Genomic DNA, 138,258 nt, shown 5'->3' on the forward strand with positions numbered 1-138,258 from the left:
AAAGGGAGATCTTCCATCTGCTGGTTCACTCCCCAGATGGCTGTAATGGCCAGGGCTGGGCCAGGCCAAAGCCAAAAGTCAGGACCTTCCTATGGGAAGGCGTTGGAGAACTTGGGCGTCTGTGCTGTCTCCTGTAGCTGCTCCCATAATCTGAACCCAGAATCCACTTGCTCATCCAGATCACAAAGGTGGGGCAGACAGGACAGCAAGTCCCACGGTCATGCAGCTCCTCCACACCACCATCCGGTCCCATGGGGCCAGCCATGCCAGCGGAGCGGGCTCTACCAGAGGTCCAGCACCTTCTGAGTGTAGGCCCTCCCACCCGACCACCAACATAAACTCCTTAGGAGCAACAAAGACAAATGTTAAAAGCTTCTGTTTTTCAAAGTTTTTGTCTTCAAATATTTTATCATCCTTTTGGAATAACACACCATGGAGAACATTACGATAGCCCGAAGTTTTTAATGTCACTCGATTGGATGCCACATTCTAGATCATTAACAGGTTTTCTAAATGGAATCATTTGCTACCAAAAAAAAAAAAAACACAAAAAACAAACATTTACTTCACCTATTTATTACCAAAAATAGGAAAAGCAGCATCATTTGCCATAAATAGCAAAGACAAACTCAGAAATCCTTCCACTGTGCTGACTTTTTAAAAAAGATTTTTATGTACTTATTTGAGCGGTAGAGTTACAGTGAGAGAGGTCTTCCTTCCGTTGCTTCACTCCCCAAATGGCCACACCGGTGGGAGCTACGCCGATCTGAAGCCAGGAGCCAGGTGTTTCTTCCTGGTCTCTTGGGCCATCTTCTACTGCTTTCCCAGGCCACAGCAGAGAGCTGGACTGGAAGAGGAGCAACCGGGACTAAAACCTGGCACCCATATGGGATGCCGGCGCCGCAGGCGGAGGATTAACCAAGTGAGCTATGGCGCCGGCCCCAGGGCTGACTTTGTATTACCGCCATCAGTGTCTCACGCTGATCAGCCTCATGTCTGACCTCTTGAAAAAGGAGAGGAAAAGAAAGCGGTCTGAAAGATACAAGCATGAAATGAGGCTTTCCCGGGCTTGGAGGGCCTGGTCTTTGCCCAAAAAGGAATGCAGATGTGAGACACAGTAGTGGTAAGCAAGGCAGCAAAGCTGAGTGAGGAGCAGCACTGGTCCGAGCAGCCAGGCGTCTCAGGAAAGAACCGAGCGCTCACTTGGCAATGAGTACCTGACAGTGCAGGAGGGCGGCTCAGCGAAGGGCTGAGAGCTCTGTCTGCATTCAGGCAGGAGTAAGGGCTCCCCTGTCTTCTCCCTGCCTCCCTCTGGTGGGACATTGTGGGTGGGGAGTTTTCTGGACGTGGAGTTCCCACAAATCCTCCTAGGATCTCATCAGCACAGTGTTGTGGACCTAACGGTCCCCTTGGTAAAGGGCAGGGGAGTTCCCTTGCGCTGGCCCCTGGGAGACGGTATAACCGCTGGTCTGTTTTCCTTGTTCCATTGCAAGTGGTGCTGTGGCTTAGCAGGTAAAGCCAATGCCTGCAGTGCCGGCATCCCATATGGGCGGCCGTTCAGGTCCCAGCTGCTCCCACTTCCGATCCAGCTCTCTGCTGTGGCCTGGGAAAGCAGTGGAAAGTGGCCCAAGTCCTTGGGCCCCTGCACCCACGTGGGAGACCCGGAAGAAGCTCCTGGCTCAGGATCAGCCCAGCGTTGTGGCCACTTGGGGATTGAACCAGCGAATGAAAGGCCTTTCTCTCTCTCTCTGCCTCTAACTCTGCCTTTCAAGTAAATAAATATATTTTAAAACACTCATTTTCTGCAGCCCCTCTTTCACATAGGCTACTATGCACCTACCTACCTAAACTGACTTCCAGGGTGGTAGCACACCTTGCACAGGGCTCCTGGGGGGATTAACGATGAGGAATTCTGAGGCTACGGTTGGGGGTAGAGGCAGGTGCGCACGCAGGTGGCCCTCCTTTGCTGGGTCAGCAACAGGCCGGGCGCCGGGTCTTCGGGGGCTCCCTGCGTCTGAGGCCTCCGTGTGGGACCTGGGGCCCAGATGTTGTCCGCAGAGGACACAAAGGAACTCCTGCGTCTGGCGACCCGGGACGCCCGTGGGGTCGGCGGGACCACCGCTCCCTCAACTCCGTCCTCACGGAGGGGCTGCTCTGCGACCGAAGAGGCCGAAGGCAGAAACTGCGGCCGGAGATCGCTCCGTCAAAGCCGTCCCAAGGGCTTGCCTCGGTACGTGACGGAGCGTCACTGACCGGATGTCGTCAATTTGGAAAGACTTTTCCCCAAATCTAACATTCTGGAAGGGGCCAATCAGCGTCGATCTCGGTAGGGGGCTCTGGGGCCGGGACAGGCCGGGGGGACCCTGCCTTCCGCACGCGGAGGGTGGAACACTCAGCATAGCGCGGCCGAAGCGCCAGCCACAGAGCCTGGCGCAAAATGGGCGCCCCCCGGCGCGGACTCTGTCGTTCAAGTTCGACCCATTTCACACCAACTCGGCAATCTAACAGGCTCAGGAAACACGGCCGTCAGGCACTACGGGCACCGAGGCCGTGGAAGCGGCAGCTGAAATCCGCCCGTGCGTCCTCCGGGCCCGAGAGCACAAGCCCGGGTTTCGGATGCCGGCGCCCTTACCCTGCTACCCTCCGCGCCCGGCGCGCTCCTGTGACGTCACGACGCCAACTAGTGGAAGGGGCGGGGCTCCCGCTCGGGGCGGGGCTACGTGCTGACGCCACGCGCCGGGGCGGGGCCGAGAGTTTGGTGCCCCGGAGCGGGGTGTCGGCGCCTCAGTCGGGTGGAGCCGCGCCGGAGACAGGTAACCGCGCGCCGCTGCGGTCTGGGGGCAGGGGCCGGGGGCTGCGGCGCCCGCTGGCTCGAGTCGCCGGTCACAGCGAGGGTGGGGCCCTGCGCCCTTGGAGCCGCGGGCACCTCGGTGACCCGGAGCGGAGCAGGACAGAGCGGGCGGACGGGGCGGTGGGAGGGGCGCGCCTGACGGGCGGGCGCGGCAGCCAATGGCGCAGCGAGGCCCGTGGGGGCCTGGGCGGGCCCCGGCGGCGGAAGCGGGGAGCGGCGGCCAGGGTGACCCCCAAGGTCGCGCGGCGTCACGTGTCGGGCGGGCCCGGCCGGCGGCGGAGAGGGCGCCCCGCGCGCCCCGCGTCCCTGGGCGAGCCCGCGGAGGGCGCGCGCGTCCTGCGGCGCCGCGCGGGGCGGGCGGAGCCGGGTGCTCGGGTCTCGGGGGGCCCCGGCACGTTTCGGCGCCTCCGCCCGGTCGAGCGCCGCGTTCCTGAGGTAGCGCTTCGCGCGCCATCCCGCGGCCGTGGTGAAGCCACTGGCGGGCGGCCGTGGGTCCCGGAGCCACAGAGGACCCCAGAGCACCCCAGAGTGCTGGCAGAGTGGCCCACGGGGGGCCTGCCGCGGCGCGGCTGGGCGCCCGGTCTGGGGCGCGCGGCGAGGACAGGTTTTAAAACGTCGGGGACTTTGTCAGCCCGGGGCTTGTTAGAGCAGCAGGCGTTCCCGCGGTCCGGTCCGTGCGGACACGGGGCGCGGAGTCCGGCACCCACTTTTCTGCTTAATATTTTGCAGTGCTGACGTCAGCCCAGGCCGGGGTACGGGGCGTTAACCCCTTTTCGTAGCCTCGCCCACCTCCTTCCTCGCCCCCAGTGTTGGGAATGCCGGATACAGCGGTTGCAGCCGCCGGCCGTGCCGGGGAGCCCACCCCGCTGGCCTCTGCTTCCCCCCCCGGGCACGCTGTGGGCTTCTCCTCCGCGGAGGGCCATCCGGGCTGGCGCCGCCGTAGTGCCGGTTTGCTTCCCGAGGGCTGGTGATGGGTCCGGCGCGGTCCGGGTTTCCCACGCGAGTGGCCGGAGTCTGCTGGACCTGTGGCCGCTGCCCCGCAGGTGTGCATTGATAGGAAGCCGGGAGGAACCGAGGCGTTCCGGCGTGGGAGGCAGCTGTCTCACCCCCACTGCCTCTTGTGCAGGTCTTTATGTGAACAAAGTTGACATTTCTCTGAAATAAATCACCGGGAGTGTAATCCACAAGTCATAGGTAGCAGCTGCGTGTTTAATTCTAGAAGAAACAGCCAGATCTTCTGTGGCCTGGCTGCACCATCCCCAGCAGCAGTGAGGTGTGATCCGGTTTTCCACGTCTGGTGACGCTGTTTTCTACCTTGGCCGTGCCATTAGATGTGTAGTGATGTCTCATGTCTGTAATTTGCACTGCTGTGGTGGCGAGTGACGGTGACCATCTCTCCATGTGCTTATTTGACATCCTTGTGTTCTCTTGGGTGAAATGTTTATTCATAGTCTTTCCTTTTTTTTTTTTTTTTCCTCTAAGATTTTTGTATTTATTTGGAAGGCAGAGTTACAGAGAGAAAGAAAGAGATACAGAGAATTTTTCCATCTGCTGGTTCACTCCCCAAGTGGCCACAGCCAGGAGCTGCTTCTGGCTCTCCCACATTAGTGTGGAGCCCAACACTTGGGCCATCTGTCAATGCTTTCCCAGCCCATTAGCAGGGAGCTGAATCAGAAGGGGAGTGGGAACCACGCTGTGGCACGGCGGGTTAAAGCCCCAGCCTGCAGTGCTGTCATCCCATGTGGGCACTGGTTCTAGTCCAGGCTTCTCCACTTCTGATCCAGCTGCTCTGGCCGTTGGGGTCATCTGGGGAGTGAACCAGTGGATGGAAGACCTCTCTCCATCTCTCTCTCTCTGGCTCTACCTCTCTCTGTAACTCAAATAAATAAAATAAATCTTAAAAAAAAAAAAAAAAGTAGAGCAGCTGGGACTCCCAGCTGGCACGGATATGGGATGCCTGTGCTGCAAGCCGCGGCTGTGCCCACTGCAGCGCTGGCCCTATTTTTGCCTGTTTTGTAACTGGATAAGCTGTTGAGGTTTGGAAAGCCTTTGTATATTCTAGATAGCAGTTCTTTTTGGATGTGTATTTTGTGCATATTTTTTCCTAGTCTGAGCTTATCTTTTCATCTTAATGCATCTTTTGCGGAGCAAAAGTTTGTGTGTGTGTGTGTGTTTTAAGGTTTATTTGAAAGAGTTACACAAAGAGAGGAGGAGAGAGAAAGATCGATCCATCGATCTTCATCCTCTGGTTCACTCCCCAAATGACTGCTACAGCCAGTACTGAGCCAAGCTGAAGCCAGGAGGCAGGAACTTCTGGATCTCCCACATGTTTGCAGGGACCCAGGCACTTGGGCCTTCTGCTGCTGCTTTCCCAGGCACATTAGCAGGGAGCTGGATGGAAGGTGGAGCAGCCGGGTCTTGAGCCAGCGCCCACAGGGGATGCCGGTGTCACAGGCAGCGGCTTTACCTGCTATGCAGCAATGACAGCCTCAAGTGTTTTAGTAAAGAAAAAAAAATTTTTATTTAAGATTTAATTATTTTATTTGAAAGGCAGAGTTCACAGAGGGAGAGAGACCTTCCATCTGCTGGTTACTCTGCGGATGGTCACAGTGCCTGGGGCTGGGCCAGGCCAAAGCTGGGAGCCTGGAATTCCATCCGGGGCTCCCACAGCACATCAGCAGGGAGCTTTATTGGAAGTGGAGCAGTTGGGATTTGAACCTGGTGCTCCTACAGGATGCTGGTATTGCAGGTGGCAGTGTGGGTCCCCATGTGGTGGTCCTTCACTTTGATGAAGTCTGGTTTCAGTTTTGCCTTTTATTAGATTGCACTTTTGCTGTCAAATGTAAGAAATTTTTTGTCTAGCCCTAGTTCCTGAAGGTTTTATTCTGTGTGCTTTTCTGGAAGTTTTATGCTTGTGTTTTACATTTAAATTGATTAATGTTGAGTTGACTTATGTATATTGTAAAGTTTTTGGCCTTTGGTTTTTCTGCTTGTGGATCTTTAAGCAGGACCATTTGTTAGAAAACATCCTTTCTCCACAAAGTGGCTTTTGCGCTTTTGTAAAGTCAGGTGTGGGGCTGGTATAGCAGGTTGGGATGCCGCATGCGAGCTCAGTTCCAGTCCCAGCTGCTTCAGTTCTGAGCCAGCGCCCTGCTAACGCACCTGGGAAAGCAGTGGACGATGACTCAGGTGTTGGGCCCCTGCCGCCCATGTGAGAGACCCAGGTGGAGTTCCTAGCTGTGGCCATTTGGGGAGTGGAGCAGCTGATGGAAGTTGTCTCTGTCTCTCTCTTAACTCTGCCTTCCAGGTAAATCAGTAAATCTTAAAAAAAAAAAAATCAGGTGTGTGACTGTTTCTGAGGCCTCTGTTCTGTTCTGTTGATCTGCCTCATCACCAGTGCCACCCAGTGGGTCTTGAAGTCAGGTAGACTGATCTTGTGTTTTCTTTATCAGGATTGTTTCTTGCTAATCTGGTCGCAGCGGCACACTGCCCGGGGACCTTGGGGGACACACTTAGCGTATCCGATCCACAACAGCCGTGTTGTCTGTTGCCTTTGCATGTTTTGTATTGCCGGGGTGTGCTGATGTGACTGGTGTTTGGGTAAGGATTTTTGCATCTGTACTCATGAGTGATGTTAGTCTGAAGTGTGTTGCTTTTAATTGTCTATATGGGTTTGACACTAGGAAAATAACTTCATAAAATGAATTTTCTCTTCCTGTGTTTTCTGGAAGATTCTGTGTGGAACTGGAACTAATTCATTTTTAACATTTGGTAGAATTCTCCAATGAAACCATCTGGGCCTGGAAATAGCTTTTTCAGGAGGTTTTTAATTACAAACTAAATTTCTTTTGTACGCCAGCGCGTGGCTTAACAGGCTAATCCTCCGCCTTGCTGCGCCGGCACACCGGGTTCTAGTCCCCGTTGGAGCGCTGGATTCTATCCCGGTTGCCCCTCTTCCAGGCCAGCTCTCTGCTATGGCCCGGGAAGGCAGTGGAGGATGGCCCAAGTGCTTGGGCCCTGCACCCGCATGGGAGACCAGGAGAAGCACCTTGCTCCTGGCTTCGGATCAGTGCGATGCGCTGGCCGCAGCGGCCATTGGAGGGTGAACCAACGGCAAAAAGGAAGACCTTTCTCTCTCTCTCTCTCACTATCCACTCTGTCAAAAAAAAAAATATATATCTTCTGTAGTTACTAACAGATCAAGCTATCTGTTTCAAATTGGGTGTGGTGTGGTAGTTTGTACTTGTTTTTGTCGATTAGAATGAGCTTTTCAGGACCGTAATACCTGAGAGAAACTGATTTACGAAGGAAAGGTTTGCTTTTGCTCCTGGATTTGAAGGTTCGCACTCCGAGCTCGGGCACCCACTGGTCTGCTGTCTGAGGGTGGTGAGCTGTGGACTGTGTGCGGAGAAAGGGTCACATGACAGCCAGGGCGCAGAGAGGAATGGGGTAACCGGCAGCCGCCATGAGCTGTTCATGGGCTCAGCCCTAGCAAGCTGATTCCGTCCAGTCACCTCCCAGAGGCCTTCCCTTCAGACTTGGCGATTGGAACAAGTTCCCACTCTCTGCACCAGTAATGTTGGGCCGTATAGTTTATGCGCGTGAATTGGGAAGCCAGCTCATGTTCCCCTTAGAGCAATGTCCTTGCCAGTTTTTTGTCCAGCTGTTCCACCATTGTTTAAAGGTGGGGTCGAAGGCTCCAGCTGTAATTGAGGCTTTGTCTTTTGTTCCTTCACGCCTCTCAATTTTGTTTACATATTGTACAACTCTTGTTTGGTACATGCACAGTTAGGATTTTTTTTAAGATTTATGTATTTGAGAGGTAGAGTTACAGACAGAGACAGGGAGAGACAAAGATCTTCCATCTGCTGGTTCACACCACAAATAGCTGCAACAGCCAGAGCTCATCCAGGTCTCTCACGTGGGTGCAGGGACCCACACACTTGGGCTGTCTTCCACTGCTTTCCCAGGCCATAGCAGAGAGCTGGATCGGAAGTGGAGCAGCCAGGACTAGAACCGGTGCCCACATGGGATGCTGGCACTTCAGGCCAAGGCTTTCATCTGCTGCACCACATCGCTGGCCCCCTCAAATAAATAATTCTTTTTAAAAATGTATTTGCGGGGTCGGTGAGTGGCATAGAGGGTAAAGCCACCATCTATACCTGCATCCTGTATGGGCACCAGTTTGAGTTCTGGCTGATCTATTTCCAATTCAGGTCTCTGCTAATGGCCTGGGAAAGGCTGTGGACAATGGCCCAAGTGCTTGGGCCCCTGCACCCACATGGGAGACCAGATGAAGTTCCTAGTTCCTGGCTTTGACTTAGCCCAACTCTGGCCTCTGCGGCCATTTGGGGAGTGAACCAGCAGGTGGAAGATAACTCTCTCTGTCCCTCCCCCCATATCGCTCTCAAAATAAATAAATAAATCTAAAACAAGAAAGATAATCTGACCAACTCCTGTCACTATGTCAGATCCTGGAACGTCCCTTGTCTAATGCCTGGAATTTAAAGATTTTTTTTTGTGAAAGGCAGAGATGCAGGTCTTTCATCTGCTGTTTCACCCTCAGCTGCCCACAATTGCCAGGGCTGGGTCAGGCCAAAGCCAGCAGCCCTGAAACAGTGCAGGTCTCCGTGCGAGTGGCAGGGACCCAGGCACGTGGGCTGTCATCTCTGTCTCCTGGGCACATCAACAGGAAGCTGGTTAGGAAGAGAGGGAGCAGCCAAGTCTCAAACTCGCTCAAGCAGTGGCTTAACCTGCTGCACCATAACTTAGCCTGTACCATTTGCCAGGTGATTCTAACGTCTGTTGTCTTGGTGTGGGTGTCTATAGATGTCTTTTTAAAAGTTGTGATCAGGGCTGACACTATGGTGTAGTGGGTAAAGCCGCCATCTGCGGTGCCAGCATCCCATATGGGCGCCGGTTCTAGTCCCGGTTGCTCCTCTTCTGATCCAGCTCTCTGCTGTGGCCTGGGACAGCAGTAGAAGATGGCCCAAGTCCTTGGGTCCCTGCACCCCTGTGGGAGCTCTGGAAGAAGCTCCTGACTCCCTGCTTCAGATCCGCACAGCTGCAGCTGTTGCAGCCAGCTGGGGAGTGAACCAGCAGGTGGAGGACCGCTCTCACTTTCTCTCTGCTACTGTTTCTCTTTGTGCAACTTTGACTTTCAAATAAATAAATCAGAAAGTTGTGATCATCCTAGTTTCTTTCTTTTCCTTGAAAGTAATCACTTGTGTGAATGAGTTCATGTAGTCTTACTTATATGAAAGGTAGAGTTATGGGGGCCAGTGCTGTGGTGTAGCAGGTAAAGCCACTACCTGCAGTGCCGGCATCCCATATGGGCAGTGGTTTGATTCCTGGCTCCTGGCTTCGGATTGGTGCAGCTCTGGCTGTTGTGGCCATCTGGGAGTGAACCAGCAGACGGAAGACCTCTCTCTCTGCCTGTGCCTCTCTGTAACTGCCTTTCAAATAAATAAATATTTAAAAAAAATTCTTATTTAAAAAAAATGGGTATAGTTATGGGTATGGGAGGCAGGGATCCATCTCCCATCTTCTGGCTTACTCCCCAAATGGCCATGATGTTCAGGACTGGGCAAGGCTGTAGCCAGGTGCATGGAACTCCATCTGGGTCTCCCATGTGTTGGGAGTGGCCCAAGCCCTTGGGTCATTTTCTACTGCTTTCTCAAGTGCGATGGCAGGGAGCTGGATCAGAAGTGGAATGATTGGAACTTGCACTGGCACTCATGAGATGCTGGGGTTCCAGGCAACCGCTTAACCCTCTGTGCACAATTCTGGTCCCAATAAATCTAATTAATTATTTGAAAGGGAAAACGAGAGTGTGAGCGAGCTCTTCCATCACTCCTTAAATGGCCCCAGTAGCCAGAGCTGGGCTGACTGAAGCCAGGAGTCAGGAACTCCGTTCAGGTCTCCCTCGTGGCTGGAGGAGCCCAAGTACTTGGGCCATCTGCTGCTTCCCCAGTGCATTGGCAGGAAACAGGATTGGAAGCAGAACAGCTGGGTCTGGAACTGGGGCTCTGATATGGGATGCCGGGCATTGCAAGTGGCAGCTTAACCGGCCATGCCAGGATGCCAGCCCCGTCCTGGTTCTTGATGTAAAAAAGTGGTTTTTGGGGGCCAGCTCTGGCGTAGTGGTTGAAGCTGCTGCCTACAGTGTCTGTGTCCCATATGGGTGCCGGTTCTGGTCCTGGCTGCTCCACTTCCAATATAGTTCTCTGCTGCGGCCTGAGAAAGCAGTAGAAAATGGCCCAAGTCCTTGGGCCCCTGCACCCACATGGGAGACCTAGAAGAAGCTCCTGGCTCCTGGGTTCAGATTGGTGTAGCTCTGGACTTTGTGGCCATTTGAGGAGTGAACCAGCGGATGGAAGATCTCTCTTTGTGCCTCTCTGTAACTCTGCCTTCCAAATAAATAAGTAAATCTTAAAAAAAAAAAAAAAAAAGGTGGTCTTTGATTGCACCTGGGAGATTCTGGATAATCTGTTAGGAAACTCTTGGTCTTATTTATGTCTTTGTGCACACAGAGCAGGCTTCTCTGAGTGCTGGGGAGTCGTGGGTGCTGCCTGGTTGCTGGGCAGGGTATCTGGGGGAACTCCTTGTCACTGTCTGTGGGTGTGAGTTCTGCATTAGGCCTTGGTGATAGCACCCTGCCTTGGAGGGAGGGGTGTGGCCTCATTACTGCTGGGCGGGGTTGGAATCCAGGTCCCCACCTGCTCTCCCCTGAGTGGGTGAGGTGGGGCCACAGTAAGGCAGCTGTTTATCTTGTCAGCCCTTTGCTTGCAAAAATAGGCACTTGTAGCTTTATTATTATTTTGTCTAACCCTTTGACATTTCTGGGTCGCAGATTTCCCCGGTGTATTCTGGGACTTGGGACTTGGAGCAAAAAGAACACTGGGCTCTCAGTGGATCTCAGCCTTTCTCTGGGTGCTGAGATTCCTGGCCAGTCTGCTTCCCTCTGCTCACCTTTGCCCTGTCTTAAACACAGTGGCTCATGTTTGTAGTTGTATGAAGCAGGAAATTGAAGTCCTACCTATGCTTTGGTAAGATGTTGATGAATTGCCTTGCTTTTCGTACAGACTGATTAACTTGCACTTTCTCAGCAGTTTTAAGAAGTGTCTTTTTTTTTTTTTTTTTGATAGGCAGAGTTAGAGAGAAAGGTCTTCCTTCCATTGGTTCTTCCCCCAAATGGCCGCTACGGCCGGCGCACAGCACCAATCTGAAGCCAGGAGCCAGGTGCTTCTCCTGGTCTCCCATGCGGATGTAGGGCCCAAGCACTTGGGCCATCCTCCACTGCCTTCCTGGGCCATAGCAGAGAGCTGGCCTGGAAGAGGGGCAACCGGGACAGAACCCGGCGCTCCAGCCGGGACTAGAACCCGGGGTACCGGCGCTGCAGGTAGAGAATTAGCCTAGTGAGCCACGGCGCCGGCCAAGAAGTAACTCTTGACCTGCTCTTCAGACCACTGCCACTCTGGCCGCCTCTGGTGCTACAGCACCGGAGCAGTCAGATTCTGGCGCCTCGGAGGTGTCCGTCTCTCCAGTGATGATGGCCTGTGGGCTGGTGAGCCGAGGGGGCTTCTGTGCCACAGTGGATGCAGCCTGTTGACATTTCAGGCATTAGGGTGGCTGCCGCTGCACATTAGCTGATGTTTAGCTTTATCTTGGGAACTTGAGCTTTTTAGAGATATCACTACTTAGCCTTTCAGTCCTGCTAAGTGGTAGTTCTGAAGTCATAGAAATACTTTGTTTGCGGAGTGTTTTTCATGTTTGTATTATACGTACAAAAGAGAGGGGCAGGCGTGGCATAGTGGTGAACCTGCTGTTTGGGACACTTCTTCCCATCGCAGGCTGCCAGTTCCAGTCCTGGCTCCGCTCTCCGCTCCAGCTCCCTGTGTGCATTCCCCTGCCCCCTTGAGCATCGCAAGTGGATTTTTGTAGACACTGCCTTTTAAGTTTGGCCTCTGTCTGGCCCGAAGTGTATTGATCAGATCATATTCCCCGTTCTGTGTGTAGGGAATTAAAGATGGCCCCTCAGGCCGGGTGTTTCCTGCTCAGCTGAGGAACTTGTAGTGCAGACCTCAAAGGCTTCATTCTTTAAACAGAATCTTTTTTTTTTTAAACAGGCAGAGTGGACAGTGAGAGAGAGAGAGACAGAGAGAGAGGTCTTCCTTTTTGCCGTTGGTTCACCCTCCAATGGCTGCCGCAGCCGGCGCGCTGCAACCGGCACACCGTGCTGATCCAAAGCCAAGAGCCAGGTGCTTCTCCTGGTCTCCCATGCGGGTGCAGGGCCCAAGCACTTGGGCCATCCTCCACTGCCTTCCCGGGCCATAGCAGAGAGCTGGCCTGGAAGAGGGGCAACCGGGACAGAATCTGGCGCCCCGACCGGGACTAGAACCTGGTGTGCCAGCGCCGCCAGGCGGAGGATTAGCCTATTGAGCCACGGCGCCGGCTTAAACAGAATCTTAATGTCTTGAAATTAATAAATTACACCTTGTGTACTTTTGTGTATGTTATTGGTAGGCTCACATCTTTACTTAGACTTTCTTCTTCTTCTTCTTTTTTTTTTAACTTTTATTCAGAGGCTGGCATTGTGGTGTAGTTAGGCTAAGCCTCGGCCTGCAGCGCCGGCATCCCATATGGGTGCCAGTTCAAGTACCAGCTATTCCTCTTCCTATCCAGCTCTCTGCTAATGGCCTGGGAAAGCAGTGGAAGATGGGCAGGCCAAGTGCTTGGGCCCCTGCTCCGGAGCCAGGAGCCAGGAGCTTCTTTTAGTCTCCCACGTGGGTGCAGGGGCCCAAGGATTTGGGCCATCTTCCACTGTTTTCCCAGGCCACAGCAGAAAGCTGTCAGAAGTGGAGCAGCCGGGACTCGAACCGGCGCCCATATGGAATGCCTGCACTGCAGCAAGGGCTTTAACCCACTGCGCCACAGCGCTGGCCCCTGACTTGATTTTTTAAGAAAAAACTTCATTCAGATACAATCTGCATACTATACAATTCACCCATTTAAGTTGCACAGTTAAGGGACTGGTGTTCGGCCTAGCAGTTGAGACATCTGCAAACTGAGTGCCTGGGCTTGACTCCCAGCTCCTGCTGCCTGCTCCCTGCTAATGTGGACCCTGCAGGCGGCAGTGGCGGCTCAAGTGGCTGGGTTCCTGTCACTCATGTGGGAGATGCAAACTGAATTGCTGGCTTCTGACTTCATTCCAACTCAGGCTCTGGCATTGGAGTATTTGGGGAGTGAACCAGTGGTGAGAGCTCGCTCTCTTACTGCTTCTCAAATTAATACATGAAATTTTTCAATAAATAATTGCCTCGCTTGTGCACCCATCCCCCTACTCCAGCACTGTCTGGATTGGCCTGTTCCGGGCGTTTCCTAGGGCAGTGGGATCATTAGATGTGATCTTTTGCTTCTGGCTTCTTTCTCTGTGAGATTCTCAGAGTCTGTTCATGTTGTAGCAGGTGCGAGGACTCCCTGTTTCATTGCAGAATACCATTCCATAGCACCGTGTTCCATGTTCTGTTTCTCCGTTCGTTAGCCAATAGACATTTCTACTTTTTAGGTTTTATTGGTAATGCTGCTGGGAGCACTAAGTTTTTGTGTGGACATCGGTTAACAAAGTGCTGCACCATATAGCATTCCCGCTGTGAATGTATGAGGATTCCAGCTTCTGTCCTACCGTGCCGGTGCTTCCTTTTCAAGGACAGCCAGTCTAGGGAAGGTGCCGTGGTATCTCCTGGGGTTTTTGCTTGTTTGTTTTTAAAAGACTTATTTTGTTTATTTGAAAGGCAGAGTGACAGAGAAGGAAAGAAATATTCTCTCTGCTGGTTCACTCCGCAAATGGCCACAAGGCTGGGTCTGGGCCAGACCAAAGCCACAAACCTGAAACTCCATCCACGTCTCCCATATATGCGGCAGGGCCCAAGCACTTGGCCAGCATTAGCAAGGAGCTGGGTTGGAGGCAGAGGAGCCAGAACTCAACTGATGCAAGATGCCAGGGTCACGGTCAGCAGCTTGATTCTTTGTGCCACACGCTGGCCCCAACTCCTTGTAGTGGTTTTTGTTTGTTTGTTTAAGTTTATTTGAAAGAGGTGGAGAGAGAGTGCACACAGGCACACTCCCATCTTCTCGTTCATTCCCTGATGACTACAGTGCCTGGGGAGTGAAACTGGTAGATAGGACTTAATCCAGGTCTCCCACGTGGACAGTGAGAACTGGACTACTTGACCCTGCTGTCTCCCAGGGTCTGTTAGTCAGAGCTGGGAGTCAACCCTAGGCATTCTGATGTGGCGAGCAGGCACCTTACCCACGAGGCTCCACACCTGCCCCTTTGCCTGTTCTTTTATTGGGTTGTCTTTATCATTTAAGAGTTCTTTATATCATGCAAATCGAAGAGAAATGATTTGCAGATAACTTCTCTGTCTTAATTTTGTCATAAAGGGTGCTTTGGAGCACAGAAGTTTTTTATTTAGGTGGATTTCAATTTACCTGATTGTTCTTCCTTTGCACTTTTAGTGTCATAACTACAAGTCTACAGCCTGAACCACGGCCATGAAGATTTGCTTCATCATAACTTAGAAGTTCTAGCTCAGTATCTTATAATTTTAGCTCTTACAGTCAGGTCCTCTGTTCATTTCAGATTAATTTGTATATGGAGATCCAACTTAATTCTCTTGCACTCATCCAGTTATCCCAGCACTTTGACAAGACTGTCCTTTCCTCTTTGTAACTCTGCCTTTTAAATAAGTAAATTAATCTTAAGAAAAAAAAAAAGACGATGACGATACCCAAGGCTGGGCCTGGTATTTGGCGTTGCGGTTAAGACACACCATTTAGGGTGTTGGCCCCTGACTTCGGCCTGATCCAACTCTGTTATGGGTATCTGGGGAGTGAACCAACACATGGAACATCTCTCTGTCCTTCTCTCGGTTTCTCTGCCTTTCAAATAAATAAAAATAAAGGATTTTTAAAGAAGATCCTGAGACAGAGCAGCTCATAAAGAAGATGTATTTAGTACATCATTTTTGAGGCTGAAACCCAGGCTCAGACAGCCCTTTGGTTCAGTCCGGCTGGGGCGTTGCGTGGTGAGCCGGGAGTCTCTCTATATCAGGAACTCCTGGAAGAACCGGGGACCTTTGAGACCTACCATAGTATTTTTTGAGTGCAGCGGCCCCAGTGACCTCACCACTCCCATCTCAAGGGTTCCGCCACCTCTCCACAGGGCGCACGAGAACCGAGCTTCTGGTCGGTGAACCTTTGGGGTGCACTCAGACCACGCCCAAACTGTAGCAGCACCCTTGTCAAATAGAAATTTTCTTTTAAAGCAAAAGTCGGAACAGTCGGACTCTGGATAGTTCAGAACTTTCAGGAAGGGGTTTGCACAGTTGAGTGGCTCTGCAGGTGACTGTTCCTAAAGCTGACTGACGTGTAAGTCAGAACCTCAGCTGGCCACCAGCTTGCTTTTGTCTTCAATATCTTCTGTTTATGTAAGAGAGAAAGAGGAAGGGTAGGTTGCTGGCGTCAGCCGTGTGGGTCTGCCAGGCTGGACGTGAGCTGCTGTCCTGGCTGGTCCTCCGCTGTAGGACACCTGTTCCCACCATCCCAAGGGAGCTCGAGTGTTGTGACTTCCGGGCAGTGTTGTGTCAGGTTTGGGGAGTGCAGGTGGCTTCTCGTGATTTATTCACAGCATTGCCTGCAGGGAGGTCATATCAGGGGGAGCAGCGCCTGCTGGTTGGGCTGTCACAGCTCCTGAGTTGTGTCCTGCTGGTTAGCCAGGGCAGGCTGCTGTGTTCAGGAGGCGACCCCACTCAGCACAGCAGGAAGACTGACGGGGACATGGACCTGAGCAATACAAAATGAGTGTCAGTGGCAGAAGCGGTCGTGTGTTTGCCATCGACATGAGGGCTCTTCGTCTGGCTTTAATTTATGAGTGGGAAAAGCACTGGAGTGTCCCTGGAGGTAGGGAGGCCTGCTGCAGTCAGTGTGGAGTCGGCTCAGAACCACCGATTTCTCAGGTGGAAGGGCGCCCAGGGCGTGAGGCCGTGCCCGCTGTTCCATCTGAGCGTGTCGCTGTTCCCCTTCCACGGTAAGGAGTGGGTTTCGTTGGTGGCCGTGGTGGATTCGTGGGCTTCACGGACTCTGCTGTGCCCTTCTGCTGGCCTGGCTCTCCTGTGGGGGAGGACGATGTCAATGTCTCCGGGTGCATTTTGAGCAAATCTGGGCCAAAAGGAAGGTTCTGATAAGCAATAGAGATTATTTATTTTGAAAGAGTGAGAGAGAGCGAGAGCGCTTCTATCTGCTGGTTCACATCCCAAATGGCTGCAATGGCCAGGGCTGGGCCAAGCCAAAGCCAGGAGCCAAGAGCATCACCCAGGTCTCTAGGTGGGTGGCAGGGCCTCAAGTACTTGGGCCATCTTCCACAGCTTTTCCCAGGCCATTAGCAGGGGCTAGATTGGAAGTGGAGCAGCTGGGACTCACCGGCACCCATGTGTGATGCCAGCATTGCAGGGAGCAGCTGAACCCGCAACACCACAGCACCAGCCCCACGTGATGTTTTTATCTAGCATTTATTTCTGTGTGGTTCATAGCCATCTCAGAGCTTGGGTTTCTTTAGGGAGGCGTGGACGTGGGATGTAATTCCAGCTTTATAGCCAGGCCTCCCGTTCTGGACAGGCTCACAAGCAGGCGAGCATTTGACTAGCCAGCACTTTTTATTCCCTGGAGCCCTGTGGAGCCTTTAACTCTCCTCCTTGACTTCTGACCTTCGGCCCTGAGGCCAAGGGCTGTGACCCAGCCTGCGGGACCCCAGCCCCCCACCCCCGGGCTGGGCCCTTTGGCAGCCGTGCCTCTTGAGAAGAGAACCCCCTTTCCTGGGCCAAGCAGGGTTTCTCAGGGTAGCGGAAAGTGGCTGGAGACCTGGAGACCCTTCGGCAGCAGGCACCTCTCATCTCTGGTGGACACATCACTTGCTTTAGAAATTGGCTGTTTTTGATAGAGAACATAAAGTAGATTAAGCAACACTGTGAACATGTTGAGTTCCCACCTTCTACTTGCCCCAGGTGCCCCACCCCATCCAGAGGAGGTCTGGCTCCTCCCCCTCCTCCTCGTTTTCTTCCTCTCCCTCTCCCTCTCCCTCTCTGCTTCCCCTCCTCCTTCCACCTCCTCCATCTCTCTTCCTCTCCCTTCCTCCTGTCTGTTAGGCCAGGCCGTTGTTCCCTCTTGCCTTGGCTTCCTGGTCCCTCTCTCCAGCCCAGGGGGTCCAGATTGCTGAAGGGCCAGCCAGGCAGCTTGTTGCGGAGAGAAGAGGGAAGGTTGGCTTGGAATGGGAGCCCTGTGACCCAAGTGAGGTTGTGTGTGGGTCAGTCGCGTGAGTTTGCCACCACCCAGGCCACAGGTACAGTGACAGCTGCTGTGAACTCTCCCTTGTCTGGGTGGTGGCGGTGCCTGTGCCGTGCTGTGTTGTGCACACCTAGCCCCAGGGCGCAGGAAGGGGCTGAGTGCCCTCGGAGTCAGGCCCTCGGGCTTCCTTCACTCCTCCTTCCCAGCACTGCAGCGCTCAGTCCTCCCCTCCCATCTCTGCCCTGCTGCCTCTGGTCCTCTCCTCCCTGCCTGAACGGAGCCCGCCTCCCTGGGGTGCTGGCTGTGTCCTGCACCTCCCAAGCACTTGGTACTGTCTCCCAAGTATATTTTATGTTTGTTTCTCCTCTGCTCAAAAGAAGGTTATTTGAGGGTAAGCAAAGTATTTGCTAATGTTTCTGTATTTTCCTGAATGCTGTGTGTACAGCAGGTGCTTGATTAGTTTCTGGCTAGGTTAGAAAATGCCTTTTTTGGGGACTGGCTCTGTGGCATAGTAGGCTGAGCCTCTGCCTGTGGCTCCAGCATCCCATATGGGCACCCTTTGTGTCCCAGCTGCTCCTCTTCCAGTCCAGCTGTCTGCTAATGCCCTGGAAGGCAGTGGAAGATGGCCCAAATGCCTGGGCCCCTGCACCCACATGGGAGACCTGGAAGAAACTCCTGACTCCTGGACCTTGGCTTCAGATTGGCCCAGCTCCAGCTGTTGCAGCCATTTGGGGAGTGAATCAGTGGATGGAAGACCTCTCTGTCTCTCCTTCTCTCTGTAACTAGACCTCTCAAAAAAATAAATCTTTCTTTTTTAAAAAATGCCTTTTTCATTCCTAATTTCCAGCCTTTGTAATTGTGTTATACAGTGTGTGAACTTAGAGTGCTGACGTCCTCCACTGTAGATAAGATTTGGACTTCTAAGTGACAGTGGTGGTGGCTATGCTCCCACCTTCCCTGGGCTGCTGTGGCGTCCTGCACGGTCCCTGTACGGGGCCCACATGTGCACCATGGGACAGGATCGGCGTCCTGCACGGTCCCTGTACGGGGCCCACATGTGCACCATGGGACGGGATTGGTGTCCTGCATGGTCCCTCTATGGGGCCCACATGTGCACCATGGGACGGGATCGGCGTCCTGCACAGTCCCTGTACGGGGTCCACATGTGCACCATGGGACGGGATTGGTGTCCTGCATGGTCCCTCTATGGGGCCCACATGTGCACCATGGGACGGGATCGGCGTCCTGCACAGTCCCTGTACGGGGCCCACATGTGCACCATGGGACGGGATCGGCGTCCTGCACAGTCCCTGTACGGGGCCCACATGTGCACCATGGGACAGGATCGGCGTCCTGCACGGTCCCTGTACGGGGCCCACATGTGCACCATGGGACAGGATCGGCGTCCTGTCCGGTCCCTGTATGGGGCCCACATGTGCACCATGGGACAGGATTGGCACACAGCAAAATCTCTCCTGGACAGCCAGACTTAGACAGGTTTTTTTCTATTAGCTTTATCTCCTAAAATGTTCTTTGTTAACTTTACTTTCTTGTTCTTTTGTGCAGGCTGTGGTGAAAGGCTTCAGGACTAAAATGTTCCACTTAAGGACTTGTGCTGCTAAGTTGAGGCCGTTGACGGCCTCCCAGACTGTTAAGACATGTTCCCAAAACAGGCCGGCCGCGGTCAGGACGTTTCAGCAGTCTCGGTGCTACTCTGCACCTGTTGCCGCCGAGCCCTTTCTGAGCGGGACTAGTTCAAACTATGTGGAGGAGATGTACTGTGCTTGGCTGGAGAACCCCAAGAGTGTGCACAAGGTAAGGCTCAGGGCTGCGGGTGCTCAGCGTGGCGTGTGGACCTGGTGCCGACTGGCCACCCAGGTAAGTGCGCACCCGCGGCATCAGTGCCAGGCGGTCGGCCGCAGCCCACACAGTCACCACAAAGTCTGCATCAGGCCTAGAGCTGTCCAGTCGAAACCAGCAGCAGACACTGACCGTATGGAAACCTTCGAGAACATAGGATGTACAGGTGCTGCCCCACGAAGACAGGAAGCACGAAATGAGGATGCACACGTGCAGCTCCGGGAAGCCGTGAGGAAGCACACGCGTGCAGCTCCGGGAGGCCGTGAGGAAGCACACGCGTGCAGCTCCGGGAGGCCGTGAGGAAGCACACGCGTGCAGCTCCAGCTCCAAGAGGCCGTGAGGAAACACACGTGCAGCTCCGGGAGGCCGTGAGGAAACACACATGTGCAGCTCCGGGAGGCCGTGAGGAAACACACATGTGCAGCTCCGGGAGGCCGTGAGGAAACACACGCGTGCAGCTCCGGGAGGCCGTGAGGAAACACACATGTGCAGCTCCGGGAGGCTGTGAGGAAACACACATGTGCAGCTCCGGGAGGCTGTGAGGAAACACACATGTGCAGCTCCGGGAGGCCGTGAGGAAACACACATGTGCAGCTCCGGGAGGCTGTGAGGAAACACACATGTGCAGCTCCGGGAGGCTGTGAGGAAACACACGCGTGCAGCTCCGGGAGGCCGTGAGGAAACACACATGTGCAGCTCCGGGAGGCTGTGAGGAAACACACATGTGCAGCTCCGGGAGGCTGTGAGGAAGCACACGCGTGCAGCTCCGGGAGGCCGTGAGGAAGCACACATGTGCAGCTCCGGGAGGCTGTGAGGAAGCACACGCGTGCAGCTCCGGGAGGCCGTGAGGAAGCACACGCGTGCAGCTCCAGCTCCGAGAGGCCGTGAGGAAGCACACGCGTGCAGCTCCAGCTCCGAGAGGCCGTGAGGAAACACACGCGTGCAGCTCCGGGAGGCCGTGAGGAAACACACATGTGCAGCTCTGGGAGGCCGTGAGGAAACACACGTGCAGCTCTGGGAGGCCGTGAGGAAGCACACGCGTGCGGCTCCAGCTCCGGGAGGCTGTGAGGAAACACACGCGTGCAGCTCCGGGAGGCCGTGAGGAAGCAAGGAAGTGAAGAAGCACACACGTGTGCCCCCATGGTCTCCCCTAGGCTGCCTCAGCCCTGTAAAGGAAAGTGCGTGGAGAAGGGAACAGGGAAGCTCCTCCATCCCAACTGTCCCCAGAGGACGCTGTGTGTGTGACCACCCTCAGAGGCGCCACTGTGACTTCCGTGTCGGTGGCCTCTAGGTCGTCGTGTTCTGGTTTTCCGTTTCTTTGTAATTTCTGTTGCCCACAAGGGCACTTCCTCCTCAGACCCCGTCTTCCCTGAGTGTCAGTAGGAGCCATGCCTGGGATGTGAGGGGGTGGGCCACCTGCCGCGGGGTCGGGACAGTGCCGAGTGGAGTCCTGTGTTCCATCCAGGGCAGCAGGTGCACGGCAGGGGTGCAGAGCACAGAGGGCGGGCTCTGCCCATGTCCCTGGTTGCGCTGTGGGCTTCACTTTCCTGTTCTGGGACCTGGGGACCACGGCACCAGAAGTCTGCGCGGGCTGCTGTGACACCTTCAGAGTGGTCACACTTCCGCTGCAGAGAAGGGAAGCCAGTCCACGCCTTCCCGTTTCCATGGCAACCTGGGAGTGCCCACGCCACAGCTTCCTGTAGGAGATGGGAAGGAGTGCCACGTGAAAGTGGCCCTTGGCCTTGTGCTGGAGGCTCCCGAAGAGGATCTCGGGTGGGAGACGCATCTGGGCAGGACTAGACCTTGGCCTTCCTCTCCTCAGCGTAACCCTTTTGAGGGGCCAGCCAGGTCATCTTGAGTTTGGATTTAGAGACCACCGCTCGGGAGTGACGGGTGTACTGTGGCCTCGCCTGCAGTGGTGTGTGGTGGGGAGGGCCGGGGAGCTGGATGGTCACCAGGCTGCAGACAGCTGCTCTTGCCGGGAGATTTCCTGCTCCGTCTGGCTTCGTCCGTGAGAGGGACTCCGCTTCCCCTTGCGCAGTCGTCTTACCACCGTGTATCAGGAGAGGCTGCACACAGTGGCTGGAGGCCCCTGGTGGTCATGGTGCCCATACAGCCCGCTTCCTAAAGCCTCCCTGTTCTTACTGCTGGTGGGGATTTCACATCAGGTTTTCTTGTAGAGCCGTCATGCTCCGTGCCCACAGCACAGTGAGAAGTCAGGCACTCACGTGGTCATTGTGGGACTGGGGAGCTCTGTGCTCTTGAAATGCAGTGCTGTGCTTCCTGTGAGTGAACCAAGCAAGGGCAAGAAAAATAGACGTGACGGGGCAGTGACACGAGCCCGCTTCACTGGCACTCTCAACTGCCTGCGCTGTGCCAGGGTCCTGTTCTGTCACGGTCAGTGTCACAGCCACTGGGTGGTGCACGTGGGAGGGGAGACACGTCAAGGTTGTGGTAGTCTGATAGGCGGAGCACCTGTATTGAGAACTCTGCAGAACACTGGTGCCACTTAAGATGTTGGTTTCTGGGGGGAGTTAACAAGGTTTTTTTTTTAATTTATCACAGAGACAGGTGGAGTTCCCATCTGCTGGTTCACTCCCCAAATTCCTGCAACAGCTGGGAGTAGGCTGGGCTGAAGCAGGGAACTGAGAACTCAGTCCAGGTCTCACGTGTGGCAGGAACCCACTTAATTGAGCTTTGTGGGTCTTTGTTAGCAGGGAGCTGGAGTCGGAGCCTGAGCAGGGATTTGAACCCAAGCACCCCAGTGCGTAACCAGTTTTAACTGCTAGGCTAAGCATCCACCCCCACAAAGCATTTTAGGCAAGGACAGTTTAGTGCTTAGAATACATTTTTGAGGGGCCAGTGGTACATGGATTAAGCCATCCTTGTGCCATGGCATCCCATATTAGAGTACTGGCTCAAGTGCCAGTTGCTGTGCTTCTGATCCAGCTCCCTGCTAATGCACCTAGGAAAGCAGTAGAAGATGGCCCAAACGCTTGGTCCCCTGCCACCCACGTGGGAGACTCGAGTTCTGAACTCCTGGCTTTTTTTTTTTTTTTTTTTTTTGACCTGGCCCAGCCCCAGCTCTCATGACCATTTGGTGAGTGAACCAGTGGATGGAAGATTCTCTCTCTCTCTGCCTCTCCCTCTCCCTCCCCACCCCCCTCCTCCTCTTCCTCTCTCCCTCCCTCCCTCCCTCTCTCCCTCCACCCCTCTCCCTCCCTGTCTCCCTTCCATCACTCTGCCTTTCACATAAATAAATAATTTTTTAAAAAATACATTTTTGAGTATTTTAATCTTTTATGTGTTAGGTTTATGAATGAAAATAATTTATTTTAACCTTTTATGTAGTAGATTTATTATGAAGCAGAGACATCTGTTTCAAGCCTGTGGTCTACATCAGCAGAAGGTCAGTGCCCAAGGCTGTGAAGTTGCTCCCTGTGGCCTTCAGCCTCTGTGCAGACCAGTGTCAGCACCGGGGTCTCTGTGTCAGATCAGCGAAGCCTGTGCCAGCTTCAGCACAGGGCTTCTGCGCAGGAGATGTGCACTTGTGGTTCAGTCAGAGAAGTGAACTAAGCCCTTGGAAAGCCACAGAAGTGTGGAGCAGTGCCTCCGTTGCCTCTCGTTGGCTGCTGCCGCTTGTATGGCTTTGTTCCAGGCCTGCGATACCTCTGACCTGGTGTCCTTAACAGGGTGGTTAGCGCTGTCAGGCAGGGAGGGCCCGCCGAGCTCTGGGGGCTGTGCCCTGGGAGGGCAGGTGTTGCCCCAGGAAGCGTGTGGTCACTCATCTGATCAGGGGCAGCAGGAGAAACAGGAGTTTGGGTTGTGCAGTAAATGGTGCAGTTCCAAGACCCAGCAGAGGGTGCTCGTTAAGGGTGGGAGCAGGGCCACCTGTGGTGGGTGGAGGGAGAGAGAGTTGGAGGGCAGTGGTGGAGTTGGGGTCCCTGAGAAGAGGAGGGCTGAGGCCATGGCCACCTTACGGTCTGCCTGCAGCTGGGTGGGGAAGCTTTGGGTACAGATTGCGCTGTCTCTTAGAGCATGATATTTTTAAAAACTGTCTTTTTGTTTTGTGTTTTAGGCAAAATAATTTTGTGTCAGTGACTAAAAGCAGGGCAGAAAGATTGAAAAGTAAGAAGCCCTAAGGGGAGGGTGGACAGGAGTGGAAAGGGGCAGATTGCTCATGCCTCTGCCTGGGAGTACAGCCAGCCGCAGGCCTGCCCACCCTTGAGGAAGGTCAGAGGCTTGACCTTCCTCCTGCAGCTGGGCCCAGGACAGGAGCTTCCTGGGGGAGCTGGTGCCGCCTGTGGGTGAGCAGCATCGGCGCCTGGCAAAGCTTCCTGTCCAGTCGCAGCATCTGGTTCTGTCCCAGGTGGCCCTGGAGGGAGGTGTGAGGGCCTTTGGGACTCCACTTCCTGGCTCTGCCTGTCCTGTCCCTAAGTGCACTGGGAGGGGCGGGGCCTGGACGTGAAGTCAGCAGCCTTCTACCTGTACTTGGAGCTGCTGCTCCACAGGCCCCCCACTCCTGCCAGGGGGCGGTCCAGGTGGGCCCCCAGCCAGGTGACCGCAGGCGATACTGTGGTTCCGCAGTGCCCTCCTTCCCTGAGGAATGTCACAGGGCTGCTTAAAAGTGGGCACAGGCTGTCTTGGATGTCAAGTTTTTATGCAGTGGAAGTTTGGTTTCTGTAATGCACTCCCCAAAAACTTAGGAACTCGGAGCAGCCCCTGTGTGGTGATTCCGTTTCGGCATTAGCTCCTGTGCACCTGAGGCTTGGTGGGAACCATGGAGGCCTCTGTTGGATTTGGCAGTTTGGTGCTGGCTGCCCACTGGCCTTCTGTCCTTCAGGAAGCCAGGGAACAGCTGTGGGATGTCTGAAGCCTGGGCCCGGGTCTCAGGTTGCTGCCTGTCCCTAGGGACTGGGGAAGCGGAGGTCCATGGGGTGGGTTCTGTGGTCCCTGGGTGGCCCCCAGTCTCTTCACGGAACCTTTGGTGTAGGACAGAGTCCCAGCAGATACCAGATAGGTTCTGTATCAGCAGATCCCACAGAGCACAGCTGGGGCAGCTCTGCTTTGCCAGGGTTTGTTGGCATTTGTTCACATACAGAGAGCAGATGGTAGCAATTGCTCAGAAATATTCTCCACCTCCAGGGGTGGGGAATGTCCAGCCCACAGGCCATCAAGGCCTGTAGAGTCATGTGGTCTGCCCCTGTGAAGGCAGCTGATGGTGGGACTCAAAATTCAACAGATCTATAGCAGGCTCACTTTTTTTAAAAAAAATATTTATTTACTTGAGAGACAGAGTTACAGAGAGGGGGAGAGACAGAGGTCTTCATCCACGGGTTCATTCCCCAAATGGCTGGGACAGCAGGAATGTGGTCACCCTGAAGCCAGGAACTTCTGGGTTTCCCACGTGAGCACAGGGTCCCAAGCACTTGGGCCATCTTCTGCTTTCCCAGGCCATAGCAGAGAGCTGGATCAGGAGAGGAGCAGCCGGGGCTTGAACCGGTGCCCATATGGGATGCCGGTGCTACAGGTGGAGGCTTCGCCCACTACCCCACAGCACCAGCCCCCAGGCTCATTTTTTTTTTTTTAATTTTTTATAAGATTTATTTATTTGAAAGTCAGAGTTATGCAGAGAGAGGGGAGGCAGAGAGAGAGAGAGGTCTTCCATCTGATGGTTCACTCCCCAGATAGCCGCAAGGCTGGAGCTGCGCCGATCAGGTGCCAGGAGCTTCTGCTGGGTCTCCCACGTGGGTGCAGGGGCCCAAGGACTTGGGCCATCTTCTGCTTTCCCAGGCCATAGCAGAGAGCTGGATTGGAAGAGGAGCAGCCAGGACTAGAACTGGCACCCATATGGGATGCCGGCGCTTCAGGTCAGGGCTTTAGCCCGCTGTGCCTCAGCGCTAGCCCCCAGACTCATTTTTAAGTTGGCAATTTTGTATGTCCCTTGAATAATGTTATAAGTATCCAAATAGCCCCTGGCAGAAGAAAGATTCCCCACCTCTGGGTCCGAGGCCAGGGAACTCGTGCTGTGCTGCTGTTTGATTTTAGGAGTGCCTGGGTGGGACCCTGGTTTGATTGGGTCCATGTGAACCCTTCTCAGGGGTGGCCCCACTGCAGCCTGAATTCAGTGCATCTCAGTGCTTCATACGGGAGCGTGGTGGGCGGGCCTCTGACCCAGGCCCAGGAGCCCTGCTTTTGCCTGGGCCTGGTCTGTGTCCAACTCTCTGGGATGGAGGCCTTGGAGACCCAGCTCTTCCAACCCAAGCGCTACCCCTTTGGAGGCTCGTGCGTAGCCTCCAGCAAGGACCATGCGCGTAGGGCTTCGGAGACAGGCAGTCCATCCACAGTTCTCCCCAGCACAAGTATCCTGGTCCCAACCATCAGGGCAGCCATTGGGTTACAATCTTCCTCCGTCTTCAGGAAAGGGCTGGGGCCTGCAGGTCAGAACAGGTTCTTGAGCTGCCTTGGAGGGGAATAGAGGCGGTGTGGTGGGTCTCAGCTGTGCATAGGAAAGGAGTGGGCCGTACACTGAGGCTGGGTCAGAGCAAGCCAGAGGGAGGGCTGTGGCTGCTCTTCACCCTGCAGTTTATACCTGAGCACTTCAAAAAGTTCTTTGAAAATTTAATTAAAATACCAGTTTGGGTGCAAAAAATTAACATCCTTGCGTAGTTTTTTCATAATACCTATTTTCCATGAATTTCTTTTTCAGTGTCCATGTTTTTATAGCAATTAAAAAGCATTATTAAGTCATGGGCACTTGGTACACAAACTGCTTGGGATGCCTGCATTACCTTTTTTTTTTTTAAGATTTATTTATTTGAAAGAGTTAGAGGTCTTCCATCTGCTGGTTCACTTCTCAGATGGTCACAATGGCCATAGCTGTGCCGATCTGAAGCCAGGAGCTTCTTTCTGGTTTCCCATGTGGGTGCAAGGGCCCAAGGATTTGGGCCATCTTCTGCTGCTTTCCCAGGCCACAGCAGAGAGCTGGATTGGAAGTGGAACAGGCGAGACTTGAACTGACGCCTATATGGGATGCCAGCACTGCAGTCCGGGGCTTTACTCACTACGCTGCAGCGCCAGCCTCGCCTGCATTCCTTGTCAGAGTGCCTGGGTTCGAGTCCCAGCTGCACTCTGATCCAGCTTCCTGCTCATGCACACCCTGGGAGCAGCACATGATGGCTCAAGTCTTTGGGTCCGTGCCACCCTGTAGGAGACCTGGATTGGATTCTGGGCTCCTGGCTTTGGCCTAGCCCACCTCTTTTATTTGGTGAGTGAGCTAGCAGTGGAAGATCTCTCTCCCTTCCTCCCTCTCTCTTTCTCTGCCCACCTTTCAAATATAATGAAGATTAGTAAATAGAAGTTACAAAAATGTAGTGTTGTTAGCAATCCGAATTTAATTGGTGGGATTTTCTGATGGTGTAAGACCTCCTCACTGATACATCTAGAACTGTGTGTGGCATTGGATCCTGGGGGGATACACCATGAATGAGGAGCCCAGAGCCTACCCTCCTATTCCCATCATTGTCTTACATACTTAGCGAGCCCTAGACAGAGATGAGGTGGCTGGGATTGGGGGTCCCAGGATCTGGCCTGTTGAGCCGTGGGTGAGAAGAGGCACCCCATTTGATCAGAACCATCCCAGTGATGAGTCAGGGAGGTAAGATAAGCGTTAGTGACCTGGGCTAAGTCCTTACACCACACTGGGTCTGCTGTCCACTTCCTGAATAATGGAGAGAAACCACAGGTGCGGAGTCGTCCCAGGGTGGGTGAGTGCCTCTGGGCAGGCAGGCCCTGCTGTGAGCAGAGGGAATATTCGTGGTCTGAAGGTGATATGCAGGTCAAGGCCCATGACTTCTGACCTGGAAGACAGTTGGCTGGAAGCCAGCCAGGCGTGGTTAGTAATCTACAGTTAGTTTCATTTCAGCCAAAACGTTAACCTTCCTTAAACTTGAAAGCCTGTCACGTTGGATCTAGGGTATCTCAGTAGCAAGGTGTTGGCCCTGCCCTCTTGCTGGATGGCAGAGGAGGGTGGGAGCAGCCCGCTCCAAGCCTGCCTGCCTGCCTGCCGATGGGCGGCTCCGTGCTTGTCTGGGTTGGTTACCAGTTTCCTCCCTCCCAGGGTGTGCTGCACTCTCAGCCCACCTCCCAGTCTCATTCTGACCATGCCCACCTCACCTTCCTGAGGCCATGCCTCGCTCTCAGCACTTGAGGGCTGGCCATAGCCCAGGCCCTCCTGTCACCTCCCGGGCCCCTCACGTCCCGCCTGTCCTTTGTGGCCCAGGCCAGAGGATGCCCTTCCAAGTGGCCGCCTTCCCTGCCGCCTCAGCTTTGGGCTCCCGCACAGTTGCCTCCTGCGGGGTTTATGTGTTCTCTCGTCTTGGCTTCCTTGTGAGTAGGAAGCTCGGTCAGGCATCTTTCTGACCCAGACCCTGGAATGTGCTAGGGGTTACGGTTAGCCTGTCCAGGGAATTTGTTGGAATAACCTAGAGTAGTAGTCTCTTTACCGGCACTCATTTTGTCATGGGGGCATCCTGCACACCTCTGGCACCCTGCCTGTGGGAGCAGCTGAGCTTGCCCTGGGGCGGGTGCCTCCTGTCTGCCCGGCCCACTTTTCCAACAGCTTGTCCTGAGTGTCATTTCAGCCTTTTCCATTTTGCAGTGTCATTGTCCCTGGTATCAGAGAACCACATATCTGTGTGTGGCCCTTGTACACTCAGGGCAAGGCAAGGAGCAGGTGTTTTCCGTATTGGTAAGTTGTACAGCAGGACACAGGTGAGAGTTTGGATAGGCAAATGATGTTGGTGACGGGTGTGGTGCCCTTGGAGGCGCCTACGTGGGTTGGTATGACTCAGAATCCACATGACCACCATGTACCTAGCACTGCCCTCCCCTGTCAACAAGCCAAAGTCTGACCTGGCCTCTGAGTCTCATGGGCCAAGAGCCGTTTCTCTTTCTGGAAACTTCTGTGCTAATGAGATCTGCCATGAGCCAGGCACCGCGCTTCCTCCCTTCTGCTTGGTCCCTTGAAACGTGTCTGGGAATAGAAGCTGCTGCCCTGCCCACGTCTGACCTAGGTTCCAGGCATCCACACCAATGCGAGGGATAGCGAGAGGTGACTCTGGCTCATGGAAATACAAGCTTGGGTGCTTAGGCACATTTTCTTCACAACACAGAGAGCTCGGGTGGTCAGTGGTGGCCACTGACCAGGTGCCACCTTTCCCAGTGAGTGTGCGTGTGTCCCCCAGCAGGTGGCGTGGGCTTCAGAAGCTGAGCCAGGAAGCGCTCTGTCCCTTTGGAAGGCGCTCCCTCTCGCTGGTGGTCTCAGCTGGGAGGGGCCGGCAGGAAGTAAATAAAGTACCAGATTGAGGCCAGGAAGCCAGCTTGAGATGGGTGTTGCCAAGACAGGACCAGTGAGGGGAGGGCCTGGCATCAGGAGGAAGGAGCAAGAGTGGCAGCACCAGACCTGGGGACCCTAAAGCCCCAGTGGTGCGGGGAGGGGAGGGGCGGGGCCTGAGGAGCTGGGGAGAGACCTCCTTGTGGAGGAAGAGACAGGCTAGCGGGCTGCAGGTTGACAGGGTGTGGAGGGAGAAACGGGCATAAAGAGTGCAGGGTTGGTGAGTGGGCAGGACGGGTGCCTGGACTCTGCTGCCGCTCCTGTGGGAAGGTGAAACCCACAGAGCAAAAGTGACCTTCTGTTTTAAAGCCTGTTTTTTGAGGCCTGGCTTGGGTGCACAAAACAACACTTAGAGTTTGCGGTGTGATGGGTTTTACTGATACAGAACCTCGTGTCCCTCATGTCTAGACTGACTCCAGGTCCATGGGCAAGGGGGCCTGCCGGGACTTGGTGTGCATGTGTGGAGGGGGGCCTGTGAGGGAATGAAGGAAGCTGGGTTTCCTGCACACCCTTCCCAGGGGGCTGTGCGGCACTACCTCCCCCTGCACCGTTGTCCCCTTCTATGGAGAATCACTCGGCATTTTATTTCAAGTACAAAAGGAGGTCAGGGAGAGGCCAGTGAGCAAAGTCAGTGCCTGCCCTCTGCAGGCGTGAGCTGGAAAGAGTTCTCCAGCTTCACCCTTGGCCTTGACCTTGAGCTCTGGCTCCTGGGCTTCAGCAAGTGGCCATTTCTTTCATTTTATTGTAAACCCAGAATTTTACAAATCCTTGTTTTCCAGTTTTCCTTGGTACTTCTGCTGGATGGATAGAGGTCTCTATGTAGGGCTTGCTCTGCTGTTGGCACACTAAGCCTGATCAATGGTGTGTGTGAATTGTTTTTAAATTTTTTAAATGTCGTGCTGGCGCCATGGCTCAATAGGCTAATCCTCCGCCTTGCGGCACCGGCACACCAGATTCTAGTCCCAGTCAGGGGGCCGGATTCTGTCCAGGTTGCCCCTCTTCCCGGCCAGCTCTCTGCTATGGCCTGGGAGTGCAGTGGAGGATGGCCCAAGTCTTTGGGCCTTGCACCTGCATGGGAGACCAGGAGAAGCACCTGGCTCCTGGCTTCGGATCAGTGTGATGTGCCAGCCACAGTGCGCCGGCCGCTGCGGCCATTGGAGGGTGAACCAGCGGCAAAGGGAGACCTTTCTCTCTGTCTCTCTCACTGTCCACTCTGCCTGTCAAAAAAAAAAATTTTTTTTTTTTAAATGTCATTTTATTTGAAAGGCAGACAGAAACTGAGACAGAGATCTTCTGTCTACCAGTTCACTTCCCAAATGTCCACAACAGCCAGAGCTGGGCCAGACTTGAAGCTGGGAGCCCAGAACTCCATCTGGTCTCCCATATGGATGGCAGGGACTCATACACTCGAGGCAGAATCGGGGTAGAGGTGGGCGTCGTGGTGCAGAAGGTTAGCCCACCGTCTGAGATACCAGGATCATATCGAGTGCTAGTCTAAGGGGCAAGCGCCATGGCGCACTAGGCTAATCCTCTGCCTGCGGCGCCGGCATCCCTCATGGGTGCCAGTTCTAGTCCCAGTTGCCCCTCTTCCAGTCCAGCGCTCTGCTGTGACCCGGGAAGGCAGTGGAGGATGGCCCAAATGCTCTCTGTCTCTCTCTTACTGTCTGTAACTCTACCTGGCAAAAAAAGGAAAAAGTGTTAGTCTGAGTCCCAGTTGTTCCACTTTGATCTAGCTTTCCTGCCAATGCACGTGGGAAGGCACTGGTGATGATCCAAGTGCTTGGGCCCCTGCCACCCAGGATGGAGTTCCCGGCCTCTGCCTTGCCTAGCCCTGGCTGTTGCAGCCATTTAGGGGGTGAATCAGTAGATGGAAGACCTCTCTTCTTCCTCTCTCTCATTGGTATACTGCCTTTCAAATAAAGCTTGGAGAAAAAATGGAGCTGGAACACACGTCCGTGGGCTCTTACAGGGATACGGCGTCTTAAATGCCGCATCAGACGCCTGCCCCGCTCTGTGAGTTGGTCCTGAGCCTATACCTTAGGGAGGACGCAGTCCACACTCTAGCTTGGCCAGAGAGCAGTAATGTAAGTTGGTCCTTGCTGCTCTTCACTCCTGCTGCTGCTGCTGCTGCTGCTGCTATTATTTTAAATTTTTTTTTTTGACAGGCAGAGTGGACAGTAGAGGGAGACAGAGAGAAAGGTCTTCCTTTTTGCCATTGGTTCACCCTCCAATGGCCGCCGCGGTAGGCGCGCTGCGGCCGGCGCACCGCGCTGATCCGATGGCAGGAGCCAGGTGCTTCTCCTGGTCTCCCATGGGATGCAGGGCCCAAGCACTTGGGCCATCCTCCACTGCACTCCCGGGCCACAGCAGAGAGCTGGCCTGGAAAAGGGGCAACCGGGACAGGATCGGTGCCCCGACTGGGACTAGAACCCGGTGTGCCGGCGCCGCAAGGCGGAGGATTAGCCTACTGAGCCATGGCACCGGCCTATTTTAAGATTTTTTAATTTATTTGAAAGGCAGAGCTATAGAGGGAGGAAGGGAGAGAGAGATCTCCCATCCACTTGTTTACCCCCAAATGACTGGAACTGCATCCAGCCTCCCATGTAGGTGCAGGGGCCCAAGCTGCTTTCCATGGTGTATTAGCAGGGAGCTGGGTTAGAAGTTGAGCACTTGGGGCATGCGTGCGTGCCCATTTTGGATGCTGGCATCGCAGGAGGCAGCCTGACTTGCTGTGCTCCGATACTGGCCCCTGAGAATGCATGTTTCTGTCCTTATAGATGGAAAAAACTGAGCCCAGAAGGACACCTCCCCAGGGTCTGTGACCCCACTCCCCATGTGCTCCTCCTGGGGAAGAGATGAGATTGCTTCTCTGGGGCATTACTGCGGCCTCTCGTAAACAGTGAGCTTCAGCTTTGTGTCCAGAGGCATAGAACACAAGCAGGTGTCACTGGGCCCCTGAGGGCTGTGCTGAACCTCTGGGGTCTTGAGGGAGGCATAAATCTCTGTGGGGGTGGGGGTGGGGGTGGAGTCATCTGGTGTTCCTGCAGACCTGGGAGGGTTGGCGGGCAGCACCGTGAGCGTCATCGCCTCCCAGCTGCAGGGCCTTGAGGGGAAGATGGGTCAGGACGTGTTTGGCTGTTTCCTGAGCACCAGCACCTGGCCCCCAGGGCAGCCAGCATGTGGCTTTGGGCCCTTGGAACACGTGCTGGTGGAAGATGGCCCTGGGCACGTGTGGCACGTGTGGAAGTCAGAAGGTGCATTCTGAGGGCAAAATGAAAATGGTGGAGAACCAGGACCCATCCTGGAGAGGCCTGCGGTCGGCAGGCGAGAGAGAACGGGAGGCGCGCTTGCCTGCACAGGGTAACTGTTGGTGGCCACTGTGCGGAGCAGTGGGCTAACCCTGTCTTTTTTTCTGTCTTTAGTCATGGGACATTTTTTTCCGCAACACCAATGCCGGAGCCCCCCCAGGCACTGCCTACCAGAGTCCCCTTCCCTTGAGCCGAGCCTCCCTGGCTGCCGTCGCCCAGGCTCAGCCCAGCGTGGACAAGCTCGTGGAGGACCACCTGGCGGTGCAGTCCCTCATCAGGGCGTATCAGGTGAGTGGGCGAGCGTCCCTGTGAGAAAGGACACAGCACTCCTAGGCCACCGTCGGCTTTGCTCGTGGTTGTCGCTGAGTCGAGTCCCGGTGCTTTCCCCCTGTCAGGCCGCAGGGAGGTAGCAGTCGCACACACAGGAGGAAAGGAGCAGGCTCACCCTGTTCGCATGGGTCTCCCCCACCCCATGCCAACCCTATAAATAGCTCCTTACTGTTTTCCTAAGTGCATGAGAGAGATGTGTGGCCAGGGAAACCGAGTCAGTGCCAGGCACCCCTACCTGGAGGGAGCAGTGGCTGGGAGGGCGGTGCTGTCGGGGGACACTGTGGGAAAGTCACCCCGTGGAGTCTGGGGACACAGAAGAGAGGGCCGAGCCTACAGCGCGTGGGGAAGGGACAGGGCCCTGCTCAGAGCGTGCCCAGCAGGGCAGCAGAAAGGGCCCCCTCCAGCCTTTCTGAGAGCAGTCTCCACGGCTCTTCCAGCCTGCGGCCTCACGTCCGGGGACCAGAGCTGTGTGCTTAGGCCACGAGAGGCAGGCTCTAAGGAGGGAGTTGGGGTAGGCAAGGCGCCTCCCTGAGGGCAGTCCCCTGGGAGCCCAGCTGGGGAACCTGTGCCTGCTCTGTTCTGCTTTGTGCTCTTGAGTCCTGAAGTTGGTGGCTTGGCTGCGTCCTCCTCATGTAAGGCCCCTAGTACAGGCATCCAGGGCGGCCCTGGGCCACAGGCCCCTCCTGCTGTCGTCTGGCGGGGAGGGCTCTCCCTGGGGCGCTCAAGGAGACGTGCAGGCATTTCCATGGTGGACCTGACCACAGGTAAGAGGCACAGCTGGTCCTTCCCCACCGTTGCTTGCACACCCTCAGGATCCATGTTAACCTGACCTGGCAGTGACTGGTCAGCACCTGCCCCCTTCTCAGAACCTGGCAGGACACTGGATGACGTACCCAACACTGAAGACCTCAGGATCGAAGGGATGTCCTATCTCCCTTGGGTTTTCTCAGAGGGCCTTGCTGCCCACAGGGCGTGACAAGGGCAAACCTCCAGGGGGGGTGTGGGGGAGATGCTCATCACGCCACCATAGTCACCACCAGCACCTTGACGGGCTTCCTGTGCTCAGTGGAGGCGACAGCGTGCTGGGGTCCCCTCTCCCAGCATGCCCGGTTTCCGTCTCCCCGGCACACGCTCCTTTGAGACTGCCAAGCTTAGCAGCACCTGGGGAGGTTTCCCTTCTCCTGCAAGCACGGTCTCAGCCCAGAGTGCTTTTACAGGAATCCCTAGCTGTTTTAGCAGTTGGTTCTGTTGTGCGGGGCCCTGGTGCTGTGCTCCTGGCTGGGCGAGACGCTCGCGGCGTGACTTTCCCCACAGTGCCTGCCCTCTGCTTACTGACTTGCTTGTGTTGTTATTCCAGGTCAGGGGTCACCACATTGCAAAACTTGATCCTCTCGGAATTAGTTGTGTAAATTTTGATGGTGCTCCGGTAACTGTTTCTTCAAACGTGGGTGAGAATTAACCTGTAAACACTAATTTTAATGTCATTTTACTTTTTTTTTACCCTTCCCTCTTTTTTTCTCCTGTCCTCTTGTGTGTGTCCTTCCCTCTCATCGCTGGCCCCTCGTAGATACGAGGGCACCATGTAGCACAGCTGGACCCCCTGGGGATTTTGGACGCTGATCTGGACTCCTCCGTGCCCGCTGACATTATCTCATCCACAGACAAACTTGGTGAGGGTCTGGGAGCCGTTGGCTGCGTTGCTTGAGCTCCTCTCGCTGTGCCAGCCCGTGGTAGCCAGACATGCAGGCAGGAGGGAAAGCTCTTCAGTTTCCTTTATTTCTGATCACTTGAAATTGACCAGTGATGCAGCCTTCATGTTTGAAGGAGGGGTGGTGGGCAAGTTATTTGTATATTTATATTCAGATTCGTTTTCAGCCAGATTGGCTGAAGTCTCAATCTGGAAAATAAAGTGTTATTCAGAGAGTCTGGCATGGGGAAGAGCTGGCCCGTCAGGGCAGGAGGGGGTCAGAAGCTGGTTCAGAGAACAGCTCTGGGCTTTGGCCCCTCCCCCCACCCCCCCCACCCCGAGCCTGTGCCCAGCCCGCCGTGCAGTGCTGGTGATCACACGGAGGGAACTGGGGCTACGTTCCCGCAGCGTCAGGAGGCAGGGCCTTCGGGAGGTGCATGTGTGGAGCACAGTCGGGTCTTGGCACAGCTGCCATGTGTTCCCACCCAGACCCGCCCTCCTCGTGAGGTGACGCGGGTGTCAGGGCTGGCCTGCCATCTGTAGTTGCTTCCAGAGTTAATCTGCTTTCCGTCACCTTGCTGCTAACCACACTAAGGAAATGACAGCGTGACTAATCGAAACGGCCAGGCGTTCACAGCAGGCACCGCACGCTGGTGAAGTTGATCACCCACCTGCTAACCCCGCTTTCAGGTCGGACCGACTTAGCCTGCTCTGGGGCACTTTGCGGGAGGGGTCAGAGAAGCCGGCTCTGGGGCTCCCAGGACGTGGTGTGATGCCTGCCGGCGGTGATTCTGGAATTGGTGTTGGCAGATGATAGGGGATTTCCTCTACATCACAGCAGCTCTCCAGCGGGTCCAGGAAGGAGGCTGAAACCCCTTTGAGTCTAACTGAGTAGACTACAGTTCGGACTGTAGCAGGCGCGTGAGTGGAACCTTGCTCCTTTGTTCCGTAATGGCAACTTTGTGCTCGCCAAAGTGGGCCTCCCTTCAGTGTCCTCAGGAGAGCCTCTTTCCCACTCCTCACCTTTTACAACAGACACCCCTGCCCTCGAGTCTCCTCCCCTCCCCCCGCCATGCTCACTGCCCAGTCGGTGCTCAGGACGGGGAGCCACTGGCTGCTGGACTCTCCTGCCTGGTGGGAGAGGAGCACCTCCCCGTGTTGGTCACAGTGGGGGCTGGCCTCTTCTCCCACCTGAGCCTGCACTGTCCCAGCTCCCCTTCCCCTGACACCTGCAGTAGCCAGCATCTTAAAATGTGCGCTCTCAGTGGTTCTCGACTCAGCACAGTAGTTACCAGAGAACTCCAGAGTGGTTCTCTGCCCGCCTAGACCAAGACGGTCAGGCCCAACACCCCCAACCATCCCAGCCCTCCCCTAGTTCCTCAGCAGCCCAGCCAGAGCCAGGATCCGAAGGTGGCCTCCCTCCTTCCAGCAGCAGCAACGTGGGGAGGCGGGAGGGCCAGAGCAAGCTCACCGAGCTGGCTGTGCAGCTCCAAGTCCTTGGAGGAGACGAGTTTTGAACCCTGTGGCTGGGAGCATTTAAGAACCGCCCAGAGAGCCGGGGAGTAGCCCCCACTTTGGGAGAAGAGAGTGGATTGTAATCCATCCATCTGAAACCGTGTGACATAAAAATTGAGACGAAGTCTCTCTCACATGCAAACGTGGACACAGTGTGAATTCCTTACAGGTTTGAGACTGTAGGAAAATTGGTCTCTCACCAACTCTCACCCTTGATATGGGCACAGCCTCAAGAAAGGAGGAGGTCCAGTGTGAGTGCCAGGCAGCGTGGGCAGCTCCTCCGGCCCCGCCATCTCTGCCGTGAGCCATGCTCACCCCGTGTGCCTCCTGTGCATCGTGTACAGCGTGATGGAACCTGAGACCGTCTCAGAATTACACTCCTCAGATAGTGCCTGGAGCTTGCTAAATTATGTGAGAGTGAGCTAAGTTAACAACTAATCTCTGAGGCCAGTGGCCAGCAGTGGTGATGAGGTGGACCGAGCAGGGGGCCCAGGACCCTGCAGGAAACAGGCGGGAGCTGTGAGTATCTAGTGCCAGAACTCGAGCCAGGCAACACAGACTCCATGGAGGGGAGGTTTGGAACCAAAAGACCAGTTTTTAAGAGGTTGGGAAACTGGCCTGGGGCACCTGTTCTCATTTCCCAGAAATTCTTCTGACTCCTGAAGCCGCAGTGGGAGAGGCTTAGCAGTTAGACTCTCGCCAGGCAGCCCTGGCCGGGTTCGCCGTCGCAGGCTGCGGGCACACACGTCATGTTACGAGTGCCGCAGAAATGTGGTGCAGCCCCTGGGGTGTGTGGTGGTTTTCATCTGAGGTTTAATAAGTCAGTTTTAGGACAGTTTGTCAGGTAGCTTGGGTTTTGTTTCCTGACTCTGCAGGTGATAGTGGGAACAGGGATATTTCCAGAGAATGTTAGTTGAGCGCTAGGCTCACATGACCCCAGCAGCCCATCTTAATTGGTGCCCAGTTGCACTGTAGACCCCTCTCTGAGAAGGAGGGTTGAGTGTTCCAAAAGGAGACCACAGACCTGGAGAGGGAGAGGGCCAGTGGAGTCCCTGGGAGTGTCCTGGATGGCTGTGGCCTAGGGGCAGGGCAGCCCAAAGTCTCCTGGCAGGGACGCTGGCCCTAATGAAAGAACATGGGCTCGGGTGCCAAGGCAGAGATGGGAGTCAGTTGCCAACACCAGATTCAGGGGGTTGTTAGCAGCGGAAGGACACGGACAGTCCCGGGGGCCGGTGCCCTCTTGTGCTTTCGCTGTCTGAGTAGAAACGGTTAACGTGCAGACCTAGCCGCTGTCCCCAGCTTGCCTTCGGGTGTAGGTTCCATGCCAGTCACCCCTTCCTTGTCTAGTGTGGGGTGAGAAGGGTGGCATCTCATCCCCATTGCCTCCAGCCCTGACTTTCTCCTGTCTTCCAAGTATAGCATTTAAATTAGATTCCCATTTAAAATCGCCTCCACCTGTGGTTTATGTGTAAATTCTGTAACTTGTCATAGTTGTCTTGACAAAGATAATTGAGGTTTATGTTACCCCATTAAGTCCCAGATGTTCATTTCTGCAGATAATTTGATAGCATAATAATCACAAATTTTAGAAAGATTATTTATTTATTTGAAAGGCAGAATTACAGAGAGCAGAGGAAGAGAGAGAGAGAGGTCTTCCATCCACTGGTTCATTCCCCCAGATGGCCACAGCAGCTGAAGCTGTGCCAGTCTGAAGCCAGGAGCTGCTTCTGGGTCTCCCACGTGGGTGCAGGGGCTCAAGGACTTGGGCCATCTTCTACTGCTTTCCCAGACCATAGCAGAGAGCTGGATTGGAAGTGGAGCAGCCAGGACTCGAGCTGGCTGCCCATGTGGGATGCTGGCACTGCAGGCGGTGGCTTTACCCACTACGCCACAGCACCGGCCCCAATAATCACAATTAACATGAGTTTATATTCATTTTATTGCTCAATGTAAGTCTTCATAGGTATCCTGTGTATAGGACCATGGGATATAATGGGTTAATGAGAGATTTCAACATAAAAGGTGAAATCGAAACAGCAAATTCTGTAAATTAATAGGAGGAAGATGTGACTCTTCTCACCCAGTTACCGTTAGTGTTTCAAGTTGCGGATAAAGCTTTTAGGAAATGAACTTGGGTCTGGTAATTAAAAAGTCAGTGCAAGGGCAGTTGTTTGGCATCGCAGCTAGGACACTGCTTGGGTCACCTACATCCCTTATCCGAGTGCCAGGGTTGGCGTCGGCTCCAGTCTGGTCTAGCGTGTTTCTCACGCACACCCAGGGAGCAGTGGTGCTGGCTCCGGTAACTGTACCCCTGCCACCCACTAGGAGAGACCCAGGTTGAGTCCCCAACTTCAGCCCAGCCTGTCCCCAGCTATTGAGGATATTTGGGGAGTGAACCAGCAGGTGGGAGCTCATTCTCTGCCTCTGCCTTTCAGATAAGTGAGGTTAATTTTTAAAGAGATAACTCAAGAGTTTCAAAAATACGCCAGTATTTCAGCTGCTTAGCCTCTAGACCAGACACCCACCCCGAGAATTCCAACTCTTGAAGTGAGTCAGTGCTTGCCTCTGCGTCTTCGAGAGCACAGCGAGCGATGACTGTGCGTGCCTTCCTGACATCCCAGGGCTGGTCTGTCCCTTGCAGGCTGAGAAGAATGAGCCAAAAATAGATTGGATTTCGCTCTCCATGTTTCAGAGCAGTGAGGGGGCAGTCAGTGTGCAAACGCTGCTGTGTGTGGCATGTCCCCTGAGGGACTCAGCAGGGCTCTGTCAAGCTAAGGATGCCCCTGAAGGGGGTTTGAAGTCCTGGTAAGCACGCTCACCTAGTCACCCTCAGAGAGTGAGGCCTGGGCCATGCAGACCCCTGACGGCAAGAGGATTCCTCGTCTGTAGACCCCCAGGAACTGGTAAACAGTCTGCTTAGCTCCGAGTGGCGCTGTGTGGGTTCTCACTGCTGCTCCTCACGTAGGGGGTCGTGGCCCTTCCCAGCTGCTCTGACCCCACCAGCACCTGCGTGCACTCCTCAGGAGGTGCTGGCTAGGACGCTGGCAGGCTCTGTCCTGATGACCGGAATGGCTGCTGCTGTTCTCTTCCCTCTCGTCCTCTTCGGTTGTCTCTCTGCTTTTATTATAAAATGCAGAACATTTCAGGAGGACACGAAAACATCCACTTCCCAGTCTCCAGGATATGAACATTTGGCCAGAGTGCCTTTGTATGGCCCTTTGTACCCGTTCCTCCCTGGAGTTCCGGCGTGAACACACCGTGGCGCCGCCCTGGAGCGCTGCTTCTTGCCATGTCTCACATCTTGGTTGTGAAGGTTGAAGGAAGAAAGATCGCTCATCCTTGTCTTGATGCGCTTCTGTGCAGAGCTCGGGGTGTGTCTCGCGAGCTGCTGGGCTCTGAGGTCTTGGGTGGATGCTCTTGTCCTTCAGGGGAAGGAGGCAGAGCCTGACCCCTTGGTCCTGCCCATGGGAGTCCTGTGGACCCTGTGGGAAGCAGGCCTGCTCTTGGGGGTCTCTTCTGAGTCAGGTCGCACCGTCAGCAGGCATGCCCAGGGCAGGGAGTCTGCAGAGGGACTGTGAGGTGGCTCTGAGTACTCAGCCGTCAGCCCGTCCATGCAGCCCTTTTACCACCACCTTCCTGACCGGTCCCCTCCAGCCCGCACTCCCAGTGTCAGGGGTCAGGAGCATACTTTGCGTGTCCAAGTAGGCGTCTTGGTCTTCATTGGCAGCTGAGAGCATTCAGGTGGTGTAGCCTCTGGTGAAAAACTTGCAGGCAGAAGGGACCCGTGCCGCTGAGTGTGGCCAGCGGCCATCTGGGCTCTTCTCGGCCTTGCTGCTTTGCTGCAGGCTGCCTTCTCGGAAGGCCCAGAGTGTGGGCCCTTGCCCAAGCCCAGTTCTGAGAAATGGCTGCCCTGAAAATGAGGCTTTTCATTTTCTGGCCCTCAGTTTTCCACGTGACAGTCCTCTGGGTGAGGCGCACGCGACTTCCCAGGAGCGCACCCAGCCCAGCTCCTCTCGGGGCCCGAGGCTGGGACGCGAGGAGATCAAACGACGCTGCCTGATGGCTGCCCAGGGTCCGGGGAGCGGCCTCCCCTTGCTCCAGCTGTTCTGTGCACAGTTCCATCGTGCCCCTGACCACGCCTCCCACCCTCTTCTCCCTCAGTGTGTGTCCCTGTGCCTTGACTGCGGCGGTGATGTGTCTCGGTGTTTGGTTTTCCCTGAACTAACTCTCGCCTGTCTTTTTCCTTCTGCGCTCACCCATGCCCCCACTCTGCCTCTCAGACCTTGCAGTTTTCAAGGAGCGACTCCGAATGCTAACAGTAGGAGGTATGAAAAGAGTGAGACCGTCGCCTGCCGAGCCGAGGACCTCGCTTGGACAGGATGTGGGGCTTTCCTCGCATGCGTCTGGGGAAAGTTGGCACAACTTCTGTCCGGCGTTTGAAAGCTTGTTAAGACGTTCTCCCTTTCATTTAGCTACCACCCCGCCAGCAGAGCTGCTGACCTGGGGTCTTTCTGTTCCTGTCCATTGTGTGTTCTGAAGAGCGTTCTTCATCTCTCTGTGTGCGTCCCCACCGCTTCACAGGCAGCGTCCGTTCTCAGCACAGCTCGCCTGTGGCCCCCGTGGCAGCCTGCGGGGACCTGAGGCCGTGTCACTTCTGCATGGGGGCTTGTCCCATCCTCAACGTTCCGTGCTGCTGCTTGGGCCGGACTCTGCATTCTCCAGATCCTGCTTCTGGGGCAGGACAGGATTTCCAGAATGTTCCCTGTTTGAAGGACAACCAGTCTTCATTAAGAGCCTGCTGGGAGCCCTGCTGACCCTCGGTCTGCACGGAGCACGTTTGAGGAATCCAGAGTCGGGGTGCCGGGTCATCTGCCTGCTCTCATCCCCCCATGCCCAGCCTCTTCCTCCACTCCAGCTCCTCTGAGGAGCTCTCTTCCTCCCCTCTCTTACCCATAATACCTGTGAGACTTTGCCATTGACCTAAACTTCACGTTGACATACGTGGTGTGCGTGTGCAGTTGTGAGCACCTCCCCCGGTGGGGGCATTTTGGAAGCTGTAGTGCTTGGCCTTTCCTTTCCCCGGTGAATTTTGGAGTAAGTGTGTCTGTCTACATGGAACGTAGCTGACACTCTGACAGGAGTTGTGTTAAACCTGCAAGGGGGAATTGACATTTTTACTGTGTCGTCTTCCAGTCCACGGACACAGTATGTCTCCGTTTATTGAGATCTTTGATTTCTTTTATCGATTTTTTGTAGTTTTCAGTATTTAAGTTCTTTATGAGTTTTATATTTCTAATTTTGTGTTCACACTTTCATTGAGAATGTATAGAAAACAATTGATTTTTTTTTTTAAAGATTTATTTATTTATTTGAAAGAGTTACACAGAGAGAGAAGGAGAGGCAGAGGCGGGGGGGTGGGGGGTGGAAGAGAGAGAGGTGTCTTCCATCTGCTGGTTCACTCCCCAGATGGCCACAACGGCCAGAGCTGGACTGATCCAAAGCCAGGAGCCAGGAGCTTCTTCCAGGTCTTCCATGCAAATGCAGAGGCCCAAGGACTTGGGCCATCTTCTTCTGCTTTCCTAGGCCACAGCAGAGAGCTGGATTGGAAGTGGAGCAGCTGGGACATGAACCGGTGCCCATATGGGATGCTGGCACTGCAGGCGGTGGCTTTACCTGCTATGCCACAGCGCCGGCCCCAACAGTTGATCTTTGTGTTTATGTTGATGAACTCATTTATTCCAGGATTTTCTTGGGGGAGGGGGTGTAGATTCCTTGGAATTTTCTGTATAAGTAAGCATCTGAAAATAGGAGCAGTTATTCCACCCTGTCTCCTCACTGCTGGGGAGCACCATGTTGAGAGAATGGTGAGCGCAGTCTTTCACCATCAAGTACGTTGTTCTCTGTAGGCTTTCTGTAGATGCTCTTTGTCAAGTGAGGACGCTCCCTTCCTTCTGGTTTTCTGATAGTTTTTATTGTGAATGGGTGTTGGATTATTTCAGATTTTCTGTGTCTCTTGATAATAGTCATAGATTTGTCTTCTTAAATATAGAAGTTTTTTTTAAAGAATCATTTTTATTGTTTTTATTTGAAAGTTAGAGTTAGAGAGGAGGAGAGACAGAGAGAGCGAGCTTCTACCCACTGGTTCACTCCTCTGATGGCTGAAACAGGTAGGACTGGCCAAGCTGAAACCAGCAGTCAGGAGCTTCTTCCAGGTCTCCCACATGGATAGCAGTGCTCCAGACACTTAGGCCATCCTCCTCTGCTTTTCCCAGGCCATTGACAGGGAGCTAGATCGGAAGTGGAGCAGCCAGGACATGAACCAGCAGCCATGTGGAATGCCAGCATCGCAGGCATCCGCTTTACCCAGTAGAAGATTTAATGATAATGTAGATTGTATTGATTGTGTATCAAACTTTGAATTACTGAAATAAGCCACACTTGGTTATGGTGTTTAACGTCTATATATTTCTGTATCTGTACTCATCCAAATTTTTTTATATCAGTGTTCATGAGGGATATTGATCTGTAATTTTCTTCTTTTTCTCTGCCTTTGTTATCAGTAATTCTGGCTTCATAAAAATAAATTGAGAAGTGTTCTTCCTATTCTGTTTTCTGGAAGAGATTGTATTTAACTGGCACTAATTCCTCCTGAAACAGGATTTTCCAGCCAGAGTTCTGGCCTTACGGGGTTTTGTGTTTGTGATTTGAGTTTCAGATGCTCTGTTTATTGGATGAGTAATGGTGGTTTGTGTTCCCGTGCAGTTGTTCACGGTATTCCCCTCAGATCCTTTGGATAGCCCTGAGGTCCGCCCTGGCGCCCCGTTTCATTCCTGGTGTTAATAATTTGCTTTCTCTCTCTCTCTCTCTGTCTCTCCCTCTCTCCCTCTTGCAAGTGATGTGAGTATCGTTTACACAGATCCTGTCCACAGGCCGGTTGCTTGTTCCATTTTCCTTTTTCTGGTTTTTGCTGTTTTCGAGTGCACTGCTTCCTGCTCTTTGTTGTTTTCTTCTGCTTACCGGTTTGTTTGCTGTTCCTCCTCTTCTGTAGCTCCTTGGGGACCAGAAGCTGTCTTTCTCCTTTTGTGGTGTGTGTATTTACTACTTAGAAATTTCCCTCTCAGTGCCGCTTTAGCTGTCCCACAAACTTTGTATTTTCACTCAGTTCTCTGCTCATAGATTATTCTAGAAGTGAGTTTCACCATTTATAGAGGTTTTTAACGGCCCAGTATGTTGGCTGCCTTGGCATTTGTTCTGCAGCCTCGTGCACAAAGCTGCTGTTGGGTGCAGCGTCAGCATCCATGTTGATTTGGTCCTGTTGGTGGTCGCCGAGTTCTGCGCCCTTGCTGATGTCCAGTCTAGTTTCTTGGTCGCTTGTGGAGAGGAGAATTGACTGTCAGCTAGGAAGTGAGTCTCTGCTTTCAGTCCCCAGTTTTGGTTCCCAGATTTTGCAGCTCTGTTTTTTGCTGCGTACGCACTTAGGGTAGTGGTGGCACCTTTTTCATGATGTAAATGCGTCTGTCGCTGACCATTTTCTTTCCTCCGAAGTCAGCTTTACTTGATGTTAATAAAGGTACCTCCAGCTTTAATTTGATTAATGTTTAGGTCACATAATTTTTCTATCCTCTTCCTTAAATTTTTTTCATTTTATTTAAAAGGAAGAAAGAAAGCGCTCTTCCTATTTGCTGGTTGACTCCCCAAACGCCCACAGCAGCTGGAGCTAAGCCACGCCCAAGCCAGGAGCCCAGAACTGAGTCCAGGTCGTCTTTGTGGGGGCAGGGACTGAGATATTTGAGCCGTCATCTGCTGCCTCCCAGGGTGTGCATCCCCAGGAAGCTGGATTGGAAGTGGAGCAGCCAGGAGTTGTACAGAGCATCCAGACAACAACTCCTGCACCACATGCCTACCCCAGATTTTCCATTCTTCTTTTTTTTTTTTTAAAGATTTATTTATTTACTCACTTCCGTCTCTTCCATCTACTCCCAAAATGCCCACGGCAGCCGGTGCTGGGCCAGGTGGAAACCAAGAGCCTGGAACTGCATCCATTTCTCACCTGTGGATGGCAGAGGCCCAAGCATTTGAGCCATCACCTGCTACCTCTCAGGGTGCGTCAGCAGGAAGCTCGATTGGAAGTGGAGCAGCGGGGCGTGAATCAGCACTCAGTATGGGATGTGGGTGTCCCAAACAGCAGTGCAGTCCAACTCAACCTGCCACACTGTAACACCCACCTCATTCTTTATTTTAAGCCTGCCCATATCATATATGACGTGAGTTTCTTACAGATGAGCATGTATCTGAGTCTTTTTTTACCCGTTTTGGTTTTCGTGTTCCTTCTGTGTTCTGACGTTCCAGGAGTCCTTCTGTTCATTCCTTCACACTTGGGAGAGCTTCCTTTAGGGCACGTCCTCTCGTTTGCTTTCACCTGGAATCTCTCGAGTCTTCATCCTCTGGGGCCTTGTTGGTGGACACAGCTCTTTCAGGCCCCTCATGGCCTGCCTGTTCTGGGGGGAACCCTGTCCCTCCACGTGCTCTCCCTGTTGCTGAGGTGTCCCCCCCCCCCCCCCCCAGCTGCCTCCCAGCTTCTGTGCCTGCTTTCATTAGACAGGTTTCCTTACGATGTGTTCTGGCGTGGGTTTGTGTAGGCGTGCCCCGGGGACTCGGTTTCTGGAATCTGTAGGTTATCTTCTACTTGATTCTCTGAGTGGCTTTTCAGCTCCCTTTCTCCTCTGCGCTGGGCTCTCCCTGCACAGGTGTGAGAGCTCGCGCCGTCTGTCACAGACCCCCGAGGTTCTCTTTCTGCTCTTCCGTTTCCAGATTCACCTGATCCCTGTCCTCTCCTCCTACCACCGAGCCTGTCCATGGGCAGGTTGTTTCAACCTTTTTGCTGGTTTTCTTTGTGCTGGTGCTTGCTGGTTGGGACTGCGTGTGTCTGTGCATGGCCGTCTCGTGGCGAGGGCTCCCCGAGGCCGCTGGTGACTCCCAGGCCTGCAGCGGGCACCACTGTTGGTTATCTCCTCCCTCAGCCTGAGTGCGTTCCTGTTGAAGCCAGGACCTGGCTGAGATCTCCTGTTGGGCAGACATCTGGGCTGTGCTCTGGGGGAGGGCAGGGTGTGGCCGTGACACTGCAGGCTGGCAGCTGGGGCCATGGTGGCCTGGTCAGGGTGGCTGGGGCTGTTTTGTGAGGTTTGGCTAGAGTAGGACAGCTGTGGTCGGGAGGTTTTCTGTCTGCGTGGGCCGCCTGTTCCATCCTTGGCTCCAGCAGCTGTCTTTCTGTGCGCTCTCAGGGTTTCTGGGTTGCTGATTCTTCTGCCCTAATGGAGGCAAAAAGGAAACCCAGCAGCCTCCCTGGCTGCTCTGCCTTCTTGCCTCCGGCGTTCAGGGCTGTCTTGGGTTGGTTTTCACGTAACACCTGGGTTCCAGCTGTGCTTGGCAGGGGGGCAGTGAAGAACGGGCCTGCTCGCCTGCCCGGGGCGCACGCCTGCCAGCTTCATGTCTCAGTGGCCGGCGTGGGCTGAGCAGAGTTCAGCAGAGTGAGGGCCGGCCCTGCTTCGCCTGGAGACAGGTAGTTCTCACCTAGGGCATGCGCTTGCCTGGTGAAGCCCACCAAAAGGATTTTCTGACAAAATGTGCCCTGCTGGGAGACTGGGTCCCCGCTGTCCCTGGCTCACGTTCCAGCTGCGAACACTGCCTCAGGTGATTGTGTTTTTCCTCCAGACTCTGGGGCCATTTCCTGCAGCTGGGCCATGGATGTGTGTGCTGTGCGTGTCCCCGGGCGAGCAATAGCTATACAGGATGGGCGGGGCGGGGCGGGGCGGGCTGCACTACGTCACTTGTGTGTCTCCAGCTCCAGGTAAAAGCAGCCAGATGTGCTTGTTTTAGTAAGACAAGGACTTAGTAACACAGAGTGTGCTTCTAAGACCTGAAGACCGTCCTGTGACATTAGATCAGTAAAGGCTGTAGTTCTCAAACCCAGAGTCGGAATCGCCTAAGGAGATTCCTGGCCTGCCTGAGCCAGCCCCTTCTGCCTGGGGTTGGAGCCTGGGGATGTATCTGCAGGTCCCGGAGATCGCATCCACCGTGGTGTTGGGAGCTGCTGTGTAAACCCTGTAGCAGCCCTGGCATCTCAGCGAGTCACATTTGCACTCGTGGCTGGGAGACGGCGAGGCCGTGCCAGCAGCCGGGGGAGCTGCAGAGCGCTGCAGGCAGCTCGCTTCTCCTTCCTGGAGCCTGAGGGGACCCTGGCCTGAGCTGTCCGCATGTTGTCCTTCATCAGCCACGTCCTTTGCCCCGCTGTCACCCACAAACGTTTCAGGGTAGGTGCTGGGCGGGGCAGAGAACCCGGGGTGGCATTTGCCAGCCCTCCGCCGTGAGAGTTTCTGTGGCATGGAGGGGTTGGAAGTGTTCTTGCAGGCAGGGAGACAGGTCCCAGAGTGCTCTGGGAGCCGGGAGAGGCAGGTTAGACTCGGGACTGCTGGGTCCTGGCTGCAGAGTGGGTGTCCCGCTTGACCTGGGTATTTCAGGAGGAGGAGTCTGTCCTTACCCTGAGGCCGGGGGCTCTGTGCCCACCACTGCAGCTCTCGGTGGACTGCTTGGCTCCTGGCAGCTGCTTCCCTCACTTCTTGACTCTGGCTCTTTGTCACCTGCCACACACGTTGTCTTACCACGGGAGCACCTGTGGCCCGCTGTGCTCTGTCAGGTCCTCACTTCATACTCGAATTCCCTCCTTAACTCTGTAGCTTTTTGATTGACTTACACAGTGCCTTCTCGTGGCCCTCTTCTCAGCCCCAAAACTGGGACCTTGAAATTTGTCTAAATTATGACTAATTGGTACACTGAACTAATATATTCATAACAGGAGCTTGATTCTGACTTACCTGTGAAATTTCTCGCTACAGTCTCAGTTTCTGACTGTATGTGTCACGTTCATACATGTCAGGGTTTTTTATATGATTTTTTCTTTTCTTTTTACTCACCTGGGGCGTTCTTCCCCTTCCATAAACTGTGGCCCCTTATGGCTCGCCCCGTCCCTCCTCGTCCGGCTTGTCCTACCCACGTGGCCTGCAGGGTTCTACGGCCTGGACGAGTCTGACCTGGACAAGGTCTTTCACCTGCCCACCACCACTTTCATCGGAGGACAGGAGTCGGCGCTGCCCCTGCGGGAGATCATCCGTCGCCTGGAGGTGAGGACGAGTGTGGCCCCAGGAAACCCGTGTCCCCACAGCGGGCGCAAGATGAGCTTTCTTCCATGTAAGGGAGGAAGCTACTCTTCTGCTGTTCTGTAGATTTGTCTGTTGGAAAGGTAGAGAGATCTTCCATCTGCTGGTTCACGCCCAGGTGTGGGCCAGGCCGGAGCCAGGAGCCCAGAGCTCCACCATGGTCCTCCACGTGTGGCGGGGGCCCGAGGACTTGGGCCATCGCCTGCCGTGTTCCCAGCCGGATTGGAGCAGAGCATCCAGGACTGAAGCAGCACTCCAGTATGAGACGGAGGTGTTGCACACTGAGGCCTGTCTCACTGTGCCGCAGTGCCAGCCCCAGAGAAAACATCCCGTCTTCAGATCCCTTTAGGAGTTTATTTCAGTGAGCCCCACCCTCAGGACAGGTGCAAACAGGCATGGCCCCTCAGATGGGTTCCTTCCGCTGGGTGGAGGCTCTCATTCTGCCCCCCCCACACACACACACACTCATCCGTCTGCTGTGTTTCTGTTCTCCTTCCTATGCACATGTCAGGCAGAGTTGTGGCACTGGCCTGGGCTACACCACAGTGACCACTGCGGAGGGGAGTGGCTCTGGTGAGAGGTCTGGGCTAGCGTTTGTGGTCGCTGTTAATGCTGCCTGGTCTTCTGAGCTAAAGAACCCAGTTTAAAGTAGACTGGAAACTCCTTAGGGTGGGCTTTGCAGATGCCGGGCATCTTGCCCACCCAGCGTGTGAACCTATTGGTGGCTCCTGATGTCCCCAGCAGGCCCACTGGGCTCTCAGAGGCAGCTCCTCCCGGGGCTGATGTTGGCACCACCTGGAGAGCTTTCAGAACTGGTCCCCTGCGTCAGAGCCATGCCACCCCAGGGGTCAGCTCCTGCTCCCGCAGAGTGAGGTTTGCTGTAAAATTCTCCTGTCACTGGTTCCACACTTAGCAGAGTGGCTTGAAAGACCTAAGTGTCAGATGGTGGTATTTCCCATAGTCGAGCAGCCACACTGTGGTCAGCATCTTCCTGGAGCTGCTCGCTCTGGGCTTGTAGGTGAGAAGGGGCCTGGGGAAGGTGTGGGCAGGGGCGGGGAGGGACTTAGTCCCAGACGAGGTACCTTCATACCCTCCACACATCCCCCTCTGCTCCAGCGGCACCACATTGACCACACTCTGCTCCTACCCTGGTCAGCGTGGGAGCCGTGAGTCATGTAACAGTTGAGCACTTGCGTGACTTTTTCAGTATTGAAAAGAGAATGTGTGTGATAAATGGGGTCAAGTTAGATAGGAAAATTCACCTCCTCTGTTTCTACCAGGAAAGCTTAAATGCTGCTTGTGGCTCCTGTTACATTTCTTTTTTATTCATTTTTTCAAATGGGAGAGACAGATCTCTTCCGTCGCTGGTTTGCTCCCTAAAAGCCAGTAGCAACACAGCCTTGCCAGGCTAAAGCTGCAAGCTCTCAATCCAGGTCTTCCATAGGGGTGGCAGGGACCAAGTCCCGGACTCATCACCTGCTGCCTTCCAGAGTACACACTAGCAGGAAACTGAGATTGGGAGGAGAGGCAGGCCTCAAATGAGATATAGTCCCCTGGGCAATTTCTTAACTTATACCAAATACCTGCTGATCCGGAGGTTCTTGTGCTCCCCAAGGCCCATAGATGGCACCCACGGAGATCAGGCCTCCGAGGGCCCTGCCCCCAAGTCACTTGACTGCCCATGTGTCCAACCCCTCCCCTAGGCTCTCTGCAGTGATCTGTTAGGACAGGAAGTGTGAAAGCAGTCTGTCCTCAGAGCACCCTGTCCTTCTCAGGGTCCTCCCCGGAGCCCAGCAGCCTTGGTGGATCGCTCCTACTGGGGTCGCATCCCCTGCGGTTCCCGCGAGCCCTGTCCCAAACTGCAGAGGGCACACAGTCTGCACAAGGGCCGCCTCCCTCCCAGCCCAGGCCACAGCTCTGCCTGTCCTCAGAATGCAGACGATGGTGCTCACTGCATTGTCCTTACAAGGAACTTCAGCTGTTGCCATGTGACGTGGGGATCACAAGGTTAGAGGAAGTATGACCAGTCTTTCTGTAACTTGTCTCTTTTGAGAGAGACACAATCAGCCCCTCAAACTCCTGCCCTTTTCGCCTAGCAACGAAGGCAAGGACAAAAGGCACAGCGGGGTCTGCAGGCCAGGAGCGCCCTCCGAGGTCATACGTGGACCCTGCTGCTTTGTGGAGTGCTGTGACAGCAGCGCAGCCGCCTGGCCTGCAAGGACAGGGCCGGGTGTGGGCAGCACACTCCACAGGGGTGGACTTGGTAGTGACCGAGGGAGAGGGTCACCACTGCCACCAGCCGGCCACTTGAGAAGGGGAATGAGGAGCAGGCATTGCCACCCACAGTTGGCAGCCCCCATGGACTGAGGGAAGACGGGGCCTCTGAGGGTCCCAGTGGCACTGGGCTGTGTGGAGCGCCTTTGCTTCGGCTGGTCAGTAGCTCGGGGCCCAGGGGCATGTGTAAGGAGGAGACGGGACAGTGTCCGTGTGGCCCTGAGTGAGGGGCAGGCTGACCACACCCTCCCTGGCCTCCTTGTGCATCTATCTGGCTTAGAAGTTCCAGTTTGGTCATCCTGCAGGCCGTTGCCTAAATTCCAAGGCCTTTCCCAGCGGCATTTTGTCCTTGTCACCAGGGGGGAGCTCCTCTGGACTAGGTGACAGTGAGAGCGGCCGTGTGGCCGTGCTTCCGAGTTCAGGCAGGGTCTGCGCTGGCTCTGGCTCTGCAGAACAGGGAGCGAATGGGCTGAGGTCCAGCAGACCCTCGCCCTGCCCGTGCCCACTGCTTCCCTTGTCTTTGGGAAGCCACAAGGGGGTCACGGGCGGGAGCCTCTGGGCGGGGGACACGGCTCTCTGAGGCTCAGGGCTGATGTGAGACAGCTGAGCGAGGTCTGCGAGAGTCCTTGGGGGCCAGGTCAGCGTCCGTTCCCGCCGCTGCTCCAGTGCTGCCTCGGAGTTTGCTCTCAGCGCCTCACTGGACTTCAGAGCGCTGGCCTCAGGTAGCCCCGAGATGGATTCCTGCAGAGCTCTCTGCTCTCTGGCTTCCTTCCTGCTGAGCCCTGCTTTCTCGGGACCGCCCACCTGAGCTGCCTCCGGGTGTGAGGACACCTAACAGAATGCCCCCAGACTGTCAAGAGCTCCCCCCCCCCCCTTCAAGATTTATTTGGAAGTAAGTTACAGAGAGAGAGAGCTTCCATCCACAAGTTCACTCTCCAAATGGCCACAGCAGCCAGGACCGGGCCAGGCCGGAGCCAGGAGCTTCTTCGGGATCTCCCACCTGGGTGGCAGGGGCACTTAGGCCATTTCATGTTGCTTTTCCCAGTCCACCAGCAGGGAGCTGTAGCAAAAGTGGAGCAGCCAGGACTTGAACTGGAGCCCATAGGGGATGTTGACGTCCCATGGGTGGCTTTCCCCGCTACTCCACAACTCCAGCCACCAGGACCTGTCTTAGGTCATGCATGCAGTCACACTTACTAAAAAGTAGAAGTTAAAAATGTAGAAGCCTGGGCCGGTGCTGTCGTGCAGCGGTTTAAACTGGAGTCCGCAGTGCCGACATCCCACATGGGTGCTGGTTTGAGTCCTAGCTGCTCCACTTCCAGTCCACCTCCATGCTCCTGGCCTGGGAAAAACAGTGAGGGATGGTCCAAGGCCTGGGCCCTTGTATCCACGCAGGAGACCCGGAAGAAGCTCCTGGCTCATGGCTTCAGCCTGGCCTAGCCCCAGCTGTTGGGCCATTTGCGGAGTGATCCAATGGATGGAAATCTCTTTCTCTCTTTCTCTGTGCTTTCTCTCTATTTAACTCTTTTAAACAAATAAATACATCTTTTTTTTTTTTTTTTTTTTACTTTTTGACAGGCAGAGTGGACAGTGAGAGAGAGAGACAGAGAGAAAGGTCTTCTTTTTGCCGTTGGTTCACCCTCCAATGGCCGCTGCGGCCGGCGCACCGCGCTGTTCCGAAGGCAGGAGCCAGTTGCTTATCCTGGTCTCCCATGCGGGTGCAGGACCCAACCACTTGGGCCATCCTCCACAGCACTCCCTGGCCACAGCAGAGAGCTGGCCTGGAAGGGGAGCAACCGGGACAGAATCCGGCGCCCTGACCGGGACTAGAACCCGGTGTGCCGGCACCGCTAGGCGGAGGATTAGCCTGTTGAGCCACGGCGCCGGCCAAATAAATACATCTTAAAAGCAATGTAAAAGCCTGAAACTCTCACTGGCCCTTGAGCCTGTGGTGGCCTGTGGGCCTTCCTGTCACAGTGCCAGTCAGGGTCTTGTGAGGACAGCCCGTCTTCCCACGGTGGACATAGCTCTGCTCCCCTGGCCACACCAGCTTGGCGGCATTGGAGGAGGAAGCCCCTTCTCCCCGGCCCTGTGGCTGAGTGGGCAGCCGGCACTGAGTGGCCGGGCCGTGCATGTGACACATGGCCTTGAGCCAAGCAACCCCTGCTGACCACGCCCTCTCGTGTGTGACGCAGATGGCCTACTGCCAGCACATCGGGGTGGAGTTCATGTTCATCAACGACCTGGAGCAGTGCCAGTGGATCCGGCAGAAGTTTGAGACCCCCGGGATCATGCAGTTCACCAACGAGGAGAAGCGGACACTGCTGGCCCGGCTCGTGCGATCCACCAGGTACACACGATGCTTGCAGGAGAGCCGTGCCTGTCTGCGGGTGGCTGCAGTGGTGTGTGGGAGGAGGGCAGCCAGGAGAGGAGAGTCGGCCTCCGTGCTGGCTCCTGCCCCGACACCGGGACCGGCCCGGGGCACGTGCCTGCCTCTGTTTCCCGTGCAGGTTTGAGGAGTTCCTGCAGAGAAAGTGGTCTTCAGAGAAGCGCTTCGGTCTGGAGGGCTGTGAGGTGCTGATCCCCGCCCTCAAGACCATCATCGACAAGTCGAGTGAGAACGGCGTGGACTACGTGATCATGGGCATGCCACACAGGTACCACAGGCCCTGAGCGTGCTGGAGGCACTGCGTGGGCCCTCCTCAGGTGCCAGCCAGCAAGCTGGGGACGTGCCGAGTCTTCTTTTCCAGGGGTTCTCGGCACCCCTGCCCCAGGGTGGCTCTGTTGTCATTGTCACAGCCAAGGTCACATGTGATTCACACTGGCATTGGCCTTGCTCTACAGTGGGTTTTTTTTTTTTAAAGATTTATTTATTTATTGAAAGGCAGAGTTAGAGAGAGAGAGGGGTCTTCTACCCACTGGTTCACTCCTCAGATGCCCGCAATGGCCGGAGTGGCACTGATCCGAAGCCAGGAGCCAGGAGCTTCTTCTGGGTCTCCCACGTGGGTGCAGGGGCCCAAGCACTTGGGCCATCTTCTTCTGCTTTCCCGGGCCATAGCAGAGAGCCAAATCGGAAGTGGAGCAGCCAGAACTTGAACTGGCGCCCATATGGGATGCCGGCACTGCAGGCAGTGGCTTTACACGCTACCCCACAGCACCAGCCTCATCTGCATTTATTAAAAAAATTAAATCCCAGTGCCCTGTTGGGTGTAACCCAGAACCAAGGCTGCACGGGGCCAGGCCAGGGCGGAACATTTCTGTACCTGCCACTACTCCACTGCCCACACACGTGGCCTGGGGTGCCTGGCCCGGCTCAGGGCCCACCTGCATTGCTGGGGGCAGCTGGGCCGTGGGACACAGCTCACTCGCCTCTGTCGCAGGGGGCGGCTGAATGTGCTGGCAAACGTCATCAGGAAGGAGCTGGAGCAGATCTTCTGTCAGTTCGACTCTAAACTGGAGGCCGCCGATGAGGTGAGGCCCTGCAGACATCGGGGCAGCCTCAGCCCACGCCAGACCCCGGCTCTCCTGGCACTGGGGGCAGAGCTGTCCCCTGCAGCCGAGGCCCTCCCTCCTGTGCCCTGGGGGTTGGGGCGGGGAAAGGGCTGCCCTTCTGAGAGGCCCTGACGGACAGGGTCAGACTCGCTGTTTGCACCGTCAGGGCTCCGGAGACGTGAAGTACCACCTGGGCATGTATCACCGCAGGATCAACCGCGTGACCGACAGGAACATCACCCTGTCCCTGGTGGCAAACCCGTCCCACCTGGAGGCTGCAGACCCCGTGGTGATGGGCAAGACCAAAGCCGAGCAGTTCTACTGTGGAGACACCGAAGGGAAAAAGGTGAGCCCTGGGGCCGCCCAGTGCTCCAGCCCCGGCCACTGCGGCTCGCGGTCCCGGAGTGGGACCCCAGAACTGGCTGGGGCTGGCTGTGCCTCCACCCCATCTGGGGGCAGCCTGTCTTGCAGTAACCGCTCATGAAGAAGGACGTGTTTGTAAGGAGAGACAGGGGTGAGCCTGAAGGAGGAAGTGTGGAACCAACAGCCCTCGAGAGGGAGGGCCTGCTGTGCTCGGGGAAGGAGCTCGCACGGGGGCCACAGCTGAGCGTTTCCCGTGTTGGCTAGCCAGCCCGCTCACGTGCAGAAATCCTCAGTGGGTTTTATTCGTGGCCATGGGCTGCTTCTTAACCTGAAGGTGGAATTGTAGCATTCTTTCCATATAACCACGGCCTAAAGAAAGAAAAATCAAGCGTCTGTCATCTTGACCATGTGCATCCTGGGAACGTTCAAAGTGGGCTCCGCAGACCAGCTCTGGGACTCTGCTATTCATTTAGGAAAAGATCACGTGTCCCAGAGCTCACAGATCCCACACAGAAGCACCGGAACCTGTGGCTAGCCGGCAGCTGCAGACCAGGAATGACACATGCCATACCGTTGATAGCGGGCCAGGGTTTGTCCTGTGTACCCGGAGAAGTGCCAGAACTGAGCAGCTGGGGAAGAGGCTGCTGTTGCAGGGGTGGGGTGGGTGGGGCAGGTGCGTCTGTTAGAGGCAAAGCCAAGTAGTTTGCTGGGTGCCACCATTTAAAGCGCTCTAAGTCAACTAGCTGCATCCTGAGGCTTTGAGAGAGGGAAACTGCCCCCGCGGGCCTCGGAGAGGGGCTGAGGGCCCTCGCGACCACAGAACTACACTGGGGCGGAGCTTGCCTGGAGTGCTGACGTGTCCTGGGAAGGCAGGAAGGAGAACTAGCGGTGGGGGGTGGCACACGTTACAAATGGAGCACATGTTGGTCCTTTGGGAGAGGCCAGGACGAGGACCTGTGGAGACTCAGTTTCTGTTGAGGGAATGCCCCTGTGCAGTGCGCTCTCTCCTGCCACTTTCCTGAGCCGCCTGGCCCAGGCCTCACAGCTGCTCAGTGGGCTCACGGCAGCCTCCGCCCCCTGCCCGCTGTCCTGTGCTGATCCAGCATGCCCAGGGAGCGATTCGGTTGTCACAGATCCAGTACTCGAGAATGTTCCATGTGGTCTGTAACTCCTGGTGTTTCTGGAAGATTCCATCTTTTCCATAACTGTGGGGGACGTCCCATAACCTGTGTGATTGTGAAACTGACCTGCTATGGCAACTGCCAACGTGGCCTTTGGGACACACGTCCATGGGAATGTGTCCTTCCTCATTGTAGCCATGCCAGCCCACGCGCAGGGGGACCTGCTGCTGCCAGAGCTGGTGGTCAGGCCGCCAGACGGCGTCTCTGCAGCCATCACTGGCATGCGTCTGATGTCACGATGCAGAACCACACCCCTCTTGTGGCACTGGAGCACGGGGCGTGCTGAGTGCTCGCCTGCGGGAATCGGCGTGGGGCTGAGAAGAGTTGGCCGCTGGGGAACACCCTGTCCACTGTCCAGCTGTCCTTGTCAATGCCTGCACGGCTACCAGAGACGGCACACGTGCAGTCCTGTTTCTAAAACTGGACAGCAGATCACGAGCCTTGCCTTCCTCGCCGCAGGCCGAGCACGGTGTCGGGACACCTTGGCTGTGTTGCCATGACGGCTGTTTTGGATGAGATCAGTGTTCAGACATGAGGCCTTGGAGGAAGCAGACGGCCCTCCCCGGGGTGGGGGACCTTGTCCTGTCCGTTCAGGACTTGGAAGGAGACTGAGGTCCCCACACAGGCACTCTGCCTCCAGATGCCTCTGGACTTGAGCGCGGGCTTTCTCCTCCCTGGCCTCGGTCAGCCATGCCCTGCTGTCCTACTTCCTTTGAATCACCCAGTCGCTGCCCCCGGCCTGACCCCCTTGGTGGTTTCTCAGCAGGGCTCGGGGCCAGCGTGCCCCGCGGTAGCAGGCCGCAGCGGATGGGGAGCCTTGGGGCAGTGGAAGTGACGTGTGCGCGGCTGGAGGAGATACCGCAGTTGTGGGGAGGTGGTGGCAGGGCAGGAGCACAGCTGACGTGCACACGTGTGTGTTTCCTGCTCTCTGAAAGGGCCCGTCCTCCAGGGGGAGGCTGTGGCCGCAGTGGTGCACAAAGCACAGACGGACCGGGGCAGCCCGGTGGTGCACGAAGCACAGACGGACAGGGCAGCCCGGTGGTGCACGAAGCACAGACGGACAGGGCAGCCCGGTGGTGCACGAAGCACAGACGGACCGGGGCAGCCCGGTGGTGCACGAAGCACAGACGGACGGGGCAGCCCGGTGGTGCACGAAGCACAGACGTACCGGGGCAGCCCGGTGGTGCACGAAGCACAGACGGACCGGGGCAGCCCGGTGGTGCACGAAGCACAGACGGACGGGGCAGCCCGGTGGTGCACGAAGCACAGACGGACGGGGCAGCCCGGTGGTGCACGAAGCACAGACGTACCGGGGCAGCCCGGTGGTGCACGAAGCACAGACGGACGGGGCAGCCCGGTGGTGCACGAAGCACAGACGGACGGGGCAGCCCGGTGGTGCAGGACGGGGCAGCCCGGTGGTGCACGAAGCACAGACGGACGGGGGCAGCCCGGTGGTGCACGAAGCACAGACGGACAGGGCAGCCCGGTGGTGCACGAAGCACAGACGTACCGGGGCAGCCCGGTGGTGCACGAAGCAGACGGACAGGGCAGCCCGGTGGTGCACGAAGCACAGACGGACGGGGCAGCCCGGTGGTGCACGAAGCACAGACGGACGGGGCAGCCCGGTGGTGCACGAAGCACAGACGGACCGGGGCAGCCCGGTGGTGCACGAAGCACAGACGGACCGGGGCAGCCCGGTGGTGCACGAAGCACAGACGGACCGGGGCAGCCCGGTGGTGCACGAAGCACAGACGGACCGGGGCAGCCCGGTGGTGCACGAAGCACAGACGGACCGGGGCAGCCCGGTGGTGCACGAAGCACAGACGGACGGGGCAGCCCGGTGGTGCACGAAGCACAGACGCACGGGGCAGCCCGGTGGTGCACGAAGCACAGACGGACGGGGCAGCCCGGTGGTGCACGAAGCAGACGGACCGGGGCAGCCTGGTGGTGCACGAAGCACAGACGGACAGGGCAGCCCGGTGGTGCACGAAGCACAGACGGACGGGGCAGCCCGGTGGTGCACGAAGCACAGACGGACAGGGCAGCCCGGTGGAACAGCAAGAGCGTCGGATAACGCCGGGCTCTGTCAGCCACACGGGGCCTGTGGGAGGGGAGAGCGCACCGGTAGAAAGTGTCACCTCACAGTGCTGCCCTGCGCTCCCCACCAAGGAGGAAGCAGAGAGGGAGGCCTGTCAGGTGACCAGGGTGCTTGGCCTGATGCCGCAGTGGCCCTGTCCTGCGGGTCTGGGCCAGACGGGGCCAGTGTTGCCTCCTGTGGGAGGGTACCTGGAATGGTGAGCCACAGTGGCCGTCCGAGTAGCACAGCAGACAGTGGGTGCAAGATGGCAGGTGTGTGGGGTTGGCCACAGGATCGGGGTCCCTGTGCTCTCCTGCCACCTCAGAACAAACCGTGGCTCCCATCCGCTGCCTGCCCTGCGGGTCCGGGCTCAGGATGTGGTGGGCTTGGGTTCTTCACCGCCTGCCCTTGTGGGCTTGGTGTCAGAACACAGTGCATGCAGCCCTGCTTGGCGTCTACAGGTCATGTCCATCCTCCTGCACGGGGACGCTGCCTTCGCCGGTCAGGGCATCGTGTACGAGACCTTCCACCTCAGTGACCTGCCGTCCTACACGACCCACGGCACCGTGCATGTGGTCGTCAACAACCAGGTAACCTCCGCCCCATCTCCCTGGACAGTGCTACTTGGTTGTGTGAACGTCCGTTGCCTTCTCATTGTCAAAGTGAGTTGGAGCGGGCGTTGAGCCCAGTGGTTATTAGAACGCTGGTTAGGGCACCCATTGCCACGTTGAAATGTCCACGTTCAGTGCCCGGCTCCGGCTCCTGACTCCAGCTTCCTGCTGGCACAGATCCTGGGAGGCAGCAGTGATGGGTCAGGTGCCTGGGTACCCGGATTGAGTTCCCAGCCTCAGCCCAGTCCTGTCCCTTTGGGCATCTGGGGAATGAACCAGTGGATGGGGGCTTTTTTTCTTTCTGTTTCTCCCTCAAATAAATAAAAATTCTTTTTAAGTCATTAATTATTTTCATCCATTTGAAAGGTAGAGTGACACAAAGATGATCTTCTACCTGCTGGTTCACTCCCTGAATGCCCACAGCAGCCAGGGCTAGGCCAGGCCAAAGCCGGGAGCCCTACCTTCCATCCAAGTCTCCAGTGTGGGTGGCAAGGGCCATTTGAGCCAACACCTGCTGCCTCCCAGCATGCATTAGCAGGAAGATGGATTGGAAGCGGAGGAGCTGGAACCGGCACTCCAGTGTGGGATACGGACATTCTAAGCTGTGGCTTACCCCACTGCGTCACACTGCCTGCCCCATAGAAAATTTAAATATGGAAATGCTCTTTCAAACGTCGGTGCCTGGAGCAGACCTGTAGCACAGTAGCCAGGTCACTGCGGAAGTCCTGGCTCCTCCACTTCTGATTACAGCTTCCGACTAACACACACCCGGGGAAGGCAGCAGGTGACACCTCAAGTACTTAGGTCCCTGTCACCTGTATGTCAGGCCTGGTTTGAGTTTGAGGTCCTGGCTTTGGCCTAACCCAGCCCTGGCTGTTGCAGGCAGATGGAAGGTCTTGTCTGCCTACCTTTCAAATAAAATGAAAAAGTAAACTTTTTAAAATGTCAGTGCTGTGAAAACAGAGGCAGGCCCAGGAGCCTTTAAGATGGACTGGACTGGCTGGCGCCACGGCTCACTAGGCCTCTGCCTGTGGTGCCAGCACCCCGGGTTCTAGTCCCGGTTGGGGCGCTGGTTCTGTCCCGGTTGCTCCTCTTCCAGTCCAGCTCTCTGCTGTGGCCCGGGAAGGCAGTGGAGGATGGCCCAAGTGCTTGGGCCCTGTACCCGCATGGGAGACCAGGAGAAGCACCTGGCTCCTGGCTTCGGATCAGCACAGTGCACTGGCCGCAGCACGCCAGCCATTGGAGGGTAAAGCAACGGCAAAGGAAGACCTTTCTCTCTGTCTCTCTCTCTCTCTCACTGTCCACTCTGCCTGTCAAAAAAAAAAAAAAAAAAGAGTTACCAGCAAGCCAAGAAGATGCTGCTGGCTGTTTGTGGACAAATGGAACACAGAGAGCGGCTCGTGGAGCTGTCCTCTGGTTTCAGGACAGGAAGCTGTGGGCAGGGGCCTGTGGGTTCAGACCCAGAAACAAGAACAACGAACCGTCCAGGTTTGTCGTTGCTGGGGGCTGGCTGCGTGGAGGAGCAGTGTATAATCATTCTTTATCTGAAATATTTCATACAGATGAAACTTTAAAGTTAAAAATTAAGAATGGGGTAATTAAATGTTAATATACCCAAGAGGTAGGGAGTTTTATTTGCAAAGGAAAAACGCTCAGTGTTGATAAGGCACAGAAATCGTAGAAATCATAAGCTTCTGAGTTTTAAATATGTTTGCGTTTATGTGCATACAAAGAAGATAATCTGCAGACGTCAGCATACTCACACTGTGGTGTGTGGAATCACAGAATGCTTGATTCTTGATTCTCTGTGTGGAACATAGATGAATTTTAGAAATCAGAACAGGAAAAGCCTCGGAGAACGTGGGCACTCCCTCCCCCCGAGTGGCCGAGCAGCAGGGGCAGGGGCCAGCCTTGCCCGCGCCCTCCCCCTCACTGGCTGCGCCAGCTGCCCATGTGCCAGACTGTGTGTTCCTTGCAGATTGGCTTCACCACAGACCCGCGGATGGCCCGCTCCTCCCCGTACCCCACCGACGTGGCCCGTGTGGTGAACGCCCCCATTTTCCACGTGAACTCAGACGACCCTGAGGCCGTGATGTATGTGTGCAAGGTGGCAGCCGAATGGAGGAGCACCTTCCACAAGGATGTGGTCGTCGATCTGGTGAGTGACCCTGGGCACCCTGGCCCCAGGCAGAGCCTCACCCCACCCCCTCCCTCAGCCCCTGCATCCTGTCGGAGGGGCTGGGCTCCCTGAGCATCCTGGGACTTCCTAGCTCTGGCCCCATGTGGGTTCCCTCCAGCTCCAGAACATCTGAGCCTAGCACAGCCCGGGTGCTGTGGGAGCCAGAGTTTATCTTGGGCCTGCTTTGAGAGTAAGGAGAATGTGTTCCTATCACTCTGATGGATAGCCAGGTCAAGAGACAGGACCCTCATTCTAGAGAAGGAGGTAAACTGAGGCAGCGCTCCTTCCCAGGGCTTGCTGTGGTCTCTGACAGCTCCGGCACTGTTCTGTGCAGGTGTGTTACCGGCGCAATGGCCACAACGAGATGGACGAGCCCATGTTCACGCAGCCCCTCATGTACAAGCAGATCCGCAAGCAGAAGCCCGTGCTGCAGAAGTACGCAGAGCTGCTGGTGGCGCAGGGCGTGGTCAACCAGCCCGAGTACGAGGTGCGTCCTGCCACAGAGCGGGGCCACCCCATGGGAGGCCGCCGTGGGCGACAAGAGACAGGGAGTGAGAGCTCCACCCCTGCAGCCCTTCATCCCCCAGGAGGCCACTGAGATGGGGTCTGCGGGTGGGGGTGGCGGCTGCTGGCTCCCTCAGCTGACACAGCAGGGCAAGGTCTGGCTCCACCCAGGGCCGGGTGTGGTCCCCCAGAGGCTGTGCTTGCTTGCCTGCCAGCAGGCAGCCCAGGAAGACACCCCAGAGACAGACGTGTGGGGCGCAGACAGAGCTCTGGAGCCCTGCACCCCAGGGCTGCGAGGAGCAGGCCATGGGGCCCCGCACACAGGAAGTACGAGGTGCGGCGGGGGCCGCTGTCCCCGTCCAGCAGTGTCATGCCCGACCCCCAGGAGGAGATCTCCAAGTACGACAAGATCTGCGAGGAAGCTTTCGCCAGGTCCAAGGACGAGAAGATCCTGCACATCAAGCACTGGCTCGACTCGCCCTGGCCTGGTGAGCAGAGGGCCCCGCGGAGACCCCTTAGTGCCTGCGCGGCGGCCAGCAGGCCCCTCCCAGAGACCCCTTAGTGCCTGCGAGGTGGCCAGCAGGCCCCTCCCAGACCCCTTAGTGCCTGCGAGGCGGCCAGCAGGCCCCGCGGAGACCCCTTAGTGCCTGCGAGGTGGCCAGCAGGCCCCGCGGAGACCCCTTAGTGCCTGCGAGGCGGCCAGCAGGCCCCTCCCAGAGACCCCTTAGTGCCTGCGAGGCGGCCAGCAGGCCCCGCGGAGACCCCTTAGTGCCTGCGAGGTGGCCAGCAGGCCCTGCGGAGACCCCTTAGTGCCTGTGAGGCGGCCAGCAGGCCCCTCCCAGAGTCTAGCTCCTCCTGCATGTGCCCCAGTCAGCAGCACCCCCGCGCAGGTGTCGTCCCGACATGGGTGCTACAGCGCCTCTGCCTGCCCTCCCTCGCAGGCTTCTTCACCCTGGACGGACAGCCCCGGAGCATGTCATGCCCCTCCACGGGCCTCACCGAGGACGTCCTGACGCACATCGGCAACGTGGCCAGCTCCGTGCCTGTGGAGAACTTCACCATCCACGGAGGTAAGTGTGTCGGGCTGGCCGGGGGGAACACTGGCCCTCTCACGTCCTGTAGAGGCCCCGCGGCCCCTCCCACTGCTGCTGTTGGCAGAGCCCTGGCTGAGGTGTGGCGGGGAGGCTGAGCGTTCTGTGCCCTTCCACACCACTGGCAGCCCAGGGGCTGCAGGGGCAGAAGACCCTGGCCCCAGCAGAGTGGCGCAGCCACGCGGGCCAGGCCTGCGGCGCTGTGAGGGCTCTGTCTGCAGGGCTGAGCCGGATCCTGAAGACCCGCGGGGAGCTGGTGAAGAACCGCACCGTGGACTGGGCTCTGGCGGAGTACATGGCTTTCGGCTCGCTCCTGAAGGAAGGCATCCACATCCGGCTGAGCGGCCAGGACGTGGAGCGTGGCACCTTCAGGTAGCATTGAGGCGCACGGGATTCTGGGAAAACAGCTATGCGGCCCAGGCATTGCGGCTGCTCTGCCCTCGCCTCGTTTGCTGTGCCCTGCGTGCCTGGCGGTCAGTGCCCTCGAGCGTGCAGGGTCACTGGGTGTCCGTCCTTGATGCGTGGGCTGTGGCAGCTGCACTCCAGGCTCACGGATCCTTGTTCTGCCCCAGCCACCGCCACCACGTGCTCCATGACCAGAATGTGGACAAGAGAACCTGCATCCCCATGAACCACCTCTGGCCCAACCAGGCGCCCTACACCGTGTGCAACAGCTCGCTGTCTGAGTACGGCGTCCTGGGTGAGCCTGAACCCATGGCCCTGCCCCGGCCTGCAGCCCCCTCCCCGCCTGCTGGCTGACGCCCAAGATGGGGCTCTCCCCCTCGTTCCTTACAGGCTTTGAGCTGGGCTTCGCCATGGCCAGCCCCAACGCCCTGGTGCTCTGGGAGGCCCAGTTTGGTGACTTCCACAACACGGCTCAGTGCATCATCGACCAGTTCATCTGCCCCGGGCAGGCCAAGTGGGTGCGGCAGAACGGCATCGTGCTGCTGCTGCCCCACGGCATGGAGGGCATGGTGAGCCCGGGCCGGGCACGGCCTCACACCACGTGCTGTGCCAGTGGGGGGAGGGAAGGGAGCTTCGTCGCCAGCAGGAAGGACCAGAGACAAGCTAGGTGGCCCAGGACGGGGAGCTGCGAGCGCTCCCGAGCCAACGCGGGTGTCTGTTCCAGGGGCCAGAACATTCCTCTGCACGCCCAGAGCGGTTCCTGCAGATGTGCAATGATGACCCAGATGTCCTGCCGGTGAGTGAGCGGAGTCCGTCGGTCACCCAGAGCTGTCCTTCCCTGGCCTGGGGGCTCAGGTCAGGCCGTGGCGCAGCTTTGCCTGATGTCCACACCCTGCTGCTGCTGCACACAGTGTGCCGTGTGGCTGCCTCCACACAAGCTCCTGAACCAGGCCCGCACAGATGTTGGAGGGAGAGAACTTGGGGGCATTTTACTGAGATTCCAAGACCTGAAAAGAACGGGTGGTCCGTTTCTAAGGAGGATTAGAATTGGCTTTAGATAGAACCTGTGTCTCCTAAAATAGCATCTGTTTTGTGCGGGGTGAAAGTTCACAGCAGTGGGAGGGATCCAGGGTGAAGCAAAGGGTAGGGCCGCTGGGAGTGGGGCCCCTTGTTCCCAGACACCCACGTGCAGGGGCTCAGCGCTCCTGCCCAGCCCCCGGCCGCTCCTCCCCACAGGACCTCCAGGAAGCCAACTTCGACATCAGCCAGCTGTACGACTGCAACTGGGTCGTCGTCAACTGCTCCACGCCCGGCAACTTCTTCCACGTTCTGCGGCGCCAGATCCTGCTGCCCTTTCGCAAGCCGGTCAGTGCAGGCCTGGCCTAGCCTGAGGATGACCTGTGACCCAGGGCGCTGACCCTGGGACGCCGACACAGGGCCGGGCTTTTCCCAGGGCCTCTAGCTTGGGGCTGGCCAGTTGTTGCCTGCAAGGGGTGCATGGACAGGATGGAGTCAGAGCTGGGTCCCTCTTGGTGTTGGTCCCAGGGAAAGGCAGACTGTGAGACCCAGCCCAGCAGGGTGAGGGTGGTCATGGGAGCAGCTGGTCGGGGGACCTGAGTATAGGAAGACAGAGACCCGCAGGGCCCAGGGCTTGGAAGGAGCTGCGTGTTGGAGAGTAAGTAGGCGCTGGGTTGGGGGACAAGCAGGAGAAGGAGGGGAGTGTTCCCAGCAGCCCGTGAGCTGGCAGGGCAGGGCGGTCCTGGGGTTGGACCTTGTCACACCCTTAGACAGGCCGAGGGTGTGTTTGCTGTGGCTGCCAGAGGCTCCGGGCTCTTCCTGGGTACAGGGTGGGGCCAGGGGCTCAGCAGCTGGGAACTGGGTGTCTTCTGCCCCGCTGAGGGAGGCTGCGCCCACACTGGGGCCTTTGTCTGTGCTGTGTCCCAGGGTCCAGCTTGGGTGGCCTTTGCTTTTGATCAGCTTTTGGGATTTGTGGAGCATCATGGGCCTGTTGTCTTTCAGTTGATCATCTTCACGCCCAAGTCCCTGCTGCGCCACCCTGAGGCCAGGACCAGCTTTGACGAGATGCTTCCAGGTGGGTGGGGGTTGGGTTGGGGGTTCCCTGCTGCCGTCTGTGGGGCTCGCAGGACTTGTTTGACCTTTTCTGGTCGTGGGCAGAGGCTGCTGGCTCTCGCCTGTGAGTGCCCCCGGGACTGCGGTAGAGGCTCTTGAGAGCCGGCAGGGCTCCTATGACTCCTCCACCTGCACCCCGGGTCCTGCAGGGAGCATGGCTGTGCCGGTGCGGAGTGAGGCCCAGGCCTGAGGCCTCCGGGTGGCTGTGGGGAACAGGTGCTGGCAGCCGTAGCCACTTGAACGTGCATAGGCGCTCCTGGGGCCAAGGAACTCGCCTCCTCAGGGCCGTGCACGTACGAGCACGTCTCCGCAGCCCTGCCTTGGGCCCCGTGTTGGTGTGTGGCGGCGGTGGAATCTCGCTGGAGCGTTTGCCAGACCTGTTTTAGCTCTGAGGAGCTGCCAGACCCCGCCGCGGCGCTGCGCCGTGCTGCATTCCCTGCCGCCCTGCGCGTCCGGACACTCGCACTCGCTGCCTCCCACTGGGCTGTTGTTGGCGGCCGTCCTGCCGGGCGTGAGGCAGTGATCTCCTCGTGGTTTTGATTCTCATCTGAAAACCTGACGTTGGGCATGTTTTGTGCGCTTAGTGGCCTTTAAAGAAACGTCTCCACCAGGAGCCAGGTGCTTCTCCTGGTCTCCCATGTGGGTGCAGGGCCCAAGCACTTGGGCCATCCTCCACTGCCTTCCCGGGCCACAGCAGAGAGCTGGACTAGAAGAGGAACCGGGATAGAATCCGGCACCCCGACCAGGACTAGAACCCGGTGTGCCGGCGCCACAGGCGGAGGATTAGCCTAGTGAGCTGCGGCGCCGGCCAGCTTTGGCAACTTTTAAATCCAAGTGTCTTTCTGTTGCTGAGCCTGAGTTCTCTGTGTAGCCCAGCTGTCGTTCCTTACCAGAGACGTGCTTTCCCCCATTCCGTGAGTTGCCTTTTCATACTGTTGATAATGTCTTGGTTTACAGAACTTTTTCATGAAATGTAAGTGGTCTGTTTGGGTCATATCCAAGAAATTATTGCCAAGTCCATTTTTATAAAGTTTTCCCATCTTTCTCCCAAGAGATTTGGAGGCCTAACTCTTAGATGTAGCTCTTTGATCCTCTTTGAGTGAATCTTCCATACATGCCTTCACGTAAGGTCAGCTTCGTTCTTTCGCACATGGATCCCAGTTTTCCTAGTACTGTTTGTCAGAACGACCGTCGCCTCCCCCAGCAGACGGAATCCTGCTGGTCGATCATTTGTGTGTGTACGCAAGGGTTACCGTGGGCACCGTCTGTTCTGGTACCGCGCTGCCGGGCACAGTCCCAGTCTCACTCTGGGTGGCAGGGACCCAGCTGCTTGAGCCGTTGTTTGCCACCTCCAAGGGACTGCGTGGGCAGGAAGCTGGAGGCACTCTGAGTGGGGCCTGGTATCTTAATCAGCGTCTGAACCACCGTGCCAAATGCCCACCCCACGTCCGTGACCTCAGAGCAGAGCCGTCAGCCTCCAGCCACGGAGTCTGATTTTTCCTGTGGGCTTCACAGATGGCTTTTCTCATGTTGGCATTTGAAAATTTTCATCATGGCACTGAGTTTGAACGTGATTTCCTTCACTCGACCTTGTTCCCCTGGGCACCTGGACTGTCCTCTGACCTCTGTCGAAAGTTCTTACGTTTGTAGATGCGTGAGGTATAGGCGTGCAGGAGACGGGTGTCCTGATGGCTCGGTTGTCCCTGAATGCCCGCATCAGGCTTTTTGGAAGAATCAGCCCTAGCACAACGCAACACACTTCTCAAGTGCTCGGTGTGCACCAGAGGCTGTGCGGGGGCGGCCTCCGCCCCACGGGATCCTCCGCTCACAGCCAGCACCGCTGGGTGGGCCTGGAGGAGAAGCCAGCCCGGCCCCGGGGATTCTCTTGTAGGGACCCACTTCCAGAGGGTGATCCCGGAGAGCGGCCCTGCAGCTCAGGCCCCCGCCGGTGTCAAGAGACTCCTCCTGTGCACCGGCAAAGTGTACTACGACCTCACCCGCGAGCGCGCCGCCAGGGGCATGGCCGAGCAGGTGGCCATCACGAGGATTGAGCAGGTGAGAGACGGCGTGTGCCGGGCCGGCGGGGCTGTTCTGCGAGACGGCCCCTCGGGGCAGCCCCTGCCTGCGCCCCGTGGCGCCCTCCTCACTGCCCCGACCCCCCCCCCCCCCCCGCCCCGCAGTTGTCGCCGTTCCCCTTCGACCTTCTGCTGAAGGAGGTGCAGAAGTACCCGAGCGCCGAGCTGGCCTGGTGCCAGGAGGAGCACAAGAACCAGGGCTACTATGACTACGTGAAGCCCAGGCTCCGCACCACCATCGACCGCGCCAAGCCCGTCTGGTGAGGCCCCGCCCCCGGGGGACGGGCTGGGCCCGCCATGGTCATCGCCCTCACGGCCCGTCTGTCTGTCCCAGGTACGCGGGCCGGGACCCAGCAGCCGCTCCAGCCACCGGCAACAAGAAGACGCACCTGACGGAGCTGCAGCGCCTGCTGGACACCGCCTTCGACCTGGACGCCTTCAAGAAATTCTCGTAAACGCTCCGGGGTGGGCCGCTGCCCCCATGCCCACGCTGCCCCTCGCTTCTCAACTAAAGGATAGTGCCTGAGCGCTGCCCACACTCTGCCCCTGCTGTGCCCTCGTAGGAATTAGGCCCCTGTTCCCGAGTGCTGGCTGCCCGCCGGCCTCCGGGCTGCCCTGACTCCTGGCAGGCTGAGCAGCTTGCTGGGGGGGGGGGGGGGGGGAGAAGGGTGCCCCTCCCCCCAGCTCTGGCTACACCCCTTCCCCAGTGCCACCCCCAGGGCAGAGGCGAGCCCCTGTGTGGCCTCCCTGAGCGGCTGTCCTTGTCACCCAGCGAGGCGTAGGCTCCTGCACTGGGACAGGGGCTTTGTCTTCCCACAGCCAAGCCTCAGGATCCAGAGGGCCAGGACTGGCAGGGCTTCCAGGAGGCCTCGGCTGTGGGCTGCACCGTGGATGCTTGGGGTGGCTCGAGCCCCATAGTGCCCATCCCAGGCTTCCCCGTGAGTCCAGGGCCGCGCATGGGGGCCGTGTCCCACTCACTCCAGGGCCGGGCAGCACCCTTGGTGCCCACAACTGGGCGCTGGCCGCTCCGTCCCAGTCCCACGGACCTGCTCCCCGCCACACCCCGCTCCCTGCTGTTTCCCGAGATCCCGGTGGAGACTAAATGAGTCCTTTCTTTGCTGTGCCAAAGCAGGTCAGGAGCAGGAGGGGTGAGGGCTGGCAGCCGAGGGCCAGCCGCCTTCGTCCTCACTTTGACCTTCACAGGGACAGATCTGATTATTTATTTTGGTTAAAAAAAAAAAGAACAAAAACAACTTTGCATTGCATCGGCTTGACCCATAAACTAAGTTATCCACAGGCTGTCTGAGTCATTCTGTGCACTCCGCCTCCTCCCAGGGGCCAGGCCCCTGCTCGGACATAGCAGCCGAGGCCACCAGCGCCCCCTTGCATGCTGGGCAGTGTTGCCCAGGCCCAGGGCCCTGACGGGCACCAGTGCTGTCCTCATGAGCATGGTGCAGCGGCCTGGCTGCAGGGCTCAGTCTAGGTGCAGCCTGGTTCTGGTCATTGCAGGCCCTGTGTCCTCCTCTCTGGTCAAGAGTCTAAACCATAGTGACCCAGGCGTCGGCCTCCTGCTGGGGCAGGTGATGGCCTGGGAGTGTGTCCCCAGGCCCGGCCACCCTTGCTCTCCGCTGTGCCCACCTGAGCCCTGCCCTTAGTGTCTGGATCTCGGGTTTACCCCACCGCTGCCTCCTGTGACCCCAGCCGATGCTGAGAGGAGCCGGTGCTCAGGACACAGGTCCCGCGCCTGATGCAGTCGGGATCCGAGCCGCACGGGAGCTCCCTGGGGCTGGAGAGTTCCTGACTGCAGGAGAAAGCTCTTGGGAACATCCCCCACTGGAGCCTCCATCTGGGCAGTGGGTCAGGCCTCTCCTGTTTCACCCCAGCCCCAGAGCCCTGTTGGAGGGTGGCCACAACAGGACGTTCTGGCACGGGGCAGCCGGCAGCACTTCCGGGTCAGGTGACACTCGGCTCGTGGAGCAGCTCAGTGCCACGACCCTGAGGTCACCGGCCATGAACCCTTCCTGTGGGGCTGTGACCTCGGGGGTGGGCCTGGCTCCTCAGAAAGCTGTTGAAATTAGTGGGGGCTCTGAGCCACGCTCCGAGCACTGATCTGTGGCCCTGAGCCCCCTACAAGAACTGAAGCGCACTGGCCAGGGGCCTGCTGCTGCGGTGCCACGGATTGGCCTGCTGGTGGCGCCCTCCTCACCTGCTTTCGCTCCGGGCCAGCAGGGAAGCAGGCCAGGGCCCACTGTGTGCGGCGTGGGGCCAGGGAAGGGAACGCGCACAGTGGGCAGGGATGGCCCAAGGCAGTGGCATCGGTGAGGGAGGCGTGGGCCTGGTTCTCCGCACGAGCCTGTGTTCAGGACTCACAGGAGCGGGGCCGTGGGGCCGGGCACACAGGGACTCCGGGAGCTCCTGGCTGCACCTCTGCCAGGTGGACCAGGGGACTTCCTGTGCTGCTCTGGATGTGAAAGGGCCCACGTGCCCCAGGCACACGCGAGACTGGATGGTGCGATGGTGGACTCTGCCTGTGGCCACACAGCTACTGACAACTGCAAACCCAAGTGGGCAACGGTGTCCAGCTCCCTGGCCTGCCTGGGAGGTGCGGCACCTGTTGGCTGCTTAGTCCAGGCGGCTGTGGCGGTGAGCTCGGGTCAGGATGGGATTCAGCTAGGACTGGCGTGAGGAGAGACCGTAGAAAGTGCCCGTTTTGGCGTCTGTGAGCCCGCAGGCGGAGACCCCCTCTTGTCCAGCTGCAGTGTCCACACTGCCACAGCTAGCCAGCCTGAGCCTCCCCTAACCAGACCGGGTCAGGGCCTGACGCCAGCTCTGCCTCCCCCAGCCCACTCCAGGATTTGGGTTCAGTACTCACTGGTGAGAGTTCACCGGGTGGCATTCAGGGGCCGTGGCACCTCAGGGAAGGGTTGCCATGGGCACAGCAGGCAGGAGGCCACGCCCACACGGTGAGCAGGCCTGGCTGAGAGAATGGAGGCCAGGTGTCAGGGTGATTGGGTAAGGGGAGGAGTTTTCCTTTGGATCCTGGAAACAGCTCACAGGAATCCTGCTTCGCTGAGGAGTGGAGAGGAGGAGCATAGGGTGACCCCCAGAGACCTCGGCCCGGAGCTGCCCAGGCTGGTGTGCGGGCCCCAGCTGGAGGTGGCCTGGCCCAGAGCCCTTGCCTGATTGCAAGGGGGGAGAGGCCTCCAAAAGGCACCTGTGGGGGTGGGGCTAACAGGCCCTGAGGCTGGAGTGACTGACAGGGTCCTGGGAAAATAAGTAAATCCTTTAAAAAAAAGGCAGCCAGCGCCGCAGCTCACTTGGCTAATCCTCCGCCTGCGGCACCAGCACCCTGGGTTCTAGTCCCGATTGGGGTGCTGGTTCTGTCCCGGTTGCTCCTCTTCCAATCCAGCTCTCTGCTGTGGCCCGGGAAGGCAGTGGAGGATGGCCCAAGTGTTTGGGCCCTGCACCCGCGTGGGAGACCAGGAGGAAGTACCTGGCTCCTGGCTTCGGATCGGCACAGCACCGCCTGTAACAGCCATTTGGGGGGTGAACCAACGGAAAAGGGAGACCTTTCTCTCTCTCTCTCTCTCTCACTAACTCTGCCTGTAAAAAAAAAAAAAAAAAATTTCTGGGGATACTCACACCAGGATCTGTGTCAGTTGATATAATCATGAGTTTTTTTCATTAGCCTGTTACACTTTCAAACTTGGATTCCTAAAACAAACCCCAGTTTCTCATGGTATGTGATTCTACATTGTAGAGTTCTTTCCTTACATGTATTCCTACTTTTGACTGACACGGTCATCGGCCGTAGCTGTCTACAGCGTGCGTGGTGACGGCCCTCGTCCCTGTGCGTTGGGAACACTCCAGTGCTCTGGCCCAGCTGCTTGGAGATCTGCAGTTGCTGTCAGTTTTGGCTGGGCTGCCCTCCTGCAGCTAGGAACATCACTCTGTCCTGTGGTACCCTCGGCCCCATCAACCCAGCTCCCCTCTCCCCGCCCCGCTCTTCCAGGCCCTGGTAACCATGGTCCCCTCTCTACTAGGAGACCAAGGCTGTGGCGTCCTCGTGTGTGTGAGAGCATGCGGCACGTTGTGTCTGATTTCATGTAACGCGGTGTGCTCCACTTCCATTCGTGTGGCTGCCAGTGACAGACTTGCGTTCCTTTTAATGACAGAGTAATATTCCACTGTGGCTGTGGACACGTTTATCCTCTCATCTGTTGCTGGACACAGGTTGATGCCATATCGCGCCCATCGTGCATCCAGCCGTAACGAATCTGAGTACGGATAGATCGCGAGTCTTTGGCTGTATACCCAGTCCTGGAACTGCTGCACCAGATGGTAGATCTAGTTTTTTGAGGAAACCCCACACTGTTCTCCATAATGGTTATATGAATCTGCAGTCCCAAAATTTTGTGTTAGGGTTCTCCCTTCTCTGTATCCTTGCCAGCATGTGTTATACTACTCCTTTTTATTTATTTGAAAGACAGAGTGACAGAACAAGCTTCCACTAGCTAGTTCACTCCCCAGATGGCTGCAACCAAGACTGAACCAGGAGCCAGGTCTCCGCGGTGGGGGGCAGGGACCCAAGTACTTGACCACCCACCACCTGCTGCACTCTGACAGGGATGTGGGCGTCGGAAGCCCTGCACCAAGCAGCTTGGAAGAGCTTTTTAATACTGTATCTAGGGGCTGCTCCAGGTACTACACATGCGTAACTTACCACAGTCTACTGAGACTTCATTTTACCAAGCGATGTGTAAGAACCTTAGCTCCCTTTACATCCTGTTACCCTGCTCCATTCTGTGGGGGTCGTCCCAGAGCGTGGGAAAGTCCCAAAGCAGATGTGGGCTCCCCAGCTCCGCCCAGATACACAAATCAACTGCCCAGAAAAACCTGTTAGATCATGGGAGAAAAGCACCCTGAGAAGTTACAGCAGTCTCAATTGCTTTCTGCAACACACTTACTAGACAGTTTTCATACATTTTTCTAGATACATTTAGGGCTAGGTCAGATGTGGTGTAACTTTTCTTCAACCATCAAACATCCTGTGAAGGACTGGAGGGAGAGAGAGGGCTGTTGCATTTGACTACATGTTTTGCTTTCTGAGTTACTGTGTCCCTGGTGCTGTAGGAGACCTGTTATCATTGCCTTCCTAGAATGACCTGGGGCCGCCCCAGATTAGCAGCTTCCAGAAGGTTGTCAACAAACAGGACAGTGCGAGAGAGACTCCCTCCAGGATTCTGTGGGAAGTGTGTCCTCTGCCAGGCTGTACGGTCACCGGTGAGAGGAGCTCCAGTGACCCAATGGGGTTAGACACCAGGACCCCACCTCTGCCCCTGCAGAATAAGAAGAAAAACTCAGTTACGCGCAGGATCAGATGGAGTTCCAGCCAAGAGTACAGGCATAAACAACGCCTTCCTTTAAAAAAAAATATTTGCTTGCTTAAAAGGTAAAGTGACAGATTTTTTTTCCCCACCCCAAATGGCCACAACAGCCAGGGCTGGGCCAGGCTGAAGCCAGGAGCCCGGAACTCCATCTGGGTCTCCCACATGGGTGGCAGGGGTCAAGCATTTGGGCCACCCTCCGCTGCCTTCCCAGGCGCGTTAGCAAGGAGCTGGTTTGAAAGTTGCAAGAACTGGCTCAACCTGCTGCCCCGCCACGCTGGCCCCTTCGCCCTACTTGCTAATGGGTGCCACCCTGAAGTCACTCATCTAATAAGGAGACTACAGCTCTCTCGCCCATAGCTGGCTGTTTTGAAACTCTCTGGAAAATTAAAAATAACCTCCACTTGGCCGGCGCCGTGGCTTAACAGGCTAATCCTCCGCCTTGCAGCACCGGCACACCGGGTTCTAGTCCTGGTCAGGGTGCCGGATTCTGTCCCGGTTGCCCCTCTTCCAGGCCAGCTCTCTGCTATGGCCCAAGTGCTTGGGCCCTGCACCCCATGGGAGACCAGGAGAAGCACCTGGCTCCTGGCTTTGGATCAGTGCGATGCGCCGGCCGCGGCGGCCATTGGGGGGTGAACCAACGGCAAAGGAAGACCTTTCTCTCTCACTATCCACTCTGCCTGTCAAAAAATAATAATAATAATAATAATAATAATAACCTCCACTTGTAAAGGCATCTCCCTCCCTACAAGGGAGCGCTCCCTGAAGACCCTTGGCAGAATGTGGTGTAAGGTGGACTTCACAAACCCTGCCTTTGTCCAAGATACCGATACCTTCCCGGTCCTTCTGTCTCAACTGTCTCTTCACCTGCGCCGTTTCTCTACAGATAATGGTGTTCAGACGCAGGCACTGTGCCTCCAAGGGGCAGGTTTTCCACCTTGTTGGCCAGGTGTACTTCGGAGGTGCGAAGGTACCTATCCAGTAGGTACCTATCCGAAAGGTTTCCTATCCAGGCTGCGCGCCAGGTAAGGCCAGGAAGCCATGTGTCTGGCCCCGCCACGGTGACCACAGGCAGACTCAGTTCAGCACGCGCACAGCAGGCTGCTGTTTGGCCTGAGGATTTCGCCCGGCCCACGAATGATGCTCTAAATATGCAGATGGCCCTGGCCAGAGAAGAGTTCGCCAGCCCTGAATGGGAGGGATAGTCTGCAGGCTGATGTCCCAAAGCGGGGAGGCAGGCTACTGCAAACTGAAAATGAAGAACCTTGGTGCCTGCAGTGCTGGCATTCCACACGAGCGCCAGTTCGAGTTCTGGCTGCTGCACTTCCAATCCAGCTCCCTGCTAATGCGCCTGGGAAAGCAGTGGAAAATGGCCCAGGTTCTTGGGCTTCTGCACCCAAGTGGGAAACCCGGATGGAGCTTCTGGATCCTGGCTTTGGCCTGGCCCAGCCTGGGCTGCTGCAGGCATTTGGGGAGTGAACCAGTAGATGGAAGATTCTCATTCTCTCTCTCTCTCTCTCTTTCTCTCAAATGAATAAAAACAAGCAATTTATTTTGAGAAAGGCTTCTTTAGCTCAGATTTGGAGGTTCACGTCCAAGATCAGGCAGTCCCATTGCCTGGTGACAGTGTGGGTGGGAGAGGAAGCAGAGGAAGGGTTCAATCAACCCTGGGGTGAGAGCTGCCTTCTGAGGGTCTGACCCCAATGACCCAAGGACCTCCCACCAGGCCCAGCCCCCAAATACCATGATTGTATTAACTTCCGCTGTCCTAATTCCAGTAACCTACGACTCCGCGTTCCAAGTCCTGTATGAGACTGGGAGTGGAACCCCACGGAAACACAGGCTGCTCCCTGGCTCCCCGAGGCCCGTGTCCTTCTCCCACACAGCACGTGGTCATTCCTCCCCCCATAGTTCCAAAGTCTTAACTCAGTCCAACAGGAGTGCACAAGTCCAAAGTCAACACTCAAGGCAAACTCCTGAGGCCCTGAGCCTGTGACAATCCCAGTGAGAATGCGGGGACACTCAGCGTGTACATGCCCACGCCAGAAAGGGTGGAACGGATAATTCCAGAGGATTCTTTGTACCAAAGCAAGACCAGCAGGGCAAACAGTATATCTTAAAATCTATATATCTATCTATATATGATATATGTATTTCTATATATGATTAAGATTTATTTATTGGGGGGCAGGCACTGTGGTGCAGTAGGTTAATTCTGTGCCTGCAGTGCCGGCATCTCATACGGGCGCCGGTTCAAGTCCCAGCTGCTCCACTTCCAATCCAGCTCCCTGCTGTGGCCTGGGAAGGCACTAGAAGATGGCCCAAGTACTTGGGTCCCTGCACCTGCATGGGAGGCCCAGGGGAAGCTCCTGGCTCCTGGCTTCAGATCGGCACAGCTCTGGCCATTGCATTCATTTGGGGAGTGAACCAGCGGATGAAAGATTCTCTCTCTCTCTCTCTCTTAAATAGGATAAATATTTTTTAAAAAATCTCAAGTGAATTAAGGCTTGTGGAGTCAGGCAGAGTCCCAGTTAAAGGGCGAGAAAGAGCTCCGAGGATGACTGAGCGGAGGGTGGGCTCCCTGGGTGCAGCTGGGCTGAGGCCAGCAAAGGTAGAACAAATGGCGGCCGGCCGCTTAGAGCTGTGTCCTGCGGCAGGGACCTCTTCTCTGCCGGGGGCTGCACAACGCGATCAGCGATCAACTCACAAAGGAGCCTGCAGTGGAGCTGGTGAATTTCAAGTCCCAGCTGCGGCCCCGTGGAATCCGAAGTGGAGCAGCCGGGGCGTGAACTGCTCCCATCCGGGATGCTGGCGCTGCAGGTGGCGGCTCAACCCACTGCGCCACAATGCCGGCCCCGAGTCTAATTTTCAGTATGAGAGATGTCAGAGCAGACATCCCCGGAAATAAATCTTTGCAATATTAGTTTTTTTAAAGATTTATTTATTTGAAAGTCAGTTACACAGAGAGAGAAGGAGAGAGGTCTTCCATCTGCTGGTTCACTCCCCAGTTGGCTGCAATGGCCAGCGCTGCGCCAATCCAAAGCCAGGAGTCAGGAGCTTCTTCCAGGTCTCCCACAAGGGTGCAGGGGCCCAAGCACTTGGGCCATCTTCCACTGCTTTCCCAGGCCATAGCAGAGAGCTGGATTGGAAGTGAAGCAGCCGGGACTGGAACTGGTGCCCAGATGGGATGTTGGCCCTGTAGGCGGCGGCTTTACCTGCTACGCCACAGCACCAACCCCTGCAGTATTATTTTATGATGAGAACGGATCATGTTACGAACAGCGGCCTGTGTATCTGGATCCTGTGACAGAAGAGGGATGAAAAATCCTGCTGATGCCGGTGTGCACAGCAGAAGATCTGCAGAGAGACATCTGGGCAAAGCTCCCCGAGGGCCCTGTCCACACGGCGGTCGGGGCGTCTCTGCCCTGTCCACACGGCGGTCGGGGCATGTGTCTGCCCTGTCCACACGGCGGTCGGAGTGTGTCTGCCCTGTCCACACGGCGGTCGGGGTGTCTCTGCCCTGTCCACACGGCGGTCGGAGTGTGTCTGCCCTGTCCACACGGCGGTCGGAGTCTCTGCCCTGTCCACACTGCGGTCGGAGTGTGTCTGCCCTGTCCACACGGCGGTCGGGGCATGTGTCTGCCCTGTCCACACGGCGGTCGGAGCGTGTCTGCCCTGTCCACACGGCGGTCGGAGTCTCTGCCCTGTCCACACGGCGGTCGGAGTCTCTGCCCTGTCCACACGGCGGTCGGAGTCTCTGCCCTGTCCACACGGCGGTCGGAGTGTGTCTGCCTTGCCCACAGCTAGGGTACAGTTGTTCTGGCGAAGCAGCCGCAGCAGGTTTTGTTTTTCTTTTCAAGGTCGGTTTTGCAAGTCGAGAACAGGTAAACGCGAGTATGTTGAGGGCCCTGGACAAGCGCCACACTCCGGAGGGGCCCCACTCACAGAGCCCGGGGGCTGGGAGAGGCAGACCAAACACCTACAACATCCGGGTGGGGGCCAGGCGCAGCCAGGAGCCGGGACGCTGGTGTCTCTGTGCCTGTGCAAACGGCAGCGGCAGCTGCTCCGGAGAACACGCTCCTGTCAGCGCTTCAGGAGCCGGTGCACCTGTCGGCCGGCGGCAGACGTGGGGCAGAGCCGGCGAGTAGCCGAGTGAGGGTTCTTTTACCGGTTTCAGAAGGCCAATGTTCCCCAGCAGATGGACGGCACTTTCCTGACAATGTATATAGAAAAAATGAGAACACTACGGAGAGGGCCCGGGCGCACGGAGGCCTCCAGGGGCGTCGCGGCAGGTGGGGTGACAAGAGCCGCTCGGACGCCTGCGGCCCCGCTGTGGCCACTTCTGGCCCCTCTGTGAAACTGCCTGCAACCTCTCCCTCAGAACACGCAGCCTCTCCCAAGCAGGGTCCCGGCCCCCGTCCTGGGTTTTCCCCTTAGGACCAGCTCCCGGGACAGCTTCCCCCACCCCTAACACTCCCTTCCCCAGCTCGCTGGGTTTTCCTTCCAAACACTTTCCCCTGGCCACAGTGCTGCCTGTTGAGTCATTTCCTGTTCCTCCCTTCCACCAGGTCTGTTCTGGGGCAGGGGCCCTTCCTTCCGGGCCGTGGGTTCAGCCCCGGGCCCCACATTTTGTGTCCAATGAACTAAGATTCCCTCAGGGTGCTGCTGCAGCCGTCAGGTAAGGAGGAGGCCGGGGGCCTCCCTCTGCCAATGGAGAGGTCATGGGACGTCCAGTGCGACTTAGCCCTATCCCGCTATGAAAGGAGGGAGACGCAGACACCGGCCCCCCAATGGATGGGCCTCGGCACCTGCCCAGTGACGTCAGCAGACGGACTGCACGCTTCCACCTCCATGACGTAGGGCTTTCAACATTTCTGTCTTTCTCTGAAACGCAGAGTGACAGAGACGGAGACGAGAGAGGGAGATCTTCCATCTGCTGGCTCACTCCCCAGACGGCCACAAAGGGCTGGGCCAAGGCCGGGAACGCCATCCGGGTCTCCCACACCGGGGTCAGGAGCCCAAGGACTTGGCCATCATCTGCCTTTCTCCCAGGCCCACTAGCAGGGAGCTGGGTGGGAGGCGGAGCAGCTGGGACTCAAACCACGTTCCCCTAAGGGATGCTGGACGCCCACGCAGCAGCCTAACCCACCGACCCCCACGGCCACCCCAAGTCGGGGCTTAACAAAGTGGCTGGCATTGTGGAGCTGTGCCTTATAGGAGCCGGTTCGAGTCCCGGCTGCTCCACTTCTGATCCAGCTCTCCGCTATGGCCTGGGAAAGCAGTGGAAGATGGCCCGAGTGCTTGGGCCCCTGCACCTGTGTGGGAGACCCGGAGGAAGCCCGGCCGTTGCGGCCATCTGGGGAGTGAACCAGGGATAGAAGACCTCCTTCCCTCTCTCCCTCTCTCTCCCTCCCTCCCTCTCCCTCTCTCCTTTTCTTCCTCTCAAATAAACTTTAAAGCAGTGTAGAACGGGGAGGGCAGCCGGACACGGGGTGCGGCTGCCCTCCTGAGCCTCTCCCCACCCGCGGATCAACTCTCGGGGGCACAACGGCGGGACAGCCCCGGCCCGAGAGCACTTCCGGGTGTTAGGAAGGCGGCTCCGGGCAGACCCGAGCCCACTCCGGGCGCTCTGGGCTTCTGTCCCGACGAGGCCGGCACCCAGCCCTCCCCTCCCTCAGCCTCCCGCTCGGACCCCGCCGCCTCCGCCCGGCTCCACCCCGCAGCCTGGCCCCGCCTCCGCCCGGCTCCACCCCGCAGCCTGGCCCCGCCTCCTCTCCCAGCCACACCCGCGAGGCCTGGCCCCGCCTCTCCCAGCCACACCCGCGAGGCCTGGCCCCGCCTCCTCTCCCAGCCACACCCGCGAGGCCTGGCCCCGCCTCCCCTCCCAGCCACACCCGCGAGGCCTGGCCCCGCCCCCGGCCCCCGACTCGCGTTCCGGCCCCGCCTCCTCCACTCGACACGGCCTCGGCGTCCCGGCCCCGCCTCCCCGCGCCTGGCCCCGCCCCAGCGTCCAGGCCCCGCCTCCGCCGCTCGGCCCCGCCCCGCCCCCGGCGGACAGCGAGCAGGAAGCGCGCGGTGGCTCCCTGACGCCGCTCTCGGACAGGTGTGGAGGGGCAGGGGGCGCAGTTCGCAGTCGGGCCGCCTTTCTCGCCGGTCCGGCCTCCGTCAGCCCCGCCTCACGCGCCGTCCTGGGCCGTACAGACCTGAGGTTGCCCCCGCCCGAGCGGTGGCTCGGGGTTCGGCTGCTTTTGCCTGGGAGGCGGGGCTGGCCGCGCGACGTCATGCATATGCATGAGCGGCGCGGCGGCGGCTCCATTGTGCCCTCGGAGCGGGCGGCGGCGCGATGGCGCGGGCGACGGTGTCCCCGGGGCGGCGGGCGGCGCGGAGGGCGGGCTGAGCGCATGGAGCGGCGCGGTCCGGGGGCTGCCGCGGCTAGGGGCCGGGCCAGGCCGGGCGCAGGTGAGCGGGGCCCCGGGTGGTGCCTGGCGACGCCGCCCGCGGGCAGGTGCGGGCGGCGGAGGCGGGCAGGTGCGGCAGGTGCGGGCCGGCAGGTGCGGCCAGTCTCCCGGGGCGCCGCCGGCCCGCTGCTGCGCCCGCGGCAGGGCTGGGGGCCGGGGCTCTGCCGGCACCTGCCACGCGAGCGTCGGTGGTCTCGGCCCCGGGGGTGTCGGTTCGTCCTACCCCTTCGGTGGGCCTTTGTTGGGGGCTGGCCCAGAGATGTTCGCGGTCCTCGGGAACCCCTGGAGCGTAGGACGCTGACGGGCCCTAGCCCCAACCTGACATTCTCAGCTCTGGGCCCCCGCGGTCTCACCCCCCTCCCCCGGCACCTGGTGCACCCCGCAGGGTGATATGGGGGGCCCGAGGAGGAGCAGCGCCCTCCTGGGCCGAATGACGCTCACCTGTCAGTCTCCAGCTGTGGTTTGGTGGGGACACCCCTTCCCACATAACACGCTGCGCTCAGGCTGAGGGTCCCTGCTCTCCCTGGGCTCTGCCCCCTCTCAGGTATCCTGTCCTCCTCGGCTGCCTGCCTACCCCTGCACCTGCCCCGGCCCCTACCCTGTCCTCCTCCACTGTTTGCCTACCCCTGCACCTGCCCCTGCCCCTACCCTGTCCTCCTCGGCTGTCTGCTACCCCTGCACCTGCCCCGGCCCCTACCCTGTCCTCCTCCTCTGTCTGCCTACTCCTGCACCTGCCCCGGCCCCTACCCTGTCCTCCTCGGCTGTCTGCCTACCCCTGCACCTGCCCCGGCCCCTGCCCTGGGCTCCTCTGCTGCCTGCATACCCCTACCCCTGCACCTGCCCCGGCCCCTACCCTGTCCTCCTCGGCTGTCTGCATACCCCTGCACCTGCCCCGGCCCCTACCCTGGGCTCTGCCCCCTCTCTCAGGTATCCTGTCCTCCTAGGCTGCCTGCCTGCCCCGGCCTCTACCCTGTCCTCCTCGGCTGCCTACCCCTACCCCTGCACCTGCCCCGGCCCCTACCCTGGGCTCTACCCCCCTCTCCCAGAGGTGCCCCCTTCCTGGAAGTTACAAGTCGTTTTTGTTGCAGATTTCACAGGGACACTCAGAACATGTGACCTGGTCTAAGCCTGTGGGGGCAGATGGGGTGGACACAGGTGCACCGCCAGGTCCCGGCGGGCCGGAGCAGGGTGTGCTTGAAGTTAGAGAAGTGAGGGAGTCTTCCTCAGAGGATGCTGCCTGCAGGCCCTTGTCTTGCCCAGGGGCTGCTACAGGCAGGAAGTGTGAGCGGAGGCAGAGGCGGTGTAGACGCCGCCAGCACAGGCTCGGCGTGTTTGGGTAGCATCCTCATGGCTGGGCTGGGTCTCCACGGCTGACACTCAGGCCCCCACGCCTGGGCCGCTGGGCAGTGCTTGCACCTGCCTCCCCCTCAGCCTCACTTGGGCCGAGGAGCGCCGTGCCGTAGTACCGCGTGGGTGTGCGAGCACCTCACCTTGTGCCAAGGTGCTCCCGTGCTATTCCAGAACCATCGCTTCTCTGAGCCCTTCTGACCCCATCGCGGGTCAGGTGGGGCCTGGCCCTGGAACCTGGGTGTCCTGGTTTGTGACCTCCTGGAGGTGGCCTGCAAGAGCTGTGTCCTGCTCCCAGGCTGGCTGTGCGGGCAGGGCCGGGGCTGCTCTGGGGCAGCTGGGAGGAGGGGCCTGAGCAGATCTGAGACCAGAAAGCCACACTGGCCCTCTGGACTGACCTCCTGCAGCCCCTGGGCTCCCCGCGGGAGATGTGTGGCGGGAAGGTGCACAGAGGCTGGACCAGGCTGGGCAGCGGACTTCCCAGAGTGTGCCCTGGGAGCGGCCCAGAGGCCAGTGTTCAGGAGCTCAGCAGGAGGGACCCTCCCCCGCCCCGCAGTGAGGAGTAAGCTGGGGGAACTGGAAACTGCGGGAGTGCCCACAGCCCAGAAGCAGCCCAGAAGCGTAGGGGGATTCCCCAGGCCACGTGGTCCCGGAGGCTGGGGGGGGGGGCTGCCCCGCCCCTCCACCCCGCCCTGACTGCCTGCTCCCAGCTCTCCGCCTCTCCTAGGTCCGAGCCCCCACTGGGGTCCCCACAGCAGCAGTTCCTGCCAACTTGTTAGAAGCACAGGCTTGGGCCCCGCCCGCCCTCCTGACGCGGGGCGGGGCGGGGCGGGGCGGGACGGGGCGGGACGGGGCGGCTGCAGGCTGATCCCCTTGGGCCGCCCGCCCGCTGGGGTGGGGAGCTGCGGCCCTGGGTGACCGGAAGTGAGCACTTTGCCCGTGGCGGGGCCTGCCTGCCTGCCTGCCTGCCTGGTTCCCTCGTCCTGCTTCCGGGTGGGGAAGGAGGGGTGGGGTGGTTTTGTAATGAAACTTTATTCTGAGGCATTGTAGACGCACCTGCACTTGTGAGCAGTCAGAGGCCCCTTGTATCCTTTCCCTGGGCTCCCCCAGCGGTAACGTGTCGCACAGCTGTGGCTCGGCATCCTAGAATGGTCACCGATGCTGTCCAGCTGCTTCCTGCTGCCCTCTGCCCCCCCCCCCCCATTTCTCTTTCTTTCCAAAATTTAGTTCTTTGTAAGGGAGGTTCTTACACACACGCACTCTCACAGATCTTCCATCTGCTGGTTCACTTCCCAAATGGCCCCAGCGGCCAGGCCTGGACCAGGTCAGAGCCAGGTCAGAGGTGGGACCTGGAGCTCCATCTGAGCCTCCCACGTGGGTGCAGGGCCCAAGCCCTCGGGCCGTCCTCTGCTGCTCTCCCAGGCACGTTAGCAGGGAGCTGGATCGGCAGTGGTGCCCTGCGGCAGGATGCCAGCACTTAGCCCCTGCTGGCACCGGCCGGGCACAGACCTGGAGAGCAGGCGGCCCTCCCCAGTGTTGTCCGTGTCCCAAACGGCTGGCAGCCCTGGGGCTGGCACTTTCCATTCAGCACCGTGCTCGGGAGATCCCCCCAGTGGTTGTGGGTGCCCGGCTGTGTTCAGGCTGTGGCTGCGCCGTGGTGGGTTTAGCTCTTCATCTGGCAGAAGACGCGGGCTGGCTCCCCGGTTTGGCTGCGGGGACTGAAGCCGCCTGGAGCGTTCGTGCAGGCGGCCTGTGGGAGCCGCTCTTTCTGTGCTTGGTGGCCATCTGTCCTCCCCCGAGCCGCTCCATGCGTTTTGCCCATTTTCTCAGTGGATCTGTTTGTTTCTGAGCTTTGAGAAGTCTTTGCATATTCTGCATACTCATCTCTCCTTGGATATGTGGGTTGCTTGTCTTCTTACAAGGATCTTTAAAGAATTCTTTTTGTTTGTTTACTTGAAAGGCAGAGAAAGATCGTCCACCTGCTGGTTCACTCCCCAAGTGGCCACTACAGCTGAGGCCAGGCCAGGCTGGAGCCGGGAGCCTGGAGCTCCCTCTGGGTCTCCCACGTGGTTGCAGGGTCCCCAGTACCCGCCCGTCTCCTGCGGTTCCCAGGCACAGCGGGGAGCCGGGCCCCTGCTCCTGTGGGTGGGGGTCAGGTGGCGCTGCCTTCTGCACCACGAGGCTGCTCCTAGAAGGGTCCTTCACCAAGGAAGAGTGGGAGAGGCAGGAGACAGATCTGCTGGTTCATCCCTCAGATGCTTGCAATGGCTAAGGCCAGCGCTGACACTGGGAACTGGCAACACAGTCCAGGTGTCCGTGTGAGCGGCTGGAACCGTCACTAGGGCCTCCCCACTGCCTCCCGCGGCCAGACTCCCGGACACTGGCGTCTGACCTGCGAGGCCAGACAGCTGCTTTGGTGACATCCAGTGTCAGTTTTTTCCTTTTATGGATCATGCTTTTGGTGTCAAGGCTGAGAGCCATTGGCCTGGCCTAGATCCCAAAGATGTTCCCTCTGTGTTCTGGAGACTTCGTAGTTTCGTGTTTTACGTTTAAATCCGTGAGCTGCTGAGCTAACGGGACGTTTGGTTCCAGCACGTGGGTAGAAGGCCGCCCTTCCTGCCTCCTCCAGTGTCGCTGGCGTACTTGTAGGGGTCTCTTTCTGGGGCTCTGCCCTGTCAGTGCCGTGCCGTCTTGGTTGCTGTGTCTGTGTCCGAGTCTTGAGCTCACGGCCCCCATGTCCACCTACACCACCACCCTGCACTCAGGCCTGGCTGCGCTGTCCTGGCTCCTGGTAGGGGGAGGGGCCTCCCGGGGCAAAGGAGCACCTCTGCTGTCTCCAGATTGGCCCCCTGCCCTGGGGGCGTGGCTCTGGGCTTGTGTCTACAGTTGGGCTACTGCTGGTCCCGCCTCCTGGCTGCTGAGCTGTGGGCAAGGCCCTGGGATCAGTACCCAGGAACGTCTTGTGTGCACATGTGGGCCGCCCTCCCTCTCCCGGGGTGGTGGGGGGTGAGACACACGTGGCCCTGACCCTTTCTCTCCCGGGGTGGTGGGGGGTGAGACACGCGTGGCCCTGGCCCTTTCTCTCCCGGGGTGGTGGGGGGTGAGACACGCGTGGGCCGCCCTCCCTCTCCCGGGGTGGTGGGGGGTGAGACACACGTGCCCCTGACCCTTTCTCTCCTGGGTGGTGGGGGGTGAGACATGCGTGGGCCTCCCTCCCTCCCTCTCCTGGGGTGGTGGGGTGTGGGACACGTATGGGCCCTGGGCCTCCCTCCCTCCCTCTCCCGGGGTGTGGTGGGGTGCTGGGACTGAAGCCGACCGTGTCTGTAGCAGCCTTGTAGCCCTGAAGGCGGGTGTCCAGGGTGGAGCACGCCCTGGCCCCTGGTGCTGTCCCGACAACCAGCCAGGGACTCTCATGTACCCACCTCCCACCGTGCTGCCACCAGGGGGCAAACCCAGCAGCTGTGCGCCTGCAGTGTCGGCGCCCGAGGCAGTGCCAGCCAGAGCCGTGAAGAGGGTCCTGGGGTAGCCAGGCCTGGCAAGGGGCTTGCTCATGGCAGCGTTGCAGGTGTGACAGTCCTGAGCGTCAGCCTGGAGGTGTGCACACCAACTCAGTGTGGGAGCACCCGCCTGCTGCAGGCGCCCTTGTCTGCCCAGCCCTGTGCCCCTCCCGTAAATGCCCGCCACATCACTGTCCACGTGGCCGAGTGCCCACCGACCCTCCACCTGTTGCTCTGTGTGTCCCTGTCCTGGTGCCTCCAGGAGGTCTCTCAGCGGCAGAGGCTGGGCTGCTTCCCCCCACCAGGCACCCCGCGTGCCCCCTGCTCTGGCCAGGCCTGCCTGCACAGCCCCTCTGGCCCTGCCGGGCCACGCAGAGAGGTGAGACCGGAGCGGGCAGTGCCCCCACTGGCTGTCCTCTACCCCAAGGCCTTGCTGGGGGCCTCCGGGCAGCTGGCCCTGCAGCCCGCAGTCACCGGGCGACCAGCACTGTCGCCCGCTTTGCGTGGACTTTAGGCCCTGGTGTGGGACTCTGGACTGGGTCTCATCCAGGGTTGGTGCCGGGGCTCTGCTGCACTGCCTCCCTGGCAGGAGGAATGGGGTCCCCTCCACCCTGGCTGCAGGGGGCCCTCCTGCTGCATGGCGGTCACTTCCCTCTCTCCCGCCTGGCAGCCAGAGCCGCGGAGTCCCAGTTGAGGCCCAGCGGACCCAGCCTGTAGGCTGCTCTGTCGCCAATGAACTCCATGAACCCCATGAAACCCGCCCTGCCCCCCGCACCACACGGGTGAGTGCGGGGCACCACGCCCTCCCCCCTCAGGCCCTGGGCTCTCGGGTGCCTGTGGCCCCGGCCCCAGCCTCACTGGTCACTCTCCCTGTAGTGATGGTTCATGTTGCATACGAGTCTTTGCCTTGGCAACAAGGCGCCACTCAGCCGGCCGGCTCGCTGTCCGTGGTCACCACCGTGTGGGGCGTTGGCAACACGGCACAGAGCCAGGTGAGCAGGACTGGGCCCCACCCCGAGCACGGTGCAGAGATGGGGCTTCCTAACCTCCTGGGTCCTTGCAGATCTGCCAGAGTTCCCGCGGCCGACGCCCACTTGGCCCCCACCGGCCGGGGGGAGGGTGACCACGGTTCCCCCTCCCCCTTGCCCAGGCATCCTGGTTCCCAGCCCTCAGGGCCGCTGCCCGAAGCAGTTGCTTGACAGGTTCCCTCTGGTGATTCCTGCTTCCTCCTAGGTCTTGGGGAACCCCATGGGCCCTGCGGGGAGCCCCCCTGGCAGCTCCATGATGCCTGGTGTGGCAGGCGGCAGCTCCGCCCTGACCTCCCCGCAGTGCCTGGGCCAGCAGGCGTTTGTCGACGGCAGTGCCAGCAAGGGCTACGTGCAGCAAGGCGTGTACAGCCGTGGGGGCTACCCTGGGGGCTCCGGCTTCAGCACCGGGTAAGCAGGTGCCTCAGCTGGCAGGGATGCCAGGAGCCATCAGCTTGCGGCACCGTGGAACTCTGCCTCCCTGCTAGCCCGGACAGCTACAGCGGAGGGTCTAGAAAGAGTGCTGGGGGCCCTGGGGGCGCCGGTGCAGAGCGTGGCAGTCCCCTGTGTCTTGCAGGTATGCAGGTGGTGCGGGGGGCCTGGGCCTGCCCTCCCACACTGCCCGGCCCTCCGCTGACTTCACACAAGCAGCAGCCGCTGCTGCTGTGGCTGCAGCCACGGCCACGGCCACAGCCACAGCCACCGTGGCTGCCCTGCAGGAGAAGCAGAGCCAGGAGCTGAGCCAGTATGGAGCGGTGAGCCCCCACGGCGCCTCCCGGGAGGGCGGGACTCGGGAACGAGGGTCTGAGGGGCGAGGATGCTGGCAGGGGGATGTGTGCCTGTCACAGCGGGGGCCACGGGCCACTGTGGATGGCACCTGACCATTCCGCTTTGTTCTCTTCCCAGATCGGGGCCGGACAGTCTTTTAACAGCCAGTTTCTGCAGCACGGAAGCCCCCGGGGGCCCAGCGTCCCCGCTGGCATGAACCCTAGTGGCATGGGAGGGGTGATGGGCCCGTCTGGCCTCTCCCCCATGGCCATGAACCCCACCCGGGCAGCAGGTGTGACGCCCTTGTACGCAGGGCAGCGGCTGCCGCAGCATGGGTACCCCGGGCCTCCCCAGGCCCAGCCGCTGCCCCGACAGGGGGTCAAGAGGAGCTACTCGGAGGTGAGTGTGCAGCCCGCCCCATGCGAGGCCTGGGGCGCCCTCAGAGCTGTGGTAAGAGCGGCTTCTGTAGCGAGAGAAGACGGTGCCCCAGCAGAGCCCCCAAGAGGCCTGCGCCCAGCAGAGAGGCCACAGCGCCCTCCCTGATGCTCTCCTCTCTACCTCTGGGCGTTTGCTCTTCTTCAGGTGTATCCGGGGCAGCACTACCTGCAAGGAGGCCAGTACGTGCCCAGCACTGCCCAGTACGCCCCCGGCCCTGGGCAGCCCCCCGCCCCCTCCCCCTCCTACCCCGGGCACAGGCTGCCCCTGCAGCAGCAGGGCGTGGGCCAGTCCCTGTCTGCTCCCGGCCCTGCAGGACTGCATTACAAGGTAGGGCTGGCTCCCCCGGGCCCGTGCTGGGTTCTGTGCCACGTGTCCCATGGGGGACCTCCGAGGAATGACAGCTAGCTGGGGGGGTGTCTGCGTCCGCATGGGGCCCAGAGCCTCCCGGGGTCCAGGCCAGTGCAGGAGCATCCCCAGCGTGGGGGTGCGGTTCTGAAAGGGCTCTCGGGATCCATCTGTCTCGGTGGAAATTCAGTGTAGGGAGCTGCAGGCAGCACCCAAGCCATTCTGATGTCCTCCGTGTTAGTGTCCCCGGTCCCTCTGCTTGTCACAGAGACGCCTGCGAGGGACCAGGCCTGCTCTGCAGGCCCTGGGCCCCATGGGGAGCGCGGGGGTGGCTGAGGGGAGGAGAGAGCGGCAGCCCCGCAACGTGCGAGCTCACAGCTCTATCTGGAGCTGTGGTTTTTCCGTTGTGAGTCAGTGTTGTTCCTTGTAGACAATCGGGAAAGGAAGAGGGCAGGTAAAGAACAGGTCGGCGCCCCATGTGCGCTGGGCCTGCAGGGCCAGGTCCACAGCCCCCGGTGCACACAGCTTTCTCTCCTGCAGCCCACAGAGCCGTTCAGCGGGCAGGGCGCCAGCTTCAACGGGGCCGGCGTCAGCTACAGCCTGAGTGGGGTATGGGCCCTGGCCAGGCGGATGGGAGGGGAGGCTCCTGGGGCAGGCCCGTGGAGTGAGGGCACCCCGCCATCTGCCCTGTCTGTGCTCGACCCTACAGCCTGCCCGTTCCATCCCTGGCTACCCCAGCTCCCCACTACCGGGGAACCCCACACCACCCATGACTCCCAGCGGCAGCCTCCCCTACATGTCTCCAAGCCAGGAGGTCAAGTCTCCCTTCCTGCCCGACCTCAAGCCGGGCCTCGGCTCCCTGCACCCGTCACCCTCTGGTGAGTGCTCAGAACCATAGCTGTGACCAGGGCAGGGGTGGGGGATGCTGGGACCGCAGAGAGGCTCGCAGGGAGCCTGGGGTGACTGGGGACGGCCACTGGGTGCTGGGGAGAAGCCCAGGATTCCGTCTGCCGGCAGCAGCGTCACCATTGTCTGCGCATGGCCGCCCTTGCACGGCTGTCGGAGGCTGTGGGTGGGCTCTAGAGAAACACACCACACACAAGTCAGCCTGCGATGTCAGGGAGTTCCTGATTCCTCCCCCTGCCCAGCCCATTCCTGGCTAAGAATCTCTGCTTCTGGGTCGACCGCAGGACGGGGGCAGGTGGCACGCAGTCCCCGCGTCTGAGAGCACCGGGCCCGCTTTCTGAGGTGCGGGCAGTGTTGCCTGCCATAGTTCAGGGGACAGCGGGCCAGGTGACCGAGGCAGGACAGGGCAGGAGGGGCCGAGGCGCCGCAGCTCACGCGGGGGCTGCCTCCAGGTGGCGGCCCCTGTGACGAGCTGCGGCTGACGTTCCCGGTGCGGGACGGGGTGGTCCTGGAGCCCTTCCGCCTGCAGCACAACCTGGCAGTGAGCAACCACGCCTTCCAGCTGCGGGACTCCGTCTACAAGACGCTCATGCTGAGGTGAGACCCCTGCCCCGCCTGCACGTCCCGCCCCGCGCCCGTCCACGCTCAGCGCCGGCCCTCCGCCCGTCCCACGCAGGCCCGACCTGGAGCTGCAGTTCAAGTGCTACCACCACGAGGACCGGCAGATGAACACCAACTGGCCGGCCTCGGTGCAGGTCAGCGTCAACGCCACGCCCCTCAGCATCGAGCGCGGCGACAACAAGACCTCGCACAAGCCGCTCTACCTGAAGCACGTGTGCCAGCCGGGCCGCAACACCATCCAGATCACCGTCACCGCCTGCTGCTGTGTGCGTGCGGGCCCCGGGGCTGCAGCCTGGCTCCCCCGTTACCGCCCTGCACTTGCCCTCTGAGTCGTGTTCCTTTAAGGAAAGAGCTCTGGTTCCCTGCACCCCATCTTCTGCTTAGACTGCGTGGATCAGCTTCCATGCTCGTAGCCGTGAGAAACCTCGCGCAGTTCTTGCAGCACGTAGGTCAGGTCCTGGGCAGAGCTGGGCTGGCAGAGAAAGCTCGGCTCGTGAGTGCCCCGGTCAGCCGGGCCGGGCCTGGAGCCCGCAGCGTGGCTGCTCCTGCTAAGGGACTCCGGAGCCACACGGGTAACAGGATGCTGCAGGCTGGGGTGTCCAGGGGGCTCTGGGTGCTTGTGTTTTGACAGAGAGGTGAGCACTGGTTAGTGCTTGGACAGCAGGCAGCACAGCACAGCTGTGGTTAGGGAGGGGTGTGGCTAGTAGCACGGGCCACCTGGCCGCCTCCCTGAGGCCTAGGTTGCCTGGGCTCACAGGGGGAGGCAGCAGGCGCCCTCCTGTCCTGAGGAGGACAGGGCCCAGCTGCCCAGGAGCATGGCCAGCCCGGTCTGCCCCAGACCCTTGGCTCTCCCCATCCTAGATGCCCTGCTCGCCTCCCAGTCCCCCTGACGGTGTTTTCCGGTCGTGTTGCAGTCCCACCTCTTCGTGCTGCAGCTGGTGCACCGGCCGGCCGTGCGCTCCGTGCTGCAGGGCCTCCTCAAGAAGCGCCTTCTGCCCGCGGAGCACTGCATCACCAAGAGTGAGCGCCGCACCTGCCCCGGGCCCCCGGGCCCCCGGCCGAGCACTGCTGCCCCCGGGCCCCCGGCCGAGCGCTGCTGCCCCTGGGCCATGTCCCCGCCGCACGAGGCCGTCTCCCGGGTGTGGGTCAGTGTCGCCATGGCGGGGACTGCCGACTCACATCCTTTCCCTGTTCTGTCAGTAAAGCGCAACTTCAGCAGTGGCACCATCCCGGGCACCCCTGGGCCCAACGGGGAGGACGGCGTGGAGCAGACGGCCATCAAGGTGTCCCTGAAGTGCCCCATCACCTTCCGCAGGATCCAGCTCCCTGCCCGGGGCCACGACTGTCGCCACATACAGGTGGGTGCTCCCAGCTTTGCCAGTTGATGATGATTCTTTTTTAAAGATTTATTTGAAAGCGTTAGAGGGAGAAATAGGGAGATCTTCTATGTGCTGGGTCACTCCCTAAATGGCCACAACAGCCAGGAGCCAAGAACTCCATCTGGGTTTCTCACATGAGTGGCAGGGCCCGAAGCACTTGGGCGGGTGAGAGACACCAGGGTTCTGTACGGGCTCTGGTCCGAGTCCCAGTGGCTGCTCCAGTTCCCATCCAGCTCCCTGTTAACGCACAGGGAAGGCAGCAGGGATGGCCCGAGTGTCTGGACCTGTGATGAAAGATGGCCTCTTGCTCATTTTCCAGTGCTTCGACCTGGAGTCGTACCTGCAGCTCAACTGTGAGCGGGGGACCTGGAGGTGCCCCGTATGCAAGTGAGTCTCTGAGGCGTGCTGTAAGGCGGGGAGGGGCTCCACACTTCTTCAGAAACTTCTGGGGGTGAGACTGCCAGCAGTGTGGCCAACTATGTAAGCCTGGGGACATCTGTGCTGGTGTCAGCAGCACTGCCTAGGATGGTGTGGCTCAGGGCAGAAACCCTGTACAGGGTCACCATTCGTAGCAACGCCTGACACAGGGTTCCCTCACAGCGTCACCTCAGGCAGGCCACTACAGAGTCACCGCGTGTGTCACCTCAGTCAATTCACAGTATGTCACCTCAGACACAAATGATGGCCTCGTGTATCATGTCAGTCACCTCACACAGCGTCACCTCAGCCACCTCACACAGGGTCACCTCAGTCACCTCACACAGGGTCACCTCAGTCACATCACACAGGGTCACCTCAGTCATATCACACAGGGTCACCTCAGTCACCTCACAGCGTCACCTCAGTCATATCACACAGGGTCACCTCAGTCACCTCACAGCGTCACCTCAGTCATATCACACAGGGTCACCTCAGTCACCTCACAGCGTCACCTCAGTCATATCACACAGGGTCACCCCACACTGTGTCACCTCAGTCACCTCACAGGGTCACCCCACACTGTGTCACCTCAGTCACCTCACACAGGGTCACCTCAGTCACCTCACACAGGGCCACCTCACACAGGGTCACCCCACACCGTGTCACCTCAGTCACCTCACACAGGGTCACCTCACACAGGGTCACCTCACACTGTGTCACCTCAGTCACCTCACACAGGGTTGTCTCACACAGGGTCACCCCACACAGGGCCACCTCAGTCACCTCACACAGGGTCACCCCACACCGTGTCACCTCAGTCACCTCACACAGGGTCACCTCACACAGGGTCACCTCACACTGTGTCACCTCAGTCACCTCACACATGGTCACCCCATACTGTGTCACCTCAGTCACCCCACACTGTGTCACCTCAGTCACCTCACACAGGGTCACCTCACACAGGGTCACCCCACACTGTGTCACCTCAGTCACCTCACACAGGGTCACCTCACACAGGGCCACCTCAGTCACCCCACACTGTGTCACCTCAGTCACCTCACACAGGGTCACCTCACACAGGGTCACCCCACACTTGTGTCACCTCAGTCACCTCACACAGGGTCACCTCACACAGGGCCACCTCAGTCACCCCACACTGTGTCACCTCAGTCACCTCACACAGGTTGTCTCACACAGGGTCACCTCACACGGGTCACCTCACACTGTCACCTCAGTCACCTCACACAGGGTTGTCTCACACAGGGCCACCACGCAAAGAGGCAGCACGTGAAGGTCTTGGGGCTGTGACAGGGCTGTGCCCAGGATGAGACTGGGCAAGGCCTCTGCGCCTGTCCCCTTTGTTTCCCACAGCAAGACGGCGTTGCTGGAGGGCCTGGAGGTGGACCAGTACATGTTGGGCATCCTCATCTACATCCAGAAGTAAGCCTCCTGCAGCCACCCCGTGTCTGTGGTCCGCGGAAGCCCCGGGCCAGGCGGGAGATGCCCCTGGCTGCGTTCGGCAGCGTGGCTCCATTCCAGGCCCGAGCGCTGGTCTTGGGCAGGGAGGGGCGGCGGGCAGGGCTGAGCGGCCGCACGTGTCCCCCGCAGCTCCGACTACGAGGAGATCACCATCGACCCCACGTGCAGCTGGAAGCCCGTGCCCGTCAAGCCCGATGTGCACATCAAGGAGGAGCCCGACGGGCCGGTGCTGAAGCGCTGCCGCACCGTGAGCCCCGCACACGTGCTCATGCCCAGCGTGATGGAGATGATCGCCGCCCTGGGCCCCAGCGCTGCCCCCTGTGCTCCCCTGCAGCCCCCCGCCGCCCCCGCCCCCGGCGACTACCCTGGCCAGGGTGAGTACTGCCCACCCAGCCTGGGCCTCAGGTGACCCCGGCAAGTGACTGATGTCTGCAGACCAGTGTCCTCGCCCAGGACTGTCAGGGTGGCTGCCGCGTGCCTAGCGCACAGACATCTCCAAACAGAACATCCTGAGGCCGGCCCGCTCTCCTGCACGGCCGTGTCGGGGCGCAGCCCCCTCCCCCGGCCCGTCCCGCGTGGGCAGCGCACTGGTGCTGGCCTCCACTCCCAGGACTGTCCCCGGGTCAGTTCCCCATCAGTGAGAAGAGACAGTGCCCTTGTCCCAAGAGTGACTTCTGTCACCGTGCTGCTGCCTCGGTGCGTCCCAGCCGCTACAGCCGGCCGCCCTCCCCAGCACCCCCAGGACCTGACTCTCTTCTCACAGGTTCCAGCTTCCTGGGGCCCGGAACCTTCTCCGAGTCTTTTCCACCTACCACGCCCAGCACCCCCACCCTTGCTGAGTTCACCCCAGGGCCACCCCCCATCTCCTACCAGTCTGACATTCCCAGCAGCCTCCTGACGCCAGAGAAGTCGGCTCCCTGTCTCCCAGGCCAGGTCAGTGCCGTGCCAAGGGCCAGGCGGGGCTGTCTCCCAGGAGCCCTGGGCTCTTCCAGCAAGTTCTCTCCATCCACAGATGGCACCAGTGAGCCACCTGGACCCAGCCCACAACCCTGGGCCACCAGGGCTGCACGCCTCTAACCTCGGAGGTCCCGCAGGTCCCCAGCTGCACCATCCAAACCCTCCAGCATCCCGGCAGCCCCTGGGCCAGGTGAATTCGGGGCCCACCGGCGAGCTGGCGTTCAATCCTGCCACAGGCGTGATGGGGCCCCCCAGCATGTCTGGGGCGGGGGAGGCCCCGGAACCAGCTCTGGACGTGAGTACCGGCCCTGCACTGCAGGTGCCCGGGAGCCCGCAGCACCCACATCCCTGGTGGGAGGGGCGGGATGGTGAGCGCTCTGGGAGCGTGGTGCTCACAGCGCGGGCCCGGGGTGGCTGCGTGCATGGTCTATGAGTGACAAGCTCCTGGGGGCTGGTGGCGGGCGTGGTGGCATCCTCAGCCCAGAGCGGGCTGGAGCCCACAGTCCTTAGGAGACCTGTCTGTCTGCTCAGGGCTCCCGCAGCCTGGCTGCGAATGCAGACTTGGTTACAGGATGGGCAGTCGTCGGCCCCCAGACCGTGAGAGAAACTCACTGTCAGCAGGCAGAAAATTAGAGCAGCTCCAGGCCGGCACCGTGGCTTAACCGGCTAATCCTCCGCCTAGCGGCGCCGGCACACCAGGTTCTAGTCCCGGTTGGGGCGCCGGATTCTATCCCGGTTGCCCCTCTTCCAGGCCAGCTCTCTGCTGTGGCCCAGGAGTGCAGTGGAGGATGGCCCAAGTGCTTGGGCCCTGCACCCGCATGGGAGACCAGGAGAAGCACCTGGCTCCTGCCATCGGATCAGCGCAGTGCGCCGGCTGCAGCCGCCATTGGAGGGTGAACCAACGGCCAAAAGGAAGACCTTTCTCTCTGTCCCTGTCTCTCTCTCTCTCTCACTATCCACTCTGCCTGTCAAAAAAAAAAAAAAAGAAAGAAAGAAAGAAAATTAGAGCAGCTCGGAGCAGAGAACCCCGGGGGCCAGGGCCATGCCCGCCGCATTGGCTCCCGAGAGGCCCGCGGGGATGCGTGGCCTGTGTGTGGCCTGTGCGCCCTCAGCTCTACAGAGCAGCCTGCCGACTCGGGCGGGCGCCCCTCCCCCGCTGGCATGGAGAACCTGTCGTGAGGCTGAGGTGTCCACGGGGCATGGCAGGCCCGAGACCAGCACCGCTGACAGCATGCTTTGTCCCCAGCTGCTCCCGGAACTGACCAACCCGGACGAGCTGCTGTCCTACCTGGGCCCGCCCGACCTCCCCTCCAACAGCAACGACGATCTGCTCGCTCTCTTTGAGAACAACTGACTCACAGATGTCTCCGAGGCCCTGCCCACCACGCCCCGCCCCACGGGACCCTGGCTGTCCCCCCCACACACCTGGGTGGCCTGCGGGGCCCGGCCTGTGCTGTGGGGTGGGGTGGGGGCCCAGGCCAGAGGCCCGCCCTCCTCCAGGCTGGCCGCTGCAGCACGGCTTTGGCCGGGGGGCCTGCCCACCCCACCTCGCCGTGTCCACACTCCTCGCCCCTGTGCTTCCAGCCCTGCCTGCTCCCACCCTGCCTGCATCTTGTCCAGTGTTGACCCTTCTGTTCGATCCCTTCTCCACGTCAGAGCAGGCGTGCAGCGAGGCTGGCCCTGTCTCCGGGCCTGCGGCTCCGACAGCCCCTGCGCCCAGCAGCCCCAGCTCTTGAAACCACAAGGCTCGCCAGTCAGCAGGGGCCTGAGCGCCCTTCCAGCCCGGCCAGTCCCTGGCGCAAGCTTCAGGCCAAGGCCAGGGTGGGGCTGCCGCAAAGCACAATGGTGCGCCCTGCGCAGGGACCAGGCCAGCTGAGGCAGGGGAGGTGGCGAAGCCACCTGCCCCAGAGGGCCCCCTCTCCCCGGCTTCCCGTGTGTAGGCAGCTCTGCGAGGAACCTCCAGTGGGGAGGGCCGGGCTCCCAGACGCGCCCTGGCAGGACTGTCCAGTGGGCTGCTCTCCCGAGTCCCCTTCTGCCCAAAAGTGAAGAATTAGTACAGCTGTGTTTTTAAAACCACCTCCCCCTGGCGCCACCCTGTGGGCTTGTGCCCGGGGGAGGGGGCAGCTGCCGCCTGCTGGCCCAGGGCCCACTCTCCCGTCTATGCGGTCTCTATTAAAGGACTCCCTCCTGGTGGACCTGCGGTCCCTGCTTTGTCTCCTGGGGCCGCCGGCCTGCCAGTGGCTCCACAGCCCCAGCTGTGCTCTGGGTGTTCCCAGCCGAGGCTCAGCTGCTCCCTCCCCGCGGTAAATTTCCTTTTCCCTGGAATTTTCCAAGTTGGCTTCAGCTGTTCCTGTTTCGTGACATAGCCCAGGCTCACCCAGGAGAGACATTTGCACCATGTCACCTTCCCTGGGCGTGTCTCGGGGCAGGGGCCTGTGCAGCCGGGGCCTTGCCAGTGTGGAGCGCACATCCCAGGGGCCTCTGCTCACTCCCCCACCCCCCAGCGCACACACAGCAGGTGCAGAGTGTCCTGGCAGCCGGCTGGTGGGGTCCAGTTACCACCTCTGCCTGGGCCCTGAGGCCCCGCCCAGCTGGAGAGGTGGGGGATGGGCACCTCCGGGAGGAGGGGCCCCTGAGACCTGCTCTGCTCTGTGCGGGACGGTGTGTCTGAGTCTGTGGGAGTGGGAGGGAGGGCAGGGCCCCTGGACTCTGTGTCCGTGGCCTCTGCGGCCACACAGGCGTGCCTTTCTGTCCCCTTCCCGAGGGGAGAAAGGGAAGGAGCAGCAGCAGGCACGGGGCTGGGGCTGGGGTCAGGGACAGAGCCACAGCCCCCCAGCCAGCGGGCATCACAGGACATGGGAGCACCCGCCCACTCAGCATGCCCAGCTGGGGCGTCCTGAGGACAAACCAGGGTGCTGCTGGCTGCCCGGGAGCCCAGCCTCGGGGTGCGTAAAGGTGAAGGGGGGGGCAGGACATCCTGGGGCCACAGCTGGGCCTGCAGCCTGGCGCCCTCACGTGAACATGTCTGAAGCACGGGTAGACAGGCAAGGTGCACAAGCTCACAGCGTGATGCTGCTTCACAAAGCTCCCAGCCAGGCCTGGCGTGTTGGGATTCACACCGTGTGCTCAGCCCGGCCCAGAGCTGCCCCGAGGGGGGTGGGGCCGCTCTGGGGAAGGGAGGAGGCTGGTGAGGCTCTCGTCCTAGGGGAAGCAGTGGCTTCACAGGTTTTTCCCTTTAGTGTCCCTTGGGCGTCAGATCTTACGTTTGTGCAAGTGGTACATGATTTGAACATAAGCTCACGAGACCTAACGTGTCTGCCCCGCGGCAGCAGAGCACGCTCCTGTCAGGTGCACGTGAACGTGATCCAGGGCAGACCACGCAGCGCGGCACCGCGGCACGAGCGAGCCTTGGTGAAGAGATGAAAATCTTGCCAATGACCTTCTCCACTCACAATGGAATAAAAAATGTATAGCGGAAGAAAAAAGAAAATTTGTGAATTCGTGGCAGTTAACAAAAGGGTCAAAATCACAAGAGGACTTGGAAAATGAGAAGACTGAAAACGAAGACAGCTCGGCAAAGCCTGAGACACAGCAGAAGCACTGCGAAGAGGGAAACACGGAGCCCCAGGCCTGCGCCGAAGAACGGGGCGGACGGCGTGGCACGGCACCCCCACGGCACCCCCAACACCGGCCCCCGGATTGAGTCCTGCCTCGGCTTCCTGCTGATGTGCCTGGGGAGGCTGCAGATGATGGGAGACCTGGATGAGTTCTGGGCTCCTGGCTTTGGCCTGGCCAGTGCTGGCTGTTTGGGGCATTTGGGGAGTGACCCAGTGGACTGGAGATCTCTTTCTCTGTCACTCTGCCTTTCAAATAAATCTTTAAAATATACAGATATCTGATTGGCAGTTACAGAGGTCTTCTATCCACTGCTTCACTCCCCAAATGGCCCCAACGGCCAGAGCTGGGCCGATCTGAAGCCAAGAGCTACTTCTGGGTCTCCCGTGTGAGTGAGGGGCCCGAGCACTTGAGCCGCCTTCCACTGCATTCCCAGGCCATTAGCAGAGAGCTGGATGGGAAGTGGGGTTACTGGGACTTGAACTGGCACCCAAGGGATGCTGGCACTGCAGGTGGAGGCTTACGCTGCTATGCCACAGCGCCAATCCCCAAATAAATAAATGTTAAAGGAGAGAGATCTCAATAACAATTGTACACAAAGAGTAGAAAAAGAACAAAGTAAAACCAAAGCTAATGGAAGGAAAAAGTTAAAAAAAAGAACAGAAATGGAGAAAAAAGAGAGAACCGATGTAGAAAAAATTGGCTCTCTTGTCAAATTTAGCAAGGCTTTAGCTCTAGACTGACTACGGGAGACAGAGAAGATGCAAATAACTAAAACCTGCACTGGCAGTGGGGGCGTTCACTGCCAATCTCACAAAGTAAAAGGGTGGTGACACCGTGAACTGCTCCGTGCCGACAGATCACGTACCCCAGAAGAAACGGGCAAAGTTCTAGACACAAAAGGCCCAAACTGACAGTGGTTTGAACAACACGTGCACTCAGCCTCAAAGCCTTCTGTTAATGGTCCCTAGGTGAAGGGAGAGACTCTAACTATGGCTTCAAAGTGACAGGCCCAGGGGCCAGCGCTGGGGGGCAGAGGGTCGCGCCGTTGCCTGAGAAGCTCACATTTCTCATGGGCACTGGTTTGAATCCTGGCTGCTCCACTTCTGATCCAGCTCCCTGCTAACGCTCCTGGGAAGGTAGCAGAAAATGGCCCAAATGCTTGGGCCTCTGCTCTCTGTGTGGTAAACTGGATAGAGCTCCTGGCTCCTGGCTGCAGTTGAGCCCAGCCTCTGCTGGTGCAGACATTTGGGGAGTGAAGCAGCTGTGGTAGATTCTCTGTCTCTCTCTGTCAAACTACCTTTCAAATAAAGAAAATCTTATTTTAAAAATGGGGGTCAGGCCTGCGCCGTGGCTTAACGGGCTAATCCTCCGCCTTGCGGTGCCGGCACACCAGGTTCTAGTCCCGGTCGGGGCGCCGGATTCTATCCCGGTTGCCACTCTTCCAGGCCAGCTCTCTGCTACGGCCCGGGAAAGCAGTGGAGGATGGCCCAGGTCCTTGGACCCTGCACCTGCATGGGAGACCAGGAGAAGCGCCTGGTTCCTGGCTTCAGATCAGCACGATGCGCCGGCCGCAGCGGCCATTGGAGGGTGAACCAAAAGCAAAAAGGAAGACCTTTCTCTCTGTCTCTCTCTCACTATCCACTCTGCCTGTCAAAAAAAAAAAAAAAAAAAAATGGGGTCGGCATTGTAGCGTAGCAGAATGGATAGAACTGCTACCTGTGACAAGGCATCCCTTACGGGCACTGGTTCATGTCCTGGCTGCTCCACGTCTGACCCAGCTCCCTGCTAATGGCCTGGGAAAGCAGTGGGAGATGGCCCAAGTGTTTGGGCCCCTGCAGCCACGTGGGGGACCCAGACAAAGCTCCTGGCTCCTGGCTTCGCCTGTCCTGGCCTTGCCCTTGCGGCATCTCCAGGCAGTGAACCAGCAGAAGAAAGACTGATCTTCCCCCTCCCCTGTAACTCTGGCTTTAAAAATAAATAAACTTTTTTTATTCTTAAGAAAATATTTATTTGAAAGGCAGAGTTACAGAAAGAGAGAGAGAGAGAGATCTTCTATCTGCTGGTTCGCGCCCCCAGATGGCCGCAACGGCCAGAACTGTACCAATCCAAAGCCAGGAGCTTCTTCCAGGTCTCCCTTGCAGGTGTAGGGGTCCAAGCACTTGGGCCATCTTCTACTGCTTTCCCAGGCCATAGCAGAGAGCTGGATCGGACGTGGAGCAGCCGGGACTCAAACTGGCCCCCATATGGGATGTCGGCGCTGCGGGTGGTGGCTTTACCCGCTTCCAAATGCTGAGGGGGGACGGCGCCTACCTCCTGGGCCAGGCCCTTCCCCTGCCCGGTCCCCCTGCAGGGAGTGGATCTGGCCTGGGCGCCTCCCTGTTGGCTCCCGTGGCTCCTGAGATGGCCCAGCCTGCCTGCCTGCAGGGGCTGGTGCTGAGGCACAAGTGCCCAGGACGCCACTGGGTCCAGGGCCGCTGAGGCCCTCTCTCTCGTCTGGTACGCACAGGTTTGGCTGGGAAAGTGTCCGCTGGCCTGCCGTAAGACTGGTGGCCGAGGGAGACCTGTGGCCCACAGTTCCGCGTGGGGTGGAGTCTGCTGTTGGCGGCACCCCAAGCCCCCACCTGCTCCCTCTCCCTGGGCGACAGCAGCCCTGGCTCGCAGCTGGGCGGTCGGCTGCAGGCGGCCACCCTGGGGGTGATCCCGGGGAGTGGGACCCAGAGAGTGTTGTGGGCTGGCTCCCGGGACGTCGCCTGCCTGCGGGCGGCAAAGTGCCCTCCTCTGGGCTGTCGCCCAGGGAAAGGGAGCAGGTGGGGGCTTGGAGTGCCGCCAAAAGCAGACTCCACGCCACGTGGAACTGTGGTCCACTGGTGCTGGAACGTGGACGTGAGGGTCAGCATTGGCCTGGAGCTGGCGCCAATGTCGAGGGGAGTGGAGAGAGAGGATACCAAGTGCCAGGTCTCCAGTGCTGGCCGGGACCCATCAGCCTCACAGTCGGCCTGGTGCTTTCCACCATATTCCGACGGGGGCCACCCAGGACCACAGAACCAGAGGGGCCCGGGGGCTTCAGTTCCTCGGGGCGGAGAGACCTGGAACCTTCCCTCCCCTTCCTCCCTGGGAGCGGGGTTGGTGCTGGTGAGGCCCACTCCCACCGGGGCTGCTTGCAGTAAGGGCTGGTGCTTCTGCACCCAAGAACCCACTCGTGGTGAAAACAAACAAACGAACGAAATGTAAAAGATCAAGGAGCGGAGCAGCAGGCCCCTCCGTCGGTGTTGGGGATGCACCCCAGCGCAGCCGCGGCCGAAGCCTCTCTGTTTCCTTCAACACTAAACGCGCGCTCACGTTTGCCCCAAAATCAGAAGCAAGCAAGACACCCTCCAGTGGGGACTGAATGACCTGTGGCTCTTCCAGACACCACAAGGAAACCCACCATCCAGACAGGCAAAGGAAGGTCATAGGCATAAGTTTTTGAAAGAAAGAAGCCAACCTGGAAAAGCCACACATCGCGTGGTTCCAACTCGAAGAAGCGCTGGGAAAGGCAGAACCACAGAAATCCAAGTAAGGAGACTCGAGGGCGCTGTGGATGCAAGGAGTCAACCCAAAACTGCTCTAGCAAGTGAAGTCCAAGTCATTAAAAACTTGGCGTCTCTAGGGAGACCCTTGCTGCCACGTGCCTCGGACCCTGCCCACATGGGCTCTCCACGGGGTGGGCAGGGGGACTCGGCCTTCCCACCACTGGGTGTGTGTGGGGTGCAGTCCTGTCGGGCAGTGACGGGGCCTGTGCCCACCCTTCCTGGCCACCTTCACAGTATTCTCAGCAGCTCCGTGTCCACCTTCTGAGCCAAGCTTCCAGGTCTCGCCCTGAGTTACGACTTCAGAGAGAGTCTTCAGGGACCATTCAAGGGCTGGTGCTGTGTAGTAGGGGGTAAAACCACATCTAGCAGTGCCAGCATCCCATATGGGTGCCTGTTCAAGTCCCAGCTGCTCCACTTTCTATCCAGCTGCCTGCTAATGTGCCTGGGAAAGCAGTGGAAGATGGTCCAGGTGCTGGGGCTCCCACACCCCTGCGCGAGACCGGAAAGAAGTTCTTGGTTCCTGGCTTTAGATTGGCGAAGCTCTAGGCGTTGTGGCCATCTGGGGAGTGAACCAGCAGATGAAAGTTCTCTCTCTCTCTCTCTCTCTCTCTCTCTGCTTCTGCCTCTCTATAACTCTGCCTTTGAAATTAATAAATAAGTCTTTAAAAAGAGAAGAATAGAGAGAGGGAGCCTTCCAATAAGTCCTTTTGAGTGTAATTTAGCTGACGTGAGATACTGTTGGATTGCAACGAAATGTATGGCTGCTATAGAGCCTACATCTTTAATAAGGGATGCATGGGGGTTGGCATTTTGGCATAGCCAGTTAAGCCAATGCTTGCCACGCCGGCATCAGAGCGCTGGTTCAAATCCCGGCTGTTCTGCTTCTGATCCAGCTCCCTGCTAATGCTCCTGGGGAAGCAGTGGCCCAAGCACTTGGGTCCCTGCCACCCACGTGGGAGACACAGAGGGAGCTCCAGGCTCCTGGCTTCAGCCTGGTGCAGCCCTGGCTGTTGTGGCCATTTGGGGAGTGAACCAGTGGATGGAAGATCTCTATCTCTCTTCTCTCTTTGTCACCCTGCCTTTCAAACACATAAGCATTTTTTAATTAATTACTTTTTAATTTTATTTATTTGAAAGGCAGAGTTACAGAGAGGCAGAGGCAGAGAGAGAGAAGTCTTCCATCCGCTGCCTCACTCCCCAGATGGCTGCAACGGCTGGAGCTGTGCTGCTCGGAAGCCAGGAGCCAGGAGCTTCCCCTGGCTCTCCCACGTGCGTGCAGGGGCCCAAGGGCTTGGGCCATCTTCTCCTGCTCTCCCAGGCCACAGCAGAGAGCTGGATCAGAAGTGGAGCAGCTGGGACATGAATTGGTGCCCATATGGGATGCTGGTACTGCAGGTAGCAGCTTTACTCGCTACGCCACAGCACTGGCCCAGTATATATATATAAAATATATAAAATAAAATGTATAATATATAATTTATATAATTATATATAAATATATTAATATATAATATATAAATATATGTGTATAATATATAATTTATATAATTATATAAATATATAAAATATAAATATATGTGTATAATATATAATTTATATAATTATATAAATATATAAAATATAAATATATATAAATATATGATATTATATATAATATAATTAAATATGTATATTAAATAAAAGACACTCTGGGGTTGGGTGCTTGGCACAGCAGTTAGGATACCACTTGGGATGCCTGCATACATACCAGAGGGCCTGGGTTCGAGTCTGGGCTCCACTCTGATTCCATCTTCCTGGGAGGCAGCAGGTAATGGCTCAAGCGGATCCCTGCCACCCACAGGAGAGAAAAGATTGAGTTCCAAGCTCCTGGCTCCGGCCTGGCCCAGTCCTGGTTGTCGAGGGCATTTGGGGAGGGAACCGGAACATGGAGGCTCTTTCTCAGTCAGTCGCTGTCTCTCTGCCTTTCAAATAAATGAGACATAAATCAACGAACCATTTTTAAAAAGGTTGTGTATGTTTTGTTTATCTGAAGGGCAGAGTGGCAGAGAGAGGAGAGAGAGAGGTCTTCGATCTGCTGGTTCACTCCTCACATGGCCACACGCGCCAGGGCTGGGTTGGCCTGAAGCCAGGAACTCCATCCCGATTTTCCAAGTAGGTGGCAGGGGCTGAAGCGCTTGGGCCTCTTCCGCTGCTTTCCCAGGTGCATTAGCAGGTGCAATAGCAGAGACCCGAATGGCTGGACCCGAACTGGCGCTTGGTATGGGCGGTAGCTTAGCCTGCTGTGCCACAGCACTGGCCCCTGATTTTTTGTTGTTGTTGTTGTTAAATAAACACATGGATTCCTGGGCTGCTTGTGACACGGTGGCTGGTGTGAAACTCACCACCTGTTTGTGCTGCACTTAGGAAGCCTAGATTTGGAGAGAGAGCCCTAGGCCGCCCACCTTCCCTCCAGCCAAGCCCATGCAGACAACAGGATCCAGATGAGGGGGCCGTGTCCAGGGCTGCTCAGGTGGCCGGGACTTGGCGACAGGATCCCAGAGGTGAGGGCAGCCGGGGAGAGGCAGGCCTGGGTGGCGGACTCCCTCTGGCCTTCAGCTGCATATTCAGGGCGCGCTGGGCTGGTCACGTGGGGCCTCGCCCAGAGGGCAGTGCTGGCGTTAACATCTACTGTCTCCGGTGTGAAATTCTTCCCAGCGTGTGTGCAGGCCACGTTTCAGTTTGCACTGCGTGCTGGAATTCATGGGAGCAGCTGCTGGGCTGAGCTCTGAGCCGACGCTGGAGGTGGCCCAGGCTGGCAGAGGTGGCACTCCGGGCTTCCTGGTTCTATCCGATCAACATGACTCTTAAGTCTCTTTTTTAAAATCACTTATGCTCTTTTATTTAAAAGGATGGAGAGGGAGAGAGAGGAGCGTCTTCCATCCCCAAGGCCTGCAACACCCAGGGCTGGGCAGGGCCAACACCAGGAGCCGGGATCTCCATCCGGGTTTCCCAAGTGAGTGGCGGGGACCCAGTTATAGGAGCTGTTACTGGAGAAATTGCAGGGTTCTTGTCTTCGCGCAAGAAAGAATTCAGGTGTGAGACAGAGAGTAGTGGGAGGTAAAATAGCGAGGTTTATTAGGGAAGGGACATCCGTAAGGACGGATGGGCACCTCTCCAGACAGAGCCTGAGAGACTAGGTTGGGGGGAGGGAAGGAGCGAGGTTACATGTTGAGTGGAGAGTACACCTGACCAGGCCAGGCAGGCGGCTCAGCAGAGAGGCAGAGGGCTGAGCGCGCAGTCCGGTTGAGGCCGGGGGTTTTTAAGGAGATGGGTCTCTGTCTTCACACATCTCCTCCTGAAACAAAGGATTTTATGGCTGTAAATATATCTGAGTTTTCCCCTGAAGGTATCAGACAGGAGGAAGCCTAGCTGCCTCCATCCTGGGTTCAGAGGAAGGGTGAGCAGGACCCCCTAGAGAATGGGGATCCGGAGCAGGGTGTTTGAGATGCAGATACTGGGCTGCATCTGGGAGATTGTGGAAGATTTGTCAGGCAGAAGGGGTGGGGACCCCCACCTGGCAGGTTACCAGGTAGAAGGGGGCAGGGCAGGATGCGAAGGCTGGGCTGCCCCTGAAACACCATCGGGATGACTTTGAGATGCAGATGCATATGCTGGACATAGCTGTCTTCTCTTTAGGCCTTTGTCACACACACATAGCTCATAGCTGACTTCCTACCTAACAGAGCCGTCACCCACCGCCTCCAGAGTGTTCGCTAACAGGAAGCAGGACTCAGGGGCAGAGCTGGGACTCGCATCCAGCCGCCTCTCACACGGTGGCCTGCCCATGTGCCGAACAAGAAAGCATGGAACGATTCAGAACCCGTCTGCTTCAGGATTCGAACCTGCGGCAGGCTTGCAAGCCAGGAGCTGGGTGTTACAGATCCTAGTTATGCATTGAAAATGCCAGTTTCCATCAGCCATACGGGGAGATGAAATTACCTATTTTCTCTATGACAAGCAACATTGTGAACTAGCAAGCAAATGAGACGAGGCTCCCGAGACCCTGGTCTGTCCTGTGAGGCTGCTCACCACACAGACCTCAGGTGCAGCGGGCTGGGGAGGGGGTGCGGCTTGTGCCGCCCTTGCCACCAGGGCTGTGGTGTCCTTTGAGTGTGGGGACAGTGCCTGGAGGGTGTTTGGATAGGGGTGGCCTCGTGCTTGCTGTGGCCACCTGGGCTCCCAGGCCTGGGCTCTCCGAGCAGCGGCAGACCCTGTAGCCTCGCACAGCCAGCCAGAGGGAGGAGGGCGGGGGCTCCAAGCCCTGCAGGCTGCCCTCCTGCCACCCCCACGCAGCTGCCCTCAGTTGTGCCCTAGGCCTGGCCCCTGACGCAGGACGGTAGGGGCTGTGCTGGGCTGGCTGCTCTGGGCCCTGCACCTGCCGAGTCCCGGCTGCCTCCATCAGCCCAGGGCCAGCGGGGTCCCAGGCAGGGGCCACTGGGTGGTGCAGAGAGAGGGCAGGAGGGAAGGCGGGCCCCTGGAGGAGGGGCATGGGGGGCGGGGGCTGCGGGCCTCCTGAGCCTCTGCGGGTTGGTCTGCAGCGACTGGGAGCCACGAGCGATGGGGGCGGCGGGCGTGCACGGGGTCCGCGGCAGCTGGAGGGCGGGCGGTGAGCCAGGCAGCCTGGGGCCCAGGGTGGCTGGCGCTCAGACCGGCCACCTGCAGTGAGCTGCTGTCTACACTCTTCTATGATCAGTTACTGCACTTGAAAAAAAGTGTGTATGTGGTTGAAAGTCAGAGATAGAGAGGGAGAAGCAGGGAGAGGCCATTCTTCCGTCCCCCGGTTCATCCCCCAGATGGTGACAACGACCAGGGCTGGGCCAGGCTGAAGCCAGGAGCCAGGAGCCAGGAGCTTCCTCCTGGTCTCCCACGAGGGTGCAGGGGCCCAAGCACTTGGGCCATCCTCCACTGCCTTCCCAGGCCATTAGCTGGGATCTGGATAGGAAGGGGACCAGCCGGGACTTGAACCGGCACCCATATGGGATGCTGGCATTGCAAGTGGCAGCTTTACCTGCTGCACCACAATACAGGTCCTCAGTTACTGCACGTTTTAAAAATTTATTTATTTATTTATGTATTTGAGAGGTAGAGTTACAGGCACAGGGAGGGAGAGAAGGAGAAACAGAGAGAAAGGCTTTCCATCCATTGGTTCCCTAGATGGCCTCAATGGCCAGAGCTGAGCCAATCTGAAGCCAGGAGCCAGCAGCTTCTTCCAGGTCTCCCACATGGGTGCAGCAGGGGCCCAAGTATCTGGGCCATCTTCTGCTGCTTTCCCAGGCGCATTGGCAGGGAACTGGACTGGAAGTGGAGCAGTGGAGCCGATATGGGATGTCAGCACTGCACCGGCTTTATCTGCTAGGCCACAACACCGGTCCCAACAACTCAATTTTTTAAAAGGGGCAGAGGGGGACTGCACTGTGGGGCATCCCATATGAGTGCCAATTCGACTTTCTTTTTTTCTTTGGTTTATTTATTTATTTATTTATTTGAAAGGCAGAATTACAGAGAAGCAGAGAGAGAGAGAAAGAGAGAGAGAGAGAGAGAGGTCTTCCATCCGCTGGTTCACTCCCCAAATGGCCGCAACAGCCAGAGCTGAGATGACCTTAGCAGAGAGGCGGATCAGAAGTGGAGCAGTTGGGACTCGAACTGGCGCCCATATGGGATGCCGGCACTGCAGGTGGCGGCTTTACCTGCTATGCCACCATGCTGGCCCTAGCCTGCTCCACTTTCTATCCCACTCCCCATTAATGTGCCTTGGAAGGGAGGCAGCAGAAGACGATCCAAATACTTGGGACCCTGCCTTCCACACGGGAGACCTGGATGGAATTCCAGGCTCCTGGCTTCATCCTGGCCCAGCTCTGGTCATTGTGGCCACTTGGGGAGTGGACCAGCAGGAGAAAGATCTTTCTCTCTCTCTGTCACACAAACCAATGAATTAACCTTAAAGAAAAGAATCCAGAACAGCAGGTGTCGGGGAGGGCAGGGAGAGCTGGGGCATTTGCATGCTCCTGGGGTTGCAAGCGGAGTGGGCTCTGGGGCGAGCCCTGGCAGCTCCTCCGAGCACGAGCACAGATGGCGCCACCCGGCCGTCCCTCTCTGCGCTCTGTCTTCCCAGGTGTGTGGAAGATGGCGGCAGCCCAGGTGTGCAAAGTGGCCGAGTGGAGAAGCATCCAGCTGTGCCCAGGCTGCCATTCAGCGACGGATTCTGCACTATGTGACAGGAATGCGGTCCTCAGAGTGGCCAGATTCACAGACAGGAAGCGGAAGCGAGTGGCTGGGGGCCGGGGAGGGCGGCAGGGGGATGGGGCATTCATGTTTAATACGTTCAGTTTCAATTTGGAAAGAAGAAGGTGGCTAGTGATTGTCCAACACTGCCAATGGACTTAGCGCCACCGCACAGTACACTTAACCATGGCCGGAACAGAGGCGGCCGTGCCGGGCAGCTTGCTGAGCCCCTGCTTGGGCTGTCCACACCGCGTATCAAGAGGCCGGCCTGAGTCCCAGCCACTCCACCCGCTTCCGACCCAGATCCCTGCTAACGTTCATTCTAATGGTCCGAGTGCTTGGGTTCACCCACAGGAGAGACCTGGATGGAGCTCCTGGATCCTGGCTTTAGCCTGGCCCAGCCCTGGCTGTAGTGGGCATTTGGGGAGTGAATCTGCTGATGGAAGGTTCTCTCCCTCTCTCGGTCTCTCTTTCTGTTGTTCTGCCTTTCAAATGGTTGCAAATAAATAGGCCTACATTAGAAAATGTAGCTCTTCCGCCTAAAAGGGTCAGTTTTATCTTGTGCTTATTTTAACTAAGTTGTAAAATATTGAGGACTTGGCCCAGTGCTGATGGGCTCAGGGCCCAGAGCCGGGTGGAGCCAGGGTCAGCAGTAGCCCCACCTCTTGGCTGCTGTGGGACCTTGGTAGTGTCTGCACCGGTCCTGCCAGGACCCCACCGGGAAGGATTTTGAGAGAACTGAAGCACTGAGCAGCAGCCCTGTCTAGAACTCCGGAGTAACTAGTTTCTGCCATGTGGTTACCGGGAGATTCCCCACCTCTGAGCACGAGTGGGAGGCGGAGTGTGGGAGCCCTGGACGTGGCAATGTGCAGCGAGTGGGAGCCCAGAGCAGCGCCACTCCCAGCCCAGCCCAGCCTCAACTCCCTCTTCTTCCCAGGCAGCCCCTGGCTGACCCAGGCGCCTCCCGCATTCCCTCCTCTAACAGGGCCCTAGGGGATGTGGGCAGCCTAGCGCCCGCCCGGTCAACAAGCTCATCCTGGATTCCGCTGCCGGGCGGGGCTCCTGGGCCGGGCTGCACGCGGGACTGCAGTGGCTGCTCGGCGCGTGCTTTGGGCTCCTCCTCCTTTTCTTTGGTCTCCAGGACTTGAACCTGAACCCGCAGGACGCCGGCAGTCAGGAACAGAGGAGCGCAAGGCCCTGGGCACCTTCTGTGGTTTTGTGCCTGGGGCATTTTGTGGAGAAAGACTATCCAGGAGATATTTTATTAGTTGTTGGCAAGCAATATTTAATTAAAGCTACAACTTTAAAACCGACTCCGCTCCTGGGCTTAAGTGTAGCTTATAAATCATATTAGACTCTTTATAAGTCTAGTATATTTGCTCTCTTTTAATACGTTTTCAAACACTTTAAACTGCATTTGTCAATGCAATATATTTGGTGTCCTTTTAAAGTACTTACCTGTCCTAATTAACAAAGGAAACCTCCCTGAGTATGAAATAACGCTGCTACACTTTTCAATATGTTGTTGGGTTTACGGTTCTCTTAAACATTAAAAGGCAGGAAAGGCGTGTGGCACAGCAGGTTAGCCCCACATCAGCCCAGATTCAAGTCCCAGCTGTTCCCCTTCCAATCCAGCTCCTAGCTAATGGCCTGGGAAAAACAGTAGGGACGGCCCAGGTGCGAGGTCAAATGCCAATAAACACAAATCCCTAGAAATTTCTTAAGGCCGTGAATAATAATAATAATAGCAATAATAAGAAGAAAAATAAGAAGCAGGAAAGGCCGGACCAGACAGAGCCAGGGTCGGGGTGGTGCCAGTGTGGACAGTGTGTCTGAATTCACTCACACTCAGGGCCCAGGGCCGTGAGAGCACCCTCCTCCAAGACACCTCATTCACATGCTCACTCATTCACGCGCTTGACGAATTTCCCGAGTTCTGATGCCGCCGGCAGGGTATAAGATACACGGATCGGACACAGAGATCGCACACGGGGCAGGCAGGAGGCGTCTGAGAGGGGCCCACAGCGGTGGGCTGTGTCTGGTGGACTCCAGGGAAGCTGGTGGACAGGGATGGCACCCGAGAGGGCTGGGCAGCTTCTATGCTTCGCAGGGGCCTTCTCTGACATCGGAGGAGCGGGTCAGAATCGGACAGTGTTAAAAGGACTCATTCTGGATGTAGCAGGCAGGCAGAACACGAGCTAAGTATCAGGCAGCCCTGGCCAGGGGGAGGGGCGGCTTGGGAGGGATGGGAGAGGAGGCCGGGGGGCAGAGAAGAGGAAGTCTTTGATGAGACCCAGGGGGCCAGGAGAATCCCCACAAAGCTCTGGAATCCGGGCCGGGAAATGTTTGAGGCCAACGTGGAGGGTGTAGGGAGTAACTCTGGGGGTGGCATTGTGGTGGAGGGAGTTAGCTGCTGCCTGCAATTGCCAGCAGCCCACACTGGAGCACCGGTTTGAGTCTCCGCTGCTCCACTTCCGATCCAGCTCCCAGCTAAAACTCCTGGGAGCTCAGCAGACGGCCAGAAGGCGTGGGTCCTCGCCACCCACGTGGGAGACACGGATGGAGTTCAGGCCCCAGCCATTGTGGCCATTTGGGGGAGTGAACCAGTGGAAGGAAGATCTCTCTTCCTCTTCCTCTCTCGCCCTCTGTTACTGTGCCTTTCAAATTAATACAGCTTTTTGAAAAATAAGAAAAAAATGTGTAATTCTGACACTAGAGATTTGTGGAATTGTGAAAAGGGAGAAGTGTCAGAGAGACGAACACAGAAGAAAAAAGCCAAAGGCATCAAGGCAAAGCAGCTTTGATGCCGGAGGCAGTGATGTGGGGCAGCCCCCGGGGGCCTGCTGAAGCGCACGGGCTTGTGGGGCCCCGACTTGGGCAGCGCTGGCTTCCATTCAGCCTTGGGAGAAGCTGGAGGCAGAGGTGCTGAGAGGCACACGGGAGACGGCTGTGCAGTCCCCGCGCCTGTGGCGCTGCGTCCGTGTTTCTGCCCCGTCACGCTCCCTCGCGCTGTGAGCCATTTTGGGGACAGGCGTTGGCTTATAAGATGCTGCGCAATCAACAGTTAACAGAGTTGTGAGGCTGGGAGGAGCCCAGCTCAGCCAGCCAGGGCTGGGCACTGTGGATCGGACTCCTCCAAATAAGGCCTGGGGCAGCCCCACGCTCCAAGGCTGGCGCTTCTACCGAGTTAGGGAGTCCAGTCCAGGAGACAGCGCTAGGTCCCCAGCAGCACCGGCTACCCCTCCCCAGATCAGGGCCGCGTTTTCTTGAGTGCACACATCCTGGGCCTATGTGGATGAGACCCAGGACCCTGTGGCGACCGTGTTGACTGGCAGGAAGGCAGAACTGCGAATATATGGCGGAGGGGGACAGGTCACAAGGGGAACCTTGTCATTCCTGCAGGCACTGCTCGTTTCTGGGGAGGGGGTCCTGCTGAAGCCATCTGCGCCTGGAGGCCTCGGCTGGTTTTTCACACTCAGATGAGCCCGAGCATCTTTCCCCAGGTCACGGACATCCGGCGAGGCAGTTCCAGCTCTGGCTTTGCGAACACCCAGGCAAGGAGCAGAGCCTTGCCTTCCACCTCCGTGAAACGGGGGCCTCGGGGTGGCTGTGAGCAGACAGCCATAGTCTCCCACCGCTAGCGCATCCGGGGCTCGCGACATCAGTGCTAATACCAAGGGCAAGAGGCCAGACACCGGACTCCGCGGTGTCCCACCACGCCCCACCCGGCTTTGCAGACACGGAATCCTGGACACTGAGGAACATCCTGAATGGCGCAGCTCAGGGGCAGCCAGGATGCTCCAGGTTTTTTGAACAAAAGCCCTGTTCGATGAAAGCTCTGCTCCTGTCTCCGCCCGAGGAATTCATCGAGCGAGCCTCGTCTTCCTCCCGGAGGCAGAGCCGGGCTCGCCCTGCGAGGGGTGGAGGAGGAGGCCGTGACGGAGAGGACCAGGGCCCCGCGAGCCTCCTCAGGTGAGGCCTGGCCAGCATCCCGCCCACACATTGCTGCACACGACGCGAGCTATTTTCGGAAAGTGGGGCATTTTCAGAGCATTTCATAATCGCCGATAGGAGGGTACTGCCTGTGGCCCACCCGCGACCAAGACGGTGGGGACGCTCCAAGGCCACCTCGCCCTTCCGACATGGCCGATCCGGGCGGGGCGCGGCGGGGGACCGGCCGGACGCGGGACCCCGCTCGACCTTGACTGGCGGCGCGACCTTGAGGCCGCGGACGCCTCAGTTGCCCGCTCTGTGCAATGGGGAGGTCGCTCTCCTGGTGGCGAGGGACTCGAGGTCCACGCGCCCCGGCCTCCCGCTGGCCTCCCCAGCCCGGACCCCGTGGCTGACGGCCGACACTCCCGCACCCCCGCCCCGCGCCGCCGCCCCACGCCGCAGCCACCGCGCCGGAGCCCGCGGGCGGGAACCTGCCTCCGCGCGTCAAGGCGCACGCGCGCCGCTCGCCCGGCCTCCCGCTTATGTTCCCGCCCATAGGCCGGCTGAGCCTTCACTCAGGCTGGGCCGCAGTTGCTACTGGTCAGACCACGGCGCGCGACCGGGCGGTGGGCGGGACCCATGTCCGCTATAAAAGGGCCGGGCGCCGGGGCTCGTGCCGCTTTGCAGACGCCGTTGTCGCCCGCAGCTGCTCTCCGTCAGCCATGGTCAACCCCACCGTGTTCTTCGACATCGCCGTCGACGGCGAGCCTTTGGGCCGCGTCTCCTTCGAGGTCGGGCGGGCGGCGGCGCGCGGGGCCGGGGTCTCGGGGCCGGGTGGCGGGCGAGGTGGGCGGCGGCGCCGGGCGGGCCCGGGCCGACCCTCTGAGGAGCGAGGGCGGGCGGCGGCGGCGCCATTTCCTGACGAGGGGCCATTTTGGGAGGCCGGCGAGGCGCGGGAGGAGGCCGGCGAGGCGGCGGACAAAGGCGGGCGGGGCGGCCGCGCGGCCGCTGGGGGAGGGGGCCGCGCCCCCCGCGCGCCCTCCTGCTCCACGTGGCCGCGCCCTGCCCGGCGCACGTGCTCGGCCGCGCTCCCGCCCGCGCCCGCCGGCCGTTGGGCTCCGCCCTGCCGGGCTTCGCGGCGGGCCGGCCTCGGCGCCCTGGCCGCTGCCCCGGGGAGCCGCCCGGCCCTGGGGAGCGGCGTCTCGCAGGCCGTGCCGGGCTCTGGCGGGTGGACGCCGGGATGCGGCTGCGGGCCCCGCACAGCGCCCCCCGCCCCCACCCCCAGCGGAAATGGAGCGGGCCCGGCCCCTGCTGCGCCCGGGGCCGCCTTCCGCTGCGGCGGGGGCGGGGGCGGCGCGCGCGAGCCCCTCCCGGGCGTCCCCGTGGACCCGGCGTGCTGCAGCTGGCCGTGCGGCGGGCGCGCCTCCCCAGGGCGGACTGCCCGTGGTCACCCAGTTCGTTTTGAGGGTGTTCAGGATGAGTGAGTGAGCGCGGGGCGTCTACGCAGCTTGGCCTGCGACTCCACGCCAGAACACGGTGGGCTTCCGTGCGAGGTGGGGCCAGATGGATAGCGCCTTTCCCTCTGAAACTACTTCCCAAGCCACCAAAAAATGCAGGTTTCCCCCTTAGGCACGCGTAAGAGCGTGGGGCATTGTCTTGCCGCCGGCTCTGTCCAGGTGTTGGGGAAACAGTCGATCTTACCCCGTCTCCCCCTACTTCTATCTGGGCAGCTGCTGATGGACGGGGCCCCCCTGGAGACTTGGCCAGCTCGGTGCTGGGCCGCAGGTTGCTCCCGGGTTGGCCCAGAGCTTGATGGGAATGAGGACCTCCTCAGCCCCCCGAGGAGGGAACTGGAGGGCCTCATCTGAGAGGTCCGGAAGGAGCAGTAACAGAAATGGATTGCCGAGCTCTGACGAGTGTGGGCGACGAGGTCGTGTATACACTCCGGATTTCTGATTCTCGCAGCGCACAGCCATGTTGTGGGTTCGGTTCCACCTCTGGAGTAGTTCGTAAAACGTCGCTTTCAACAAGCTCCCTTTACGGAGGGCCTGGCGCTGTTTCCTTTGGTAGCTGACCTCCATGTCTAGTGTTATCCACTCGGGAAAGGTTCAAAGCAGATGTATTAGAAGCCAGTCTTTATTTTTTACCCCTGCTACGAGGTAAGGGACCTGGAAACCACGAGGTGACTGCTCCTGTGACCCGTAGAGCTGTGTTAACAGCCCGGAGGTGGCGGCGTTTTCGTCACCAGTGAACACACAGCTGGTTACCCCTGGTCTTGAGGCAGCTCTTGCCGTTGCTTGGGATCTTGTCCTGAAGTCGGGGGAGGGAGTGAACATTTGAGAAGCCATCTATCTCTGTTCAGAAGTAGGTGTGACATCTTGAACGTTGAGTCACTTTTTACAAGTCTCTCACTATTTTGAGCCCTAACTGCCCTGGGTTTTTGGCGCGTGTCTGGGTCTCATGTTTCTCGGCCGGCCCGCAGCACCTTCAGGCTGCCTGTCAGGAGCGGGGAATACTGCAGGAGCAGCCTCTTAGTGAGGACTTAGTGAGTGACTTAAGCAACACGATGTGAGCAGCTGGTGTTAATTGTCGTTTTTTTCTCTTACAGCTATTTGCAGACAAAGTTCCAAAGACAGCAGGTTGGTTTCATTTTCCAAATGTAACAAATTATTATGGTTTGTATGTGTGTTTTTTATATTTATGTATATGTATATTTTTTAAACAGAAAACTTCCGTGCTCTGAGCACCGGAGAGAAAGGATTCGGTTATAAGGGTTCCTGCTTTCACAGGATTATTCCAGGGTTTATGTGCCAGGTAAGAAATTCACTGATTTTTGTTAATGCTGCTTCCTTAATTTAGGATTGTCCAGAATGTTCCAGGATGCTTTATATCCGAGCTGGTCCACAATTCTTATCCTACATAATGCTTTTATTCAGTTTGAAGTTGCATTTTAAAGTTTGAGCCTTGTAATGTTTGCAGTTGCCAAATGTGACACGTTGCCATCACGTTCACAGGGTGGTGACTTCACACGCCACAATGGCACCGGCGGCAAGTCCATCTACGGAGAGAAGTTCGAGGATGAGAACTTCCTGCTGAAGCACACAGGTCCTGGCATCTTGTCCATGGCAAACGCCGGGCCCAACACAAACGGCTCCCAGTTCTTCATCTGCACTGCCAAGACTGAATGGTAAGCAAAGGACACAAATGAAGTGCGTTGCTCTGGGAAGTAGCAGTTCATACCCTCACCCTTGCCCGGTCCGGTAAGGGCATGAGCAGAACAAAAGGCCTGGCGATTCTGCCCGACACTCTCTTGGCTGTGCTAGATCGGTGTTTAGCTCCTTGCGCTCATCTTGGTACACAGTGCATGTCTACGCACTCTGCTCTGGTCACGGGTACTAGGGATCTTTCTTGTGCTTGCAGGTTGGATGGGAAGCATGTGGTCTTTGGCAGAGTGAAAGAGGGCATGAGCATTGTGGAAGCCATGGAGCACTTTGGGTCTGAGAACGGCAAGACCAGCAAGAAGATCACCATTGCCAACTGTGGACAACTCTAATGCATCTGACGAGTTTTATCTCACCCACCTGACCATTCCTCTAGCTCAGGAGAGCGCCCTCCGCCCCATCTGCTCGTGACGCCCTGAATTGTGCTCTCCCTGCAGGTCTTTGGTTCCGTGTTTTCCTTACTTCCCCTCCAAGTCTAGCGGAATTGCAGAGTTAAAAGTTATGATTATGAAATAAAAACAAACAACGAGTTGCCTGTCCTTACTTGGTCTGAGGGTGCTGTTGGGTTGGTCTTTATTTCCCTGGCCTGAGTGTCCATCACTTGATGCTCAGGGAAATGGGTAGGCTTTGTGAGAAAGGCAGTGCTCAGATACGGAGACGCTGGAGCTTACACAGCACAGAGTGAAGTTCTCAACCAAGCCACAATGGCAGCCTGCACCACAGCTCAATAGGCCAATCCTCTGCCTTGTGACGCGGTTGCCCCTCTTCCAGGCCAGCTCTCTGCTATGGCCCAGGAAGGCAGTGGAGGATGGCCCAAGTGCTTGGGCCCTGCACCCCATGGGAGACCAGGAGAAGCACCTGGCTCCTGGTTTCGGATCAGCACAGTGCGCCAGTAGCAGCGTGCTGGCTGCGGTGGCCATTCGAGGGTGAACTAACAGCACAAGGAAGACCTTTCTGTCTGTCTCACTGTCCACTCTGCCTGTCAAAAAAAAAAAAAAACCCACAGTGGGACTGGAAGGCCAAGGTGCCTGGTGTAACAAGGATCCCAGAACTCTGGGTGGGTCTCACTTAGGTGGCAGGGGCCCAAGCACTTGTGCTGTCCACTGCCTCAGGAAGTAGGAGTGCTGGTTGGAAGTTGAGCCAGGCAGGACAGGTTCCAGGTGGCAGTTGAATGCCTGCCAGTGTGGGATTTACACCCCTCTTCAGTGCTGCTCATGTCCCATCAGGCCATGCTCCCTGCTTGTCCTTCATAACAAGGGGTCCCTATGAACTTTTACATTTTTTACATCACTCAGTAATGTTACTGCCTCAGTAACACAATTTGTTAATCTACCCTTTTGAAACTTTTTATAGAAAATTTTTTGTGCTTATTTCATAACAGGTTTACATAATTGTTAGCTGAATTATGTACTTAAAATAGCTCTGGGAAGAATTGACTTGGTAATTATATGAGGGGGCAGAGCTAGGCAATAGTTTGGCTATAACACAAAGCCATTCCACACTAATCCAGTACAGATACAAATGTAATAATTTTTTTGAATTGCACAAAATTTTTTTAAAGATAAAAAAACAAGAGGCAGGGAGAGGACTTCATCTGCTGGTTCACTCCTCAGTTGGCTGCAGTCACTGGAGCTGTACCGATCTGAAGCCAGGAGCCACCGCTGGGTCTCCCACACAGGTGCAGGGGCTCAAGGACCTGAGCCATCTTCCACGGCCTTCCCAGGCCACAGCAGAGTGCTGGATAGGAAGTGGAGCAGCTGGGACCCAAACTGGCACCCATATGGGATGCCGGTACTGCAGGCCACAGCTTTACCCACTGCCACGCCACAGCGACAGCCCCTGAATTACACAAATTTTTAAAATAGAGATCACCTACCCATGACCTAATTTACTCCCCAAATGTTGAAAACAGCCAATGAATGCAGTGCTGGTAGAAGCCAGGACCCAGGAAAGTAATCTGGGTCTCATGCCAGTGATGGGCGCCCCAGTATTTGAGCCGCCAGCACTCTGGGAAGGGCTGTGAGGTTCCCACATGGTGTCCTGTCTGCTGTGCCGAATGCCTGCCCCTGCTTCCCTGGGCTTTCATGCTCAGGGTCTTTCCACCAATGAGTCGCAGACGTCACCATCTGTCCTGACCGTCTTCCCTCACCTCCCCACACAGCCCAGTGGTGATCTGGATCTCTTGGTTTGATGGCTGCTGGAGTGGCCCTGGGGGTAGGGCAGAGCCGATGGGAAAGCCGACTCAATTGCTTAGCTGCTTTTAAAAAGAAATCTTGCTTGGGTGTCTTGTGAAAAACTGGACAGTAGGGAGTGCCACTCAGCTGGTGCCTTGTCACGTCCAGTGTGCAGCCTTGTGTGCCCATTTCTCTTCCCTCCACTGAAGTTATGAGTGGCTTCAGGGCAGCAGACAGCAGTCTCTCCAGCAACCCCCTTGCTTCCCTTGCAATGGCGTAAGCCAGGATTCCCTACCTGAAACCCAGGGGACGAGATGGAAGTCACAGCCACTGATGGGGAAATCCGCCTTGGTGAGAGGATCCAGCAGGGGAAGCAGGTTCGTGTGTCCGCAGCTGTAGGCCATGAGGCTTCACCTTCCTGGATGAGACTGGCACCATCATGTACGGAAGCACAGAGCAGGATATAAGAAATCTAAAGGGACACACTGTGGACCATCAATCCTAGCAGTGATGTGCAAACTGGGTTAAAACTGGAGGGCTGGCTAGGTGCTTATCACAAGAGTCAAGGTAGAGGGGTTGGTGCTGTGGCATAGTGGGCTAAGTCTCTGCCTGCAGTGCCGGCATCCCATATAGGCACCGGTTCGTGTCCCAGCCGCTTCACTTCCAACCCAGCTCTCTGCTATGGCCTGGGAAAGCAATGGAAGATGGCCCAAGTGCTTGGATCCCTGCACCCACGTGGGAGACCCGGAGAAGCTCCTGGCTCCTGGCTTCGGATCAGTCTAGCTCTGGCCATTGCGGCCATTTGGGGAGTGAACCAGCGGTTGGAAGACATTTCTCTGTCTCTCCCTCTCTGTAACTACCTCTCAGATAAATAAGAGTCAAGGCAGAGTGGAAAAGGAGAGAATATGCATCAAGGGAAAGCCAGAACCCATGCTCGGCCCAGTGCAGATATGGTGTGAACGTCCTGCAGGAAGAGCTGATGCTACTGAAGTGAACGGGAAGAAGGAAGCCTGTTTGGGATGGCGCGTGTGGACGCAGGTAGCACGCCTTTGGCCAAGACAGACTGCTGCACTCTGCCAAGAAAAGCCGGGGCAGAGTTCCTCAGCTCCCGCTCCTGCAGGCACACCGTGCTCACCCAGGTGGGAGGCCCAGAGTCCACAGACTGGGCAGTTCCCAGCATGAGAGTTCCCTGTCCGGAGAACTCGCCTACCAGGCCAGGGCCGGACTAGGCAGTGCCAGCTGATGCCACCGATGTGCCACCCTTTCCTAACACCACCCTCAGGGATGTGCCACCGCTTCTTTCCACCCAGGGGATACATCTGTATCTCAGCCCAGAAAACAGAGACAACAGACGTGAGCTCCGAAGGCCAGCGGCTCTAGGCAGAACGAGGGCTTTCATGCAACCCTTCACAAATTCGTGGCTGGCAGCAGACCACGGGGCCTGCACTCGGGGTCACATTGACTCATGTCCAAATTCCAGCTGTGCCACCAACTGGAGCCATGTGACCTTGGGCTTGTGCTAATATCTTTGAATTTCTTCAACTAGAAAATGAGGCTGGTATCTATTTCCCAGATTTACAAATATTCAGGAGACTACATGAGCTACATCCACATAAGGCATACTGGTAGGTTTTCAAATAGACTCTCGGCTCTTTTCCACGTCAGATGTGGCCCCAGGATGTTGGACCATCTCCCTCTGCCTGAGCTGCCTTATCTGCTGTGCAGATGGAACCCGGAGAGCAGCCTCTAGGCCCTCACAGCATCAGCACCGTGTGGCGTGGCCTGGCCCAGGCTGGTTAGGCCAACCCTGCTCCAGTGCCTTCAGTGATGGGAGACTCACCTGCACACAGTTCCCAAAGCTGAAAAGCCATCCACAGGTGATGTAGACCAGCCCCTCTTTTTAATTTAATTCCATTATACAAACTAAGAGCAGTCTTACCAACAGAAAATGTGACGAGCTATACACATCAAAAGCTCAAGCACACACATTCATGGAAAAATCATGCCAATGAAGTGTGATCAGCACTTTGATGAATATTCAGTGCCAATCTTTCATCTTGTGCTCAGAGGCACTATAGGAAAAACTGTAAAAAACTTAACATTCACATGGTAGTGAAGCAGCTTTTTCTCACTGCCAGTATTCAATTTTATGATGTAACACACTCATCCGGGTAATGAAACACCTGAAAAAATAGTGTGGGAACCCTCATAAAGTAGCAAATCCTAACCTCACCTGTCCAGGAGATGAACCATCAAGATGCAGATATAAGAAAGATGGATACAGCACTTCAAATAGCAAAAAGTCTTCATTATAGTTTAAAAAAGAAAGTTTCATCTTCAGAAGTATGTACTGAGGCCGGCACTGTGACATAGCAGGTAAAGCCGCCGCCTGCAGTGCTGGCATCCCATATGGGCGCCGGTTCAAGTCCTGGCTGCTCCACTTCCGATCCAGCTCTCTGCTGTGGCCTGGGAAAGCAGTGGAAGAGGGCCCAAGCACTTTTGGAGTCTGGCATTCCCAGACTACAATAGAGAGCTGGGTTGGAGCTGGAGCAGCTGGACTTGAACAGGTGTCCATATGGAATACTGGCGCTGCAGGCGGCGGCTTTACCCCACTATGTCACGGCACCAGCCCTCCTCTCACTTTCTACCCAGGATGCCTAACTCTACAAACCTCAGCCTTCGCAGAAGCTCCCAAGGGTTCCACAAAACAGAAACGCCCCCTGAAGAAAGAACTCACAGGAACGAGCAGGTGGAGGCGAGTGGGCAGGCCTGTGCCTTCTTAGTGGAGAGAGGTGAAGAGCTGTCTGGCTGTGGCTGAACTGTGCTTCCACGAAGAATCCAAGCCAAACAAGAAACTTAAGGAAGGTCAGGTGCTGAGATCTTAGCTGTCCAGTGGCTGCACCACATTCAAAATAATTTACAGAATCAGAATGATGTAAAAATGTTTTAAGAGGGAGATTTTGTGGAATTGAAGACAGTGACGAGTTTCACAAGTGTAAATTTGACTGCAGCTGCCATTGCATCGGCATGTGATGCCACGCCACCAGGCAGGTGCTCAGCGGCTGCTTAGGGAGCCCGTCCCTTTGCCTTCCTGGGGCTCTTGGGCCAAACAGAAAACACAGATCACTAGCAGGCAGTCATATTCTTGGTTTCACTAATTTTCATGCATCTATGTCCTTATTTATTTACTTGAAAGGTAGTTACAGAGAAGAGGCAGAGAAAGAGGGGGAGAGAGATCTTCCATCCGCTGGTTCACTCCCCAAATGGCCACAATGGCCTGAGCTGAGCTGATCCAAAGCCAGGAGCCAGGAGCTTCTTCCGGGTCTCCCACGTGGGTGCAGGGGACCAAATGCTTGTGCCATCTTCTGCTGTCCCAGGCCATAGCAGAGAGCTGGATGGGAAGTGGAGCCACAGGTGGAGGCTTAGCCCACAAGGCCACAGCGCCTGCCCCGTACATCTGTTAAAGGTCCATGATGTACACGTTCATTTTGTTTTCTAGGTGCATCATTTTTCATCTTGGTGCTTGCAACTAGAGGACAAAATAAACAGAGCTAACTTCCAGGCACAGCTTGTTTAACACAGTGAGTTTTTCTCTTTACTTGGCATATTACCAGGATCTGGTGTGCTCTTTGAGTGCGCTGGATGCATTTCCAGCTTGGGGACACAGAAGATATGCCAATACATCGCTCCAGATGTCACGGGTCTACTTCACATTCACACAGATCCACCCATCCTACATCAGCACTGGCTCTTCACGCTGACCTCAGTCGTCTAAGCCAGCACCGGTGGGGAGGCCAGCTTTCGCATTTTGCACTCTGGGTAAATCTGCTACGTGCCTGTTGCCCCTCTGGTAATAAAAACTCTGCTGAGATCCACTGAGCGAAACACAAGGGCCGCTGTGCTTTCGAGGCGCGCTGGAGCCCTCTGGCACCAGCTCCGGGGCCTCACTCGGACCCGAGCGCATGAGGTAGGTAACTGATCTCCATTTTAAGGATGAAGACGGAGGCTGCACGAGGTGAAGCCACACAGCCAGGGACCTGCCAGCAGAGATGTGAAGCCTGGTGTGTCAGCTTCCAGAGCTGTGTCGCTTTCCCAGGGCCTACACAGCCCTGTGCTGGTCACAGGCCATCAACCTCTACCCTGCAGGGCCTGAAGCCTGTAAACAGTCCGTGGAAAAAGGGAATTAAGAGATTTTTCGTGCAAAAACTCCCTCGAAATCCATGCATACGGTTTTCTTCCTTCCTTTTTTTTAAGATTTATTTATTTATTTATTTGAAAGGCAGAGTTACAGTCAGAGGCAGAGAGATCTTCCATCCGCTGGTTCACTCCCCAGATGCTCGCAGGGGCCGGAGCTGAGCCAATGCTGAGCCAGCAGCCAGGAGCTTCTTCCAGGCCTCCCACTCGGGTGCAGGGCCCCAAGGACTTGGGCCGTTTTCTACTGCTTTCCCAGGCCATAGCAGAGAGCTGGACAGGAAGTGGAGCAGCTGGGACTGAACTGGCACCCACATGGGATGCCGGCACTGCAGGCAACTTTACCTGCTATTTCACAGTGCTGATGACCCTGTCCCCTTTAAGGTTTATTTGGGGGCTGGCGCTGTGGTGCAGCAGGTTAAGCTGCCATCTGCAGTGCCAGCATCCCATACGGGCGCTGGTTCAAGTCCTGGCTGCTCTACTTCCCATCCAGCTCCCTGCTAATGTGCATGGGAAAGCAGTAGAAGATGGCCCAAGTCCTTAGGCCCCTGAACCCTCGTGGGAGACCTGGAAGAAGCTCCTGGCTTCGGACTGGCGCAGCTCCAGCCTTTGTGGCCATTTAGAGAGTGAACCATCGGACGGAAGACCTCTCTGTCTCTGTCTCTCTCCTAACTCTTTCAGATGGATGAATAAATCTTAAAAAAAAAAAATTCATAAACAAATACTGTGAGAGCAAGCAAGCACGCACGCACACTCCCGCCCATCGGTTACGCCCCACTCCCCCAGTGCTGTCAGCAACAGCCAGCAGAGAACCCATGCAGGTCTCCTGCAGGAGTGGCAGGGACTCATCTGCTTGAGCCACCACCTGCTGTCTTCCAGGGTCTGCGTCGGCAGGAAGCTGGAATCCGCAGAGGAGCTGGAACTGGAACCCACGTGGGCACTCCAACTGGTGGCTTAAATGCTAGGTCAAACGCTCACCTCTGAAATGATTGTAAGTCAATCTTACCCAAAGTGAACTGACGAATCTGAGAAGCAAATGTGCTTATTCAGTCTGTTCCTTGGTTCACCTGCTTAGTTGAACATCCTAGTATACATCCCAGTAGAACCTCGTTTCACTGGTTAGTTCACCAGAACCGCTCATTTACTACATTAACATCATCTGATCGAAGACTACCTTCTCTTCTCCAACAAGAACAGCAGCAAACAGAGAATGAAAACAGAGAGCATGTAAGTGCTATCCCAAAGAGGAGTAATGTGCCACATACGAGTAAAATGTCACCTGTAGATCTAGATAACTTGGTATAACAATCATTCACCATCTAACTAGTTAAACTTTTTTGCATTTTGAAAAACTTCTAATAAAATGTCATCAAAGAAGAACCAGCATAATAAATTCAACCAAAAGCATCAAAGTCACCGCAGGCCATTTGTCAACAGCCCCTACAAACACCAATCACCACTGGCAAGACCTCACTCTGTGGTGTCCCTACTGAACTCTTTTGAAACGCAACCCATTCTCCCAGGCCAAGTTCAAGTCCTACCTTTAGGAATAAGCACGCTGCCTCCCCCACCCTGGCGCCCAAAACCACTGCACTTCTCTGTGCTCTATTAACTATACCAGTCCAGAATTACTGAAAGGAAAATTTTAGGTGTTATAGTAGACTGGGTCTTTTCAGCCTTAAAAACATTTAAAAAGCAAAAGCTGTTTTTCAGAGATACGTACCAAGATCGGGGAAGTGATAATGATGGCTGGGATGTACTTTAAATAACCCAGTGGGAGGAAGAGCCTGGGAACAGATGAGCAAGTCTGACAGTGACTGTGGGAGCTCAGTCAACAGTACAAAGCCTAGTTACCCTACTCCAGGGTGAAGCTTTCCACTAGAAAACATACAAGGACAACTGTGGGCCTGGCTTTCTATTTACAAACCTCAAAATGTATGCCCAGAGGATTTAATTGTTTAATTGATTTAATTTGTTTTGTCAAACGTTCTTTGACTAATAGATGCAGAAGGAATGGCAGGGTATCGCGGGATGGCATTCCCTAACCCTAAATCTGTGTTAACATCATTCCTGATGGACAAAAGCATTGGCGAAAAAGCTGCTAGAGAATCTGACAGTGGATGGAACGAGCTGGCACCATGAACCAATCTCAGTTTCTCTAAGATTTAATTATTTATTTGAAAGAGAGAGGCATGACAGGAAGAGAGCATCTATCCCTGATCACCCCCCAGATGGCAACAGCCAGAGCTGGGTCAGGCTGAAGCCAGGAGTCTGGAACTCCAGCTGAGTCTCCTGCGTGGTCCACCATCACTCTCAACATTAAAAGATGACAGGCATTACGTGCACCTTGATGTGACGTAATAGGAAGTACATGGTATCACCTATTATTTTTGTGAAAAAGCAAAATTTAACAAAATAAGTCCCTTTAGATCCATAAGTTTATAGGAAATGCAAGGGACAGAAAAATTTTGGATGATACCATGAAGAGGGTTCAGTAGAATCCAGAGGGGAAACTCTAGGATGGATGACTCAGCTTCCTTGAAGATTAGATCATAAGAAAACCACAACCAGATGCAGGCGTTCAGCAGACTAGCAGGTGAGACGCCCGCACTCCTCTCTGGAGTCCCTGGGTTTGACAGGCAGCTCCTGACTCCAGCTTCCGTGAACGCACTTTGCGAGACCACAGCGACGGCTCAATTAATCGGGTCCTGCCACGTGAGTTCTCAGCTCTTAGATACAAACTTGGCTCCAGATGAGTGCTCTGTGTCTCTCAAATGAATAAAAGGAAAATAATAATTTTTTTTTTTCAAAAGAAAAACAAAGGAAATCTGTAGATTAAAAAGGAACTTAAGAGATCAACAAAATGCAAGATGTAGCTCGTCTGGTTCATGCTCCAGAGCGTAAAAACATTAAGAGACAGGGCCAGTGCTGTGGTATAGGAGTAAAGCTGCTGCCTGCAGTGCTGGCTGGCATCCCATATGGTCACTGGTTCAAGTCCTGGCTGCTCCTCCTACAATCCAGCTCCCTGCTACGACCTGGGAAGGCAGTGGAAGATGGCCCAAGTGTTTGGGGCTCCGGCATCCACGTGGGAGACCCGGAAGAAGCTCTTGGCTCCTGGCTTCATATCGGCCCAGCTCCAGCCGTTGCAGACATTTGGGGAGTGAACCAGTGGATAGAACTCTGGGGTAAATAAGTAAATATTTAAAAAAATTTTGAGATAATTATGAAAATTTGAAAACTGATTGGTATTTGATTTAAAGAAATGTTTTACCTGTCTTAAGACAATGGTATTGTGATTTGTTCTACAAAATGCCTGATCTTTTTAAAATATTTGACTTAGCCGGCGCCGCGGCTCACTAGGCTAATCCTCCGCCTTGCGGCGCCGGCACACCGGGTTCTAGTCCCGGTCGGGGCACCGATCCTGTCCTGGTTGCCCCTCTTCCAGGCCAGCTCTCTGCTGTGGCCAGGGAGTGCAGTGGAGGATGGCCCAAGTCCTTGGGCCCTGCACCCCATGGGAGACCAGGAGAAGCACCTGGCTCCTGCCATCGGATCAGCGCGGTGCGCCGGCCGCAGCGTGCTACCGCGGCGGCCATTGGAGGGTGAACCAACAGCAAAAGGAAGACCTTTCTGTCTCTCTCTCACTATCCACTCTGCCTGTCAAAAAAAAAAAAAAATTGACTTATTTTTCATGTTAGTATATTAAAAATCCTTATCTTTACATGAAACATTTTCAAATATATTTCTGAAGTATACAAACATGAACTACTATGCATAAAATGGTATTCAAACCATTCACTGTGGTTGAGAACAGGAAAGACAGCTGTTGAAGGTAGAGGATGGACAAACAGGGCTTCAATATACTACTCTATTTCTGTGTATTTGTGAGAAGTTCCATAATATGGTTTTTAAAATCAGTTTTCCTTTGATAGTGTTATACTATAAAACATTTTTAAGTTCCTTCTTTATGAACATTTCTAGGCAGAAAAAATAGAATTTTGTGATGGACTATTAACTAGTCTATTAATGTATATATTTTTAAAATTTTTACTTATTTGAGAGGTAGAGTTACAGACAGTGAGAGAGAGAGTCAGAGAGAAAGGGCCGGCGCCGTAGCTCAACAGGCTAATCCTCCGCCTTGCGGCGCCGGCACACCGGGTTCTAGTCCCGGTCGGGGCACCGATCCTGTCCCGGTTGCCCCTCTTCCAGGCCAGCTCTCTGCTGTGGCTAGGGAGTGCAGTGGAGGATGGCCCAAGTCCTTGGGTCCTGCACCCCATGGGAGACCAGGAGAAGCACCTGGCTCCTGCCATCGGAACAGCGCGGTGCGCCGGCCGCAGCGCGCTACCGCGGCGGCCATTGGAGGGTGAACCAACGGCAAAAGGAAGACCTTTCTCTCTGTCTCTCTCTCTCACTGTCCACTCTGCCTGTCCAAAAAAAAAAAAAAGAGAGTCAGAGAGAAAGGTCTTCCGTCCGCTGGTTCACTCCCCAAATGGCCGCACTGGCTGGAGCTGCGCTGATCCAAAGCCAGGAGCCAGGAGCTTCTTCTGGTCTCCCACGTGGGTGCAGGGGCCCAAGGACTTGGGCCATCTTCTACTGCTTTCCCAGGCCATAGCAGAGAGCTGGGTGAAGAGGAGCAGCCGGGACTCAAACTGGCGCCCATATGGGATCTGGCACTGCAGGTAGAGGATTAACCTACTGTGCCAAAGCACTGGCCCTTAATGTATATTTTTGAAAAGATACTTGGTAACTGATAAGGAATGATAATTTTCAAAAGACTATACAGTTGGAGCTGGCACATGGCTCCTGGCTTTGGGTCGGCGTAGTTCCGGCCATAGCGGCCATTTGGTGGGGGTGAACCAATGGAAGGAAGATCTTTCTCTCTGTCTCTCTCTCTCTAACTCTGTCAAATAAATAAAAATAAAAAATAAAAAGACTATACAACTGTAAGCCAAAATAAACCTTCCTTCCTCATGCCCCCCTCAAAAACACTGTACAAACCACTAAGTCTTAGTGTATCAATAAAAGACCACTAAATGTTGGAATTTGAAGTCAAAGGCAGAAAACTCTGATAAATTTAAGGTTAACTCCAGGTGAGCCATGGGCTCCGGAGCCAGCCAGATCCAAGGGTGAATCCTAGCTCTGCCACTTTCCTATCTACCAGTTGGATGTTTTCACAATCACTTAATTCTGTGAGCCTTGGGCTTCACATCTACCAAGTAGGGGTAGTAAGATTTCTTTTCTTTTCTTTTTTTTGAAAGGCAGAGTGGACAGTGAGAGAGACAAAGAGAAAGGTCTTCCTTTTCCATTGGTTCACTCCTCAACGGCCGCTGTGGCCGGCACACCGCGCCGATCCGAAGCCAGGAGCCAGGTTCTTCAACTGGTCTCCCATGCAGGTGCAGGGCCCAAGCACTTGGGCCATCCTCCGCTGCACTCCTGGGCCACAGCAGAGAGCTGGACAGGAAGAGGAGCGACTGGGACAGAATCTGGCGCCCCGACCAGGACTAGAACCCGGTGTGCCAGCGCCACAGGCGGAGGATTAGCCTATTGAGCTGCGGCGCCGGCCAAGATTTCTTGATCAGTGAAACATGTAGCACACAATAAGTGCTCAGAAGAGAATTCAAATAATTTCATTACCCATTTCAGTCTGAAATGCACCCTTTTCCATATTCTAACATCTCTGAAATTGGGATTATTATACAATTGAAGGAATGTCATTATTTAATTGGCAGCTTTTCTTTTTTTTTTTTTTTTTAAAGATTTATCTATTTATTTGAGAGGCAGAGAGAGGGAGGGGAAGGGAGAGAGGGAGAGAGAGGGAGAGAGAGGGAGAGAGAGGGAGAGGGAGGGAGAGGGAGAGGGAGGGAGAGGGAGAGGGAGAGGGAGAGGGAGAGAGAGAGAGACATCCACTGGTTCACTCTGGCTGTAATGACCAAAGCTGGGCTGAAATGAAGCCAAGAGTGTGGGTGTGTGCAGGGGCCCAAAGACTTGGGACATCTTCCACTGCTTTCCCAGGCCAGAGCAGAGAGCTGGATAGGAAGTGGAAAAGCTGGGATTCGAACCAGTACTCATGTGGATGCTGGAACAGAAGGTGGTGGGAAACCTGCTATGCCACAGTGCCGGCCCCAGGAGCCTTTCTTTCTTAAAGTATGTAACAGCATATACTACATCACCTAAGAGTCAATATATTATGGCATCAAGTCGTGGTATCAAAGCTGTACTTCCAATGTTTTAAGGTTATTCTGTATTCAGAATATGAGGATTTAAAAATTTCAAAATCTGATAAAACTCTCAACATTTCATGAACAGAACAATTTTGAGACAAATTCTTTTTTAAAAAATGGTTTATCAGTTCCATTTTTGTATAAAACACGGAGAAATCTCGCCAATCAACACAACTGTCACCACATGAAAAGGTACTTTTATCAAACTTCCAAGTCTGAGAACGTACAAATGTTTCTTTTATCATGTCTACAGTAACTGTCTATGCTTTCCATTTAAATGTTTTTAAAAATCCCACATATCCCCATGATCTCTCTGTCCCAGTTACAGTACGATGACGGGAGGAAGAGGCTGGGTGAGACAACCCTCTACGCAGTCTTCTGCTGTCCCTTCTTTCCGATCAGAGATTTGTGGATGTGAGGGATCACACCTAGAATGAAATTTTACAAGTTATAATTAGAAACTTTTAAAGTGGCTACATCTTAACAGTGCCTCAAACCAAAAGCAGTGATACAAAGAATGAAATTTGCTTAAGTACCTGTTCACATCCTGATCCTGTTGAGGTACACCTCTGAGGTCTGTGACCCTCCCTCTAACTGTGTGTAATTGTGTGACAGACTGTGTACTCTAAGAGAACAGTACTACAAGCTTTCATTAGCTACTCCAAGCGTAGCCCAAGTAAGATGAAGCACCAACTTCCCTCTCCCCTCACTGATCCTGACCCGTTTTGGTTATTTCATCCCTTTCAAGGGTATCAGGTGAAGCGATTCCTTATGATGATTTCTGAACATAGTTTAAGAGGTTTGGGGAATATTTTAAACACCAAGCTTTAAGTATCACGTATGAAATTTAGACAAAGAACTGACTAAAACAAAAATAGCATCACTATATGACTACAATGAGAACAAATATTTATTTAGATCATTATGAAAAAAAGACTACTTGTAGATTTCACATGGAATTAAAGTGCATATACTTTTAGTCAATCATTTGAATTCACTGGATCAATGACCGAACGATATACTAATTAGAAAGACCACTAATAACACTGGCTTAAGTAATAATACTTCATACATACCACCCCCAGCTATGGTAGCCTTGATCAGAGAATCCAATTCTTCATCACCACGGATTGCAAGCTGCAAGTGACGTGGAGTGATCCGCTTTACTTTGAGATCCTTGGAAGCGTTACCTGCCAGCTCCAGTACCTACAAGCATCCGCGAGTTTACACATCAAACAAATGGTAAAATATTTAAAGATTCTGTTATAGCTAAAGGATCCAATTGTAGCTAAAAATATAGCTAGCATCTGTAAATACAATACACAGATGATAGATACAAACTGATAACACATCTTTCTTTCTTGTATCCTATATAATGCTTTTGTATCACTCTCTTACCGCTTCATTTGACCCCTTATCATTCTCTGCAACAGAGGAGCAGGCAATAAGCTAGAAGTCTCTTATTCTATTATCTTTTTTTTATATTTTTTTGGAATGCAGATGAATATGTTTATTGCAGTAAATACAGATTTATAGTCTGCTTTTTTTTTTTTTTTTTTGGACAGGCAGAGTGGATAGTGAGAGAGAGACAGAAAGTCATCCTTTTGCCGTTGGTTCACCCTCCAATGGCCACTGCATCGTGCTGATCCAAAGCCAGGAGCTTCTCCCGGTCTCCCATGCGGGTGCAGGGCCCAAGGACTTGGGCCATCCTCAACTGCCTTCCCGGGCCATAGCAGAGAGCTGGCCTGGAAGAGGGGCAACCGGGATAGAACCCGGTGTGCCGGCGCCGCAAGGCAGAGGATTAGCCTGTTAAGCCACGGCGCCGGCCTAGTCTGATGTATTTTATAAGAAAATATGACCAGCTGACCAAATCATTGATTTAGTGGTTTTTTTTCTCATAAACACGAAAAACACAAGGGAATATTCAAATAGTTAGATGTTTGGAAAACATTACTATAGTCTGTTTTCTTTACATAGGAGAGACAGCATGATGGGAAGATATATCAGAACCCTGAGCTTAAATCATGAAACCTCACAATGAGTTGTATAATATTGACAAATTTCTTATCTTCTCTGGGTCTGTTTCCCATCTTCCAGAGGGACATAATTACTGCACCCATGAAGTTGCTGTGAGGATTAAACGAGTTACGCATCTAGGTATTTCGAACATCTAGAGCATTGCCTGTGATGTATTAGCTCCTATGATATTCTATTATCTTTTTTATTTTTAAATTTATTTGACAGAGTCAACAAGAAGCTTCAAAATCCTAGTTAGGTACCAAACTGCATTTTTTGATGTTGCCTCTATAAACTGTGCTGGCATTATGGGAAGCTGTGTGAATTCCTCTATAGATAGGAAATCATTTAAGTAGAGCCTTGCTTGGTAAGATTGGTGTATATTAGTAGTCAACTGTTAAATTTCTTTTAAAGATTTATTTATTTGAAAGGCAGAGAGAGAGAGAGAGAGAAAGAGATTGATTGATTTCATCCACTGGCTCACTCCCTACATGGCCACAATAGCCAGGCTTGGGCCAGGCTGAAGCCAAGAGCCTGGAACACCATCTGAGTCTCTTACATGCATGGCAGGCAGTCTAAGTACTTAGATCATCGTCTGCTGCTTTTCCCAGGCACATCAGCAGGGAGCTGGATTGGAAGTGAAGCAGTAGGAACTCGGATTGATGCTCATATGGAATGCCAATGAAGTGGGCAGCAGCTTAACCCACTACACAACAGTGGCCCCCAAAATGTATAAATTTCTAAGAAGAGTATGTAAAACTACAAGATTTGGAAAGAAAAGCTTCTCAACTAGAACTACGATGTCCACACAAATCCTCTTTCTCATAACAAGCAAATCCAAACTACCATAATTAATGTTAAATTTCCAGTGAGACAAGATGACCTGAAGTTACTGCAATGACAGCTGACAAACAGCTAAGACCTACATCCTTGTCTAGCTCCAAACCACATCCTCCCCAGAGTAAGAACCCTCCTCCTGCTTCTACTACAATGGCTGACTATACCACTTGTTTGCTTCTCTAATTCCCCAGCCTGTAACACACAGTTGAAGGAGTTTCACAGCTTCCCACTCACTTTTCAGAGGAGTAGGGATGAGCAAAGTGCTGGTCCATGGCCTCAGAATTAAGAACCCTTGCTCAGGAAACGGATCTTTCTGGAAAGTCAAATTCAGCATGTACAACCAGCCGAGAACCAGAAGGATGAATTAGATCTTTACCCTCTGACATCATCATGATATATTTGCGATTTTTACATATCATCCCACTCCAAAGCCTCATAAGCTAAGAGGCATTGTGGTAACTTCACAAACATTGCCTGTTGATAACAGGAATACTTCAGAGTTCAGTTCATTTATACTGCTTTTTTAATATGCATTGCTGGCCCTGGCTTAACCTTAAAAACAGGTACATGAAGGTTCTTTTTGAGACTGCCACCAGGTGACGGGCTGACAAGATGCATCTGAAACTGCTACTAAGCCAGAGAACATGTTGTTTGTAGTACATTCTATGGGTTTCAGCCAATTAACTTAGAACTCCTTTTGAAATCCCATGTACAACAGACATCCCCTACAAACCTCAGCAGTGAGGTACTCCAGAATTGCAGCACTGTACACGGCAGCAGTAGCGCCCACCCTTCCATGGCTCGTGGTGCGAGTCTTCAAGTGTCTGTGGATGCGGCCCACAGGAAACTGAAAGACAGACGTCTCAGTGAGAAGACTGTAACTGATGGTTGAATAACACGAATAAAGCGTGAGAAAACAAAAAGCTGCTCACACAGATCAGAAGCCAAACCTACAAGGGTGCTTCAAAATGATCTCAGGAAAAAAGAAATTAAAAGATGAGTTTATTTTGGAGCAAATTATTCTAAAGTACATTTGGCAATTAACAGTTTCCAGGGCCAGTGTGTATATCCTGGTAATCTGCCTCAAATCTTTAACTTCTGCACGATATGGAGCATTTCATCACAAAATAAAGAGAAACTATGCTGTGCTACTACCAGAAACACATTCCACATGGCTCAATCATAGCACTACCACCTGGCCAGTTCCTTCACCTAACAGCCTCCCGTGACTCTGACCCTTTAACCATCTTTCTTGGCCTCTAACTTTACTGTTCTGTTCTCAGTTAAGGATTGACTGTTAGCAAAGAAAAACCAACACCATTCACTCATTGTGACTCTGTGCCTTCTGAGAAGAGGGTATGTTCTTATTTCCAAAGTAACCCAATTCTACTGTCTGCACAATGTATTCTCAACTCTCCTCACCCCTTCAAGGCCTCATTATTATTATTATTATTATTGACAGACAGAGTGGATAGTGAGAGAGAGAGACAGAGAGAAAGGTCTTCCTTTTGCCGTTGGTTCACCCCCCAATGGCTGCTGCGGCCGGCGCACCGCGCTGATCTGAAGTCAGGAGCCAGGTGCTTCTCCTGGTCTCCCATGCGGGTGCAGGGCCCAAGCACTTGGGCCATCCTCCACTGCACTCCCAGACCACAGCAAAGAGCTGGCCTGGAAGAGGGGCAACCAGGACAGAATCCGGCGCCCCGACCAGGACTAGAACCTGGTGTGCCGGCGCCACAGGTGGAAGATTAGCCTATTGAGCCGTGGCGCCAGCCACAAGGCCCCATTATTTCAACAGTTCCAATTAATTTCTCCACTGGCTCCTTTCCTTCCACAGACTTTTCTCTACACATCTATGGTAACTATTCTACTACAGTTTAGATATCATCTTTCCAAAGGCAAAATTTAAAAGCAAATCCAAAATCCTTTTTTCTTGTCACCATTTCTCCCAACCCAAACCTGTCTTGTTAAACACTACTCTTAAAGGCCAGCAGTGACATTTCAGTTACCAAGTGCTTGAGCCCCTGTACCTGCGTGGGAGACTAGGAAGAAGCTCTGGGCTCCTGGCTTCAAATTGGCCCACTTCCAGCTGTTGTGGCCATCTGGGGAGTGAACCAGCAGATGGAAGACCTCTTTCTCTGTCTCTCCCTCCTTCTCTCTCTCTGTAACTCTGCCTTTCAAGTAAATAAATAAATCTTAAAGGGGGGGGGGGTAGAATGGATCCTTAGTGAGTGTGGTATATTGTTTGTTATACAAAAACATTTCTTTTCAAGCTAAAGAAACTACAGTTTTATTTTTTGTTTTTATTATTTTTTTAAAAGATTTTTATTTATTTATTTGACAGGTAGAGTTACAGACAGTGAGAGAGAGAGAGAGACAGAGAGAAAGGTCTTCCTTCTGTTGGTTCACTCCCCAAATGGCCACAATGGTCGGAGCTGTGCCGATCTGAAGCCAGGAGCCAGGTGCTTCCTCTGGTTTCCCATGTGGGTGCAGACAGCTGGACTGGAAGAGGAGCAACCGGGACTAGAACCCGGCACCCATATGGGTTGCCAGCGCTGCAGGCAGAGGATTAATCTAGTACGCCAGGCCGGCGCCGTGGCTCAACAGGCTAATCCTCCGCCTTGTGGCACCGGCACACTGGGTTCTAGTCCCGGTCGGGGCACCGGATTCTATCCCGGTTGCCCATCTTCCAGGCCAGCTCTCTGCTATGGCCCGGGAAGGCAGTGGAGGATGGCCCAAGTCCTTGGGCCCTGCACCCGCATGGGAGACCAGGAGAAGCACCAGGCTCCTGGCTTCAGATCAGCACGATGCGCTGGCCGCAGCAGCCATTGGAGGGTGAACCAACGGCAAAAAGGAAGACCTTTCTCTCTGTCTCTCTCTCTCACCATCCACTCTGCCTGTCCAAAAAAAAAAAAAAAAAAAAAAATCTAGTGCGCCATGGCGCTGGTTCCAATAGTTTCATTTTTTAAATTGATACACGAGACCGAGCGTCTTTGGTTGCTGCAAGAGCATAGCAGACCAGCATGGTAAAAAGACAGCTTTCTGGGCTGCTGACTATAACACCAGCATATGGGCACTGGTTCAAGTACTGGCTGTTCCACTTCTTTTCTTTTCTTTTAAAGATTTATTTATTTATTTGAAAGTTAAGAGTTCACAGAGAGAGGAGAGGCAGAGAGAGAGGTCTTCCATCTGATGGTTCACTCCCCAATTGGCCGCAATGGCTGGAGCTGCACCAATCCAAAGCCAGGAGCCAGGAGCTTCCTCCAGGTCTCCCACGCGGGTGGGACTTTGGGCCATCTTCTACTGCTTTCTCAGGCCATAGCAGAGAGCTGGATGGGAAGTGGAGCAGCTGGGTCTCGAACTGGTGTCCAAGTGGGGTGCCAGTGCTTCAGGCCAGGGCATTAACCCGCTGTGCCACAGCGCCAGCCCCCTGGTTGTTCCACTTCTGATCTAGCTCTCTGCTAACGTATTTGGAGAAGCAGGAAGAAGATAGCCCAAGCACTTGGGCCCCTGCCACCCATCTGGGAGACTGGATAGAGTTATAGGCTCTTAGTTTCTGCCAGGTCCAGTCCTGGAAATTGTGGTCATTTGTGGTTCAAAGATCTTTCTATCTCCCCCTCTCTCTACAACTTTGTCTTTCAAATATCTATATCTATATATCTATATGTATATGTATATATATATGTATAGATATAGATATATAGCTATAGATAGATAAAATGACAACTTTATTTTGAGCAGGGGTAATGACAGCTTAGTACTTAAAGCTACACTGCAGTTTGAATCCTGCTTTATTTAGAGTTATAATATTAATACTCTGAGTACTACCCAGTCTTTTCTTCCCTGGACTCAAAAAACCATGTGTTTCTGAGGGGCATACCAATCTCTTTGTGTTCCTTTCCCATCCACTGAGGTTATGAAACTCATCTACTGCATGACTATCAACTCTACATAAATGATCCCATCTCTTTTAGAAAGCTGGACTCATGTTTCCAACTTCCAAACATTTCACATAGATGCTTCAGCGAACTCCAAAATGATTCCACTCAAATTTATCTCATACCTTACCCTATTCCTATTTAAGCTCCCTGGTCCCTTAGGTTCGGTGCCTTAGAAAAACTTTTGATCTCCTCTCCATTGACTACATTCGCATTCTTTCTATTCATTTCCATCTCACTCTACGCATGCAATAACCTCCATTTAAGTATGCTTCTAAATAAACTGAGAATTTACATGGAACCCTAAAATGTACAATGAGTGCATCAAGGTTGTCTTCACCTCCCTTCGTTATCACCTGGATCGTGTCATCCTCTTGGCGCAAACTCTCAATGGTTTGTCACTGCCTAGAAGATAAAACCCAAACCTTACAGTCCAGCCTCCCATCTTCCCTATTTAACACTGCTTCTTATCATATAAAAAGTAATTCTTACTCATCCAGAAAATTCTGAGTGTGAGTTAAAGTCGAAACAATTCAAATATGCAAACTTTGAATATTTTAGTGGTTTTGAATAGATCATAGTCTAAAAGAAGGCTACTGGGGAAATATCTTCATAGAACTAGTGAACGGTTCATTATTTTTCCCTTAAATTTCATCTCATCCTGAAGGTTAATGTACCATTACAAACACCTTTAATAGAAAAACCACACCATACTCATTTTAATAGGATACAATTAAAAACCTAGGTATATGATTATTATCTTAAAATAACATTTGAACAGGATAAAATTACCAAATTCATTAAGATAAGTCCTTTTTATAATTTGTTCTTGTTTAGAAGAGAACACAATAGCTAATTTTAAGTCTTGACCAATTAATCACATAACTAAAAGCCTTTAATAATACAAGTAGACTTTTTGTAATTAATAGAACATCTATGGGCCACAAACTGTAACACTGCACAAAATAATTTAATAATGAACATAACAGCATAGATTCATTACCTGTAGCCCAGCTCTCTGTGAGCGAGACACTGCCTTAGCCTTGGCCTTCCCACTGTCCTTCCCAGCTTTGCCTCCAGCCTACATGAAAATTTAAAATATGAGATTTCTACAAATACAAAAATTCCTTAATTTTCAGTCTGAAGAATTATGCAAGTCAATCTAACTTTTATGCACACTTAAAATATTGCATAATTAAATGATTTTAAAAATATATCAACATGTTATTTCCACAAAATATATTCAGAACTTAGCTGTTTTGAGAGAAAAAAAAAAATCCTCGAAAAATTCAACAGAATTGTCATATGAACCAGTAATTCCACTTCTAGGTATATACCCCCAAATCAAAAGCAAGTTATTTGCATACTCACATTCATAGCATTATTCACAAGGGTCAAAAGGTAGAATCAATCCAAGTATCCACTGATGGATGAGTGGATAAAATGAGATGCATACATATAATGGAATAGTGTTCAGTTTTTAAAAAGAAATTCTAGGGCTGGCATTGCATAGCAGGTTAAGTTGCCAATTGCCACACTGGCAACCTTTATCTGAGTGCTGGTTCGAATTCTAGCTGCTTCACTTTTTTTTTTTTTTCCCCTAAGATTTATTTATTTATTTGAAAGTCAGAATTAGAGTTAGAGTTAGAGAGAGAGAGAGAGAGATCCTCCATCTGATGGTTCTCTCTCCAGATGATTACAATGACCGGAGCTGCACCGATCTGAAGCCAGGAGCCAAGAGTTTCTTCTGGGTCTCCCACAGTGCAGGGGCTCAAGGACTTGGGCCATCTTCTACTGCTTTCCCAGGCCATAGCAGAGAGCTGGATTGGAAGTGGAGCAGCCGGGACTCAAACCAGTGCCCATATGGGGTGCCAGCACTACAGGCGGTGGCTTTACCCACTATGCCACTGAGCTGGCCCCAGCTGCTTCACTTCTGATCCAGTTCCCTACTAATGTGCCTCGGAAAGCAGTGGAGGATGGACCAAGTATTTGGATCCTTGCTACCCACGTGGAAGATCAGGATAGTGTTCCAGGATCCTGGCTTCAGTCTGGCCCAGCCCTGCTGTTTCAGACATTTGGGGAGTGAACTAGAGGATGGAAGCTCTCTGTCACTCTGCCTGTCAAACAAAAAACCTTTAAAAAGAGAGGGAAGACCCTTAAGGACATTATGCTAAGGGAAATAAGCCAATCCTAAGAGACAAATGGTACACAACTCCACTTTATACAAGTTCCTCAGGGTAGTCAAATTCATAGGCAGAAAACTGAATTGTGGTTGTTGGGGACTACAGGAGGTGAAAACTGGGAGTTACTGTTCAACTGAAGACTTTCAGTTCTGGACCATCAAGAAATTCTCCAGAAGGATGGCAGTGATGGTTGCACAATGTGATTGTACTTAATGTTAGTGAACTGTAAATCAAAAAATGTTTTAAGAAGTAAACTTTATTATGTATACTTTATCACACACACAAAAAGGACCTTCAGGGGCCTGCGCAGTGATGCAGCGGGTAACACCCTGGCCTGAGGCAATGGCATCCCATATGGGCACGGGTTCCAGTCCCAGCTGCTCCACTTCCGATCCAGCTCTCTGCTATGGCCTGGGAAAGCAGTAGAAGATGGCCCAAGTCCTTGGGCCCCTGCACCCACATGGGAGACCTGGAGGAAGCTCCTGGCTTCTGGCTTTGGATCAGCGCAGCTCTGGCTGTTGCGGCCAACTGGGAAGTGAACCAGCGGATGGAAGACTCTGCCTCTCCTCTCTGTGTAACTCTGACTTTCAACTAAATAAATAAATAAATCTTAAAAACAAAAAAAAAAAGAGACCTTCACAAATACTACTTTCAACTGATAGAAAATAAGTACTTCTCAAATAATCTTAACGTCCACTAACAGAATGGTTAAATAAATCATAGTATATAAATGCAATAGAGTGTTATCCAGTTATTTCAACAAATGCATTAAAATATGCGCTGATATAGACCATGCTACAAAACCTATTTCTATGTGAAAAAGGTATACAAGTACAATGTGCTGTTCTTTATGTAAAAATGGGGTATTATAGAGTATGTGTGTTCAAATATATTTCTAGAAGGTGACACAAGTTAGAAAAGTTTTTTGCTGATAGGGAACACAAAATATCTACTTTAAGAAAATTATTTTCCCTTTTGTACCATTTGATTTACTATTTAAATCTATTATTTCTTCACTTAAAAAAAGCTGGTTAAAAATATAAGTTACCAAAATTGGCTAGTGAGAGTATTCTTCCACAGAGGATAAGCTTTGAATCAGCATATTCCTTTTGTGATGCTTTTCTGACAAAAGTTTAAGCAAACAAACCAACCAACCCCACAACCTTGTATAGTCCCTCTAATTTCATGTCTCAGTGGATCACTTGCCTATTTCCCAAAATTATATCTGAGGGGGGAGGATGAACGCTTTGGAGGTATTAAAACAAGGAAAAAAAAAAACTTAAGAACTGATTTATATTTTTTGTTACAATTCAACAAAAGAGACTGATTTAAGTTTACCAGAGAGAATTAAAACTCTAGAGGTTTTGGGGCCGGTGCTGTGGCGCAGTGGGTTAACACCCTGGCTTGAAGCACCAGCATCCCATGTGGGCGCTGGTTCTAGTCCCAGCTGCTCCTCTTCTGATCCAGCTCTCTGCTGTGGCCTGGGAAAGCAGTGGAAGATGGCCCAAGTGGTTGGGCCCCTGCACTCACATGGGAGACCCGGAAGAAGCTCCTGGCTCCTGGCTTCGGATCAGCACAGCTCTGGCCGTTGTGGCCTTCTGGGGAGTGAACCAGCGGATGGAAGACATCTCTTTTTGTCTCTACCTCTCTTTGTAACTCTTTCAAATAAATAAAATAAATCTTCTAAAAAATAAATCTTAAAAAAAAAATCAAATAAAAATTAAAAAGCCTCTAGAGGTTTTTACCAGGATGCCATATATATAAGTATGCATTTTAACGTGTTTGTTTAACTGAGAGGCAGGGAGACAGACAGGGAGGTCTCTCAGCGAGCTCATTCCCTGAACACCAAAGGGTGAGAGATGACCTGAACACAGACACTGGCACAGGACGCAGCGTCTGAGCCTCTTCTATTTCAATAACTTTTGACTATCTTGCCACAGAACTAAATTTTGACATGGCTTTTGAGATATTCTCAGCATTCTTCAAATAAAGAAACCGTTCCATCTATGTTCCCTAGTATAAAATATTTTTAAAACTCTCAACTGGTATATGGGTCTAAGTCCTAATCAGTCTCCCTATGACTAGATTAAGAAACACCTAAGTCGTTAATTAAAAGCCATGAAGTGCAAAATTCCCCAGGCTTCCCAGTTTATACAGCAACTATTCTGCTTCAGCAATTTGATCCTCACTGTTCCAAAACTGTCACGTTTGCTGCTGTACTTATTTGTGTTTTAGGGAAGTAGACATAACCAGGTTTTTAAAGCCTCAATACATAGAATGATCATTCCCAAGGCTCGAAGGCTTCAGATAAACTTTTTATACTGAATAAAATCAAAGTTGGATAGCATCAGACCTATCTGAATGTAAAACCACGTAATGAATTCTCTCCCAAATCCCCTCCAACTGTGCATTCCCCCCAGCTTTATGCATGTTGACACAGTTAGTGGCTGGCTGAGGAACAATCTAAAATGTTGAATTCGAAGAACTGAACTGGCGTTGCTCTGGTTAAGGCTCTTGGTTTAGAGCGAGAGGAGGGCACATTTTCCTCAGACTTGGAAACGGGATACCAACACACTTCCACGTGAACTTCCCAGCAGACGACTGCTTCTCAAGTTAAAAACCTTAAAACCAGGAGTGACCACGCAGTGTGAACGCCACTCCGCGTACACGGCGCCCCACCAGCCGTCTCTAACCCGGTGAGTGAGCGACCTGCGCGGCCTGTCAGGGGCTTCCCGGACCGCACCGGCGGTCAGCGGCGGCCGGGCTGCGCCAAGTCCACGGGAGCGCGCGCCGATCAGGCCCCGGCCCCTCCGCTCCACGCGGGACACCCGCCGCGGGGAGCCGTCCGGCCAGCGGGGCGCCCCTGCTACCGGCGGCCAGGTTACGTAACCCGACCGCTAACACGTCCAGCTTGGGCAGCGGCGGCCGCCGAGCGGCGCTCGCTCCGGGCGTCCCCGGCGGCGGGGTCGGGGCCGCGGGGCCGCTCCGCCCGCCGGACCCAGCCCTCGGCCGGACGCGCACGTCGGGGTCCGCGGCCCCGACGCCCACCGACCCCCGACTCCACAGGTAGCGCCGGCGCCGCCCCCGCTCCCTGTCCGCTCGGCCCTGAGCCCTGCCCGTCAGGGCGACCGGCCGCTCTCACCATGGTCTCGGCCGCGCGCCCTCCGTTGCCGCCCGAGCCGCTGCCGCCGCTCTCGCAGCACCGATCGCCGCCGCCAGAGCCGGACAATACCCCGGGCCCGCCTCGCTCCACTGCAGCCAATGGCCGCCGGCCTTGCTGATTTGAACCCCGACAATTGCCCAATCGCACACTTCCTTCTAGTGAGGCCCCGCCCCCAGCACCTCCTCCCTAACGGCTGTTTGTTTTTGCACACGGCACATGGAGGCGGGGCCTCTAGCCCCAACACTGAAGTGCTCACCGCCTCTCTCATCGCGCCCAAGTCTTGACGGACAGAAGACTGCACCAGTAAAAGTGCAGACAGGACAACGGAATCCAATGAAAACACCGCCCGTGAGCATGAGAGGCGGGCCTGCGAAATCGACATCAGGATTAGCCAATGGGGCGGAGCGACTTCGTGCTGCGGTAGCTTTCCCGCCCATTGTCGGCATTGGTTCGCCGCGTTCTGGGACTTGTTTGGAGAAGAAAAGACGGGCGAGTGCTTCTTGCAGCAGGGTTACAGGGAAACGCCGAGGAGGTCTGGGACCCGGCCAGGCCTGGCGCGCCGCGGCGGGCCGGTTCACCCGGCCTCGCCTCTCCTCGCCTCAGCGCGCGCCGCTGGACGTCCCCCGGCCGCCTCAGGCGCGCCCGCTTTCTTGACGTCGCCAGGTTAAAGCGTTGGGGAAACCCCTGTGGGGAGCTGGCGACCTCTGACCTGTGGAGATAGCGCGCGTGGACGCTGTGGCGTCGGGCGGCTGTCCGGGGCCTGTCCGGCCTTCCGCCGGCTCGGCCAGCGAGGTTTGCCTGGGAGCACACAGACGATAGGTAGCAGGATAGAAGCGAACCCTCAGCCGGGCAGCGGCTGTTCTCACCTGAGAGGGGAAGACAGCCCAGGTACAGAATCCACAGGCGCAAGGGGGTGCGCCGAGAGGACCCCGCCATTCCTGCCCCTGGCCGCCAACTTGTGTCCGCGGGGCCAAGCCGTGTGGGCGGCTGGGCAAAGGTGTTTCGTCCTCAATTATCTCTATAATAGATTGCAGGAGTTTTTAAATCCATATGTGCGGGTTTAACGCCATTTTAGCGGGGCAGTGCTTGCTTGCTTTCACATTTATTTGAAAGGCAGAGAGAGAGAGAGAGAGAGGTCTTCCATCCGCTGGTTCGCTCCCCAGATGGCCACAACAGCCAGAGCTGAGCCGACCCGAAGCCAGGAGCTTCCTCCGGGTCTCCCACGCGAGTGCAGGGGCCCAAGGACTTGGGGTATCTTCTGCTGCTTTCCCAGGCCACAGCGGAGAGCTGGGTCGGAAGTGGAGCAGCCCGGCCTCGAACTGCCCACCTGGGTTGCCGGCGCTGCAGGCCGCGGCTTCACCGCTGAGCCACAGTGCTGTCTCCTAGTGCAGTGCTTTCTAAAATGCTATAAAACCTTTAAGAGATAGCTTTTTAAAAATTACCCTTTGGCCACTTTTGTAAAGGGCAGCCAAATTCTTTTATTTTACTATTTTAAAGTTTATTTTTATCTATTTGTCACAATGCCAGCCTCCAGATTTTCCTTTGGAGGCTTTTTGTAAACTTCCTTGGAAGCTTTAGGGCAGATGCCAGTGCCAAGGCAGCCTCTTCTAGGAGTCAGAATCTGCCTGGTTCTAAATGAGGTCAGCCAGAATGCAGAACCTACCCACTCTGACGGTCAGCTTTGTAATTCTAGGGCGGCCCCCCCCCCACCACCACCACTTTCCTGCTTTGCCTTTTGCGTCTCTGCAGGCGTTGCCAACAGGGGGCAAGAGGAAGATAGCAAGACTGAGGAGGGCTGTGGGGCTTGCGCCTCCCTGTCTGTCCTCTTCCTCCAAGCCATCACCTAGGCAGTTCTTCATGGGTCTTCACCGTGTTTCTAATACGTATAAACCTAGGCACATTTTTGCCAACCGCCTCACCAGAACCAGCCAGCACCTGGTTAGAGGACTGAGTCCCAGCTGTATAAGATGCCTCTGAAACCCCCCCCCCCTTAAGAATTTTATTTATTTATTTATTGAGAGGTAGTAACAGAGGGAGAGACAGAGAGAAAGGGCTTCCTTCCCTCCGCTGGTTCGCTCCCCACATGGCCGCAATGGCCGGAGCTGAGCAGCTCTGAGGTCAAGAGCTTCTTTCTTTTTTCTTTTTCTCTTTCTTTCTTTCTTTCTTTCTTTCTTTCTTTCTTTCTTTCTTTCTTTCTGTCTGTCTGTCTGTCTTTTTTTGACAGAGTGGGCAGTGAGAGACAGAGCAGAGAGAAAGGTCTTCCTTTGCCGTTGGTTTACCCTCCAATGGCCGCCGCTGCCGACGGGCTGCGCCACTGTGCCATGATGCTGGTAGCCCTGGCTGAAAGATTTTCAACAGATTTTGAATACAATACCAACAAAATTTAGAGGCCTCATTAATAAAGTATTTCCACACAGTATATAGAATGAATTTCAAAGGCTCAAATATTTCTAAAATAGAGTGATGGGCAGCAGAGAAAGAGAGAGAAAATTCAAACTGCCATGCTGATGAGCTTTTTAGATTCAAAATCTACTTTATCACAACCATTTTGCAGTTTAGCCACTCTAAAATCTGTTAAAATTTGACAATCACACCTTCTGTTTTAGTTGGTAGATTCTAGCAACTTGCTTGGACACCATTATTAATTATAATCTATTTTCAAGTACATTTATCCTTTATAGATTTCTAATACTATAATACTGTGCTCCAAGGCCGGCGCCGCGGCTCACTAGGCTAATCCTCCGCCTTGCCGGCACACCGGGTTCTAGTCCCGGTCAGGGCACCGATCCTGTCCCGGTTGCCACTCTTCCAGGCCAGCTCTCTGCTGTGGCCAGGGAGCGCAGTGGAGGATGGCCCAAGTGCTTGGGCCCTGCACCCGCATGGGAGACCAGGAGAAGCACCTGGCTCCTGCCTTTGGAACAGCGCGGTGCGCCGGCCGCAGCACGCCTTCCGTGGTAGCCATTAGAGGGTGAACCAACGGCAAAGGAAGACCTTTCTTTCTGTCTCTCTCTCTCACTGTCTAC

The 138,258-nt window shown here is 56.1% G+C and overlaps 4 protein-coding genes across 4 annotated transcripts; 3 read left to right on the top strand and 1 right to left on the bottom strand.

Moving 5' to 3' along the window:
• Nucleotides 1-2,730: 2,730 nt before the first annotated feature.
• Nucleotides 2,731-66,177, top strand: OGDH (oxoglutarate dehydrogenase). Its single transcript, XM_062178409.1, has 23 exons — nucleotides 2,731-2,813; nucleotides 18,761-19,009; nucleotides 31,871-32,044; nucleotides 33,654-33,756; nucleotides 46,350-46,465; nucleotides 50,971-51,125; nucleotides 51,286-51,432; nucleotides 52,156-52,246; nucleotides 52,434-52,613; nucleotides 56,350-56,478; nucleotides 58,478-58,657; nucleotides 59,013-59,165; nucleotides 59,568-59,670; nucleotides 60,124-60,252; nucleotides 60,495-60,645; nucleotides 60,846-60,973; nucleotides 61,069-61,247; nucleotides 61,403-61,474; nucleotides 61,915-62,043; nucleotides 62,698-62,770; nucleotides 64,700-64,863; nucleotides 64,989-65,143; nucleotides 65,218-66,177. The coding sequence occupies exons 2-23, from the start codon at nucleotides 18,788-18,790 to the stop codon at nucleotides 65,336-65,338; spliced, it is 3,054 nt and encodes a 1,017-aa protein (XP_062034393.1). The 5' UTR covers nucleotides 2,731-2,813; nucleotides 18,761-18,787; the 3' UTR covers nucleotides 65,339-66,177.
• Nucleotides 66,178-82,481: 16,304 nt separating this feature from the next.
• ZMIZ2 (zinc finger MIZ-type containing 2) lies at nucleotides 82,482-92,224 on the top strand. The gene is made up of 16 exons (XM_062178162.1): nucleotides 82,482-82,564; nucleotides 82,806-83,008; nucleotides 83,175-83,352; nucleotides 83,504-83,764; nucleotides 84,689-84,757; nucleotides 84,858-85,026; nucleotides 85,507-85,651; nucleotides 85,731-85,941; nucleotides 86,590-86,695; nucleotides 86,876-87,033; nucleotides 87,374-87,441; nucleotides 88,846-88,914; nucleotides 89,083-89,327; nucleotides 89,717-89,886; nucleotides 89,966-90,205; nucleotides 91,157-92,224. Exons 2-16 carry the CDS (start codon nucleotides 82,821-82,823, stop codon nucleotides 91,262-91,264), a joined length of 2,385 nt encoding a protein of 794 aa, XP_062034146.1. The 5' UTR covers nucleotides 82,482-82,564; nucleotides 82,806-82,820; the 3' UTR covers nucleotides 91,265-92,224.
• Nucleotides 92,225-107,958: 15,734 nt separating this feature from the next.
• On the top strand, nucleotides 107,959-111,044 carry PPIA (peptidylprolyl isomerase A). The gene is made up of 5 exons (XM_062178960.1): nucleotides 107,959-108,085; nucleotides 109,903-109,933; nucleotides 110,020-110,108; nucleotides 110,309-110,481; nucleotides 110,715-111,044. The coding sequence occupies exons 1-5, from the start codon at nucleotides 108,017-108,019 to the stop codon at nucleotides 110,845-110,847; spliced, it is 495 nt and encodes a 164-aa protein (XP_062034944.1). The 5' UTR covers nucleotides 107,959-108,016; the 3' UTR covers nucleotides 110,848-111,044.
• Nucleotides 111,045-123,199: 12,155 nt separating this feature from the next.
• Nucleotides 123,200-135,313, bottom strand: LOC133749635 (histone H2A.V). The gene is made up of 5 exons (XM_062178904.1): nucleotides 135,215-135,313; nucleotides 130,893-130,970; nucleotides 126,688-126,801; nucleotides 124,175-124,304; nucleotides 123,200-123,526 (listed from the first exon to the last, which is right to left on the bottom strand). Exons 1-5 carry the CDS (start codon nucleotides 135,215-135,217, stop codon nucleotides 123,465-123,467), a joined length of 387 nt encoding a protein of 128 aa, XP_062034888.1. The 5' UTR covers nucleotides 135,218-135,313; the 3' UTR covers nucleotides 123,200-123,464.
• Between the last annotated feature and the right edge of the window lie 2,945 nt (nucleotides 135,314-138,258).

This window comes from Lepus europaeus, chromosome 20, assembly GCF_033115175.1.
Source record: "Lepus europaeus isolate LE1 chromosome 20, mLepTim1.pri, whole genome shotgun sequence".
Lineage (NCBI taxonomy): Eukaryota > Metazoa > Chordata > Mammalia > Lagomorpha > Leporidae > Lepus > Lepus europaeus.

Bases quoted from the DNA above. Each gene is read 5' to 3' on its own strand.
- OGDH (XM_062178409.1), top strand. From the start codon at position 18,788: ATGTTCCACTTAAGGACTTGTGCTGCTAAGTTGAGGCCGTTGACGGCC. The intron at 52,614-56,349 runs GTGAGCCCTGGG...TGGCGTCTACAG, and splicing joins GAGACACCGAAGGGAAAAAG to GTCATGTCCATCCTCCTGCA. The intron at 59,166-59,567 runs GTGCGTCCTGCC...CCCGACCCCCAG, and splicing joins TCAACCAGCCCGAGTACGAG to GAGGAGATCTCCAAGTACGA.
- PPIA (XM_062178960.1), top strand. From the start codon at position 108,017: ATGGTCAACCCCACCGTGTTCTTCGACATCGCCGTCGACGGCGAGCCT. The intron at 108,086-109,902 runs GTCGGGCGGGCG...TTTCTCTTACAG, and splicing joins TGGGCCGCGTCTCCTTCGAG to CTATTTGCAGACAAAGTTCC. The intron at 110,482-110,714 runs GTAAGCAAAGGA...TTGTGCTTGCAG, and splicing joins TGCACTGCCAAGACTGAATG to GTTGGATGGGAAGCATGTGG.
- LOC133749635 (XM_062178904.1), bottom strand. The intron at 124,305-126,687 runs GTTTGTAGGGGA...GGATGCTTGTAG, and splicing joins TGGAGTACCTCACTGCTGAG to GTACTGGAGCTGGCAGGTAA. The intron at 123,527-124,174 runs GTATGTATGAAG...ATTTCATTCTAG, and splicing joins GGCTACCATAGCTGGGGGTG to GTGTGATCCCTCACATCCAC.
- ZMIZ2 (XM_062178162.1), top strand. From the start codon at position 82,821: ATGGGCCCTGCGGGGAGCCCCCCTGGCAGCTCCATGATGCCTGGTGTG. The intron at 83,009-83,174 runs GTAAGCAGGTGC...TGTGTCTTGCAG, and splicing joins GGCTCCGGCTTCAGCACCGG to GTATGCAGGTGGTGCGGGGG. The intron at 84,758-84,857 runs GTATGGGCCCTG...TCGACCCTACAG, and splicing joins TCAGCTACAGCCTGAGTGGG to CCTGCCCGTTCCATCCCTGG.